At 39.9% G+C, this 122,133-nt stretch overlaps 12 protein-coding genes, 3 long non-coding RNA genes, 1 other non-coding gene and 1 pseudogene across 27 annotated transcripts; 8 read left to right on the forward strand and 9 right to left on the reverse strand.

Moving 5' to 3' along the window:
- Positions 1-15,376: 15,376 nt before the first annotated feature.
- On the reverse strand, positions 15,377-17,491 carry LOC133731945 (uncharacterized). The gene is made up of 2 exons (XM_062159394.1): positions 17,344-17,491; positions 15,377-17,076 (listed from the first exon to the last, which is right to left on the reverse strand). Exon 2 carries the CDS (start codon positions 17,073-17,075, stop codon positions 16,218-16,220), a length of 858 nt encoding a protein of 285 aa, XP_062015378.1. The 5' UTR covers position 17,076; positions 17,344-17,491; the 3' UTR covers positions 15,377-16,217.
- Positions 17,492-19,928: 2,437 nt separating this feature from the next.
- On the reverse strand, positions 19,929-20,861 carry LOC133734745 (B3 domain-containing transcription factor ABI3-like). The gene has a single exon (XM_062162364.1). It carries the CDS (start codon positions 20,859-20,861, stop codon positions 19,929-19,931), a length of 933 nt encoding a protein of 310 aa, XP_062018348.1.
- Positions 20,862-21,790: 929 nt separating this feature from the next.
- Positions 21,791-23,684, reverse strand: LOC133731999 (probable polyamine transporter At3g13620). The gene has a single exon (XM_062159456.1). It carries the CDS (start codon positions 23,382-23,384, stop codon positions 21,972-21,974), a length of 1,413 nt encoding a protein of 470 aa, XP_062015440.1. The 5' UTR covers positions 23,385-23,684; the 3' UTR covers positions 21,791-21,971.
- Positions 23,685-26,383: 2,699 nt separating this feature from the next.
- TRNAG-UCC (transfer RNA glycine (anticodon UCC)) lies at positions 26,384-26,455 on the reverse strand. Its single transcript has one exon. It is a non-coding gene; the product is annotated as a tRNA-Gly (tRNA).
- Positions 26,456-26,503: 48 nt separating this feature from the next.
- LOC133731976 (uncharacterized) lies at positions 26,504-28,883 on the forward strand. The gene is made up of 3 exons (XM_062159427.1): positions 26,504-26,760; positions 27,402-27,764; positions 27,963-28,883. The coding sequence occupies exons 1-3, from the start codon at positions 26,532-26,534 to the stop codon at positions 28,667-28,669; spliced, it is 1,299 nt and encodes a 432-aa protein (XP_062015411.1). The 5' UTR covers positions 26,504-26,531; the 3' UTR covers positions 28,670-28,883.
- Positions 28,884-30,087: 1,204 nt separating this feature from the next.
- On the forward strand, positions 30,088-32,574 carry LOC133732805 (phytoene synthase 2, chloroplastic-like). Its single transcript, XM_062160390.1, has 6 exons — positions 30,088-30,805; positions 30,993-31,043; positions 31,267-31,439; positions 31,549-31,784; positions 31,871-32,063; positions 32,233-32,574. Exons 1-6 carry the CDS (start codon positions 30,475-30,477, stop codon positions 32,395-32,397), a joined length of 1,149 nt encoding a protein of 382 aa, XP_062016374.1. The 5' UTR covers positions 30,088-30,474; the 3' UTR covers positions 32,398-32,574.
- An 813-nt stretch (positions 32,575-33,387) lies between these two features.
- LOC133731838 (serine/threonine-protein phosphatase PP2A catalytic subunit) lies at positions 33,388-38,359 on the reverse strand. The gene is made up of 11 exons (XM_062159263.1): positions 38,066-38,359; positions 37,094-37,150; positions 36,739-36,822; positions 36,379-36,450; positions 35,884-35,955; positions 35,693-35,733; positions 35,158-35,224; positions 34,519-34,710; positions 34,302-34,391; positions 34,106-34,213; positions 33,388-33,894 (listed from the first exon to the last, which is right to left on the reverse strand). Exons 1-11 carry the CDS (start codon positions 38,150-38,152, stop codon positions 33,829-33,831), a joined length of 936 nt encoding a protein of 311 aa, XP_062015247.1. The 5' UTR covers positions 38,153-38,359; the 3' UTR covers positions 33,388-33,828.
- Positions 38,360-43,890: 5,531 nt separating this feature from the next.
- Positions 43,891-49,662, forward strand: LOC133730102 (DEAD-box ATP-dependent RNA helicase 37-like). The gene is made up of 7 exons (XM_062157773.1): positions 43,891-44,043; positions 44,418-45,318; positions 45,402-45,485; positions 46,677-46,919; positions 47,321-47,488; positions 47,600-47,713; positions 48,468-49,662. The coding sequence occupies exons 2-7, from the start codon at positions 44,557-44,559 to the stop codon at positions 48,975-48,977; spliced, it is 1,881 nt and encodes a 626-aa protein (XP_062013757.1). The 5' UTR covers positions 43,891-44,043; positions 44,418-44,556; the 3' UTR covers positions 48,978-49,662.
- Positions 49,663-51,900: 2,238 nt separating this feature from the next.
- On the forward strand, positions 51,901-55,809 carry LOC133733375 (F-box/kelch-repeat protein At1g55270). Its single transcript, XM_062161017.1, has 2 exons — positions 51,901-52,320; positions 54,202-55,809. The coding sequence occupies exons 1-2, from the start codon at positions 52,267-52,269 to the stop codon at positions 55,450-55,452; spliced, it is 1,305 nt and encodes a 434-aa protein (XP_062017001.1). The 5' UTR covers positions 51,901-52,266; the 3' UTR covers positions 55,453-55,809.
- Positions 55,810-55,954: 145 nt separating this feature from the next.
- LOC133733383 (uncharacterized) lies at positions 55,955-115,498 on the reverse strand. The gene is made up of 2 exons (XR_009857670.1): positions 115,290-115,498; positions 55,955-56,348 (listed from the first exon to the last, which is right to left on the reverse strand). It is a non-coding gene; the product is annotated as an uncharacterized LOC133733383 (long non-coding RNA).
- Positions 57,715-60,557, forward strand: LOC133728132 (receptor-like protein 2). The gene has a single exon (XM_062155543.1). It carries the CDS (start codon positions 57,955-57,957, stop codon positions 60,220-60,222), a length of 2,268 nt encoding a protein of 755 aa, XP_062011527.1. The 5' UTR covers positions 57,715-57,954; the 3' UTR covers positions 60,223-60,557.
- On the forward strand, positions 70,617-73,247 carry LOC133733329 (receptor-like protein 2). Its single transcript, XM_062160972.1, has one exon. The coding sequence runs from the start codon at positions 70,667-70,669 to the stop codon at positions 72,911-72,913; it is 2,247 nt and encodes a 748-aa protein (XP_062016956.1). The 5' UTR covers positions 70,617-70,666; the 3' UTR covers positions 72,914-73,247.
- Positions 76,381-79,940, reverse strand: LOC133731933 (uncharacterized). Of its 10 annotated transcripts, none has more exons than XR_009856862.1 (8): positions 79,711-79,940; positions 79,335-79,393; positions 78,989-79,110; positions 78,837-78,900; positions 78,610-78,763; positions 77,561-77,821; positions 76,710-77,251; positions 76,381-76,569 (listed from the first exon to the last, which is right to left on the reverse strand). It is a non-coding gene; the product is annotated as an uncharacterized LOC133731933 (long non-coding RNA). The 10 variants fall into 10 exon arrangements; XR_009856860.1 differs by having other exon boundaries at positions 79,335-79,390; positions 79,711-79,939; XR_009856861.1 differs by lacking the exon at positions 79,711-79,940 and adding an exon at positions 79,514-79,703 and having other exon boundaries at positions 79,335-79,390.
- LOC133731485 (receptor-like protein 2) lies at positions 80,296-84,464 on the forward strand (annotated as a pseudogene).
- LOC133732901 (uncharacterized) lies at positions 85,916-87,286 on the reverse strand. Its single transcript, XR_009857379.1, has 2 exons — positions 86,950-87,286; positions 85,916-86,326 (listed from the first exon to the last, which is right to left on the reverse strand). It is a non-coding gene; the product is annotated as an uncharacterized LOC133732901 (long non-coding RNA).
- Positions 87,556-90,026, forward strand: LOC133731486 (receptor-like protein 2). The gene has a single exon (XM_062158848.1). The coding sequence runs from the start codon at positions 87,575-87,577 to the stop codon at positions 89,810-89,812; it is 2,238 nt and encodes a 745-aa protein (XP_062014832.1). The 5' UTR covers positions 87,556-87,574; the 3' UTR covers positions 89,813-90,026.
- Positions 89,850-95,611, reverse strand: LOC133731487 (2-alkenal reductase (NADP(+)-dependent)-like). 3 transcript variants are annotated; one of them, XR_009856685.1, is made up of 6 exons: positions 95,217-95,611; positions 94,888-95,018; positions 92,633-92,726; positions 91,864-92,030; positions 91,275-91,443; positions 89,850-90,147 (listed from the first exon to the last, which is right to left on the reverse strand). XR_009856685.1 is itself a non-coding variant. In XM_062158849.1 (5 exons), the coding sequence occupies exons 2-5, from the start codon at positions 94,972-94,974 to the stop codon at positions 91,372-91,374; spliced, it is 420 nt and encodes a 139-aa protein (XP_062014833.1). In that variant the 5' UTR covers positions 94,975-95,018; positions 95,217-95,610; the 3' UTR covers positions 89,850-91,371. The 3 variants fall into 3 exon arrangements, 1 of the variants encoding a protein (XP_062014833.1); XR_009856684.1 differs by having other exon boundaries at positions 90,784-91,443; positions 95,217-95,610; XM_062158849.1 differs by having other exon boundaries at positions 89,850-91,443; positions 95,217-95,610.
- Positions 115,499-122,133: the final 6,635 nt, after the last annotated feature.

Raw genomic sequence — 122,133 nt, forward strand, 5'->3', positions numbered from 1 at the left:
TTTGATTTATTGATTGGTTTTCCATCATGACTTTCGGATATGAATTTGTTATGCTCGGATTTGAATTTATGATTTATGTTGATTTTTTGACGAATTATTTTCCGATGTGATTTCCGGAATTGCATATTATATTTTCATTCGCTGATTTTGAGTTTTCTGAAAGGTGTTCGAAAATGGGATTTTCGAGGGAATTATACTCATCTATTATTTCTCGCTTATTTGTTGTTGGTTTTGAGAAGATACTTTTGGCGTGTGGGACACGTCGATGATATATTTGGTTTACTGTGAGAATTTGGGGAAGCTTTATGGATTTACTGGTTTGCGAATATTTTTCTTATGCCATACTTTGGATTATTATTTGTCATGCTAGCATTGAGTCCGCCTTTGTGGCGACGTGATGAGATTACGGAAGCCCGTCTGCCTTTGTGGCGCTGGTTACTGCCTTTGTGATAGTAATACTGAAGCCCAATATCCTAATCGCCACACATAGTGGCGTAAGGGTATATACGAGAGTATGGGAGTACTTTAGCCTGGGAGGCTCACTCGTATGGCTATCATCTTTCCCTACTTATTATATTATTTTTGACTAGCGGGGCTAGTCCGATTTCCCTTAACCAGCGAGGCTGACTTGTCTTTACGAGGTTCTCGATTTTAAAGATAAATGTTTTACCATTGTTGCATGCATCGAGTTTTTAAAGGAATAAATGTGGGAAAATATAAAGTTCATTTTCTTTACAATTACTTATTTTTGTCCACTCACACTAACGTTTTTTTTTATGTGCTTCCCCTAGGCCTTTCGGTTTCAAATACCCAGTTCGCAGTGTAGTTGTTCGGTTTTAGGAGTTGAGGCTTAGCACCACCGCTGTCATCTATCCTTCGTAGGTTACTTGCTAACCTACTTTGTATATCGTTGTTGTTGTGGCTTTAGATTGCTCTGATAACCATGAGACTTTTGTATTAATATTGTAAGCTTTGACTTGTTTGTAACTTGAGATACTTGGATAATTTTGATACTCTAAATTGTGGAGTTGTTCGAATTTGGAAGCAGGGTGGCTCCAAGAGTTGTTGGAGGGTTGTTTAGAAGTGTGAATGTGTTTCTACAGGTTTTGGGTAGTCCATTTTAGGGGCGACACTGCCGAATTTTCGATAGAGTTATTCTTAAGGTGAGTCCTACAGGGCCACCTCGGATTCATGGTGAAATTTGGAGCAGGTCTTGTTAGTGACATAGAATAAAGCAGTAGTAATGTTAGGTGTCACGTTCAGTGCCTCATAAGCCATGTTGCATCAGAGTGAAAATGCAGATATATATATAGATGTTCTAATGATATTAAACCGTTGCAACATGGTTCAAGTTATAAATAATGAGAACAGCTTCATGTCATCAATGATTACACTATAAAACGGACAAGCGGTCTAGGCCAATTGCAGCATCGATCTAATGCAATTATTAAATCAACAATTTAGTTTAAGCTTATGTTTTGATGTGTGACAAACAAGTGAAGGAATCTATACCAGATAAAGTTACGTGAGAGATACACCACTGAGTTTTCAATTGCAATCAATTCAATAAAAATCTCACTAAAACTATAACAAATATATAACGTATAATCTGACCTGTACCAGATCAAGGACTAGCCTTTTCAATTACAAACTATGACAATCTACAATATGAAAAGAATCGGACTTCCAATCTGACATGTGGTTGAAGCTTAGATTGATTCATTGTTGCACAAAGAACTCGAACAAAGAGAAAAAAAAAAAAAATTGAGAATGGAACAGGTCAAAGTTACCTGAGAGCGGGTGGAATTCGGTAGAAAGCGCCAGGGGTACTTAGGGTAAGTTGACATCTTTTTTTTTTTGTCCTTTTTCTCAAAAATAAAAAAATAAAAAGGAGTCCCTTTGAATATTGGGAAAGGGGTTGTTATTGTTGTAGAGAAACTGAATTTGAGAGGAATTTGCTGTGTCATCTCATTGATAATAGGGGCCTCTTTATATAGAGGATTACAATGCATAGAATCTCAATCATACAAGGAAATGAATTCTACATTGATTAGGATTCTAGATCCTTCTAATTAAATCCTATTACCACTAGGTCAAGTAACCTAGAGTTTGGGCTAAACACAAATTAGGTTTTCCTTCAACACTCCCCCTTGTGTTGCCCAAACGTGGTGCTTCTCTCGTTGCCTCGTTAAAAACCTTGCCGAGTAACAAAAACCCAGTGGGACAAAAATAACCTCGGTCGAAGGGGAAAAAGAGCACAACACACCCTTCACGTTTCGAGGTGAACATGTAGACATCTCCCCCTGATGTCTGCGCCTCCCCCTGATGACTACGATCATGGGAGTTCAGATAATTTACGCAAGCCAATTCTTGCCACATGTTTCTCGAACGTGGATATGGGCAATGACTTAGTAAACAAGTCTGCCTTACTGTCCTCAGATCGAACCTAGTTCACTTTGATCTCGAGGAGTGTCTGTTGTTGCTGATTATGCTTGGTGTTGTCGCTTTTGATGTAGCCTTGCCTCATTTGTTCAAAACAAGTAGCATTATCCTAAATGCTCGTAGGCTCATCTGTGGTAGACTTCAAACCACAATTGTTCGAACATGTGTAATCTGCATTGTTCGAAGATATAGCGACTAGGGTCTATTATGTAGACCTCCAAGATGTCACGGTCTTTTCCCATGGTGAACACTTAACCGGATTGGGAATGACCATTGTGTGGGTTAGACAGATACCCAACATCAGCAAAACCTTCCAAAACAATAACTTCGTTTTGGGATGGGGAGAGGGGACGCAGGCCAGTGTTGGCGGCGTTCCTGGTGTGTGATGGGTCCGAATCCATCATCTCTCTGTAGGGATAGAACAAGCTCATATCAATCGTACATCTCAAGTACTGAAAGATATCTTTTACACCAATCCAATGGCGTCGCGTTGGCGCAGAGCTATATCTAGCTAACAAGTTCATGGTAAATGAGATGTCCGGTCTTGTGCATTGAGATAAGTACAATAATGCGCCTATTGTACTAAGTAAGGCACTTTTGCCTCTAGCACATCTTCGTCATCATCCTTTCGACGAAGAGGATCCTTTTCAGAATCAAGACTACGGACGATCATGGGGGTGCTTGAAGGCTTGACCTTGTCAAAATACCTAAGCATCTATTGACACGATGCTCAAGTTCCAAACCGAGACATAATCGTGTTCTCCCAAAATCCTTCATCTCAAACTTGGATTTCAAGTGTTCAGCGGTTTCCCTTAACTCTTTAAGGGCTTCTAATGAAGATCATGTCCAACATGAACCGCGATAGAATCTGAAACTTGTCATATAAACGCGTGGGCATATCCCTTCCCAATCAAGTAGTCATTTTAGTGAGCGTTTCAACCTCTTTGTAAACGCGCTCCGTGGTCTAGAGCCACTTGACTTGGGTAAATGAAGTTCACCATGAACCTTCATGTATATTCCGTATCTAGATCCCTATAGAGATACGTAGTGACCACATTTGTAAGCTGCATGTTCAGTTATTCGGAAACTACCAAACTGACAGGGTAGTGGAGTGCAATGACATCCATTACGAGAGAATATGTCTCATCGTAGTTGATTCCAGGGCGTTTTGTGAGAAGCCTTGCTCCATAAGGCGAGATTATCATCTCTTTTTCTCACTACGCTTTCTAACGAAGACCCATTAGTCAATAGGTTTTATGTTAGGAGGTGTTGGCATCACTAGCTCAGAAAACCTTCCTCTTCGTTAGAGAATCCATCTCAACCTGGATCGCATCTTTCCATTTAGGCCAAATCTCTCTACGTTGGCATTCATTCATCAACAGAGCGTGGTTCGATATCATCGGACTCAACAAACTCATGCGCAACGAAATGCGTGACTACATCATCAATTATGATGGAGTTTTTATCCCACGTCTCATGTACACTAGTGTAATTTTCATAGAGCTCTATATTCTCAGGAATAGGGTTCTAACGTTGAGGCGTCCCCCAACGATAACCATAACTCGGAAGATTCTCATGAGACGGATTTTGAGTGTCGATGATCAAAGGATTGGAATGTGCCAAAGTATCCTTCGAACTCACGGGCCTCCCACGCATCCTAGCTGGGGCCATGGCCTATAACGCCAGAGTATCACTCTCTTTGGCATTGGCGCCATGCCTACCTCTGTGTAGGGTGGCGCTACGTCCTCTCGTAGGGACTTCCATCCTTGCGGGCATGTTTGCAGCATATTTGTGTGATCTCGTCACTTTAGTAGGGATCGAGATGAGACATAGTGGGGACAGGCCACGACAATTCCTGTCGTTCCTGCTGAACATCTGTGTTCTTATCTCCCCCTAACGACGGGAAGACTGTCTCATCAAAGTGACATCCGCAAATCTAGCGGTAAGGAGATCGCCATGCAAGGGCATTAAGTGGCGGACGATTGTTGGAGTCTCAAATCCAACGGAGTTGCCCATTCGTCTGTAAGGACCCATTATAGAGCGTTGTGGCGGCGCAATTGGCACATAAATGGCACACTCAAATATGCGTAAGTACGATATTTGTACCCAGTCACTAGCTGTAACGCAGAGGTAGATTGAGTGGCAGTGGGTCGTAGACGAATTAGCATAGCTGCATGCGATATTGCATCACCCCAAGCGGATATAAGGAGGTTGGTGCGCATTACTAATGTCCGGACTACCATCGTAGTCGTTTCCGCGAGACCATTTGGGTGTGCTCATGGGAATATGATGTCCAACATCAGTCCCAAATGCAATAACTATCGAAAGTCTTCGATGTAAACTCACTAGCATAGTCAAATCCAATTGACTGAATAGGATGATTCGGGGAGTGAGCCCGTTGTCATATGATGTGTGCTAGGAGTCTTTCATAAGCAGCATTACAAGTGGACAATGGCACAACACGTGACTAGCGTGTTTGCCTATCAACCAACATCATGAGATATTTAAACGTCCGCAAGTTAGTGGAATCAGTCCACAGAATCCCTACGGATTCTATGTAAGAACATAATGAGTATTTTCATATCCTTTGCATAGGACGGTCTCAGTCTTAATTTTCCTAAGGAAGTGGCTTTGTAAAATGAGCGAGAGGCCTTAGAAGCAACCAAGGAGAGTTTTGGTTGGGCCTGAGCGTTTGAAACGCATATTGAAGCAAAGTTTGTGACTACATCATCCATCATGGTGTCATGACCATGGGAAGTGGCATCCATGGCGTTATAACCATGGGGATTGACATCCATGGCGTCATGGCCATGGGTAGCGCCAAATATGGCGTTGTCACAAGGGACTTGGGCGGCCGTATGGCGCTCCAAGACAGCTGCAGCGCCAGATGCTGCAATTGTTGTGGTCTTGCTAAGTCCAGGAATCAATTTTTGATTCTTGCTTCATTTCGCTCGAGGGTGTCCATGTGAAGTCTTTAGTAGACTGATCACCATATCATGACCAGGGTGACTTATCATGTCGAGACAAAGCCAATATGTGTCTAAATCCAAGAGATCTTCTCTCATAACTTTATTGGATTTAATAGCTCGAATAGTGACATAGAGTCCACTAGAGAGACACATAAACTTCTCTAAGATGCGCCTTCGTTCGCAATCATTAGAGGCATTGCAAAGGAACTCATTTCTGTTCTCTACATGCGTTGTCGCATGGAATCCGTTGGCTATTCATAGGTGCGAGTTGCCCTAGGAGCGTAGAGAGTTTCTGTGACATTAATCAAGGTGCCATTTGGCAAAGAGAACTTGGGCTATTCCATGTCCTTCAATTAATACTGATGGCCCAGCCATCGTAGTCACAAAGTAACATGCTCATGAATCAAAATGGAGTCATAATGAAAAGAACTCAAAATTTTATTCATAAGCCAACGGAGTACATCATTGTCTCTTAACCATTAGGAGAATCTAATCCAAATGCTTAGCTAATGCAAAACAATGGTAGTCGTCTAACTTTTTTCGGTAATTCCAACGCAAATGTGCCCAGGTGAGTAGGGAGATGTCGGTGGAGCAAAGCTCGCTTAATTACCACTTATCTCAAAACCTTCCTAGACATCACATTTACATTGAGTACGCCTACTTTGAAGAAAGACTAAACCATAGGCATCTACTAAAAAATAATATGGCAATTGCCTACATCTCTTGGAAAATAAAGACTTAAACAGAATTGGCGATCTATTGATCCCAGCCAGATTCGTAGTCTTCAACCCTTCACTCTAGATCATCTTCTTGATCTTCTTGTTCTACATAGTGAGCTTCTCTTGCTTCACAATATGTTTTGTAGGCGGTGACAGTTTCTTCACGAGCTCTACAAATGTGTGCCCAATGATCAGACACTCCACATTGAGAACATACATCTCTTTGCTCAAACTCCATTGATTGAGGCGCTTTGAAAGCGTCATTAAGATGGCTCTTAGTGTTGGTGGAGCCACCAACATGGCCAGAGGCGTTACCTCCCTCTCTCTTTCCACGTTGACCTCTTCGGTTCCGTGTTCGCCTATTTTGGCGATTACCTTCCCAAGTAGAGCGATTATATGGACCAGAAAGTCCAGAAGTATCCCTAATGTTAGGGTTTTGCTCTTGGCGCCTTCTTTTAGGGGCACGACTATAATTGGATTCCGGAATATGCTCTATTTCCACTGATCTCGAATTATAGTTCTTCACAAGGATGTTGTCATACTTTTCAGTAACATTCATAGCTCCAATGAGCTCATGAAACCTTGTGATCCGTCCTGCAGTAACATCAATTCGATAGTTCTTAGCAACCATCAATGCAGAAACGGGGAAGGTAGAGAGAGTCTTCTCAATCAACATCGCATTTGTGATCTCTTTACCACAGAATTCCATTAAGGATTTAATGCGAAGTGCTTCTGAGTTGTAGTCAAGAACTGACTTGAAATCATAGAAGCGGAGGCTATGCCATCTCACTTCTAGGTCAGGAAGCAAGGAAGGAGTCACGGACGTTGCCAAATCTTTCTTCGAGTGAGGCCCACAGCCTTCTGGGGTCTTCTTCATTCATACACTCGTACTGGAGCGAATCATCCATATGACGAGTCATTAGGATGATGGCTTTCGCCTTATTTGCCTATAAGGCTGCTCTATTTGCTTCCAAAGCTTGAGCTTGAGCTTGCTCAACAGTTAGCACGTCCTGGCTAGGCTCGAGAATCGTATCCAGGATTCCATCGGCCTTGAGATGTTGGCGGACATCACGAACCCACCTGTAATATTCAGAGCCAGTTGTTCCCAATGGAGCAAAGTCCAATTTGTTCAGGTTACTCATCCTGAAAGAGAACAAGAAATTAGGGTTAGTTTCGGAGCGTGAAAGGCTACCACGAAAATATATAAAATTTCTGAGCGTAGTCGCTTCCAAGAAATTAGGAATTTCCAAGCGTAGTCGCTTCCAAGAAAATCCGATTCCAAGAGGGGTTTTGGATTAGATCGAAACAATGATGTATGTGGTCGATCGTTTTTCTTCTCAACAAACTCTAAGTTTGGAGGACTCTACAAGCTCCAAGCTTGGAGTGAGCACGAACCCCCACAGTTCGGCTATTGGTCTCCCCTATGAAGAAGAAAGGGGGGTAGAAGAAGGGATGTTGGAAGTCCCCGAGAAAAGAAGAAGAAATTGAAAAAAAAAACTTCAAAAACGGGAACTTTTAGAAAAAAATACCTTAAAAGATGGTCGGAAAAGTACTGTAGCTGCCGGAGTTACTGTAGCTGACAGGAAAAGTTGCCGGAAGTCGGCCGGAAAAGTCGCCGGCGGTGGTTGACCGGAGGGTTGACCGGCGTTGACTGTGGTTGATCGGCCTGCTGACGTGGCACAGGTGGCTGACGTGGCTGCTGACTGGATGCCTGCGTGGCTTGCTGACGTGGCAGGTTTCTTGGCGGCTTGGCTTGGTGGCTTGGCAGCTTGGGTTGGGGCCTGCTGCACGTGGGCTCAACCTATGGGCTTGGGCCTGCAGCAGGTGGGCTGCACAGGTCCCTTTTTTTTTTTTTTTTTTTTTCCTTTCTGCCGGTTCAGGTTAGGAGGATTCCGGTGGCCGGTTCGGTGGAATTTTGGCCGGTTCTGGTGATGAAATTTCCGGTTCCGGATTTCTGGGGTGGAGACGCTGCAGGTGGTCGAGTATGGCTGTAGGAGGTGGTGAGGAAAGCTTTGAACCGGGCAGAGGGAATTTTGCTACTTCTGGTGGCCGGTTCGGTGGTTTTCCGGCCGGTTCTGGGGGTGGGGCCGCCGGTTCTGGACTCCTGGAGTTGAGATCTTCAAGGTGGGCGGCGGTGGTTTCTGGGATTTGAATGCTACGAATTTAGGATTTCAGGGTTAGGGCTCGTGCTGATAACGTGTTGTAGAGAAACTGAATTTGAGAGGAATTTGCTGTGTCATCTCATTGATAATAGGGGCCTCTTTATATAGAGGATTACAATGCATAGAATCTCAATCATACAAGGAAAGGAATTCTACATTGATTAGGATTCTAGATCCTTCTAATTAAATCCTATTACCACTAGGTCAAGTAACCTAGAGTTTGGGCTAAACACAAATTAGATTTTCCTTCAACAGTTATCTAATTCAATTCTTCTCCTCCTCCTCCTTCTTCTCCTCCTCCTCCTCCTTCGAAACCCTAAATTATTGATCACAACACCAACGCACCCAATCTGAAAATTGGGATAGCTCAGTACCTTTTGGTATCTATCGCGAAGGAAACAGTTGCTCAAATTTGTAAGTATATCTAGCTCCCACCAGACTCCAATTTATGTTTTGCTGAGAATCTCTATTTGCTTCACTGCGTTTATCAGATAATATAAGTCTATGTTAAGAGTAATCTAATATTCTGTATTAACCCCAGACTGATTGCTCTCTAGCTATCATTTCAATCGCTGTTGTTTGGTTCCAATTCTAGCCATTGATCTCTGATTTGATTTCCGTTATTAAACTCAGTTAACTTAAAACGAAACATGGTGTAGATATACACGGATATATATATATATATATATATAGGCTTTCTCAGGTAATGATATCGTTACCTAAGCTTATGTAACAGATTTCCAGTTTTTGGCAACTTTTCGATCACATACTTAACCGTTCAGTTTTTAGGTCCTAATGTATAGATCATCTCTGCAGAATTTCAGTTGATGATCGTTAAGGCATTAAAACTACAATTTACACGAACGAACTGAATCTGTCGAACCGGAACTGTTCGTGTACATTGTTGTAAATTGCAGCTTTGAATGCCTTAACAATCATCAATTTGGCTGAAATTTTACAGAGATGATTTATACATTAGGACTTAAAAATTGAACGGTTAAGATGTGAATATGTGATCGAAAAGTAGCAAAAAACTGGAAATCCGTACCTAAGCTTAGGTAAGTACGTCCTTAGCCAAGAAGGACTTTTAGGATATATAAACAGAGCAGAGGTGGCTAATACAAGATCAGTGGTTAGGGGTATCCTCCTACTGTTAAAACTCACTTAACTTTAAAACATTTACCTTTACCCCGATAACTCCTACAAGTTACTCATACTCTCCGTTTCCATTAATATCAATTGTTCAAGGCGGGCATGAGGCATTTCTATTTCTTTTCCAGCACCGCGTTACAGTGGGACCCAATTGAACCTTACGTCAAAGGAACTAATGCTCTGTTCAAATATGTGTTCTTCATGCTAACTCGGCCCTTTCGTCCTTGGATTGACCCACGCAGTGCCAACATGATTCCCATCCATTTAATGCTCTTCAAGCATTCCGCAAGCCGTCTCTCCATTCATTCTCCAATCAACCGTGATGAACCAAACCTCGTGACTGAAAGACGGTTCATGGTCCCTATCTCAGATGTCATACCTGAAAGGGCTGTGTATACGGAGATCATTGCCGGGTATCTTTCCACCATGTGTGTCCCAGGGAATCTCCACCCAAATATTATTCAAAAGATATATAACGTGATTGAAGTGGCCGACCCCGGGTTGCTTATTGATGTGACAATAAAGGACGTGACTGTTAATGTATTGGGCAAGTCGACAGTTCCTCCAACTAAATCAGTGTTTCACAAAGTGAGACCTGATAGTTTGGAATCTACTATTAGACAGGAGCCATGTGTTGCTTGTGATGAGAGCCTTGATCACTTTTATGATGCAGAAGAAGGGATTACTCGCTTGCCCTGCTTCACTGCTTGCACCTTTTTCATGAAGGTTGCCTTGTCCAGTATTTGGAGCTGATGGATGATCCAGTGTGTCCCATCTGCAGTTACCCACTTGTGGAGTTTGGTGGGCCATCAAAACCCTCGGCAGAACTGGATTGGCCTATATTGCTCATGATGGCGGCAGGCGGTATAATAACTGTTACGCTTCTTTGCAGACTATTGAAGCGGTCCTAAGAACAAAAATAAATGGACTTTTGATTAATGTTTCTCATTCCTGCAGAATTGCCTTCTTTCCTAAGGGGAAGTCTTGCCCCTTGTTTTGGACAAAAGAAATTATTATAAATATTACCGATTACAATGGTCAATCTAGCCAATGGGTTTCCACTGGTTGCCATCTTTTTTATATTTTCCTATTTAGTTGTCAGCTTGGCCGGTGATGGCATCTTAACCAAAGGGTCCTTACTTTTGCTGCCTAGAGGTACTTTCTTTATAAAGTTAATGGTATAACTCTATAATATGCAAGTGAAAACAATGATGCTCTAATGTTAATTCCTCGCCTTTTTTTTCTTCTCTAGTTTGGAGTCCTGCTTTTTCATTGTTACTTAAGATTGGTATTCCAAACTAGAGAAAAAAAATGATGCATGGACATGGAAGAAAAGCCAGACTATTTTACTCTGGATTTCAAACCAGATAGCTTTCCCTCAAAATTCTACCACTTATCAGATATGCATGTGCAAAATGTTGTTTCTTTGGATGTCTGAAGGCAAATGATGCCTGATGTACCAATGGATGGTCGTTTTTTCTATATAAGGGAATAAAGGAGGTAACAGAAAACCAGCCAACATAAATTAGTCAACATTTTCAAACTGGATCATGTGTTGGGAATGAAATACGTTAACATGCTGGTCTCTCCTCCATCAATGTACCTTCTGCATGTTTTTGTTTCTCTGGTATCACAATTAGAAGTGCCAATTACAATTCTTTATATGTTTCAAAAATAATTAAATTTCTTAGAAATGAAAGCACTTTTGTCTTTCAGTTTAGGTGGATTAGAACTTTGTCTAAATGATTTGGTGTGCAGAAAAATGCAGATAATGCTAGTGCAAGATAAATTTTCCCTCCTAAGATGCTTTGCATTAGGCTGCTTGCAAACATATGATGAGGTTGCCCTTCTGTGTCCAACTCTTCATGTCTTATGCATACCATTTTTTCATGTAATCTCACAACAAAATGGCTTGTGTTATTAGTGATTTGAAAATGCATTATAATTTATCATATCAGCCTTGCGAAGATTATTCAATTTCATTTTTACATTTCTTCTTTGTCAATTTTCATGCGACTTTATTCAAAGGAAAGCTCTTTTGAAATATTCATTTTGATTTTTGAAATTTGATCAAGCAGATCATTTAATTTCTTGTCTGTGTTCACTGTGTTGACTTTTGTTAAAAGACTTGTACCTAGTTGTTTTGTAGGTTGGGTTTATTAGTTGGGCCATTGAAGTTCACGATTTGAATTTTTGAACTTTTTTTTTCAGATTTGAGATTTTGAGCAGCTCATTTGATTTCTTGCCTGTATCGCCTATTGTTTAGGGACTTGTATATTATTTTGTAGGTTGGTTTATTAGTTGTTCCATTGTGTTTACGATTTGTTTGCTTTTAGAACCAGTAGCTGTCCTTAATAGAATATGCTTTGTTCTTGTGAGGAGGTAATGTTTAAGCTTATGTAGAGTTTTCTTGTTTAAGGACATTCTTCATTATTATTATTAATATATATAATTTTTTTTTTTTGGGATCTAGGAAGTACTTTCAGTTCCTATGCTGGAGACTCAGAAATCATTGAAGCTTTGTATGAATCTGACGGAGGAAGTTGGTAAGGTATAATCAGGTCTGAGAAACTACACGTGAATTTGTTGTACTTTAGGTCATGTGATTTGGTATTTGTTAACTGAAACATGAAGGGGTTACTTTTCTTTTGGGTGTCTTTTTGGAGTAATTTGGAACTGGGATGTGTTGAATTTTGATCCTCTGTTAATGGCTATTGTATGAATCTAGATATGACTAGATTTGATAAGGTAGTTTTTGGTTGTCTTGAAGAGCATCCCATTCCCTTCCCCCCCTCCCCCCCCCCAAAAAAAAAAAAAAAAAAAAAATATTTCTTAATGGCTTCAAATATTTCCACTTCCTAAGTAATGCTAGAATATTGTTAGAAGAATGCTTAGTAAGCCAGCAAGGATAGAGGTCTTACTGGCTGTTTTGCCAGCTGTTAAGAGGGTTAGAGAACAAGTAGTATTAGTTCTCTTCTCTGACCTGTATTAATGAAGTCGTTTTTTCTGAAAAGATAATGAAATTCTCTGTGGAAGTCTTGGAGCTTTCTTCTACAATATGTGCTTTAATTCAAGCTTTCATATTCTGATCACCGTTGTTATGATGGTATCAGAGCTCTAGAGCTGACGCTGTTCCATCATGCTTCCCCTTTGATCATCGTAGACCTCTGAATTGTGATTCGTAGTTGTGTATAGCGAGTAGTTTAGACAGTTTGTGTATTGAAGCTTGTAGATCTGGATAAGTATATCAAACAGTCACAAGCTTGAAGATTGGTTTTCATTTGGAATAATTGCTGTATTGGATTGTATAGTTTTACTTTCTTGGAAGATCTGTTCTCTGGTGTGAGTACGGAATTACGGGATTGTCAAGTGGTTCTTCATTGGAGTAATAGTTATGTTGCAGTAATAGTTGTCAAGAGATATCTACATGCTCTTGAAGATTGAACATGTATGTCTAAGAAAACAATAGAAAGAAGGATATTGTCAACTGGGTTTCAATTGAGGAGTCATTTTTGAACTGCTTTGATTTCCCTGTCTGGTTATTTCTTGAAGAAAGAAGTACTAAATTTGTTGGAAGATTACCTTCATTTCTTGAAGGACTGTCTGATATCAGCTAGTTGTTCATACCATCGAGTCTTGTATTCTTACTAAGCTACAAGTGCAGAGTTGTCAGCGGCGGTTGAAATTGTTCTTGTATGTGTAGTATTGGCTACTACTCAAGCTCAGCTGAAAGGTTTACTCAACTTGATTACTATCAAACTTGATGAAGTGGAGTTTTCAAGTTCGGTCAATGAGTCAATTCCTTTGGTAAGTGGAGTTTTCTGAGTTGGATTAGGAGTTTGGTAAGAAGTGAGTAGAGGTGGTTTGAAATTTGTTGAAGATTCAGGAATTAGTTTCAGGTTGGGACAGGATGAGGAGAGGAAAATGAGTGAGCATATTTTTCATTGAAAATAGTAGGGGTCCAAGAATGAGTTGTATGAATTCCTTCTATCTTTAGCTGTATTGAAGTTGTTTGTAATGTAAGGTTTATTATAAAAAAATCTCAGAGCTTTCAACATTTTGTGTATTTGTACATGCTTAATGCTTTGATCGTCTTATCACCATTGTTATTGATAACTCATAATTTCATACATTTTTATACCCTTAAATATCGGATTCTAGGCTTAGAACTTGTCATCTTTGAGTCATTTACTTTGTGTTTGTGTTTTGTAGGTTAAATTGGAGAAAAGAAGGATTTGGAGCTTAAAGTCAAATGCGGGATTGAAAGGATGCTTGCTATCCTAAGCGTCCAGAATTGTCTCTGCTGTGCGTCAACTTCATGGATTAAACTGTACCTTCTCAGAAGGAATTAGCAGGCGAGCCTTATACCATTGGAAAGATACGGATGTTAGCTTGCTGAGGAATTTTACGGAAGTGGATTCGCATTCTTGTGGAGGAAGTTATGATGGTTTAAGTGAACCTAGTTCGGGAAGGCAGATTCTGACGGATTTTCGGAATCTGACTTGTGAGGCCCAAGTCCGTTGTTCTTAGCACTTGAATGGAACAAGGCTGAACGTGTTTGACATATTTGGAGTAATTTCTTGCATTGACTTTAATAACCCTGCGTTGCTTTGGAGAGAAGAAATCTATTCCAAGTTGGACTAGAAGACCTAAGAAGCCCAATTCAAGTAGGAATTGGGGGAGACATACAAGGCAGAAAACCTAGCACGCCTAGAGACGCAAGACACAGCATATTCTGCAGAGAATAAGGAGAAGAGAAGCTCTCACCATCGCTGACTGATCCATTGTCTGTTTCAGGATTTCTTTGATTCTAGTCATGCTTTTCATAGTTATGGATTGCTAAACTTCTAAGCTAGGGCTGAGATGAAGCCCCTAGTATGACTATTCTATTTGTTTAGTTGATTTGTGATTGAATTTCTGATTTCTATGTTAAACTCTTAATCACCGTTTCAATAGAACTTTTATTCAAAATCTTTGCTCGGGATCAATAAGACCTAGGTTTTGTTTTTGAGTTATTTGGTTGGAGAACATGATGCTTGATCAATGAGTGGATGTTTTCTAGGGTGCCAAAAGATAATTCAATCTTGTGATTAAAGAGTTGTGAATTGAGAATACAAGTGCTTGATCATAGTCGATATTCTTGTTTGCATGATTTCCTAGTTCTTTTGTGCTTAATGGAGTTGAACATGTTTACTTGAACCTGATCATTAAGTGGAGTAAATTATAGTTTGGCTACTTGAGTTCTATACAGGATCAATAAGTTGGAATTCATAGGTTAGAAGAACTTTGGCATATGTCTGGGATCAATAAGGCTTATGTACGGAAATCTTTAGCATGAAATCTAGGGAATTCAATTGTTATCAACTAGAGAATAGGATAGGAGTATTAGGTGGTGGATTCAATGCTTTAGCATCTTCATAATCTGTTCTTAAACTCTAAAGAATCTCATTGCTCATTCTTGTCTTTAATTTCAGTTTTTCTTTCTTTAATTTTCTGTTTACAACTCAATCATCATAAAAATCAGTTTGTTTCACTTAAGTATAGCACATTTGTCATAACAAAATTGTCTCAATCAGTCCTTGAGGGAATGACCTCGTGCTTGCACCTCTATTCTACAATTGATTCGTGCACTTGCGAGTACTAAATTAAAATTGACAACAGTTATGATGATAATTTATGCTCTAATATAATTCGTATTTGAGAATCATTGCTGACAAAGATAATTCGGGTAAGGTTCATCTCCTAAATTAATGTTCAATTTTTTGAGTTTGTCTATCATTAGCAACGACTTTTTCTTCAGCAAATATCCTCCCTTGAATTCAAATTTTTTTATTGTGACAATCGTTGCCGACAACCTCTCTGTCGGCTCTGGCAACTGCAATGATATCTTAATATTGTTTTTTTTATTGACCACACAATAAGAACAATATACTCGATAAAAGATTATGCCTCTTTTAGTCTGATGTATGGGAACTGGGAGTAACTCAATTGAATGACATCAGCCTTATTGTTGCCAAAGAAACCCCCCGTGGTAGTATTTCACAAAGAATCTCTAAGACTTACATGCTACAGACCATTGCATAAATACCATAGCAAAGCACAAAAAGGCCTAGACCAATATAACAAGATTTGCATGAACAACCTTGTAATTCTACAGTCGAAACCAACATCACCGGTCCCATGCTGAATATCATTCAGGAGATGACTGTCTTGGGTTCACAGGCACAACATCAGGTCCCATACCAGATCTCTTTCAAGAAATGACCGACCTCTCATTTTCAAAGCAACATGAACTTCAGTTATCAGGCTTGAAGCACTTGACAGTGTACGTACAATCCAACTCTCCAAACCAGTTCCCCGTGCTATATATACTTGACCATAAATCTGAGAGTATCACTCACTCACTCACTCTCCCTCTCTCCATTTCAGCTGTAGAAATGTAGTGAAGATCAGGAATTCCAGACACGAACATGAATAATGGATGCATCAGAATCAAAAGTTAAAACACATGGTTTTAATAAATAAAGTACAGATGACCATATTAACCAGTTACACCTGTAGTTTCTACTATTGTATGAAAGGATAAAGAGTTGTGATAAATAATATATGACTATCTTCATCTACTTCTGTAAATTCAAATGCTGGTTTGTTTAAAAGAGAAAAGAAACAATTGAAACGCTGAAGGAAAATAATTTAACAGCCAAATACAAGGTCAATGGTAAGATATATAAACAGTAGAGGCGGCTATGCAAGATGTGCAAGCATCTTCATTCTCAAGTTCGCTTCAATAATCTGCACAGAAGCGTAGCAGTTATTATACCGCCAGCAGACATCATGAGCAGTGTAGGCCAACGCAGTAGGCCTGAGGGTTTTGATGATGAATTAGCCTCTTGCACAATAGGCATAAGAAAAGGCATAAACTGTCGACACAAGGGGCAGTCCAGACACCTCTCCAGCCAAGGGACAATGCAATCTCCATGATAAAGGTGCAAGCAGGGCAAGCGAATAATCATCTGCTCATCATTATCAATCCCTTCAAAGTGATCAAGGTCCTCCGTACAAATAGCGCAAGTTGTATGTCTATTAGCTTCCTCCAAACTATCAACTCTCACTCTCTCCAAACCCTCAATATATGATGTAATTGCATTGTTCGCTACTTGCAGAGTCAACTGCAGTATCCTCACAATAATGGGAAATCCAGGGACGGCATGATAAATTGCCCAAAATATTTCTTGAATAATAGCTTCCTGCTCATCTTCTGGGACGCGCATGCTGGAAAGATACCCGGCCACAATCTTTCTATAACCACCCAATTTCGATAATTCCTTGAAATCAGAGACGGGGACAATAAATCGTCTTTCAGTTACCCATTTTGGTTCATCAAAACTAAGGCCTCTACAAAACTCATCCCAGCGGACAGTTACTGTTTGCTGGTAGAGTTTTACTCTGATCGGAACCATGTCCACGCCGGACGGGTCAATCCAACGACGACAGCTATGAATTAGCTTGAGGAGCCTATAATGTATCGGTGCAGTTCTTGCTCTGATCCAAAGTCTCTTACCTTCTTGAGCAACCCCAGAAAATTGTACTGCATTGCAATAATATAATGGTTGCAGGGTGGACATGTCCATGCTACATTGCATAATCGAGAATGGAGAGTGTCAGTAACTTGTAGCAAAGTGTTTACCCGAGAGTTTAACAGTAGAAATCAAACACAAGCTTATTTATATGGATTAATCGGAAGAAAAGGTTAATTCTTTGAGAAGATGCTAGCATATACATATGTTCCCGCAAAGACTAATGAGGTTTATATATGACTAGCAACGCAAAATAGAAATCGATCACCGAAAGGAACAACGCAAGTAATGATTCGACGTAATTTGAGGGTGAGAGACATACTTACTTGTCCAATTGCTGTTATCTTCGTCCACAGAAGAGAGGAGATGTCGAATTTCTCTGTTGGAGTTTGGGGAAAATTTAGGGTTTCGAAGAAGGGGAAGGAGGCGAGGAGGAGGAGAAGAAGAACTGAAGAAGAAGAAGAATGGGTTTTTGCTTTTACGAATAATGTTAATATAAAAGTTTTTATTTTCCGAAAGGTCCAAATACGTTAATTTTAGGAAAATTAACCTCTCTTACCCTATTAAATTTATGGATTTTCTCATTATACGTAAAATAATGACATAATTATTAAAATACACTCTAAATTTGACAATAGTTGTCAATTTACACCTCCAACTTACAATTGCGAAAATTAATCATTTTGATAAAAACTGCCGATTTACACCCGTTCCATCTATTTATTTATTTATTTTGTACAATTTCGTCTACTTATTTACTCCTTCACTTCATAATCCTTTATTTTTTTTTTGGCAAAATTATGCTTATATTATATCATTACAATATGAAAAAATTAAGTGGAGAAATAAAAATCAACACTGCGGTTTTGAACGCAAGAGATAAGACTATCTTACCAAGCCTTTAGAATTTGAGGGCTTACCTTATGCTAAGAAGGGGAAAGCAAAGATAACCAAGCTAACTTTTTATTTCTCCACTTAATTTTTCTTATTGAAATAATATAATGCAAAAAAAAAAAAAAATCATGAAGTGAATGAGTAAATCAGTAAATGGAATTGTACAAAATAAATGGATGGAAGGGCATGATTCTCCCTCTAAAGAATTTTTTTTTTCATTTATTTTTATTATGTAAAGAAATAAATATAAAATGACCATATTACTCCTCATATTTGGATAGAAAATAATTAAATATTGAATCTGACAGAGGGGTATAAATCGGCAATTCTCACCAAATTAAGGGGGTTAATTTTCGCAATTACAAGTTGTGGTGTAAATTGATAATTACTACCAAATTTAGGGTGTATTTTGACAATTATGCCTAAAATAATTGATTTTGTATCCTAATACCTAATTAAGCTCTTTTTTTCTAAAGCAGATTTCTCTCAAGCCGCTCTAAAGAAACAAATCCTAGAACCAGTTCTTGTCCGGTGGCTCCCGCCTGTGGCAGGATACTGGCCTTGCCGCAGTGCGTGGTCCTGCCAGGTGGGGAGTTTCGTTGCTATTGCTTGGAAGGGTTATTTGGGTTTTGTTGATCGAGACTTTTGCGAGGTGGTTTTGGAAGTGCAGTTTGGTGTGATGTCCCCATGGCACAATGGGGTTTTGGGCAACGTCGGCACTCCGTCAATGGTGTAGGTCTCGTTGGTGAGTAGGTTGCAAGGATGCTGGATCTTGGTAGTGTGGGTCGAGGAGCCACAGGTCGTGGCGGCGCGGGGAGCGACGTTGTCATGGCGGCCTGGTTGGATGGAGGGGTTGTACACTCATCCTTGGCATGATGGAGATGGCGACTGGGCTTGGGCTAGGCCTTTCTGGCTGGGTTTGGGTTGGCTTTCTTTGGGCTGTTCCTTTAGGACTCCTATTTGTTTAGTTTTTTACTTTCTTACTATTTCCTATTGTTTTTAGGTACCTAGACACTCTATTGTGCAACTATGAGTTTTATCTTTGGGCTTTCTTATTTACTATGTTATTTCATAGTGGGTAGGGTTGCTTAAACAAGTAAATACGGGAACCGTCAAATAATTGGACTTAATCTATGTATCGCTATGGTACTACCACAAACTTTTTAATTTTTATCTACCTCATGTCGGTAGAGAAAGGATATGTAATGACCCTTTATGGCTTGAGTTAATGATATATCGATATGATATTTATTCAAAAAAAAAAAATAGTTTTTTGTTTTCTTTTGGGACTATTGTGCCCTCTTCCCTTTGTCACACAAAGATAAATTGGAAGAGAGAGTGAGGTCACCGGAGTGTTTCCCGAAACCTCGCTGGACTTTGCCGAAATCTTACTGAATATTGCGTTGGACTTTGCCGGAACCTTGCCTGAGCATGCACACCGTCACACGGAACATAAACGATGAATTCGGCATGAATTTCATCTACCATGAGAAAGTTCCATCAATATTCGGAGAAATCGATTTTTTTTTTTTTTTTTTCGGAGAAATCAATTTTTTTTTTTTTTAATTCCTAACAAAATTAGCAAGCCAGTCATTCTAATAAATCAAATGTACAGTTTAATTTTGATCAAATCATCAAAAGGATTCATCCACATGCAACACACAGATTCTAAAATAAGACCCTAGTAGTTATAAATTCTAGTAGTTAATACATACAAAGTAATGACAGTCGACTGAATTGAAGCTCTAGTTTGCTTTATAATGATGATTTAGTTTGTGATAGAGCATCCACATATAGACGATGAACTCGGCATGAATTTCATCTTGCATATACGAAAGAGTTCCATCAAATATTCAATGGGCAGAAATCGATTTTTTTTCTTTTTTATTCCTAACAAAATTAGCGAGGCAGTCATTCTCATAAATCAAATGTACAGTTTTCGATCAAATTCATCTATAGGAATCATTCATCCCCATGCAACATATAGAATCTAAAATAGGACCCTAGCAGTTTCTATTCTTGTTGAAGAGCAGGAGCACCCTCGTCAGCTTGGCCTGCGAGTTTCAAGAGTGAAAAGTGGAACTTGGGTTTTGGAGATGGAGTAGTATCCAAGTAAAGTCCGATCTCATCATCCTTGTTGAGATTTAACAACTTCACAAAGTCATGTGTCCACTTTCCGTTGAAAACGTAACTTCTCGACGATTTCAAGTATTTGAATATCAACTCATACTCCTTTTGCCGATCCTCGTCGAACACGGTAACTTCCAAACCCACTTCACTCTCCATCCTTCCTACCAAGTCTTCATCAAAATTAGGCAAAATATGGCTTTTGACCATATCTTTTGGCAGCAAGAGCCTGCTCAGGTGTCCGAGGTCGCTTGGCGTTAACTTCTTCTTGATGTTGAACATGGCCGGGTCACTACGGTGCACCACCGGCCTTTGATGATGATGATGATCACTAGGACCAACAGTAAGCCTAAGAATGCTTTCGTCATCATCACGTTCGGCTACTCGGTTTTCTCTTATCTCCTTCAACTGATTATCATGAACCGGCAGGGTGGTTGACACCGGAGAAACCCCCAAAGTAAGACCAAGACAGCTCTCGTTGTCATTATCTTTATTTGCCAAGGCACTTCTTTTATTCAGCTCTCTATTATTCTGGTGATCATTCAGTACTAGTTTTCGACGTTTGGGATGATTCATAGGTGCTGCTGACTCTTCCTCCACCGGTACTAGTTCTTTTCCTTTTCTCTTCTTTGTGGTGGAGGGCAGGGGCTGCCACCAAGATAGATCCAGAGTGAAAGAAGAAGCTGCAAGGCAAAGTAGTTGGTGGTGTTCCAATGGATCGGTACTACTATTACTACTACAACTAGCAATTGATGGGCAGCGGAATTCACCTCCAGTTAACTTGTCAATGAGATTGAGGGTTTTCAAGGGTTCCTCCATTATTCTAGATTAAACAGATGGAGATACTTACGGCTAGAAGGAGAGAGATATCGATGGATGGCTTTGTGAATGATGATTGGAATGAAAGTGAATGAAACTGAAGAGCAGAGCATGGCTACTTATAATTAAGAATCTTCAGCATTTCAGGTTGTGATTAGGAATAATTTTCTTTACTTTTGAACTTAGGAAAGAGCCTCTCCGTTCCCTAGTTTCAGTTGGTAAAATTGATTTTCAGTTTAGGTAAGTTCATACTCTGTTTTCCTAGTTTCAGATGGTATGTAGTTTCAAACTTTCAATTGGTAGTGTGTTTAGGTGAGTTTATTCTCTGTTTTCCTAGTTTCAGATGGTATGTAGTTTCAAACTTTCAATTGGTAGTGTGTTTAGGTGAGTTTATTCTCTGTTTTCCTAGTTTCAATTGGTAGTGTGTTTAGGTAAGTTCATTCTCTGTCTTCCTAGTTTCAGATGGTATGTAGTTTCAATTGGTAGTGTGTTTAGGTAAGTTCATTCTCTGTCTTCCTAGTTTCAGATGGTAAGTAGTTTCAATTGGAAGTGTGTAGAAGCTGTAGTTTTCAATTTTTTTACGATTTCATCTAAATTTTCAAATTGTTCCTAGGTGTTAAGCACTGACCGATAAATAGTTTTTTAAGTAGTGCATATTATTGGTATTACTAAAGAAGTGGTCTTTGATTTTAAATTAAGCAGATTTTTATATTGAACTTCACAGGGGTAATTTCCTCTGCAATTCCAGCTGGTATAGTTAGAACATCTTGTTTTGTATTTTCAAGATTTATATCTTGTTTTGTATTTTACAAGATTAATTTTGATTGTGGAAGCTGTTAGATTCAAAAATACCACATCTAGTTCTGAACTAAGTTCACTTGTATAGTGATCTATGGAACAACATTAGGAATAGTAAAATGGCCAAGGTGTAAGCAAAATAACTATTTCTTAATTACAAAGGATGAACCTATATGTAGCAACTAAGATTTAAGAGGCATAGCCAGAAATAAGGCACCTAAAACTGTTTCTTGCAGCTGTTAAATGTTATGCCAGGAGAACTATCCAACCATCCTTCTACAACTCCAACATTAACCACACAACTTCTCTTGGTCATTCTTCTTCAATATCTTCAATTTCATTAGCACTGAACTTGAACAACTTCTTTGCCTTGCAATATTTCATCAAAAAGAACCATCCAATTCCAGCCACGCTCATTATAGCACTAACCAAATACACAGTCTTGGTAGCAATAGCCATCACAAAAATCAAAAACCCAGATGGAATCAAACACATGATCACCAAACCTGGCAGCTTCATCGGAACTCGGTAAGGCCTCTTCAATGTTGGCATCTTCCTCCTCAACCAAATGAAAGACGCAAACTCCAATAACATTCCCAAACTATACAAGAAATTTGCAGATGAAATTATATCCGTAAAATTCATGTAGGAAACTCCAAGAGTGATCAGTGTGGAAATCAAAATTCCAACCCATGGGGTATCAAACCTCTTGGATCGAACCGCGAAAAACCTAGGCAAGAATCCTATGTCTGCCATACCAAGAACTTGGTAAGCACTGCTGCTTAGTTGAGCTTCAAAAAGACCAATACCAGACAACACAGCACCAACTTCAATCCAATACTTCAACCACTTGCCAGCAATGATTTCAGCAGCCTCAGCATGAAACCCGGATTCCCATTTCCTCTGATCCACATTGACCGATCCAATCACAGCGAAAAGAGGGACCAAATAAGCCATGCAAGTGAATATCACAGCCACAAAAAGAGCCTTGGGAAAAGTTTTCCGAGGCTTTTCTACTTCTCCTGCCAAAGTACTAACATTATCCCAAAAGTTCAAGTTCCAAAACAGGGTGTTGAAGAACAAGTTCCAATCTTTCTTCACACCCTTCTGCCCCAAACTCAACCACCTATGGGGTTTAATCTTCGGTATGGCGATCAAAGACATGACTATAAAAGGCGAAAGCGAAACAAGACCAAGAACCACAGCAACATATCCCACAATAGCTAAGCCAGTAAAGTTGAGAAACGAAAGAAACAGAGTTGAAACACCCACAGCAAGGTACCTAGGCCACCCTGATTCAAGAGCAGGGATTACCTTCTCCATGTAATCTATACACAGAACTGGGAATGCTGCAATATTTATGACGCCGCTGAGGAACTTCCAGGTTCCCATTAAGGATCCCCAGAAAGGCCCGAAAGCCCGGTCGGCCCAGATGACAAAGCCGCCGTTGCCGGGGAAGGTGGTGGAGAGCTCGGCGGTGATGAGAGCCTCGGGGACACTCCAGATGAAAGGGAAGATGAGGAAGCCGAGAATGGCGAGAAGGGGGCCGGCGGCTTGAACTGCAGGCTCTTCGCCATACGGGCCGCCGGCGACTTCGAAGTAGATGAGGAAAATGAGAGGGATGAGAGTGAGCTTCTTTGGGTTTGGAGTGGTGGGCGTGGTGGTTGTGGTGGTTGTGGTGGTGGTGATCGGGAGGTCTGGAAGTGGTTTTGGAGGAGATTCCATATTGGGTTTTTGGTGTTTGTGCTTGAGTCTAGAGTTTCAATTCATATGAAACTGTTTTGAGTTTGAGATTGGGTTGTGAACAAGGAGGAGGTAGAGAATTGTAAGGAGTGTGTTTGTCACAAACTAGCGGCACCCATTTGGTCACTGAAAACAGAAGCCAGATAATCTGCAGCAGATTTTTTGCGTTCAATATAAGTGATGCTAGTGTGATCGTCCAATACATGCCTAGTTTGCAGGGAGAGTCCAGTTCAAAATGAGACAGCTGCCTTTTACAGCAAGATAGTTAGCCATTTTCTATTGGGGCGGTCAAATTAAGTTTTATAATACATCCTTTTCATACTATATATGTGGGTGCAATGAGATTGCTTCAATTATGGGCGAAGCAATTTAGAAATCAAACGTAAATTATTGAAGACATGGGTAGAGTGACATATCTTTTTCAAGTGTCTCATAGCTTAAAATTAAAAGTTGTCACTAGAAAACGATTTGCAAGTGGATAGTTGAGCCAATCTATATGATTTGTTCTCTCTACTTTTCCTCCTTTAATGATTACACATGAAATGCATGATTGCAACTAAAGACCGAGCCTGACCACCCAAATTACACAGGTGTTTTTAATTTGAGTCGCGAACGATGAGTCAGTCATGCTGTAGTAGTGTATTTTTTTACTAAAGATTGATAGTATTCATTCAAAAGTTAGAATGACATTTATAATATATATTTTTTTAATAATTATTCAAGCAGTTAGGAAAAACTAGTATCATCCATGGTAACATTAAAGCTCGCTTATTCATAAGTGAGTCTATGAAATCATGACTAGTCCCTCTTACACAAAATTTAATTTAAACGAGAATCTCTTTATTGATACACTCAATTGTGGTACTCGGGATCCTCTTTAACTAAATATAACAATACTGCATAGAATATAGGCAAACAACCATAAACATTAAATAATTAATAAAGGTGATAAGGCGTCCTCCTTTAAGGCTCAAAACCACTGGATAACCCCTTTTCTCTGAGACCAAGAGGCCCAATAGTCCTAACCCTAGCTCAAGTTAAGTAAAAACCCTCAAGAAAGCCCACGCTTGAAACACAATAGCACTGGCCGACCCAAATAGTTTAACGATCGTCGTCTCCAACAGCCCATAGTGGCAGCTCCCTGCCGGATAACCTCAAGAAATCGAGGGCCCTTTCGCAAACCAATCGAACCCCACATTGATTCAATCAAGCACCGCATGCCTCACTAGCAGATCCATCGAGCACAAGGTCACACTTTTGCCTCTAAAAGAAAAGGCACCGCCGATCAGGTTGTTTTAGAAGGGACTAGAGGCTTGAACAACCCATCCAAAGGAAGGTGTTAACCCAAAATCAGATGATGAGAACGGTACCAAGGAGGATTGTCGTCTTCAATACTACCAACTTCCCAACAACCGCTAGTTACGGTTTTTACGCCATAAAGGAAAAAGATAAAGAAGAGAGTAAGTTATGTCTACTATAGTAATAAATTAATTTATACTCAGTTGTACATAACTGTTTTATTAAAATTTATCCTTCGATCTAAATCTGACGGCATTTGAATGCAATTAAGTATGCAATCAACATGTCTCTTTCTTACAGTCATCTTCTTGTTATCCAGACCTAGCGCTCTGCTAGGGTTTATCGTTGGTATTCCACCTTCGACAAATTTCTCAAGACTTCATAATCTTGATGCTCATGGCTCTTGCTAGTCTGGTGGCTACGCGTTCTTTTCTCATTGTTGCTTTTGTTTTGTTGCTTGGAGCGCCGCCTTGGTGTGGGTTCCCTGTGGTTGCGGTTTGGGGTGGTAGTTTTGATGTTTGGGTGGCAGATCTGAGGCCGAGCTCTATCGGCGTGTTTCTGGTTTGGTCTGAGTTGGATAGGAGCGACTGGGTTTTAGATCGTGGTCGTCAGACTACCGACGGAGGTGGGGATTGCACAATAACTGTGGTTAGTGGTTCGGAATAGGGGGTTATATGCACCTCCTCTGGTTTTGGTGGACCTTTCGGCGGTTCTATTTCTAATTGTGTTAGATGTGATGGATCTGTTCCTGCGCCGACGTTCTGGGATTGGTGTGAGCGTGGTGGCGGTCGTATGGCTTCGGGGTGGCTGGAGAGGAGGACTGCGCTAATCTTCTTGGGCCGAAATCCTCTGATGATAGGCGGCGGCTTAGGGGCTTGGGATTTGGATGCGGGATCGTCTTGGTCTTGTTGTAGGGGTTCATTCTCCCAGGTGGACGCCGGCGGAGGTGAGGTTGTCGTCGACGATGGATGCAACAAGTTGTCTGGAGGCGGCGATGCAAGAGTGGTTGCGGCCAGGGTTTTTCCGAATTGGGCCTCCAGCTGGGAGGTTTTGGATGCGGGCCTCTCTGTGGGCTTTAGGATTGGGTGGCTTCGGGCCCAAAAGGCCTTTAGGGCTGTCTTGTCCTCCTGCTGGGATGATCGTGGTTGGGCTTCTTGCTTTGGGATCTCTAAGGTTGGGCTTCACAGATGTGGTGGTGTATGCGGGCTGGGAGTTGACGGATTGACAAGTTGGACTATCTGGGATTCCAACTGGACTATGGGTTGCTTTTGGCTGGAATGGGGCTCTAGGGCCCATCGTAACATTTAAATTTTGTTTGGGTCGCAAAAACCAGAGCTTTAGTTGTTTCCCTTTTATGTCTGCTTCGAGGTTTCTTGGTTTTTGTTAGAATAATAGTGCGTGGATTTCCTAAAAGGTGGGTGTACTCGGGATTTTTTGGGATTTTATTCTTCTAGAATAGGGTTTCATGAGGTTCTAAGGAACGATTGCTTTCTGTCGACCCCATAGGAGTATTTCGTTTTTGTACTGTTTGCTGAATCTAATGAAAGGGCTGACCTATTTTCATCAAATGAAAATGAGAAAACAAATGAACATATATAGTAAATGAGAAAACAAATGAACATATATAGTAAATGAGAAAACAACATGAAGACAAAATTTAAACAAGTAAATGAAAAAACAAGTGCGTCTGCCGGGAGTCGAACCCGGGTCTATTGCTTGGAAGGCAATTATCCTAACCGTTGGACTACAGACGCTTCGATGTTTAATCGGCTAGCGAATTTGCATATGACAGGCCTGTTCACTCTTATATCGACTTTGATTTCCATTTTGATGATGGAGAATCTGTTACAACTCTCTTTCATTCGTTCCGTGTCTCAGCTTTTCTCCGAAACTGCAACTATGGAGTCCATTTCTTTAGGGCATGCGATCTCTGCAACACATCACACCTATCTCAGGAGTACAAGATTAAACCAGGAAAAGCCATTTCAGACAAAAAGGTTTCAACTTCACAACCCAACTGGCCGTTTTCAAATCCATTCCAAACTCTCTGATTTCCAAGGTACACCTATTCACTTGGGTTTCATTCCTTTAGAACAAAGAAAGCTTCTTTTATTTGGTTTGCTTACTTCTTTGATGTTAAATAGTTGAAAGGTTTATATATGCCATGGTCATCATTTGGCAGCTGGTATTTTGCCAAATGGTACATGTATTCAACAGGCTTGTATGTATATGTATACAGTACTATACATGCACATACGATCCCAGTTCTCCAAAAAAAAAAGGCCTATGTGACAGTGGCCTATCAGAATTCATTCAATTGGATTTGAGTTTGGTTCTTCATGTATGTGGTCATGAACTCATTGAAGAACTATCATTTTCCTTTTATATCATTTGAGTGTGTCTATATATATGTGTGGTGCAGTAAAGGTTTGATCTTTTGAGACTTGAGAGCGTAAGGTGCCAGTTGAATCTTGAAAGTTATCATTTTCTGTTAAACATGGTGTTTTGTGTGTAAACAGTACAAGTTTGATGTTTTGAGAGCCTAAGCTGCCTGTTAAATCCTTAAAGTTATTATTTTTTTTGTAAATATGGACCTATATTTTAATACATGACTGTGTATATGGCCGTTATTGTTGTAACTAATTCACCATTGTGTCTGGTTCACCGCATACATTAATAGTGAAAGATTTTGTTTTTCAGACTATTCAAAGCCTTCACGCCTATTGCAAGCCACAGAAGTGAATGTCTGCACAGATACGTCAGTGGAAAAAAGCTTCTTGTCATTAAGGGATTATGAATCTCAAGCTTTATATAAGGTCAAGCTAGGTACTAGTAATGTTTATGGTTCAGGTCTCTCCGACCTTACTGCTGGAATCCTCCTATGCGTGATAGATGAAAATGGTAACTCCATACTACAGAGGATACCCTCGAATTTGAGACCAGATGATTCTAAAGAGGTGGAGGATGAGATAATTCAGTTTCAAAGAGGTTCTGTTGATGAGTTCACCTTTAAGGGGCCTAAACTTGGAAAAGTTGAAGCTCTTTGGATCAGTCTTGAATCAGGTTAGTCCATACCAGTAGCCAAGTATAGGCCACTGAATATGCCTGCATGGTCTTTTTTTTCTCTCTAAGTTGCATATGGAGAACTTACTGATGATCTATTTAGGTTACAATGAGACTACTCTTGTGAGCTTAGAAATTTGATTTTTGCCGATGTTGACCAAATCACTAACAGTTACTTTTTAAACTCTCTAAGGTCAGGCCAATGGAGGTTAGGAAGTGTGAACTTGACTGTTATATATGGGAATCATATTTCTTTGGAGGAAACAGATGGAAAGGAACCTCAGTATATTGGTTTCGATTACAACTTCCAAGCTGAGGACATCTTGCTCGGAGAGGGAAGTGACAGCTCCATGGTGGAACTTCGACCTTGCGTTGTCACCAAGCTATCTGGGGTTGACCCCTTCACCATGTTGACTAAAAGCCTCCCTGAATCAACTCTATCCGAAAGCCGTGGGATATCAAACGAGGAAACCATGAGAGAATACGCAGATTTGAAGTTCTCTTTGCTACTTTACGATGCCATACTGGTCTTGGTTGGTACATCAGTTGCATCCTTTTCAGTTGGGGAAAATGCCGGTTCTGCATTTTTAACAGGTGGGATTGGTGGCTTCTTGTATCTTCTTCTACTGCAGAGGTCAGTTGATGGATTACCTATTCCAGAATCAATTTCCGTGGACAGCAAAAGCACCAATCAAATGTTTGGAGGAATGAAGAGGCCAATCTTTGGCCTTGCATTGGCTCTTGGTTTTGCTTTATTTACAGTGAAGTATAGCTCTAGGGATGTCCCAATGGTTTTCACAGCAAAAGAAGTCTTGGCTGGGATGGTGGGATTTCTTGCATGTAAAGTAGCTGTGGTTTTGGCAGCAATTAAGCCCATGACAATAGACCTAAAGATAAAAGACTGATGTATCATCTTTGTAATCTGCAATGGAGACGAATCAGCTGTATATATTAGGAAAGAAAGATTGCAGCAACAGTCTCATTGTTACCTACAAGTTACACCATTATCAAAGATCAGAAAACCAAAAATTTACAATGTAAAGTTGCTGGAGAGGTACACATGACTTTGTACAGTTTATGCTTTGCCATATATTAATATAAACATACATATTTAGATTATTGAGAACATCAAAAAATTTAATAATAAATAGTAATGTTTCTTGCTAAAAACAAAGTCAAACAATGTAGTGTAAGCATGATTTCCATGATAACATAAGATAATAGAGATGCACATGCATGGAGATGTGTTTCGTCAGTCAAAGATGGCGCGAGTATTATATTGTTGACATGTTAGTCTTTCAGCATACAATGGTGGCTCTGTGCATCAACTTCCTTACTTTAATTTGATCTGGATTCTGTCTATGATTCCCAGTTTCGCAGACATTTCTAGATCAACTCATGACATTTTCATGTGCTAACGCTTTGGTTATTGGACAAATTTGACTCCCAAAAAACCAGTTTAGTTTGTTGATGTTCTGGTGCGAAACGTCATTCTCTCATTATAAATATGTCATTAGTCGTCAAGTAATGGTACTTTCTCCCCGGATCCGGCTCCTCTAAAGTGAGTAAGTCATGAAGTTCGTGAATTTCATAAAATCTCTTATCTCCATTTAATCTAGTGGCTCAAACATATCCATATTAAAAAATTCCAACTATTTAAATTATTTATTTATTTATTTATTTATATATAAGTCATGCCTGTTTGATTCTCAAGAAAATAAAACTCTAGGTGTCTCAGAATATCAGATTTGATCTTGCCAATTGAAAAGTTAAAAAGGTGTTATCAATTACATCACCACAAGCACAATTGTACCACTTATCATTAATAATTGGCCAAAACAGAATGAAATTTACTACTTGGTCAATTTTGTCACTAGCAAGGTATGTTTACTATATAACGCAGCAGCCACAACCCCACCACAATCATACTCTCTTCAACTGTTGCTCTGTTCTGCATCACTATACTATATAACTTCAAAAGTGAATTAAAATATTTAGTACTTCCCAGGCCAGCTTTAGCATCCCTTTCTTACAATATGACACTAGTATAATCTGCTCACCCTTGGTTTTCACTTATGTTTTATATGCATCTTGTCCTGGAATCTTTCTTTTCTTACATAGTTAATTCCAATTGCATCCAATCTCAACTAGAGGACAAAACATCAAAATGGAACCAAGAGTTAAGGGGGGCATAATGGCTAAGAAAGATTCTAGTACCATATCACATTACAGGACAGCTTTTGTAAACAATGTTGTTATGATTCTTTCTGGTAGATAAGCTAAACACAACACCCACCCCCTTTGTAAAACACGTCATTGCCTCATACCCAACTAAGTTTATTGTATTCAAGTTCTTAGGTAACAGACTGTATAATCAATCTGCCATATTAACATTAAATTTTAATCCAATTATAGATGTAAAAATCACTTCTTAAGTGTTGGAAGAAACTGAGGTAAAAGAACTCTTGAACTTAAATCCAATATTTAGGTTGTTTCGCCCATATCTGTATTGCATTCAGCATTGTATATCCAAATCTTCGCTACAGCAAGATAATCACATGAGAGAGAGAGATAGAGAGAGAGAGAGAGAGTATTGTTCACACACACACACACACACACACACACATATATATATATATAAGAGAGTCATTTCATGTTTCTATCATATTCACGAGACCTTTAGAAAAGAAGTACTAAAGGAATTTGCCAAATGAGTTCTACATTTTCACTTGCACCAAAACCTTACATTAGAGAGAGCAATGGAAAACTCCTGCCCCCAAAATCTATGCTCACAACAATTAGAGCTGAAGTGATTACAGCTCCCAAGCAAAGAAGCACGCGGATTTTTCCTGAACTATCAATACAAGGCATTCCTGTTGCTGATTTGCATGTACAAGAAATTGTTCAAAGGCAATCCAAGACTTACAACACAGCCAATGGAGGTACTAGCCGAAAGCCACAGTTCGATCCAAGCTTTCTTGAAGAAGCGTATGAAAGGTGCAGGAACATCTGTGCAGAATATGCCAAGACATTCTATCTAGGTCCAATTTCATTCCCTTTCCTCTTTTTCCTTTTTCTTTTTTCTTTTTTCCATCAGACTTCCTAATTTCATTACTTGAATATGCATATTACATGATCTTTGCTTGCCAAACTTTTGCTTTCTTAGTTGGTCACTTTTGCTTTCTTAGAGATTCAATGATTCATGTCAGGTTGATTCTATTGATGCAGGCACTTTGCTAATGACAGAGGAGCGTCAAAAGGCAATATGGGCAATCTATGGTAAGAACTTGCCTCTGAGTTCATATAATGAGAAATGCTTTCTTGGCAAACTGTTAATCTAGATTATTGATCAGGTGGGTTCTAGTTTTAATGTGTGGTATTGACAGTTGGGCAAGAAAACATTGTCTTCAAGATTAGTTTAGTCTTGTAGCCACTAGAAGTCAATCTTTCTAAGTTCAGTTTTGGATCATTTCTGAAGTGTTCTTTTGAAAACGAAATGCAGTTTGGTGTAGAAGAACAGATGAACTGGTTGATGGCCCCAATTCTGGGCACACGAACTCTGAAGTTCTTGATAGATGGGAAGAGAGACTAGAAGACATTTTCGAAGGACGACCTTATGACATGCTTGATGCTGCATTAACTCATACTATTCTCAACTTCCCCTTAGACATGAAGGTGCTTATAATTTGCTGGCTTATTTTTAATTTCATAAAAATGATTACTTATAAAATTAGTAGTAGCCATTTTGATCTCATAAAATATCTTCTTCTTTTTTCTACTAAAGCCTTTTAGGGACATGATCGAGGGTATGCGAATGGACACAAGAAAATGCCGATATCAGAATTTTCAAGAGCTTTATCTCTACTGCTACTATGTGGCTGGAACAGTTGGCCTAATGAGTGTTCCTGTAATGGGAATTGCACCAGATTCTCCGATTTCTGCTCAAAGTACATATGATGCTGCACTCTACTTAGGTATAGGGAATCAACTCACAAACATACTTAGAGATGTCGGGGAGGAGTAAGTTTCTTGAGTATGTTCATGGTCAATTTTTAATTCCTCACATGACCTTGTTCCTGATCTTTTTCCCTGTTATTCTATTCTAGTGCTGCAAGAGGTAGAGTTTATCTTCCCCAAGACGAGCTGGCACAGTTTGGGTTATCCGACGACGATGTTTTTTCAAGAAAGGTCACTGATCAATGGAGAGAGTTCATGAAAGAACAGATTACTAGAGCGAGATTCTATTTCAACCTGGCAGAGGAGGGTGCTTCTCAACTTGAAAAGGATAGCCGTTGGCCGGTATGTAGCCTTTGATTTTCACGTCACCAAGTACATCGTTCAAAATCATTTTTCATAATCAACGCCCACTAGGCAACTAGGCATATAAAGACAAGCCCTGTAGAAGTTGGGGTTTTGTATTTGCTTCTCTGCATTTGTCATATTATCTAATAATCAGCATCTTTTGCAGGTATGGTCATCGTTGCTGATATATGGAAACATCTTGGATGCAATTGAGGAAAATGATTACGATAACTTGACAAAGAGAGCATATGTAGGCAGAGCTAAGAAACTTCTCATGTTGCCTTTGGCTTACACAAAATCCCTTAATACACCTAGTTTGATCTCTCAATAGTATCATCTCTGTATATCACTATATTGTGTATACCTCTGTATATCACTATATTGTGTATTCATTTATGATAACTTCTGTTAAATTAAGTCATTCAACCAGTGTTAAAGTTCTTTGCATGTGCTCCTGGCAAACTTAATGCCCAGATTGCAAAGCAAACATGTAATCTGAGTTAGATGAGATAATCAAATCCCCACAGAAATCATCAACAAAACCATGTAGGAAAACTCGTGGTTAAATTTCTTTGAAGGGTTAATGGCCAAAACCTGAACTTTCTCCTACTTTCCAATTGTCCATTTGCATACTAATTTACCCAACTGCGCGCACCAACTTTTACTCATCCTGCCAAGTTCCACATCTCCATCAAATTAATAAACTTGAGCCCAATTTAACCCCGAAATATCCCCACATGCCAAACTTGTGCCTCGAAGATCCTCATTCACGCTCATTCATAACAGGTGACTCGAAGATCCAATTGTGCCTCGAAGATCCTCATTCATGCTCAACTTTGATGTCAGATAGTGTGGTAGGGAGAGCAATGAAACCCCATTTGGCACAAACAGAACTGTCAATGGACCTAATTTGAAAAGAATTTACCTTAATTCGTATCTGTTTAATAACAAATAAAATACAACCTGACGCGATCAAATTATCTAGCAGATCATTAATCATATCCGAATATGCATTTGAATTATTAAAGGATTTCTAATCCTACTTCAAAAAAAAAAAAAAGGATTTCTAATCCACCAATCAGATTCCTCATATGATAAAACGCATTATCAAAATTTTTAAAAAGATGAAGCTGACTGAAACTTTTTACCAGGTTATGGTCAAGTCCTTGAACCATACAGGGCATAAGAAAATAACGGCCTACCATCTTGTCCTGGCATATCTGCTCATTTTTTAACTTTTATCTAAGGTCCAAGAATCCTCAAATCAGAAACACCGAAATAAAATTATGGTCTGCGAAGAAACAAGGGGTAAAGATCTTACTGAACTGAACTATGAAATAATCAAAATAAAATGAACCTATTGGATAACATGTAGCATTCATTCGTACCAAGGGGAAAATTATAAAAGCACCCATTATATGAAGTGAGCTCATCGTCCCTCTACAGACCCCCCAAAAAACCATCCTAATACAGAAAAAAAATAAGTAGAAAAAAAAAAGGAATGAAAAATCCGAAACAGTAGATGCCACATTGTTTGCTGGAAATGATACATATGCTGCAACAGTGTCACCACCTCTGCTGCTTCCTTTGGCTGAAACTTGAACACAACTCACGGAAGCCTCACTTACCAATCTTACATGATTTTCTCCAATCGACCACCACTATCGTGAAGTTATAGTCTTAAATTAGTAGAACCCTCAACACATAAACCTTCTAGCAGGCAGCAGCAGTAGGTAATTCAGCAACTGATTTGACAGTTCAATTATAGGAAATAATCAGGTGTTCTTCGGGTAACATCTGGCTCTCCCCTCCTTGGAGCTGGCTCAAACTGTAAAACAAGAAAACAAAGTTTCAAACTCTTTCCATAAAATTTGTGCATACAAGCAATTAATAAAACAAATGAACATGTAGGATCATTGAATAGTTTGTCACACATCACCTATACTTTTTGGCCAGTATGTGTGTGACTGTGTGTCATGGGGTGGGGTGGGGTGGGGGAAGAGAAAGGAGAGAGATTAAGAGAAAGAAGAGGGACCAACCTGAATGAATGTGTGACCTTTGCAGTCATCGACTTCTAGGATTGATGCCATATTTCCACAGCGGTAACAGTAGTTAGGTGCACTGAATATGGTGACAACTTTTTGTTCCTGCCACAAGGAAAACAAATTAGTATACAAGTCTTCCTTCCCAAATATAAACCATTTGCCAACGCAGCCAAACAAGGTCGATACTCACATGACCCCAGTTATAACCTTCCATGACCAGCTGGTGTGCTCTAGCAATCAACTTCAAGTTATTGGTATGATTGAACTGCTCAGATATGTCCTGTTAAAATAATACGAGTAAGCAGATCAAAAATTTGTTGGAACGATAAAGACCTGGCCAATTTAATTTCAACCCAATATCCCAACAAAGAAGAAAAAAAATGATATTCAATACATAAATAAAGTACCTGGCCAAAAGTATATCCAGCACCTCTGGGAGAGATACCCCAGCCACAGCGATCATCCGGGTCAGACCAAAGAAGATCACACATGGGACCTTCATGTGGAACCTCTTGAACACGGTCAAAATTACGTATGTTATCAAGGGTTTCAATTGAGGGAGAAAGTCCGCCGTGCAAGCAGAAGATTTCAGATTCAACCTTCAAAAATTAATAAGAGAAAAAATTTAGCATATGGGAAAAGAATCAAAGTGCTTCACCAGCACCTTAGGCAATCAACAATGATTTACATAGCAAATGTCACCTACGACCCAACAGAGTTGCCAAAATGATAGGTGAAACTCTAGCTGTAAAGCAATCCTACTAAGTATGATTTCAAATTTAGCATCAACAGGTATATTGCTGTCCACCTATTCTGCTAGAACAAACAAATAGAAAAACAACTTTCAACATGGCATTATAATAGTAGGGCCTGATGCAATTGAGATGGTAGCAACCTAATAGATGGTATTAGTATGCAATCAGAAATTCCAGACTTGTGCATCTTCAACCGAAACAATTACATTAACTTGAACAAACAAAACAGAGTGGCCCACTAACCTACATTAAATTTTTAAGCATCATAAATAACTGTAGAATTATACTAACCAAAGCTGTCAGCGGAAAATAGTCAAATAAATCAGTAAAGGTCTTCCAAACATTGGCATTACCATACCTGCAAATAGAAACAAAAAATGAATTATTTTTGCAGGCTTGAAAAATATGATAAAACCAATTGATGGGACAGGAAAGTGTGAGTCAATATATAATACTTAGGTGACTGGAGCAACCAAGCACCATCTCATCCGAAGACATCAACATTTATAATGAGCAACAATTACTACAATTGTGTAATGTAATGTACATCTCAAACTTGATTAATTTAATACACTCCAAGAACTGATTCTTAACAAAGTTCTAAATATTTAATTTTTTAATATTTGATGCTCAATGCCTTCATTTCTAAACAAAAGGACACATTACATATATATAATGTCTAAACGGAACCTACGCAAATGGAAAATAGAGTTCTCAGTTAAGTAACACGCCACACAAAATTGCCTATTGAAAAAACAATAAAATTCCACACAACATCATAGTTATACAAAATAATCGACAATGCAAGAGATGCTAAGAAACTCACTTCCGTAAGCACTCGTCATAAAAACCATAAACTTGAGTAATCTGCAATGGGAAATATTAAGACATTATCAACATAAACAACCTGAGATAGCAATAACACCATATAATATATGTGTGTGTGAGTGTGTGTGTGTGTGTGTGTGTGTGAGAGAGAGAGAGAGAGAGAGAGAGAGAGAGAGAGAGAGAACATACCTGACGACTTTCATGATTCCCTCTTAGGATAGTTATACGTTGAGAGTAACGAACCTTCAAGGCCACCAAAAGCTGATTTAACAGATAAAGGAGTCAGGAGCAATAATATACATTAGGAGGCAAAAAAGTAAGATGAAGCAGCCTTGAAAATGGGAAATTTCCATCATAACAACATTAAATTTCTTAAGGGCAACACAACTTAGACCAGTCTCATTATCTTCATAGCATTCCTCAATTCTAGTCTCCTCTTAGGTCAATGGGGCACCAAATAGCTGAGGCTCAACATGTATCCAACTCTCTATAGTAAAATTAAAGGTGCTTAACTAAAAATTGTAATTTAATACAGTGAAAAAACCCCCAATTGCTTTAACCAAATAACTCTTGTCCCAGATTCCAAAAAACTTTAATGTCAATGACAAGAAAAGGGGAAGCCCAAACTAATAACTGAACCTTATTGACAGATAAGGAATAAAAAATAAAAAAACTCATACTTACTGTTACGGTTTCAACGGAATAATAGCCACGATCGACATAATCTCCCATAAACAAATAATTGGTATCTGGACACTACAAGCAAAATTGCAACAAGAAAACTATTATTTTCATTAATGTGAAATACCCAACACCAAGTACAAATTAATAACAAAATCACAAGAAGATCAATCAGATACACTTTTAGAGTTGATTAAGTACACTAAAGTAAATGATTACACTAATCATCCTTAAATTAAAACACTTCTTTTACACATTCCATAAAATTACATTACAATAACATCTCTTCAAAAACAGTCCTGTAAACTCCCTCCCTTGGACCAAACATAAGTAGAACTAAATAGCTCAAATCAGAAGAAATACCTTTCCTCCAATACGGAAAAGCTCGGCAAGATCATGAAATTGTCCATGAATATCACCGCAAATAGTTACTGGGCTTTTCACAGGCTGCAATGCATGAAAACCAAAAAGATTAATTACCTATATATTAGCAAAATATATGATAACTTTAAAGCCCGAAGTGAACACCAAAACACTCAGGGAAACGGAAGAAAACCATATGCACACTTTCCGGTAGTCCATGAGTTTGTGATTTAAGCAACTTATAGCTCTAGTTAACAATATCATTGCATAAGTTTACAATATGAATGTAGATCTTGGGGAAGTTGCACATAATTATATAAAGAAAAAAAAAATTGAATTAACTAAAAAGGCTAACCTGAACGTTGCTTTCTTCCATCAATATCTCCTTAGCCTTTTCACAGAGCCCCCTTACCTATTGAGCAAACAAATATGTTGACCAAAGATTTAGATGAATGAAGGATGAAAACACATATGACTACAGAAATTACCAGGAAATTAAACAAAAGATGTAAGTAAACAAATTTAAAACTCGACAATGAGCAAGATACAAAAACAATGGTTGTCCACTAGTATCACAAACACTCAAGCAGCAACATCAAATATGAAAACTTAAAGATATACCGTCTCATTAATCTGGTATTATTATCATTAAACAACCCAACAGCTTGAGTAATGAAAATGTGTAAAAAAAAAAGATGCATTTCCTCCTATTTTGCGACACCGCTCTAGAAACTTTAAAGTTCTAGGACAGATGATTATCCAAATGAGGAATATTTCATCTTAGATCCTGAACAATTTGATTCATGCAATAAAGTCGCAATCAATGAGCCAAAACCACACTCAAAATTTGCAATCCAAGAAACCTCTTTTTACTCATAACTCGTCACAAGAATACAAGGATGTCAAGCTCCATACTTTTACCTACACATTCAAACTTTTATTTTTCTCCACAAATCCCATCTCCGAAGGAGATCTGACCCCACATTTCCCACAAAGAACACAAGAATGGTTCCATCCGATCAAGAATTTCACGCATTTCGAGAAATCCCCAACGTGAAAACAAAGCAAAACTTCCATAGATCTGATTCACAAACCTAAAATTCCAAGATATCAACAATCCCAGACCTAGATCGGTCCCCATAAATCCCTAATTGAGCTAAATTCACAGATCACACCCCAAAAAACCAAAGAAATGCACAAGAAACCTAACAAATCACAATCCGATCCATCCCATTCCCAAAAATAACCATAAAAAATTCCAGAAAAAGAAACAGAAGGCGAAGAACACAAAGAAATCAATAGAAAATGATGAACGGGGCGACGGTACCTCTTGTTCGGACAAAGGCTTGCACTGCATGAGCTGAGCAATCTGCTCGTCGAGGTTCCCAAGCGAGTTCGACGGGACCGAATCCATCGTCTTCCACCCCAAAACGACACCGTCTCGCGGATCGAGAAAACCCTAATTCTGGAGATCCAGAAAACCCTAGATTTCTGCTCTCCTCTCTTTTTTTTCTTCTTCTTTCTTTTCTTTGCGTCTTGGAAATTCTGAGAGAGAGAGAGAGAGAGAGAGAGAGAAGGGAGGAACGGTGGTGGAGAAACCGAGGCTTTTTTAGCTGTTTTGAATTTTATTTCTTTTCTTTTTTTTTCACTTTTGGGATTTTTATTTTGATTTTCGGGTTTTGGGAGTTTGAAACGATAAAATGGAAGGAGAGGGGTGGCTTTACGCGCTTTGGAGGGTTTGGAGTAATCTGTGGGCTTGGCGGGTTCTGATTGGGCGGGACGGGACACTGGGCTTCAAGAGCGCGTGAGGGACTAGGTATTATGTGCTTTCTTTTTTTTTTAATTGTGAATTTAGTCATTTAGATGAAATTTTCGACTAAATAAAAAAAAAATCCTAAAAGAAGCTGAAGGCTCCTTCTGCTCCAGCCCTATAGGGGACTTTTTTTGGAGACTGGACCCTATAGGGGACTTACGAGCACAGCCAAAGAAAAATCAAGATTTCCTAATTCAGTTTGCTGCTAGATCAATGGGACTTCAAGAAGCAAATGATGGCACCATGGTGCAGGCAGAGACTGCTGCGAATGTTGTGACAAAATAGAAAAGGGGCGTCCTCAGGGAGCAAGAAACAAGAACCTACAAGAATAAAAATTGCAAAGGAAGCAGATACCCTCTTGAGACTCACGTATCCGTCAACCACTCCTAACTCTAAGGATGTGTTTGTTTCACAGATTTTGGGCATTGGAAAAAGAATGTCATTCCTTTCTTGTGTTTGGGAGTGACAATGGAAGGGAAAATGCTTCCCAATGGAAATGAAAAAGAAGTGGAAAATGATTAATCTCTGTGTATGTAACAGTTGTATTTTAACTCAGTTGTATTAGTTGTAAGCTGTGTTTGTTTCACAGATTTTGGGCATTGGGAAAGGAATGTCATTCCTTTCTTGTGTTTGGGAGTGACAATGGAAGGGAAAATGTTTCCCAATGGAAAGGAAAAAGAGGTGGAAAATGATTAATCTCTGTGTATGTAACAATATTTTAACTCAGTTGTAAGCTATTTGAAATAAATGAGCATCAGTTGTATTAGTGAATGGTACCATTAATCTCTGTGTATGTAACATATGTATGTGCACTTCTGGCCTTTCATCTATTGAAATTTATTTTAACTCAAAAAAAATTTATCATAAGTAAAATAAGTATGGGTAGCTGTATTGAGACCTCTACATTTGTATACTTTTCTTGATTTTTGTAAATTCTTATTTTCCAATTTGTCCTTCTGAAAAGCTAAACAAACAAAAAAAGTAAACAGCAGAAAAACATGACTGGGCCACCCGTCGTCTTCCATCTTTTTTCCGTCACTTTCTTTCTCTTTCTCTATTTTCTCTATTTGTTTCTCCTATTGTAGTAGAAGTACTCCTTTAATATTGTTTACAGCTTCATTTCCTTTCAATAAAATACCAATGCATCTTAATCCTTCCAGGCTTCGACTTTTTTAGTCAATTTTTGATATGCAATCGATGATAGCATGAAGGCTCTCCTCCCACTATAAGAGTGCTTTTGAACCGTAAAACCCTGAGAGACCATGAAGGCTCTCCAAAGCTTCAAGAGAGCCCTCTTGGCTATGTTACAGGCTAAACTTTTTTCAGGAAATACTCTTCTTCAATTACTAATGGTCATCCTTCTCCTCCAAGGAGCCCTGTCATGGGTCCTCCTACTTTTCCTAGCCCAATAACAGAAGGTGTTTTTTGGGTTTTTAATAAAAGGTGGTATTTCTACTGCATACAATGCTCTAGATACTGGTTTTTACACATTTACTGATATTTTAGGAGAGCTGAAGTCAAACCTGATGGTCACCTCTCTTTGATAGTTAAGGAAATGATTACTGTTCTCGATGAGGATGTTGTAGATAGCTTGTTTGGTGGGATTTGTTTTGGTTCACTTGATCCTAACATGCTGGTAGTGTCTAGGACCAGACTACTCATTCCTAGTACCTATGTTTTGGCTCCAATGCAACTGTTACTCGTTCATCAATACAAGAATCTGCTGCAGTATTATTATACACTAGGGCCGTGTTTGTTTCGTGGGATTGGACGGGACTGGACTGGCTTATCTAGTCCAACAGACATCATCCCGTGTTTGGCAACAACTGGGACTCAATTAATGAGACTCCAGAGTCCCCAAAAACCTGCTCTCACCTTCTTCCACAGCGATGTCAAAAACCATCGGACTGTGGAAGCCAAAATCTCGCTCTTCGACTCTTCACTTCAGCTTCGTGGTTTTCTCTGCTACTGTTCGCTTGGGTCTCCTTCCATCTCTTCTGCAGGTTCAATTTTTCACTCTCCCCTCCAATCCCCTCAGTTTTCTGCCAGCCAAAACACAGAGATTCAGAGATGACGGGTACCCATTAAGCCCAAAGTGATGAGTGAAGGAGGATTTTGCAGAAATTTATTTGCCATGAATCGTTGAGTTTTGGGAGGTCTGGGAAAGACCCAATTGATATTTGGTTGTTGGCTGCAAGAATTGAAGAGTTGGAGATAGAACCAATTCAATTCCAGGTATAGGAGAGGGTTTTGCAATTTGTGTTTGATTTGCTTGCTTTTGCTTCATTTATGAGATTCAGAATTGTTCTGTGAATTGTGAGGATTGTGCATATGATTCATGGCTTGCTTCTATTGTTGAGACAGACCCAATTTTGTTGTGATTCATGGATGATTGTGCATATGATTCATTAGTTGCTTCTGTGTTCTTTCTTGCTGCTCCTTAGTCCTAGACAGTGCCAAACAAGATTCATGGCTTACTATAGCATAACCCAAGTTAAAAGAGTCCAGGACTCTTGTAGAAATTAAGGTCGGGAGTGATAGTCCGGTGAAACAAACACCCCCTAGATGTCAGTACTCTTTTGCCACTATCTCTTCTTCCTTCCGTTCATTTCAAAGACAACTCCCTTCAAATTCAAACTTTAATTCCAATATTCCAAAGTAGTTTTTATACCAATTTCATCAACCTAATTTCTGTTGATTTATTTTTTGTCACTGATAGTTATGTTCAAATAATCATTTTTATCAACATTTTTTTTTAGAATTGCAAAATCTCTTTATGTTTTTTGAATAACAAAATCTCTTTCACAAAAAACTACTATTATAAATGATGAACATGGTTTCAAACTTTAAACTAAAAACTAGAATTTGTGATTCTACAGATAACAAGCACCTAACACTCATAATTAGTTCATCCTTGACATACTTCTGTGTATTGCTTGGAGCATCATCCATGAATTTTGCCTTGCTTCTTTTCTCCCACAACATCATCTTTGGCTCGATAGTTCAAAGCCCTGTATAAGTTTGTCAAAAAATTTATGGAAACCTTTAAAAGTGATGCGGAACTTGAAAACGCCATACATACCAAATGTAAACTTGAATCTAGTATTGAAAGCTGGTTCTCGCTCCCTCAACCTAGAATGATGTTGGAGCTATAGTCCACTTGGTGGCAGTCAAAGCAGCACGGTATCCAGCCAGGTAATAGAGCCGGAAACGAGTAAAAACGCTTGAGTTTTTGGCGGTCCTCCCAACTATTTTGGCATTTTATTTAAAACCGGAGGAAGATATACGAATTATTTTTACATCCCATGAATGTAGACCTAGGGTTGCCCCAAAAATTCTCTTCTTCTCTTATTTTTCTTTTGATTCAACCATTGATGTGTAAATTTTTCAAGCATGTATTTTCTTCATCTTGCTAGCAGCATCAGCGTTCTTCTTTGCAGCATCATCATTCTTCTTTGCGGCAACATTAGTGTTCTTTGCGGCAGCATCAATGTTCTTTGTAGCAACATCGGTGTTCTTCTTTGCAGTAGCATTGGGGTGTTCTTTGCAGCAACACTAGTGTTCTTTGCAGTAGCATTCTTCTTTACAGCATCGGTGTTCTCTGCATAACAACCAATGACAACAGCTGGATCAGACCATATCCAGCTGCTTTGATTGTGCTTATTCTCCTTAGCAAGTTTCATAAACATCCCCTTCTTCTCTTCTTCATCGCATTCCTTCTCAACAATTCCAAAGTACTTGCTTTCCTTATTTTCCTTGTCAATTCTCTGATTCCTCATCCAATAATGCTTCATCCCCTGAGCAGGGGCTACTCTCTCGGTTATAATCCCCGGTGCACCAATCACCCAGCCTTCAGGTGATTCGTATCAGGATCGGCTATGCGAACGCCAACTTTCGCGTCCACAACTGAGAGAATGACCTCAACGGTCATCCCCATGACCGGCCACTAAGGCCCTCGCATCCACCGACCTAGCCCTAGCCCCCCTAGTCCCCACCGATTGACCCCTAACAACCTACCCGTGATCCCCATCATCATCGCTCTCCTCTCCCTCTCTCAATCTCACTCTATCACTTATACCATATGCTCAGTGTAGTTTTTATGTCTTTTTAACTCAATTTTGTTTAGAAAATGATTGATATGAACCATAATTCCATGATATGTAGTTATACATATTTAGGCTGTGCGTATCTCGTTCTAAGACTTGGACATACATTTTCAGTTTCTTTGAGATATAAACATGATTAAACAATAGCTTCTCTCTCTCTCTAACATTTAAACGATAGCTTCTCATTGCATCAATACCTATGGTAATTGTCTGAAAATTGGTGTTTTTAACCATAGTAGTTGTTGTACGAAGTGAACGCCCTTGAACTTTTTTCCTATTGATAATCATGTGCACAAGTTTTGAGATGATTATCTATTGTTTGAGTAAGACATAGTTTGACATACTGCGTTTTAGTTATAAATTAGTGTTAGATAGTTATAATTTGGTGTAATTAGCAAATTCATTGGTTTTTCATTGTTTATATTTATTATTTTTCTTTATGTCAATGAGTGCACATACTTTGCGATGATTATCTGGAATTTGGTTATGAGATACTGCGACATGTTGAGATATTTAAAAAAAAAAATGAAAATTCATATATCCACACATTGTATGCAACATGTTGAGATTAGTGTTATTTGACCATGATTTAGTGCAATTAGCAAACTGATCGAGTTTATGATCATCCTTTAAAATTATTTTTCTTTTACTCTCTTTCTTCTCGTCCAACAAAGTAGAGAACAACTTGACATTTGTACTAAATCACAGTGAATTAGTGTAACCCTATATTTGAAATAATCATAACCAAACAATCACGAAACTCTCAACTAATATATCAAGACCCCAAGTATTAAAATTTGCCGGTCTGATGTCTACTGCGATTATAAGTTTCTTGACTTTGGATCGACAGCAATATCGGTTCGGGGGGCAGTGCCGCCAACCTTCTCTTGTTTTCTATTCTTTAATGAAGTTTTATCTTTCAATGATCAATGCTCGATTGCTCGAATGTAATTTACGGCATAGTAACAAAGACAAAGTTACCATCCGATGATTGGGATAGGTTAAAGGTGGATAGAAAGGAAGAATATTAGGACCTCTCATTCTTAACACATTCCCACGCCAACCAGCCGCAATATATTTTCTCACACCTTTTTCTTTTCCAAGAGAATTCAAATTCAAATTTCTCTTCAACAAAAAAAAAGAAAAAGAAAAAATATTAATTTGAGAGAGAGAGAGAGAGAGAGAAGGGAACGGCGTTGGGGTATCGAGGAAGAAAGAGAGAGAAAAAAAAAAGAAAAAAAAAAAAAAGAGGAGGAAGATATTTTGGTTGCTTGTTAGGCCTTAAAGCGCTGCCTCTTGTCTCAAAAATATTAGGGTTTTCTCTTTCTCAAAGATCTTATTTTCATTCTCCGTCGCGTCCGCTTCAGGGTTTTTCCATCCGTGCAGGTCGCCTCCTCTCTCTCTCTCTCTATATCCTCTCCCTCTCTCTCTCTCTCTCTCCTACTCTGCTTGTTCATCTCTCTCTACCTGTATTGCATTAGCTTCATCGATTCCTTGGTTCTGCTTTTGTGTATATGTAGATCGGGGATTGTTCTTCTTCAATTTCTTTTGATTACGTTTGGTTTGGTGCTTTGGATTGAATTTTGTGTTGAAAGAATGCGAAAACCGAGAGAATGAGTTTTGATATTTAGGTCTATATTTTATGATTTAGGGTGCATTGCTGTTCTTGTTGGTTTGTTTGCTTTTCGTGCTTATGCCTTGTGCGGTTCTGAGCTGGTTTTGATGGTTATGCATCTGTGTTTGTTGTTTGTGTTGTTCAGGTTTATTTTCTTCGTTTGATTTGGATATTTGGATTTCGTTGGACTTGAGATTGAATTAGGTTGAATTTGGAGGTGTTTGAAGTTAAGGAGTTGGGGAGGGTGTTTTGGAGTGACAATTTTGGTTGTAGTTGTATCGACTATGCGAGCTTCATGGGCAGATTTGGCTGCAAATTCTGCAGCTGAGAATGTAGGTTCTGGGTCTTCTGCTAACAGCGCTGCCAGTGGTGCTCCCACTGCTGGTGCTCCGTCGCGGTCCACCTACGTCCCCCCGCATCTGCGTAACCGTCCGCCTTCATCGGACCCGCCTGCTCCGGCGTATAGTGCGCCTGCTGGGAATGATCGAGGTGGGTATGGTGGATCTCGTTGGGGTGGTGGCAGGAATGACAACAGTCGGTCTGGGTATGGAGGGAGTGGCGGCGGCGGCGGCGGCCGCGGTGGTGGATGGGGTGGCGGCAGAGGTGGCGGTTGGGACCGTGGGAGGGACAGGGAAGTGAATCCCTTTGAAGATGATGACGAAACAGAGCAGCCGTTTAGTGAGCAGGAGAACAGTGGCATTAACTTTGATGCTTATGAAGACATTCCTGTGGAGACAAGTGGTGACAATGTTCCACCCCCTGTGAATACATTTGCAGAGATTGACTTGGGTGACGCACTTAATAAAAATATTCAGAGGTGCAAATATGTGAAACCAACACCTGTGCAGCGGCATGCCATTCCAATCTCCCTCGGAGGTCGGGACTTGATGGCATGTGCTCAAACTGGTTCTGGCAAGACAGCTGCTTTCTGTTTCCCTATCATTAGTGGAATCATGAAGGGCCAACCTCCACAGAGACCGCCCCGTTCACATACAGCCTGCCCACTTGCTCTGATTTTATCTCCTACTAGGGAGCTTTCTTCTCAAGTAGGTTTTAGTACTTTTATCTTTCCTAACTTTTTCCAGCAGTGTGTGTTGTCGGGAGAACTGAAATCTCTTTTGTGTTTCAGATACACGAGGAAGCTAAGAAATTTTCATATCAAACTGGTGTCAGAGCTGTTGTTGCTTATGGAGGAGCGCCAATTCATCAACAGGTTTTCTTATTACTTCTGTATATTTCGGTCTCCCCCCCCCCCCCCCCCCCCCCCTTATTTGAGTCCAGTTGGCTTTTGCCTTCATGTATTGTTTTGTTATTGACATAGTGCACTAGTTTATTTATAGATAGACTTTCAAGTCACAAAGTTTACAGGTTTATCTGTGGTTTTACGTGCTTGTAATTTCAATTTTGATTATACTCTCTCTCTCTCTTTCTCTCTCGGTTTTATCTATCATGAAAAATCACCTGTACTGTGACTTAGCATGAAGGTTCTTAGCCTGCATTTTTTTTTCTCAATTGTTAAGTTGGACAACTTTTTTGAGTTTTTATATTGGTCTTTTTTCCTTCTACTTGAGAGGCACTTGGATGGTTACTGGGTGCAAGGGATATTTGAAATCTGCAATTTCTATAGAAATGTAGGTTCTCTGCTGAGAATCACTATTTCTACGTAGTTATGGTGAAAAAACACTGCTTATTTGTACTGTTAACAACTTGAGGAGGAAGTAGATAACTTTGGTTAACACATTTTGCATGTGGATAAACCTCATCGAATTAATTGACCATCTAGGTGGGTTTTTCCTGGCTCTGTTAGGACTATTATGAGCATGATTTGGTTTTAGAGTTAACAGGGAATCCTGACACTGTTATTGAATGGTTTTGTTTTGTATATGAAGGAAAAAACTGTAAATGCATTTAAGCTTGCAGACACCCCTGGTTGGAATCCCTAACCATTCCATTTTGCGCAAACTATGGATCACAAGGAGCTCTTTTTTACTTTTTCCTCCTCTTTTATGAACTTACCTTTTAAATTGAATGGGCATGTTGTTTTTCTCAGCTTATTTGAACATAACATTTGATATTTTTTTCTTTTTGTCTTCTTCCTTAGACTTGGTTTCTTAAAAAAGAATAAGCAGAACATTTGGTTTTCCTAGTCATCTCAATTAGAATTTTGCTAAATCCTGTTTCATGAATATACTGGTTTTTATTGTCTATATGTAATTAGATTTACAATGGGGTTAGAAATTTGTTACACTCCTTTTGTTTTAATTACAGTAATGGTGATTCCTTTGCATATGTGCTTGGCAGTTGACTTGTTCCTTATGATCTGGACAAAATCCATTCTTTATTATTGTGCAAGCTTGTCATTTTTGAGCTATATAGCAGATTTTGATGAAGTATTTTTGGACAGCTGCGGGAACTGGAAAGAGGTGTTGATATTCTTGTGGCAACCCCTGGAAGATTGGTGGATTTGCTGGAGAGAGCTAGAGTGTCATTGCAGAATATTAGGTATTTAGCCCTTGATGAGGCTGATCGAATGCTGGACATGGGTTTTGAACCGCAAATAAGGAAAATTGTGGAACAAATGGACATGCCTCCAGCAGGTGTGCGGCAGACTATGTTGTTCAGTGCCACTTTTCCAAAAGAAATACAGGTATTTTTCTCACCAACTTCAAATTGAAGTATGCCCTTCATACATAGCTTTGGCTATTGTTTAGGTTTTAGATTTAATAATGACTCATAAATTGTCAAATTTCTATATTGGCTCCAAATGTTAATTGCATTCTCTCACTTGCCAACAAATCTTAAAAAAAGGTAAATAAAAAAAGGACATTTAGCTCTGTTTTTATCATCGTCTACATAAAAGTTTATAGATCTGAGGATTCTTGAAAGTTGTCTTAAGTTAAGCTGGCCTGGGAATATCTCTTAAGGGATTTCCAAATGAACACATGTCATAAACGAAGAAGTTTGTCTATTCTTGCTTCTTATCTCTGTTCCAATATTCTGAAGAATCTTCAAGTGGTGTTTAATTTGATATCTGTGGTTTGCATGCAGAGACTGGCGTCTGATTTTCTTGCAAAGTACATCTTTCTGGCTGTTGGAAGGGTGGGTTCTAGTACTGATTTGATTGTCCAACGAGTGGAATTTGTTCATGAATCTGATAAAAGAAGTCACCTTATGGACCTTCTGCATGCACAAAGGGCCAATGGTACACAGGGGAAGGTATACTTAGGAAACTTAGTTTTGTTAATCTTTTTCAATGGTCCGGGTAGGATTAGGAGTTGTCATGTTAGCTGTTTTTTTCCTACTCACTTTCTTAATTTTTGTTTGTAGCAAGCTCTGACGTTAGTTTTTGTGGAGACAAAGAAGGGAGCTGATTCCCTGGAACACTGGTTGTGTATGAATGGTTTTCCTGCAACTACTATTCATGGCGACAGAACACAGCAGGTAACTTGGTTTTTCTGTCTGGTGTTCAATGATGCCAGGCTTTTTCAAGACAGCATTTTTTCTTCCAGTTTTAAGGAAGTTACATTGGTGTGGCTGGGTCATTGGTGCCATAAATGCTCACCCTAATAGTATGCTATGAGAATGTTTAAGTTAACAAACTTGGCCATTTTTTTGTTAGTAGAAAAAAAAATGGAAGTGCTCACTCAGACTTGCTGAGTTAGCTGGTTGGTCATGCATGGTAATCTAGGAAAAGTATCCCTTTTTGAAGTAGCATGTTGCCAGAACTCCTTCAAGCTAAAAGTAGGCTAGGTAAAAAACAAGTAGAGAAGAAAATAATTGTGCTTTTTTAAGGTCCTGATATCAGCACTTTCTGCTTGTATGCCATTCCTTTTATCTGGTGAGCCTTGTCACATGAATACTTAATTGGCAATTAAGGCTTTTTTCAGGACATGAGTCTAGTGTTGGTGTTGTGTTTTGTGTTGACTTTCTTGCTGTCAACTATGTACTGTGCTGTTATATAAAAGCATTTTTTCTCTTAATGTTGTTATCTTAATGGAATGATAAGGTGGTGTCGAGAGGCTAATTATGGATAGACTAGTTGTGTGTACTGTGCATTTTTATGAAATCTACGCCATGTGCACAAGGCCATGTAGTAATTAAGAAGTGCTGGAGTGTTTTTAGATGAGTGTTGTGCTGTGTTACTGTATACATCTACCTTTTGGCAATGTTTTTATTTGTTTGTACTTGTCTACAGGAAAGAGAACAAGCATTGAGGTCATTTAAGAGTGGCAATACTCCAATTTTGGTGGCTACTGATGTTGCTGCACGTGGGCTTGATATTCCTCACGTTGCACATGTTGTCAACTTTGATCTTCCAAATGACATTGATGATTATGTTCACCGCATTGGTCGTACTGGACGAGCTGGGAAATCTGGTTTGGCTACTGCCTTCTTTAATGAGAACAATTCATCACTGGCCAAGTCTCTAGCAGATTTGATGCAAGAATCAAATCAAGAAGTACCTGCTTGGTTGTCACGGTATGCAGCTCGATCCTCTTACGGTGGTGGGAGGAACCGCCGTTCTGGGGGAGGTCGGTTTGGTGGCCGTGACTTTCGAAGGGATTCCTATAGTGGTGGTGGTGGCGGCGGCGGCGGTGGTGGATATGGCGGTTCTGGTGGGTATGGTGGAGGAGGATATGGGGGTTCTGGTGGGTTTAGTGGAGGAGGAGGTTATGGTGCTGGGGTGACCAGTGCATGGGACTAACCACTTAACTCTTGAGAGCAGTTACAGTGTCTAGGTAATGATTGCAGACATTACTTCTCTACAATGTCATATTTTTGTTTTTGTAATGTCATTTCATAGTGGTTTAAACCATGGGTTCTGGTGGGTTTAGTGGAGGAGGAGGTTATGGTGCTGGGGTGACCAGTGCATGGGACTAACCACTTAACTCTTGAGAGCAGTTACAGTGTCTAGGTAATGATTGCAGACATTCCTTCTCTACAATGTCATATTTTTGTTTTTGTAATGTCATTTCATAGTGGTTTAAACCATGAATGTTTTATACTGTTAGAATACTCTGACAATGTTTTGAGGGAGGGGGACATATGTTTGGTATTGGTGCCACAGGAATAGATCTGTAATGTTGGTAGGTGTTGATTAAAAGTACTAACGGAGTAGGGATTCCTTTGGCTTCTTAGTTTTCTGTACGATTATACTCTGGCTTGTTATTTTGGATGGGTTGTAGAGTATGTAGTGAGAGAGGGAGAGGGTTTCTTTTCGGCTGCATCTTTGTTATCTCATAGGCATGTTCTTTTCAACCCAGCTTGTGGGGTTATATTGGTGAGGTTCTAGTCCTGCCATTTCCTTCCTCCTTTGTTTGAGTTATCAGTTATAGGGCTTTTGTAATATTTTGGTGGTGACTGAAAGAAATACAAAGCTCTTTTTGGAAGTGGGAATTCTACAAATTGCATGGCACATTTTGTTACTGTTTGGAGATGAAATAGGTAGAACTGCCATTGATTGTCTAGTGTGATAAAATTGTTATTTTTATGAAGACTTACCTTAATTTGTAAGGTTGAAAGGTTGAAAGGTTGAAGCATTCTTATATGGTTATGCTTCTCTTTTGAATACTAATTGTTGGTGCAAGAAACCCTAACGTGGATAGGATGCACAGATGGTTGTGTGGATGATTCTCATGTAGAGCAGGTTGTGTAATGAGTGCTTAATTTCTAAGAGAGCCAAATTCTGATCGGCACTGTGTTGGTGACGCTCAGAACTTTGTAATCTTTAATTATTTCTCTATACTCGACATTAAGGCCTTGACTTGAAAGAACCTAGAGAAATAGGAATTCATATTTTGTTGGTCGGTCTGATAGCAGAATCAAGTCTGCCTCTCTAGGTCTCACAAAGTCACACTAAAGTTTAAGAATACTCCTTGCACCCAAAAACCTGAAATGCAAAGTTTCTAGATGGAGTTGTTAGTAGAAACGAGAAGAAATGGGCAGGCCTTCAGTTGGTGGAACTAGTCAAGTAGAATGTTGACAAATTATATGCATGTACAATGGTAGTTTTCAATTGGTAGTCTCCTTTGACATGAGCATGTGTGACTCCAAAAGGGTTAGTACACATTAATCTTGGTCACATGAGAGATCCAAAATGTTGAATCTACTCCTATTCCTTATTTCTTTTACGTTGAAGACATGCTTTAGATCAAATGCAAAGAAGATTGATTATTTGCCTTTTGCTGCACACTATGATTCCACAAATTCGTTAAAAATTCGTTTACGTTTGGATGAGAAAATTATAAAATCTGTAGGAATTTATAAATGATGGAATCTATAACTCCATCAATCTAAAATTCCATTAATTGCAATTTCTATTGTTTGGTTGCATCTATTTAGGATTTGAAATGTGTAATAAATTAAGAAAAGTTTAAAACAAATAAAAAGATAAAATTAAAAAAAGTCTTATTTTAGAAATAAAAATTGAATATTGCAAAGGAATTCGTAAATGACACCTATTTTGGTGGAAATTGAAGTGAGTAATTTAAATAACGAATTCCTTCATTTTTTTCCACAGAGAAATTTAAAATTTCCAATCTGATAATGCCAAACGAGAGAATTAGTTTTAGGAATTATGAAATCCTCATTTTCAATTAAATTCCATCATGTTTTCCCTCATCCAAACACACTCTTAGGAAAATGTGTACTAATTAGATCGAAGTGAGTTTGGTATGGATCATGATATCATTTTTGTCTTGAATCTATCATCCACTATTATTCCAACTTGTTTCGTTACATTAATTCGGGGTTTTTTACCTGAATAAAAATATATGTACCCATATCTATGAATAATGACTCCCTCTTTCGAGTTTTTCCCTAGCCCCCGACGGCTCTTCTACTCATCTTCATCTTCTCTTAGTTCTCATCTTTCCTTCTCCATCTTCTCCTTCATATCCAAACCATCTTTATGGCTGCCGTCGATGATGTTAGGGGTGGCTTTTTTGGAATCAGAAACAGTCAAATAGCACCGAATCAAACTGAACCGACAAAAACTAACCGAACTAATGCTTGCGATGTGGTTTTTAGTGCTTATGATAAACCAAACTGAACTGATATAAAATAATTAGTTAACATTTATATTATGGGAGATTAATTCCAATGAAAAAATAGTTTCTATTGTAGCTTATTATAGTTAGTAACAATATACCTTAATTTCGAAATGTGCTTAATTTTCTATTGTTACTTTTAATTCCTAAATATACTACTAAATTTATTGAAACAATGAAATACAACATGAACAAGATGTCTAGGCTTCAAGCGTGAAAAGTAAAAAAAATAAAATTGCATTTTAATTCAATTTTTTTTTTTCATTATCCTATAATTACAACTGAACAAATAATTAATGGAGCAGGTGAATAAAAGATCAAGGACAAAATTTTCCTAAAGATCAAGGTGAAGCTCATTACTAACTTGGTTAGAAATTGAATTGCCACAAAATAAACCATCTCTCCAACTCGCCTTAAATCGGGATTTAATCTGAGTTGAAATTAAACTCCCATAAAAGAGTTGTGGAAAGGTGCATCTAAAAAGTGCATTAAACTAATGAAACTTTACCTGCTTTTTAATTTTTTCAGCCTATACCCACTTAGAAATTACAATACAAAATCAGAAGTTGGTGAAGCCGAACGGGTCCAGCTGTACACTCGGGTTAGAGAGAGAAAGAGAGTGTAAATAAGTCTTTTAGAGTGAGAAAGAGAGAGAGTGTGTAAGATGTGTACCCTCAAGTTTTGCTCTTGTTGTTGTTCTGGGTCTACTTTGGTACATCAAGACTCTCTCTTTCTTGCTCTTCTTTGTTTGCATTTGCAGAAGTGAAGAGGGAAACCAAACCCACAAGCCAAAGACACAAGCTTTTGTCAATTTTGGGATCGGATTCAAGGAATTGAAGTTGAAGCTTGAAGCGGGTCTCGATCTGGGTCTCCAGGATTTGCTTTCAGCTTTTTGAATTTGGGGACTCAAAGGTGCCATCTTTTCTATGAGATTGTGCTTCTCTGATGGACCCAAACGCTGTACAGTCTTCGAGGGGATACAGAGTTCAAGCTCCACTGGTTAGTCTTGTTACTGATCTCTGAGCACCCTTTTGCATTTTGGGTTTTTCTGATAGTTTTTCTTGTGTTTTCTATGAATTCATGACGTTTTGGAGATACCCAGTTGAGAATTTAGTGGAATGGTGTAAGATTTTCGAGGAATTTGGTTGATTTTGCTGTGTGTTTGATGTTTAGTGTTATGCATTGTGCTTTTGCTTTCTTGTTTGGATGAAATTTTTAGGGTACTTGGATTGTGTTTGGTTGAATGTGCGATTCTTATGGGGAAAACTTTGGGATAAGCTTATAGCTTGGGGGTTGGGAAAATGTTTAAGTTTGACTCGATTCTTTAGTAGTGTAATTCATGGGGTTATTGTGATCTCAGGATCAAATCCTAGTTTTTTAGTAGGAAAGAGAAGTTTTTGGTGAAGTAGGGACTACACTCGAGCCGTTCTTTTTTGGCTTGATTTCGTGTGCGTGTGTTGGGAATTTGAGCATATGGCATCCGTTTTAGCTGCTTTGCATCCATATTCCACATAAATTGATTTAATAAAAAGGTATATTCCTCCTAATGTGGTTGTTCTTTAAGATAAAGATCCTATATGAGGATTTTGTTTGTTTTCTCATCATAAAATTTTGTTGCTAAGCAATTAGTGTTCCTTTTACTTTGATGAAAATAGGAGGTTAGCAGGGAGGTTTGGATGGCTAGCTGCGTTTGAGTTCATTTATATTCTCGTATGCACTTTGGGTCCAATTACCGCTTTGGATATGGTTTATTCTCCAAAAATTTCAAAACCCTGAAAGTTGTTCATGAGCTTTTTATCTTGTTTTCTTTATTGTTCTCTATGCCTCATAAAAATTAGATTGAATAATTATGGGCTGCCTTAGCCCCATCAACCCTCTTTGGTGCTGTAAAAGTTGATTCAAATGCTACTGGCATCTTCTTGTATTTATAGAAGATTAGATTAAAAAATTGGCTCAAAGTCTTTGGATGAACTTGTAGAATATCATTGGTTTCACTTCCCTGTTAGGACTATCGAAATATCTCAAGTTTAAAAGTGCTGCAAAAGGCCAAATAGCTATGTTTTTTTATCATATTTGTTATCAATCTAGATGATGGAGCAAATCTTGAGGGCCGAGAGACCGGGACTGTAAAAAAAGGTTTCTGAAGCTGAGGATAGAGATTAGCACATGTAATATAAGAAGGAGTAGAACAACAATGCTGGTTATTTAAATGATCAATAGTAAAAGTAAAAGACATGTGCATTTTCAGAGCATTTGAGACTTTCGTGAGATCAAGAGAAAGTGGTTTAGGAGCCTCTTTGAGGTTTAGGAGCCTCTTTGAAGTCCATGTAGGATCACTTTCATGAAAACATTATCTGACCTAATGCAAGTTTAAGTTAGTCATATTGGGTTTCATACATTTCTGGTTTAAATGTTAATGTTCAATTCATGTCTGCATAGTCTGTATGAAGATTTAATTGTGTTGTTTATGAGGTCATCATCATTCTTGGGCTTCAGAAAGAGGTGTGTTGAATTTAACAATTCCTGGAATTTGTAAATCGTCTTAACTATCACTTTTCTTTCTAATAAATAATACATATACAAATCACATGAAATCTACTCCCCTTCTACATAGATTGTAATATGAAATCCATCATGAAGGTATCTAGAGCTTAAGAAGGTTACAATGCCTGATTAGATTTGATTTCTAGTGGTGTAAATCATGGAGTTTTAACTAAGCTTATCCATAGAACAGATCTGAATCCTTGCCAAAACTTTTCTATCGTTATTATCACATCTAAAGAGCATGTATAATGGCCATTGGTGGTTCTTGCTTACATCTATACTTATAATTTGGTAAATCTTGTTATGTCAAGCATCCTGACATGGCTAGTTTTGCAGGTTGACTCCGTATCATGTTATTGCAAAGTAGATGCAGGCTTAAAAACAGTTGCAGGGGCAAGAAAGTTTGTCCCAGGATCAAAACTTTGTATCCAGCCTGATATCAATCCAAACGCACACAGGGGAAAAAGTTCACGTAGGGAAAGGACCAGAATCCAGCCACCCCTTCTGCCTGGCCTACCTGATGATCTTGCAATTGCTTGTTTAATCAGAGTTCCTCGGGTGGAGCATAGAAAACTCCGTCTAGTTTGCAAAAGATGGTATCGCCTTCTGGCTGGCAACTTCTTTTATTCTCTTAGGAAAAGTCTTGGAATGGCAGAAGAGTGGGTTTATGTCATCAAAAGAGACCGTGATGGAAGAATCTCTTGGCATGCTTTTGATCCCACGTACCAGCTCTGGCAGCCACTTCCGCCCGTTCCTGGTGAATATTCTGCAGCACTTGGTTTTGGCTGTGCTGTCCTTAGTGGTTGCCACCTGTACTTATTTGGAGGAAAAGATCCATTGAAGGGATCTATGAGACGGGTTATTTTTTACAGTGCTCGGACAAATAAATGGCACAGGGCACCAGATATGCTTCGAAAGCGGCATTTTTTTGGTGCTTGTGTTATTAATAACTGCCTTTATGTAGCTGGTGGAGAGTGTGAAGGAATTCAAAGGACTCTCCGTTCTGCTGAAATTTATGACCCTAACAAGAACCGGTGGAGCTTTATTTCAGATATGAGCACAGCTATGGTTCCCTTTATTGGGGTTGTTCACGATGGAATGTGGTTCCTAAAAGGACTTGGATCGCACCGTGAAGTAATGAGTGAAGCCTATTCTCCTGAAGCTAACACTTGGAACCCCATTAGTGATGGGATGGTTGCTGGTTGGCGCAACCCAAGTATTTCTTTAAATGGGCAACTCTATGCTCTGGATTGCCGTGATGGGTGCAAGGTTAGGGTTTATGATAGAGTGACAGATTCATGGAACAAATTTATTGATAGCAAGCTTCATCTGGGCAGTTCTCGTGCTTTGGAGGCTGCTGCACTTGTTCCCCTCAATGGGAAGCTTTGCATTATTCGTAATAACATGAGCATCAGTTTAGTTGATGTTTCAAGTCCGGATAAACAGGTTGAAAGCAACCCTAGCCTTTGGGAGAATATTGCTGGTAAAGGCCATTTCAGAACTCTAGTCTCGAATTTATGGTCAAGCATAGCAGGCCGAACTGGTTTGAAGAGTCACATTGTACACTGTCAAGTGCTCCAAGCATGACAACTGGCATTCATGTTGCTTCTGCTGTGTGGCAATGTGGGAGGCAAGACTTGAGATGTGGAGCACTGTTATTGTATCTGTAAACCCAAGGCATTCATCTCCTGCGAGCTATCTGGTATGGGACTGGTGATGCTGGTTTCGGTAGTAGAATTACCAGGTTGTTGTTGGTCTCGGCAATAGAATTATGTGGTCATTTCTTTACATTCATGAAGAGAGAGATAGGGAGCATTCACATCTGTAAATCTTGTTATATTGGTCTAGGCCTTTTTGTCTTGTGCTATGGGGATTTATGTATTAGTGGTATGTATCTTAGAGATGCTTTGTGAATATACATGGGTGATTAGAGATCATTCAATATATACGTGTTCATCTCTGGAAATTATTAGCTTTCCAATAGCTGTAGTCTTCTATTTACTCTTGTATAAATCAGTGTTCTTGATAGACCAGCCAAAAATTGAAACGGTGAATTACTGGAAAAGTCATGTAAGATCAGGGGTTCAACTTATCAATGCATACACTTGTCTTTATTTTGCTCAAGTATGAAATATCAATGTACACCAGCAAAGAACAAATCAATCGATCTCCATTGCCCCATCTTATTGACCTTTAAGGCTATAACCCCTAAACAAAAATTTCAATATCTGAAACATTCCTAGTTATTTTGTTCATACAAGACTCAGATTTTAAACCCCACGAGCAATCATTTCCTGAAACCTTTTGAATGATTCTTCCCTTTGAATCTTTAGCTGGTTCCTGAACTTCTTGATGAAGGCATCAGCCATATCATTAATGTCGCCTTGCTCATCCGCTGCCATCATCCTTCTGCTCATTGCCTGTTTCTTTGTATTATCGATATCCTTTTCCTTCTGCACTCGTTGGCTTCCACTCGCAGCAACCTGTCGACGAGCATCCATGACAGCCGCTTTGGTAAAGATTTCTTGATGTTGGATTGAATGAGGGGTTTGGAGAGAAATGTGCCTCGAAATCCCTTTGTGTTGTCTACAACGTTCTCAATGATTTATTTATAGCACCAGTACCTCTAACTTAGAAGCATGAGTTTATTATGGGTTGAAGCAAAGGAAAGAAAGTGCAAAGAAGTTACAAAAGAGAAACAAGCTAGCTATGCTTTGTCAAATAGTGATAATCGTTTTATGCTTTCTGAGGCCAATCAAAGGCTAATTAGATTTGCTATTCTATTGCCTATTAGGTGAAAGAAATTAGCTCTTTAATTTTCAAGGCATCTCTTTGGTCATATGCCATTAACAATTGCTTTATGTTATTACGTATCAATATTTAATATATGTTGATTCTCCCTCGTGGATGAAGATGGATGATGGAGACTTTATGATTAACTAATTGGTCTAATTGTGCAAATTGGACCCTGGTCATAGTGTTAACTATTGTTAAATTGGACAGCATCGAAAAAACTATTGTTAATTAGTGCATGCTAATGTGAACGTTGGGGTTGATGATAATAGTTTTATCAGTTTCAACTTTCGACCATAGCCATTATTGACCGCAAGGTTCAACCGTCCAAAAAATGAACGAGTCTTTAACATTGATGTGTCCGAGTCCATCATTAAATATACAGTATTCAATCAACTAGATCTTAATTAGGTTCCTCATCTCATAAGCTCATATGTTTACATAATAATAGTGAATACAGAGGCTGTCAAACCACCATTGCTAGGCAACAGCATCAAATAAGCAAGGCAACTTAATTAGTCCTCAAAAGACCAGCGTCCATTTCCACGTAGCAATTAATTTAGGTTATGTCATGTGAACTGCTGGAAACATGTAAACTGTGTGGCTAACCCAATAACGAAAGTTTCTGGAACACCGCTAAGGCCTAAGGAAGTATTTCCAGTTTGCATCAAGGCATTCAATGGAGTAATTTCATTGCCTTATTAGGCCACCATATTCCATACAAATGAAAATCATTGGAGCTATCAAAACCAACATCAACTTTGTCACGGTACATATACATATCCTCATGCTGTCAATTTTACTCTATCAGAATACGGGAATTTGATCATTATCTTATTAAAAAAAGTAAGTCGTCATTTCCTCTCTAGAATCTAGGAATAAAATTTTGTGTTTTCATTGAAGTAAAAACAATAATGAGTGAGCCACGTACTAATTTTCCGGCTGCCATGAAATTTTTAACAGTATATATGCAACCATTGCAATGCCGGTCAGACTGGGTTTGGACTTGCTGGTTCTCCACTAGCTACTTGTTGTTAGTGCGTGGGGCTGATCTAGTTCTTTGGCATCATTGTGGACTTGAAAATAAGGCTTTATCTTCACTAGCTTACAACAACAAACAACAAAGGGATCACCATCGATCCATAGTCCACGCGAAGACTAGGAACCAAGGGACGAAGGTTTCACCTAGTGAAATAATTTTCTTTGGTTTTGCTTTTACTCTTGCATTACTTTGCTCCTGCTATATAAATACACAAACCTGTGAGCAATCGATCTAAATCTACCTCTAAGAAAGAAATGCTAGTTCAGCCTGCAAACCACGCAATGGTTTCATCCTTAAGCCGCTTCCTTCTCATTTTCATGTTATTGTTTACGCATAATATTCAAGCATGCATCCAAACTCAACGTATTTCTCTCTTGTCCATTGCCTTCACTCTGTCTTCTCCTTCCTTAAACTGGACTTCTAGTAGTTGTTGCTATTGGGAAGGCATTACTTGTAATCGAGATGGTTGGGTCACCCATTTGCAGTTACCCTCCAAAGGGCTCAAACTAAAAGGAGGTATTTTTCCATCATTATCACTTGCAAATCTCACACATCTCACTCACTTGAATCTCTCACACAACTCCCTTTCTGGTTCTCTAGACCAAACTGAATTCTTCTTGTCCTTGAATTATCTCGAAATCCTAGATTTGAGCTATAACCTTCTCTTTGGAGTGTTACCATCTTCTCTACCATCCAGTCATATTCGGATGGTGGATTTTTCCAGCAATCGCTTACATGGTGCCATTCCATCTTCGTTTTTCCAACAAGCTTGGAATTTGACTAGTTTCAATGTCAGTAACAACACCTTTTCAGGTCCTATCCCATCCTCTATTTGTCATCCTTCTTCTTCCTCGTTACGACACCTTGATTTTTCCTTCAATAATTTCAATGGTAGTATATCTTCTGGACTGGGGAAGTGTTCCGAACTGCAGGTCTTCCGTGCTGGTTACAATTACCTGTCAGGATCACTTCCAGAAGATATCTTTAATTCTACCACACTTGAAGAGATTTCACTACCTCTAAATTCATTGTATGGAGCAGTGAGTGATAGAATTTCCAACCTCACCAACCTTACCACTCTTGACCTCTCCTATAACCAATTGAGTGGTGATATCCCTCTCCATCTTGGGAAGCTCTCCAAGTTGAAACACATAATCCTTGATTTCAACTATCTGGAAGGTTCATTTCCCCTATCTCTGACGAATTGCACAAACCTCGTTGAACTACGTATGGGAGCCAACAACTTGGGAGGTGATATCTCCATGCTCAATTTTTCAAAATTTAGCCAACTTAATAAACTCGACTTGCGGAAAAATAACTTCTTTGGTATCTTGCCAAGAAGCCTCTACTCGTGCAAGTTTTTGAAAGCAATTCGAGTGAACTATAATAATCTAGAGGTTCAAATACAGTCTGATATTGTTTCATTGAAATCCCTGTCCTTCCTCTCACTCGGAGGGAACAAACGTTTGACTAATGTCAAAGAGGCATTGAAGATACTGATGGGATGCAAACGCCTTGTAGTCCTATCATTAGCATCTAGTTTTGTAGGCGAGGAACTTCCGGCTGATCTTGGGACGGTTGATTTTGATGGATTCCAAAATCTTCGACTTCTGGATTTGAGTTCCTGTAACCTTACTGGTCAAATCCCTTTGTGGATATCAAAACTCAAAATGCTGGAGATCTTGGACCTGAATCAGAATAGAATCACAGGCTCAATTCCAAGTTGGATGGGGAATCTTCCTAGGCTGTATACTATATCCATGGAATCCAACCTACTTTCAGGACAACTTCCAAAGCAATTCTGCAGGCTACCGATGTTGGTGTCTGAACAAGCTGCAGCTCAACTACATCGTACTGATATTGAATTGCCTATATACATACCCAGTGTTCATGCAAAACCGTTACAGTACAATTATTTATTTTACGCTCCATCAATATACCTACGTGACAATTGCCTTAGTGGGAATATACCTATTGAGATTGGCCAACTGCAGCTTCTCCAACTGCTGGATCTTAGTGCTAACAACTTCTCCGGCAACATTCCAGACCAGATATCTAACCTCAAGTACATGGAGATACTGGATCTCTCCATGAACCATTTGTCTGGAAAAATCCCATCATCATTCACAGGTCTTAATTTCTTATCAAGTTTCAATGTCTCGTACAATAATCTCCGAGGACCAATACCATCAAGCACTCAGCTCCAAAGTTTCGATGCTTCTGCATTTGAGGGGAATCTGAAACTTTGTGGTGCGCCACTTCCAAATAAGTGTCAGACAACAATGGGTGCTGATGCACCTGATATGAGCACCCAAGATGCAGAAACGAAGGAGCAACAAATTCCATGGTTTTATGTTTCTGTTGCACTTGGGTTCATTACAGGATTTTGGGGAGTCTGTGGTCCTTTAGTGCTTATGACGAAGTGGAGGTATGCATATTACCATTTCCTAGACAATGTACAAGACAGGTTCCATGTGATGATAGCAAAGCGTATGGCAAGCATGAAGAGAAGGTTTGTTTAGAAGTTAGATAGTAGTCATGGTACTCCAAAAACTCTTATTGTAATAATCATAATAAACCATTCCCACAAATTTCCATTGACAAGCATGAAATTTTCACATATATTTACTTATACTTCATACGGTGTAGATGTGCCTGTAGTTGGCAAACAGAGGAAATAACCATACATTATTTCTTTTCGTGGCAACTAACAAGAAATTCATATGCACATATTTGCTTCTGTAGGCCACTTGTGTGGAGACATCTTGAGAGCAACAAGCAAAAAATTCTTGCAACAGAGAGAAACATATGCACACCTTATCCTTCTTCAAATTCCAACTCCATTTTAGTTCTTTCTACCTGCAACACCATTAAGGAAACTACATTAGTCCACCAAAGATTAGCATAATATCGACTGGCACTTAAATAAGGTCTAGCATACAACAGACTGATAGAGTCTCCAATCGAGTAATTCATTCAAGCCTAATCAGACAAAGGAAGATGATAGGAGCCAAAAGAAAGCACTTTTAACTTTTAAATGGGAACATATTCTCCAGTGTAAATTTGGGTTAAAGAATTTTCTTCAAACAGAAAATACTAGGGTAAGAAGTTGGATGTTCATGCAAGAGCCTTCTACTCACAGAAAACAGCAACGCGATATCGAAGGTTTAGAGCTTAAGAATTGCAAATTTAGTCTTGGTTTCACTTCAAAGGCAATCATATCTACATATGAATATGTTCCCTTTAAGAATTTGCTGATTATGCATGCTGCCAAAGTTTATTAACTCAGAATTGTCTGCTCAGTGTTTATTAAAGGATCAATGACAAAATAACAATTTCAAGAACTACTGGCTTCATTTTTTTTTTTAATAAGAATATCTGCTCCACTATATCTTGCTTAAAAAGGACAATGGACGTTGCAATTTCATTCTTTACTAAATGAACCATTAATTCAGGGAAACAATGACCAACAGTACAAAGAGCATAATGACACACCAGATATGATTTCACCAATCACCTAAACTTCCTAGACAGGGCACGAGATGGGGCTGATAACTTTCTTACCTTTTGGAGGGTGAAAATGGGGCTGATAACTATCCTCCTAACCCTGAACCCACCATATGAGCATTAGCCTTAAGAATTAGATCATAGATGGGAGTGATAGTGTGATACCAAGTGAAATAGGATTCGACTATTTGCCATTGCAATACATAGGTCAAGTGCCTTTCTATGGCCTTCATAAAAAAATGTACACAGACATACATGATGCAAGTACGAAACTTGAGATTCCAGACTTTCAGAAATGCAGGGTTGGAGTAAAACACCTACAAACTTCTCACAGACATTATCTTTATCAAAGCAAGCAAGTTTTTGGTTGGAAAGGAAAATGGATAAACTTCTTTTCATCATAACCTCAGAAATATGGAAACGAAAGACATAACATAGGTTCAACAAGATGATTTAGCAAATAATTCATCAGAATTCTCCTATTAAAAATTTAAAATGACTACAAGAATCTCTTGATCCTGCATTGTTGCTCTAAATAACCCAAAAACCCAATCAAAAACATTATCTTCCTTTTCCTTTGTTTGATACTTTGATTTGGTTATCAACACAAATGGCATAAACATTTCAGACAAGTTCAATCACTCAGAAGACCAGAATTTTTCAAACTTTCAAAGTTCTTAACTAACAGAATATGGACATAATTAAAACCTAAGCTCATTCTTCATGTACAATAACAACTTTTGTACAAAAAGAAACTCACTCTTTAACTTGAAGTAGAAGTAAATGTTGGCTGTGGTTTCTTTGCTTATTTTGCCCAACTCTTCAAAGTAAAATTAGAAATCTTAGAAACACAAAATCCAGTCTTTCCCATATAATTCACACTAAAAATCCAAATTTACCTCACATTGACTCCACACTAGGTCCTCCTCGGCAAGCCTTCCTCTTACATACAGGAATATCCTCAAACTGTTTAGCAGGCAATTTCTCGGACAGAGCCCCAACGTAAAACTCAACTGAATCAGACCCTTGTTCCATATGCATCCCCGTCACGGAAACCCAAATAAACAGCTTCTTGGCTTGAATCCCCGACACATCGGAAACAGAGCCCAAACTCAGCTTCCCTTTGATGTCCTTGTTGTAGTACACCAACTGATCCAAGTGAAGATAACATGGGTTTTCGAGATGGATCTCGAAGGTTCCATCGTCGGAGAGAGTGTAGGATCTTACGTTGTCGGGTCACAGACCCCTTGGGAGGCCGTACTTGGGGAGGAGGTCATGGACGTCTGTGATTGATTGGAGCGAGGTGGATGGACGGCTGGGGTTGGGTTTGAGGTCTATGAGGGATTGAGATAATTGGGTTTCTGAGAAGAGGGATAGGAGTAGAAGGTAGAGAGAGATTTGGGTGATGAATGAGGCCATTGATGATGAGCTATAGGAGAAGAAGATAGGTGGGAATTGACTTTGGGAAGAACAGGGGAACAGAAGCGAAGTAATTTAGATGAGTAGGGAAGGGTAAAGATGGGAAGAAAATTGTTTCATTGTTGGTAGGTATTTCTTGTTGGAGGGAAATTTCCAATTGAGAGCATATATGATGTAATAAAAGAATTTTTTTTTTCAGTCAATTATATATCACTAAAATCAAATTTGGTTCTTTCTTGGTCATCCAATATCCAAATGATACGTAGAAAGAGACCTGAATAATTTGCATTGAGCCAATTTGAAAGTTTGAAGTCTAGCTAAATAAGACCCCATCCAAATTCAAATTGAATTTAAGTCTAGCTAAACCCTCGTTACTTTATTTTTAAGTGGTTGGCTACTGATCGATTTGGCTGATTTATTTGATATTTATAATTAATCAGGTTAGTTCAGATGATAAAATGAAATTAAATAAAATATCTAAAATATGTACGATCCCTTAAATAAAAAAATAAATCTCGAGTAAAAGAATGTAAAAGAGATATATTTTTGGAGTATGTCTGTCTTTTACATGTCTACAACATGTATGTATCACTTTTTGTGAGAGTCGTATTGGCATTGTCAATCTTGCTTCCACATGGTCACAAAACTTGGCTATAGATTCCATGACAAATTATGGGCCAAATATCTTCCATAAGTTGTCTATATGAAAATGATACGCATATGTCTTAATGCCGTTCAGACTGCGTTATGGACTTGCTGATCCTTCTGGGAACTTATGCATGTGGTCAGTAGAACTAGGCTGATCATGGCACAGTTCGTTCTTATAATAATTATATATTTGTTTAAGGAAAACTGAATTGGGAGAGAATTGAGTCGTACTTTCATTGATAATAGGAGCCTCTTTATATAGAGGATTACAAGCATAGAGATAGAGTTATACATGGAAACATAATCGTACATTGATTAGATATCTCCTAAGATTCTCCGAGAATATCTCTAATATAAACCATATTTCAACTAGAGCAAGTAACCTCTAATTTGGGCCAGACACATATTCTGGATTTACTTGAACACTCCCCCTTGTGTCGCCCAAACGTGGTGCTTCTCTCGTTGCCTCGCTAAAAACCTTGCCGAGTAACAAAAACCCAGTGGGAAAAAAATAACCTCGGTCGAAGGGGAAAAAGAGCACAACACACCCTTCACGTTTCGAGACCATACATGCAGACATCTCCCCTTGATGTCTGCATCTCCCCCTGATGACTACGGTCATGGGAGTTCAGATAACTTCCGCAAACGATGCTACCAACATGTTCCTCGAAAGTGGAATATAGGCAATGACTTAGTGAGCAAGTCTGCCATATTGTCCTCAGATCGAACCTAGTTCACTTTGATCTTGAGGAGAGTTTGTTGTTGCTGATTATACTTGGTGTGGTCGTTTTTGATGTAGCCTTGCTTCAAAACAAGCAGCATTATCCTATATGCTCGTAGGCTCATCTGTGGTAGACTTCAAACCACAATTGTTCGAACATGCGTAACTATGAATCCAATCCATATACATTCACGAATCATTTCGTGAAGAACAATAATCTCTGCATTGTTCGAAGATATAGCGACTAAGGTCTATTCTATAGACCTCCAAAATATCACAGTCTTTACCCATGGTGAACACTTAACCAGTTTGGGAATGACCTTTGTATGGGTCAGAGAGATACCCAATATCAGCAAAACCTTCCAAAATACATGTCGTTTTGGGATGGGGATAGAGGACGCAGGCTAGTGTTGGCGGCGTTCCTTGTGTGTGATGGGTCTGAATCCATCATCTCTCTGTTGGGATAGAACAAGCCCATATCAATTGTACATCTCAAGTACTGAAAGATATCTTTTACACCAATCCTAATGGCGTCGCGTTGGCGCAGAGCTATATCTTAGCTAACAAGCTTACTGCAAATGAGATGTCCGGTCTTGTGTATTTAGCTAAGTACAATAATGCGCCTATTGTACTAAGTAAGGCACTTCTGCCTCTAGCACATCTTCCTTATCATCCTTTCGACGAAAAGGATCATTTTCAGGATCAAGACTACGGACGATCATGGGGGTGCTTGAAGGCTTGACCTTGTCAAAATGCCTAAGCATCTATCGACACGATGCTCAAGTTCCAAACCGAGACATAATCGTGTTCTCCCAAAATCCTTCATCTCAAACTCGGATTTCAAATGTTCAGCGGTTTCCCTTAACTCTTTAAAGGCTTCCAATGAAGATCATGTCCAACATGAATCGCGATAGAATCCGAAACTTGTTATAGAAACGCGTGGGCATATCCCTTCCCAATCAAGTAGTCACTTTAGTGAGCGTTTCAATCTTATTGTAAACGCGCTCCGTGGTCTAGAGCCACTTGACTTGGGTAGATGAAGTTCACAATGAACCTTCATGTATATTCCGTATCTAGATCCCCATATAGATACGTAGTGACCACATTTGTAAGCTGCATGTTCAGTTATTCAGAAACTACCAAACTGACAAGGTAGTGGAGTGCAATGACATCCATTACGAGAGAATATGTCTCATCGTAGTCGATTCCAGGGCGTTTTGTGAGAAGCCTTGCGCCATAAGGCGAGATTGCCATATCTTTTTCTCATCACGCTTTCTAACGAAGACCCATTAGTCAATAGGTTTTACGTTAGGAGGTGTTGGAATCACTGGCTCAAAAACCTTCCTCTTCGTTAGAGAATCCAACTTAATCTGGATCGCATCTTTCCATTTAGGCCAAATCTCTCTACGTTGGCATTCATTCATCAACGAAGCGTTGTTCGATATCATCTGACTCAACAAACTCATGCGCAACGAAATGCGCAACTACATCATCAATTATGATGGAGTTTCTATCCCACGTCTCATGTACACTAGTGTAAGTTTCATAGAGCTCTATATTCTCAGGAATAGGTTCTGAAGTTGAGGCGTCCCCCAATGATAACCATAACCCGGAAGATACTCATGAGACGGATTTTGAGTGTCGATGATCAAAGGATTGGAATGTGCCAAAGTATCATTCGAACTCACGGGCCTCCCACGCATCCTAGCTGGGGCCATGGCCTATAACGCCAGAGTGTCACTCTCTTTGGCATTGGCGCCATGCCTACCTCCGTGTAAGGTGGCGTTACGTCCTCTCGTAGAGACGTCCTTCCTTGCAGGCATGTTTGCAGCATATTTGTGTGATCTCGTCACTTTAGTAGGGATCAGGATGAGACATAGTGGGGACAGACCACGACAATTCCTGTCGTTCCTGCTGAACATCTGTGTTCTTATCTCCCCCTAACGATGGGAAGACTGTCTCATCAAAGTGACATCCGCAAATCTAGCGGTAAGGAGATCACCTAGCAAGGGCATGAAGTGGCGGACGATTGTTGGAGTCTCAAATCCAACTGAGTTGCCCATTCGTCTGTAAGGACCCATTATAGAGCGCTGTGGCGGCGCAATTAGCACATAAAGGCACACTCAAATATGCGTAAGTACGATACTTGTACCTAGTCATTAGCTGTAACGCAGAGGTAGGTTGAGTGGCGGTGGGTCGTAGACGAATTAGCATAGCTGCATGTGATATTGCATCACCCCAAGCGGATATAAGGAAATTAGTGCGCATTACCAATGTCCAGACTACCATCGTAGTCGTTTCCGCGAGACCAATTGGGTGTGTTTATGAGAATATAATGTCCAACATTAGTCCCAATGCAATAACCATCGAAAGTCTTCGATGTAAACTCTCTAGCATTGTTAAGTCCAATTGACGGAAGATGATGATCCGAGGAGTGAGCCCGTTGTCATATGATATGTGTTAGAAGTGTAGCATAAGCAGCATTTACAGATGGGCAATGACACAACACATGACCAGCGTGTTTGCGTATCAACCAATATCATGAGATATTTAAATGTCCACAAGTTGGTTGAATCAGTCCATAGAATCCCCATGGATTCTATGTAAGAACATAATGAGTATTTTCATATCCTTTGCATAGGACCGTCTCAGTCCTAATTTCCCTAAGGAACGGGCTTTGTAAAACGAGCGAGAGGTTTTCCTTTGCATAGGACCATCTCAGTCCTAATTAGTCCTAATTTCCCTATGGAACGGGCTTTGTAAAACGAGCGAGAGGTTTTAGAAGCAACCAATGAGAATTTTGGTTGGGCCTGAGCGTCTGAAATGCTATTTGAAGCAAGTTGGTGATTGCAGCATCACCTAGGGCGCCATCACCATGATGGACGCCATCCATGGCGTCATGGATAGGGACTGCGCTAGCCCCAGGCTGGTGGTGGATGGAGGCGGTGCCCTAGGCAGCTGCGTCGGTCACACTTAGTCCAGAAATCAACTTTTGATTCATGCTTCATTTCGCTTGAAAGAAATGATGTCCATGTGAAGTCTTTAGTAGACGGATCATCATATCATGACTAGGATGATCTATCCTGTCGGGACAAAGCCAATATGTGTCTAAATTCAAGAGATCTTCTCTCATAACTTTATTGGATTTTATAGCTCGATGGTGACATAGAGTCCACTAGAGAGACACATAAACTTCTCTAAGATGCACCTTTATTCGCAATCATTAGAGGTATTGCAAAGAAACTCATTTCCGTTCTCTACATGCATTTTCGCATGGAATCCGTTGGCTATTCATAGGTGCGATTGGCTCTAGAAGCGTAGAGAGTTTCTGTGATAGTAATTAAGGTGCCATTTGGCAAGTGGAACTTGGACTATTCCATGTCCTTGAATTAATACTGATGGCCCAGCCATCGTAGTCACAAAAGTCATATGCTCAGAATCAAAATGGAGTCATAAAGAACTCGAAATTTTATTCATAAGCCAACAGAGTTACATCATTGTCTCTTTGACCAAAGAAAATCTAATCCAAAATGCTAGCTAATGCAAAACAATGGTAGTCATCTAACTTCTTTCGATAATTCCAAAATAAATGTGACCAGATGAGTAGAGAGATGTTGGTGGAGCAAGGCTCGCCTAAGTACCACTAATCTCAGAACCTTCCTAGACATCACACTTACTTTGGGTGAGCCTACTTTGAAGAAAGACTTAAACCATTGGCAGTTACTACAAAGTATATGGCAATTGCCTATTATATCTCTTGGAAAAATAAAGACTTAAACAGAATTGGCGATCTATTGATCCCAGCCAGATTTGTAGTCTTCAACCCTTCACTCTAGATCATCTTCTTGATCTTCTTGTTCCATATAGTGAGCTTCTCTTGCTTCACAATATGCTTTGTAGGCGGTGATGATTTCTTCACGAGCTCTACAAATGTGTGCCCAATAATCAGACACTCCACATCGAGAACATACATCTCTTTGCTCAAACTCCATTGATTGAGGCGCTTTGAAAGCGTCATTTAGATGGCTCTTAGTGTTGGTGGCTCCACCAACATGGCCAGAGGCATTGCCTCCCTATCTCTTTCCACGTTGACCTCTTCGGTTCCGTGTTTGCCTATATTGGCGGTTACATTCCCAAGTAGAGCGATTATATGGACTAGAACGTCCAGAAGTATCCCTAAGGTTAGGGTTTCGCTCTTGGCGCCTTCTCCTAGGGGCGCGACTATAATTGGATTCCGGAATATGCTCTATTTCCACGGATCTCGAATTATAGTTCTTCACAAGGATGTTGTCATGCTTTTCAGCGACATTCATAGCTCCAATGAGCTCATGAAACCTTGTGATCCGTCCTGCAGTAACATCGATTCGATAGTTCTTAGCAACCATCAATGCAGAGACAGGGAAGGTAGAGAGAGTCTTCTCAATCAACATTGCATTTGTGATCTCTTTACCACAGAATTTCATTAAGGATTTAATGTGAAGTGCTTCCGAGTTGTAGTCATGAACTGACTTGAAATCACAGAAGCGGAGGCTATGTCATCTCACTTCTAGGTCAGGAAGCAGAGAGTCACGGACGTTGCCAAATCTATCTTCGAGTGAGACCCACAGCCTTCTGGGGTCTTCTTAATTCATACACTCGTATTGGAGCGAATCATCCATATGACGAGTCATTAGGATGGTAGCTTTCGCCTTATTTACCTCTAAGGCTGCTCTATTTGCTTCCAAAGCTTGAGCTTGCTGACCAGTTAACACGTCCTGGCTAGGCTCGAGAATCGTATCTAGGATTCCATCGGCCTTGAGATGCTGGCGGACATCACGAATCCACCTGTGATATTCAGAGCCAGTTGTTCCCAATGGAGCAAAGTCCAATTTGTTCAGGTTTCTTATCCTGAAAGAGAACAAGAAATTAGGGTTAGTTTCGGAGCGAAAAAAAAAGGCTACCACGAAAACAAATAAAATTTCCGAGCGTAGTCGCTTCCAAGAAATTAGGAATTTCCGAGCGTAGTCACTTCCAAGAAATTAGATTCCAAGAGGGGTTGGATTAGATCAAAAAAATGATGTAAGTGGTCGATCATAAATTCTCTACAAACTCTAAGTTTGGAGATCTCAACAAGCTCCAAGCTTGGAGTGAGCACGAACCCCCATAGTTCGGCTTAAATAGGTCTCCCCTATGATGAAGAAAGGGGGGTAGAAGGAGGGAGTTTGCAAGTCCCCGAAAAAGAAGAGAAATTAAATGTAAAAACTCTAAAAAACGGGAACTTTTAGAAAAAAGACATAGAAATAGGTCGCAGGAAAAGTTGGCCGGAAAAAGTTACCGGAAAACTGCAGGAAAGTTGTCGGCGGTGGTTGACCGGCGTTGACAGCTGACCGGGTTGACTGTTGACCGGCGTTGACGTGGCACTGGTGCTGACGTGTCAGGATGATGTGGCTGTGTTGCTGACGTGGGAGATGACGTGGCGGTCTTGCTGACGTGGCAGCGGCTGTGGGTCAGTGGGTCGAGTTGACTTTGGTCTTCTGGGCCGAGGGCTACACTTCAACATCTGGGTCGAGGTCTGCTTCTCTTTTTCTGGGCCGGGTCCAGTTCTTCTGGGCTTAGGGCTTCTTCTTCTTCTTTCTTCTTTTTCCTTCTGGTCTTTCTGATGGCAAGTGGGTTGTGGGGCCCTCTCTTTTCTTTTCCTTCTTCTTCTTCTGCTGGGCACCGTGCCTTCCTTTCTTTTCTTCTTTCTCTTTCTTCTTTTTCTTCTTTTTCTTCTTCTGGGGCCCGCACCACCCTTTCTTTTCTCCTCATCTTTTCTCTTTCTTTTCTTCTGGCCAAGCACGTGGCTGGCTCTCCCACTTTTTTCTTCAGCCTTTGACTAGGACCTTCTTCTTCCTCTGACGGCATTGACCGAGACGTCCTTCTTCCAGTTCCTTGATCCTGGAGTCAAGGTGCCAATGATGACAAAATTTGACTCTAAAAAAGGCTGTCTGGAAGGTGGCAAACCGGGCAGGAATATTTAGGGTTTGGCTATTAGGTTTTTGGGTTAGGGCTTCGTGCTGATAACGTGTTTAAGGAAAACTGAATTGGGAGAGAATTGAGTCGTACTTTCATTGATAATAGGGGCCTCTTTATATAGAGGATTACAAGCATAGAGATAGAGTTGTACATGGAAACATAATCGTACATTGATTGGATATCTCCTAAGATTCTCCGAGAATATCTCTAATATAAACCCTATTTCAACTAGAGCAAGTAACCTCTAGTTTGGGCCAGACACATATTCTGGATTTATTTGAACAACATTTTATTTATTTATTTTTTTTTTCCAATTTTAAGGCTATGTACTCTATAAGTTAACAGTGACCAGTAGACAGTTATATGAGCAAACGAAGACAAGCTGCCATATGAAATTAAAACAAAATCAGAAAAAGAAAGGTCTCTGTCACAATAATTAGATATAGACTCCATGACAAAATATCTTCAATAATTTGTCTAGCTATATGAAAATGATACTTATCTTTCTTGGTGCCGGTCAGACTGGGTTATTGACTTACTATTTTTCTAGTAACTTAAGTGATCATCAACTAATTTGGCAATGCAGATCAACCTCATTTTAGTTCAATATAAATACAAACGTGAGTGAAATCTGATCTAAACAACGAACAGACTTGCTAGTGCAGCTTTATGACCAAATGGCTAATTCATTCCTCTTCTTCGTACTCTTGATATTCTCTTCCAATATCATATTTGAAAACATTTATGCTTGCAACCAAACTGAACGTAACTCTCTACTGTTCTTAGCTCTCACTCTGTCTTCTCCTCAGTTGAATTGGACTTCCGCTGATTGTTGCAATTGGGAAGGCATTACTTGTAATCGAGATGGTTGGGTCACCCATTTGCAGTTACCCTCCAAAGGGCTCAAACTAAAAGGAGGTATTTTCCCCTCATCATCACTTGCAAATCTCACACATCTCACTCACTTGAATCTCTCCCACAATTCACTCTCTGGTTCTCTAGATCAAACTGAATTCTTCTTGTCCTTGAATGATCTCGAAATCCTAGATTTGAGCTATAACCTTCTTTTTGGAGTGTTACCATCTTCTCTACCATCCAGTCATATTCGGATGGTGGATCTTTCCAGCAATCGTTTACATGGTGCAGTTTCATCTTCTTTTTTCCAACAAGCTTGGAATTTGACTAGTTTCAATGTCAGTAACAACACCATTTCAGGTCCTATCCCATCCTCTATTTGTCGTCCTTGTTCTTCCTCATTACGACACCTTGATTTTTCCTTCAATAATTTCAATGGTAGTATATCTTCTGGATGGGGGAAGTGTTCCAAACTGCAGGTCTTCCGTGCTGGTCACAATTCCCTGTCAGGATCGCTTCCAGAAGACATGTTTAATTCTTCCACTCTTGAAGAGATTTCACTACCTCTGAATTCATTGAATGGAGCAATAAGTGACGGAATTGCCAACCTCACCAACCTCACAACCCTTGACCTCTCCAATAATCAATTGAGTGGTGTGCTCCCACTCCATCTTGGGAAGCTCTCCAAGTTGAAATACATACTCCTTGATTTCAACTATCTGGAAGGTTCATTGCCCCTATCTCTAATGAATTGCACAAACCTCGTTGAACTACGTATGGGAAGCAACAACTTGGGAGGTGATATCTCCCTGCTCAATTTTTCCAAACTTAGCAAACTTAGTAAACTTGGCTTGCGGAAAAATAACTTCTCTGGTATCTTGCCGAGAAGCATCTACTCGTGCAAGTTCTTGAAAGCAATTCAAGTGAATTACAATAATCTAGAGGTTCAAATACAGCCTGAAATTCTTTCATTGAAATCCCTGTCCTTCCTCGCACTTGGTTGGAACAAAGGTTTGACCAATGTGACAGGGGCAATGAAGATACTGATGGGTTGCAAACGTCTCGTATTCCTTTCCTTGGCATCTAGTTTTTTAGGTGAGGAAATGCCGAATGGTGTTGAAATGGCGGATTTTAATGGATTTCAAAATCTTCGACATTTAGATTTGAGTTCATGTAACCTTAGTGGTATAATTCCCTCATGGCTTTCGAAGCTGAAAATGTTACAGGTCTTGGATCTGAGTGGCAACAGAATCACAGGCTCAATTCCAAGTTGGCTGGGGACTCTTCCAAGGCTGCAAACTTTAATACTGGACTTCAACCAACTTTCTGGAGAATTTCCAAAGGAATTGTGCACACTACCTATGTTAGTATCTGGACAAGCTGCAGCTCAAGTAGGTCGTTTTTATCTTGAACTGCCTGTCTACTTCCAACCTAGTGCTGATGCAGTCACAAAACAGTACAATTATTTATTTTTTGTCCCAGTTATATACCTAAGTCACAATTGCCTTAGTGGGAATATACCTATTGAGATTGGCCAATTGCAGCTTCTCCAAGAGCTTGATCTTAGTGCTAACAACTTCTCCGGCAACATTCCAGACCAGATATCTAACCTAAAGTACATGGAGAGACTGGATCTCTCCATGAACCATTTGTCTGGAAAGATCCCGGCATCACTCACAGGTCTTAATTTCTTATCAAGTTTCAATGTCTCGTACAATAATCTTGGAGGACCAATACCATCAAGCACTCAACTCCAAAGTTTCAATGCTTCTGCATTTGAGGGGAATCAACTTTGTGGTGCCCCACTTCCAAATAAGTGTCAGACAACAGAGGGTGCTGATGCACCTGATATGAGCACCCAAGATGCAGACACCGAGGAGCATCAAATTCCATGGTTTTATGTTTCTGTTGCACTTGGGTTCATTACAGGATTTTGGGGAGTCTGTGGAACCTTAGTGCTCATGAGAAAGTGGAGGTATGCATATTACCATTTCCTAGACAATGTACAAGACAGATTCCATGTGATGATAGCAAAGTGTATGGCAAGCATGAGGAGAACGTTTGTTTAGAAGTTATATAGTAGACATAGTACTCTACTACTCTTATTGTAATAATCATAATAAAAAACTTCCCACAAATTTTCATTGACAAGCGTGAAATTTTCACATATATTACTTATAATTCATACGGTGTAGATCAGTGCCTGTAGTTGGCACACAGAGGAAATAATATTGTTATTTCTTTTTGTGGCAACAAGAAATTCATATGCACATATATTTGCTTCTGTAGGCCACTTGTGTGGAGAGAACTTGAGAGCAACAAGCATAAAATTCTTGCAACAGATAGAAACATATGCACACTTTATTCTTCTTCCAATGCCAACTCCATTTTAGTTATTTCTACCTGCAACACCATTAAGGAAACTACATTAGTCCACCAAAGATTAGCATAATTCATTCAAGCCTAATCACACAAAGGAAGATGATAGGAGCCAAAAAAAAAAAAACAAAGCACTATTAACTTTTAAATGGGAACACATTCTCCGGTGTAAATTAGGGTTAAAGAATTTTCTTCAAACAGAAAACACTCGGCTAAGAAGCTCGGTGTTCATGCAAGAGCCTTCTACTCACAGCAAATAACAACACGATATAGAAGGTTTAGAGCTTAAAAATTGCAAATTTGGTCTTGGTTTCAGTTCAAAGGCATTCCTATCTACATATGAATATGAACCCTTGAAGAATTTGCTGATTATGCATGCTGCCAAAGTTTATTAACTCAGAATTGTCTGCTCAGTGTTTATTAAAGGATCAATGACAAAAATAATAATTTCAAAATACTATTGGCTTCATTTTTTTTAATAAGAATATCTGCTCCACTATATCTTGCTTAAAAAGGACAAAGGACGTTGCAATTTCATTCTTTACTAAATGAACATTAATTCAAGGAAACAATGACCAACAGTACAAAGAGCATAATGACACACCAGATTCGATTTCACTAATCACCTAAACTTCCTAAACAGGGCACGAGATGGGGCCGATAACTTTCTAACCTTTTGGAGGGTAAAAATGGGGCTGATAAGTGATAACTATCCTCCTAACCCTGAACCCACCATATGAGCATTGGCCTTAAGAATTCGATCATAGATGGGAGAGATAGTGTGACACCAAGTGAAATAGGATTCGACTATTTGAGCAACCATTGCAATACATAGGTCAAGTGCCTTTCTATGGCCTTCATAAAAAATTGCACACAGACATACATGATGCAAGTACGAAACTTGAGATTCCAAACCTTCAGAAATGCAGGGTTGGAGTAAAACACTACAAACTTCTCACAAAGACAATGTCTATCAAAGCAAGCAAGTTTTTGATTGGAAAGGAAAATGGAAAAACTTCTTTTCATCATAACCTCAGAAATATGGAAAGGAAAGACATAATATAGGTTCAACAAGATGATTTTAGCAAATAATTCATCAGAATTCTGCTGCTAAAAATTTAAAATGACTACAAGAATCTCTTGGTCCTGCAATTGTTGCTCTAAATAACCTAAAAAAAAATTCAAAAACATTATCTTCCTTTTCCTTTGTTTGATACTTTGATTTGGTTATCAACACAAATGGCATAAACATTTCCCACATTCAAGTTCAATCACTGAGAAAACCAGAATTTTTCAAACTTTCAAAGTTCTTAACTAACAGAAAAACGCAAGCTCATTCTTAATGTACAAATAACAAATTTTCTACAAAAAGAAACTCAGTCTTTAACTCGAAGGAGAAGTAAATGTTGGCTGTGGTTTCTTTGCTTATTTTGCCCAACTCTTCAAAGTAAAATTAGAAATCTCAGAAACACAAAATCCAGTCTTTCCCATATAATTCACACTAAAACAGCAGAGGCATTATTTTTCTTTCGAAGTAAAAAATCCAAATTTACCTCACATTGACTCAACACTAGCTCCTCCTCGGCAAGCCTTGCTCTTACATACAGGAATATCCTCGAACTGTTTAGCAGGCAATTTCTCTGACAGAGCCCCAACGTAAAACTCAACTGAATCAGACCCTTGTTCCATATGCATCCCCGTCACGGAAACCCAAATAAATAGCTTCTTGGCTTGAATCCCCGACACATCGGAAACAGAGCCGAAACTCAGCTTCCCTCAAATGTTCTTGTCGTAGTACACCAACTGATCAAAGTGAACATAACATGGGTTTTCGAGATGGATCTCGAAGGTTCCATCGTCAGAGAGAGTGTAGGATCTTACGTTGTCGGGTAACAGACCCCTTGGGAGGCCGTACTTGGGGAGGAGGTCATGGACGTCTGTGATTGATTGGAGCGAGGTGGATGGACGGTTGGGGTTGGGTTTGAGGTCTCTGAGGGATTGAGATAATTGGGTTTCTGAGAAGAGGGTTAGGAGTAGAAGGAAGAGAGAGATTTGGGTTATGGATGAGGCCATTGATGATGAGCTATAGGGAATTGACTTTGGGAAGCACAGGGGAACAGAAGCGAAGTAATTTAGATGAGTAGGGAAGGGTAAAGATGGGAAGAAAATTGTTTCATTGTTGGTAGGTACTTCTTGTAGGAGGGAAATTTCCAATAGAGAGCATATATGTTGTAATAAAAGATTCTTTTTTTTTTCAGTCAATTATATTTCACTGAAATCAAAATTTGGTTCTTTCTTGGTCATCCATTATCCAAATGATACATAGAAAGAGATCTGAATAATTTGCATTGAGCCAATTTGAAAGTTTGAAGTCTAGCTAAATAAGACCCCATCCAAATTCAAATTGAATTTAAGTCTAGTTAAACCCTTGTCACTTTATTTTTATTTTTAAGTGGTTGGCTACCGATTTAGCTGATTTCTTTGATATTATAATTTATCAGGTTAGTTCAGGTATTAAATAAAATATCTCAAATATGTACAATCCCTTAAATAAAAAAATAAATCTCGAGTAAAAAAATGTAAAAGAGATATATTTTTAGAGTATGGCTGTCTTTTACTGTTTTACATGTCTACAATATGTACGTATCACTTTTTGTGAGAGTCACATTGACATTGTCGATCTTGCTTCCACATGGTCACAAAACTTGGCTATAGATTCCATGACAAAATATGGGCCAAATATCTTCCATAATTTGTCTATATGAAAATGATACCGGTATGTCTTAATGCCGTTTGGACTGGGTTATGGACTTGCTGATCCTTCTGGGAACTTATGCATGTGGTCAGTAGAACTAGGCTGATCATGGCACAGTTTTTTTATTTATTTTTATCATGGCACAGTTCGTTCTTATAATAATTATACCTTTTATTTATTTTTTATTTTTCAATTTTAAGGCTATGCACTCTGACCAGTAGATAGTTATATGAGCAAAGGAAGACAAGCTGCCATATGAAATTAAAACAAAATCAGAAAAAGAAAGGTCTCTGTCACAGTACTTGGATATATATTCCACTAGATATACGCCCTGCGTGATGCTGCAGGTTTGCACTTTTTCTTTTCTTCCTCAATTTCTTGTATGTATAACAATCAGAACCATAAACTAAGAAACGTTTATTGGTGAATGTCATAACTTTACATATTACAAAAGCTGGTATTTAAGTAGATTTGTATATTTACATATTGCAAAAATGGAATTTTGGGATAGAAGCTTTGCCATCAACAGTTACGTGTGTATAAATGCTGCAGAAGAATCTCCCATGACTACAGTATTTCCTCATCAACATTCTGAACACAGTTGTGATCAATACACCAATCAAAAGCCATCCCACACGTTTTATTAACAGAATCAAAACAGAAAGTATAATATCAGAATCCTCCCCTGCTTCTGCATTATAAACTGCAAGTTTCATGAGAATGTGTCTCACCTAAATCATCACGTCTCCTGCCGTTCAAGGTTCACTACATAATCTTTGATTAAGATTTTCACAGCTCAATTTTGCTTCCGGCTATGCTTCAGGTAGGTGTCTCTTTTCAATACCAATGAGCATATAAGCCAGGTCAACTCCTAGAATTAAAAAACAGCTTAATTGCTGAAGTTGTAACAAAGAATTTGAACAGCAGGTCAACACATCATTACGTCAATGCCTACATTGTAACAAAAAAAATTTCAGCCACCAAGACCAGAGACCAACTCCATAAGTCATAACTGATAAGAAAAGAAGAATACTCCTTTTGAAAAGTCCACAGCAGGATCAAAGATTGAGCCAATAATAAGTGGGTATTGTTTATCTTGTACGTCATCCCTAATTTTCATGTTATTCATCTCACTGGGCAACCGTATTTCCACTGCCGTCTCCTAATCCAGATGAAGGAGCCACACCTACAGAGGCCATGAGCACTATCAGGAACTGAGATAATTGTCTTCTAGATTCCCTCTCACCTCAATCAAAATAAATCAATAGCATCCCTACAGAAAACATATAAACATATTAGCATTAATGTTAAACGATACAAATTATGTTAAACCATTGATTACAGTGAACTCTTTAGATGCTTCACATTTCACAATTCAAATGTATGATCAAATTTATTGAATTTAGGTTTGGGATTGAAAAACCCTGGAGCAATTCCAGCGTTCCAGGGTTCTCTGAGTACGTCCTAGAAAACACACAAATAATATCGCACATAATTTCAATCTAATGAGCAAGGAACCATTACATCTGTACAAATTCTATCTCTAAGCATTTTCGATGAGCTGTGGTATAGTCTGGCTTACTTGGACATCCATCTCTGGAAAAGCTTATTTCTTTGATTATTCACTGATGTCCACATGTCGTCGTCCTGCTTATTCTCAGCTTCCTCGATTAAAATCCTCCGCTGCATTCTTTTCTGCCATCTTAATTAAGCAGAGGTCTTATATATTACAAGTTCAGCAGTAGGAAAAAAGCCAAATGTTATTTTCACAGCTAGGTTAAACCCAATAAATAAAGATTTAATGTTACATTAAAAGATAAACAGACTTCATGTTAACCCCAATCTGTGGAAAAAAAAAAGAAAAAAAAAAAGATGTCAATAAGACCACTGTGCAACACAGCAATATTGAAGCACATTAGAGAAGAATCGATCACATTTGACATTGTGAGTATTTTGAGAAATGAAAGAAGAACGCATCACATTTGACACTGTATTTCGGCTTAATGCAACACAGCAATATTGTATAGATCCTCATCAACTTAAATTTTTTGAGTTTAGATAAGTTGCTGACTAAAATCAATATTGTTTAAGCTTGCTGGTATTTTGATATTGCCGTGAATTTGGTAAGGACAATGGGTTCTATTTGTCAGATCCCATCTGCAGGAGCAAAATAAGTTGCTGACTAAATATTGTTTCAGCTTGCTGGTTTGTGCTGGTTTTGGGTGAAATATAAACATTAAAATCAAAGAAATAAGCACATTAGAGAAGATTTCATATAATGCAACACATCAATATTGAAACACATTATATTGAAGCACATTAGTGAAGAATCCATCACATTTGACATTGTGAGTATCTCGGTTAGTTAGTTTACAGAATGGTCAAGATTGTGACAAATGAAAGAATGGTCCATTTCGAGAAAGAGAACAATACTTGGTTTGCAGGAAGACAATTAAACTTAATAAACAGGATCTTAATCCTAACAAAAATGATCAAATAACAGACAATTGAGATAACCATATCATTTTTTTTTTGTCAGACAAATCATTTAATTGTGGGTGCTTTCATAATGAGCATGCCTATCATCAAAGATGTAAACTTTAGTGTGCAGATATGAGAGAGGAAGCATACTTGAATATGGTGTCAATGTGGGTCATCATTGTTCCCTCATCCTTCAGAAAAAGTTTAGCTCCGTATATCCATGTGAATATGGCTGAAGCTCCTCTACTTCAATCATACTTGTGCTTCCATTTTCGGTCTATTGGCCCCTCTCCCATAGTTGGTGCTACATTGTTCAGATTTCAACTCATTAGATTGAGATTTCTAAGTAACAAAATAAGAGAACAAATCAAAGTTACCAATAGAAAGCGGAGTTCCCCGTAAATTTTTCATGTCGTCGGCAGCTGAATTTCCATTTTCATCCTACAGTTTGATCAGAATGGAATCAAAAGTTCCACAATTTTAGGTTTATTGAAGAAATTCGATGATGTTATAAAGAAAAAGAAAATACCTGATCTTTGAGCTTCCTGTACTCCATTTTCACACTCACTTATCTTTTTCTCGTAAAATCTTGGGTCTTTCCAGATCTTGCCTTAAATTAAGATATTATTGTATAGGAAGTAAACCCAGAAACTGGGAAGACGAAGAACATTCGAGGAAAGTGAGATTAGATTCCAGAATAATAGATCAACCAAAAAATTCATCAAATTTCATAGATATAAAAGATTTCAGCTGAAAAAGAGGAGCATAGTTTATGCCAAATGCAGAAATTGAAGAAGCAGGAAGTGAATTACTTTACTGATAGAGAACGCAAACAATACTTCAAAAGTGTGCAGAGCAAGAATTCGAAGGATTACCTTTCTTGGTAAGCAGTGTCTCCAAATTGAGGTTTGGTTACCAATGTAGCCAAGTCCTACTTCAGTTAAATGAAATGGTTATCATCTGCACTATTTTGCAATTCTTTTTTTCTGAACCAATTTTGTTTTATTTAAACTACAGATTGACAGTAGCTACTACTTATATGTTGTTCACATACAAATACACCAGCCTAACAGCAGTTTTAGATAGCAACACAACACTGTCAAAGACATAAATCTAATGGGTTGGAGTGGGGGTGAATTATACAATTAATCCATATCGTGAATCGAACTTTCCCACATGTATAAAACTATCAAAATTATAACCATAAATCTAATGTTATATACAATGGTAGCAAGTCAAAGACGTACTCACCTTAATAGATTGAACAGCCCGAACATAATCTTTCGGGGGTTGACATCGATGGCTGGAGAAAGATTTGAGAGGTTTTGCTGTTGAATGATGCGGGAGAAACTCAAACGAAGAGAAGAGGAAGCGGTGGGTTCCAAGTCTTGGTGCAAACTAACCCTCGATTGTTTCTTCGCTCTCAGAGTTGCTGTGTCTATCTCGATCACCGTCTCTCTCTCTCTATCACTGTCTCTCGAAGCCTCCAGCGTCTTATCGTAAAACAATGGCAAAATCGTAGTTGAGGCAAGTAGTAAGGGCAAAACCGTCGCTCCATTTTCTGGCCAAGATGAACAGTGATGTACTATTCATGAACAGTATACAGTGCCGACCCAGCTTTATATATTGTATAATAATGACAAAATAGCTTCTTAGATAGATTCCATGACAAAATATATTCAATAATTTGTCTAGCTATATCAAAATGATACTTAGCTTTCTTAGTGCCGGTCAGACTGGGTTACTATTTTTCTAGTAACTTAGGTGATCATTAATTAATTTGGCAATGCTGATTGACCTCATTTTAGTTCAATATAAATACAAATGTGAGTGAAATCTGATCTAAACAACGAACAAACTTGCTAGTTCAGCTTTATCACCAAATGGCTAATGCATTCCTTTTCTTCTTACTCTTGATATTCTCTTCCAATATCACATTTGAAAACATTCATGCTTGCAACCAAAGCGAACGCAGCTCTCTGCTGTCCTTCTCTCTCACTTTGTCTTCTCCTCAGTTGAATTGGACTTCCGCTGATTGTTGCAATTGGGAGGGCATCACATGTAATCAGGGTGCTTGGATCACCCATTTGCAGTTACCTTCCAAAGGACTTAAACTCAAAGAAGGTACTTTTCTATCATCATCACTCGGAAATCTCACACATCTCACCCACTTGAATCTCTCCCACAATTCACTTTATGGTTCTCTAGATCAAACTGAATTCTTCTTGTCCATGAATGATCTCGAAATCCTAGATTTGAGCTATAACCTTCTCTTTGGAGTGTTACCATCTTCTCTACCATCCAGTCATATTCGGATGGTGGATCTTTCCAGCAATAGGTTACATGGTGTAGTTTCATCTTCTTTTTTCCAACAAGCTTGGAATTTGACTAGTTTCAATGTCAGTAACAACACCTTTTCCGGTCCTATCCCATCCTCCATTTGTCATCCTTCTTCTTCCTCGTTACGACACCTTGATTTTTCCTTCAATAAGTTCAATGGTAGTATATCTTCTGGATTGGGGAAGTGTTCCAAACTGCAGGTCTTCCGTGCTGGTTACAATTACCTGTCAGGATCACTTCCAGAAGATATCTTTAATTCTACCACACTTGAAGAGATTTCACTACTTCGGAATTCATTGTATGGAGCAGTGAGTGATAGAATTTCCAACCTCACCAACCTTACAACCCTTGACCTCTCCTATAACCAATTGAGTGGTGTGCTCCCTCTCCATCTTGGGAAGCTCTCCAAGTTGAAACACATTCTCCTTGATTTCAACCATCTGGAAGGTTCATTCCCCCTATCTCTGATGAATTGCACAAACCTTGTTGAACTACGTATGGGAGCCAACAACTTGGGAGGTGATATCTCCATGCTCAATTTTTCCAAACTTAACCAACTTAGTAAACTCGACTTGCGACAAAATAACTTCTTTGGTATCTTGCCGAGAAGCCTCTACTCGTGCAAGTTCTTGAAAGCAATTCGAGTGGCCTACAATAATCTAGAGGTTCAAATAGAGCCTGAAATTCTTTCATTGAAATCCCTGTCCTTCCTCTCACTTGGTATGAACAAACGCTTGACAAATATCAAAGAGGCAATGAGGATACTGATGGGTTGCAAACGCCTTGCAGTCCTATCATTACAATCCAGTTTTTTAGGTGAGGAAATGCCAAACAGTGTTGAAATGGCGGATTTTAATGGATTTCAAAATCTTCTACTTTTGGATTTGAATTCATGTAACCTTAGTGGTATAATTCCTTCATGGCTATCGAAGCTGAAAAAGTTACTGATCTTGGATCTGAATAACAACAGAATCACTGGCTCAATTCCAAGTTGGCTGGGGACTCTTCCAAGGCTGCAAACTTTAATGATGGAATTCAACCAACTTTCTGGAGAATTTCCAAAGGAATTGTGCACACTACCTATGTTAGTATCTGGACAAACTGCAGCTCAAGTAGGTCGTATTTATCTTGAACTGCCTATTTACTACAGTCCTAGTGCTCATGCAAAACTTTTACAGTACAATTATTTATTTTATATCCCATTTATACACCTAGGTCACAATTGCCTTAGTGGGAATATACCTATAGAGATTGGCCAAATGCAGCTTCTCCACCAACTAGATCTTAGTGCTAACAACTTCTCCGGCAACATTCCAGACCAGATTTCTAACCTGAAGTATATTGAGGTACTGGATCTCTCCATGAACAATTTGTCTGGAAAAATCCCGGCGTCATTCACAGGTCTTAATTTCTTATCAACATTCAATGTCTCGTACAATAATCTTGGAGGACCAATACCATCAAGCACTCAACTCCAAAGTTTCAATGCTTCTGCATTTGAGGGGAATCAACTTTGTGGTGCCCCACTTCCAAATAAGTGTCAGACAACAGAGGGTGCTGATGCACCTGATATGATATGAGCACCCAAGATGCAGACATCGAGGAGCATCAAATTCCATGGTTTTATGTTTCTTTTGCACTTGGGTTCATTATAGGATTTTGGGGAGTCTGTGGTCCCTTGGTGCTTATGAGAAAGTGGAGGTATGCATATTACCATTTCCTAGACAATGTAGAAGACAGGGTCCATGTGATGATAGCAAAGTGTATGGCAAGGATGAGGAGAAAGTTTGTTTAGATGTTAGATGGTAGACACAGTACTCTACTACTCTTATTGTAATAATCATAATAAAACATTCCCACAAATTTTCATTGACAAGCGTGAAATTTTCACATATATTTACATAGAATTCATACAGTGTAGATCAGTGCCTGTAGTTGGCACACAGAGGAAATAACAATACATTATTTCTTTTTGTGGCAACTAACAAGAAATTCATATGCACATACATTTGCTTCTGTAGGCCACCTGTGTGGAGAGAACTTGAGAGCAACAAGCATAAAATTCTTGCAACAGATAGAAACACATGCACACTTTATTCTTCTTCCAATGCCAACTCCATTTAGTTCTTTCTACCTGCAACACCATTAAGGAAACTACATTAGTCCACCAAAGATTAGCATAATTCATTCAAGCCTAATCACACAAAGGAAGATGATAGGAGCCAAAAAAAAAAAAAGCACTTTTAACTTTTAAATGGGAACATATTCTCCAGTGTAAATTTGGGTTAAATAATTTTCTTCAAACAGAAAACACTCGGCTAAGAAGCTGGGTGTTCATGCAAGAGCCTTCTACTCACAGCAAATAGCAACACGATATAGAAGGTTTAGAGCTGAAAAATTGCAAATTTGGTATTGGTTTCACTTCAAAGGCATTCCTATCTACATATGAATATGAACCCTTGAAGAATTTGCTGATTATGCATGCTGCCAAAGTTTATTAACTCAGAATTGTCTGCTCAGTGTTTATTAAAGGATCAATGACAAAAATAATAATTTCAAAAAAGTATTGGCTTCATTTTTTTTTTTTTTAATAAGAATATCTGCTCCACTATATCTTGCTTAAAAAGGACAAAGGACGTTGCAATTTCATTCTTTACTAAATGAACATTAATTCAGGGAAACAATGACCAATAGTAACCAAGAGCATAATGACACACCAGATATGATTTCACTAATCACCTAAACTTCCTAGACAGGGCACGAGATGGAGCCGATAACTTTCTTACCTTTTGGAGGGTAAAAATGGGGCTGATAACTATCCTCCTAACCCTGAACCCACCATATGAGCATTGGCCTTAAGATTTAGATCATAGATGGGAGTGATAGTGTGATACCAAGTGAAATAGGATGTGACTATTTGAGCAACCATTGCAATACATAGGTCAAGTGCCTTTCTATGGCCTTCATAAAAAATTGCACACAGACATACATGATGCAATTACGAAACTTGAGATTCCAAACCTTCAGAAATGCAGGATTGGAGCAACACACCTTTAAACTTCTCACAGACATTGTCTTTATAAAAGCAAGCAAGTTTTTGATTGGAAAGGAAAATGGAAAAACTTCTTTTCATCATAACCTCAGAAATATGGAAAGGAAAGACATAACATAGGTTCAACAAGATGATTTTAGCAAATAATTCATCAGAATTCTCCTATTAAAAATTTAAAATGACTACAAGAATCTCTTGGTCCTGCAATTGTTGCTCTAAATAACCTAAAAAAAAATTCGAAAACATTATCTTCCTTTTCCTTTGTTTGATACTTTGATTTGGTTATCAACACAAATGGCATAAACATTTTCCACATTCAAGTTCAATCACTCAGAAACCAGAATTTTTCAAACTTTCAAAGTTCTTGACTAACAGAATATGGACATAATTAAAATCCAAGCTCATTCTTAATGTACAAATAACAAATTTTCTACAAAAAGAAACTCAGTCTTTAACTTGAAGGAGAAGTAAATGTTGCCTGTGATTTCTTTGCTTATTTTGCCCAACTCTTCAAAGTAAATTAGAAATCTCAGAAACACAAAATCCAGTCTTTCCCATATAATTCACACTAAAACAGCAAAGTCATTATTTTTCTTTCGAAGTAAAAATCCAAATTTACCTCACATTGACTCAACACTAGCTCCTCCTCGGCAAGCCTTGCTCTTACATACAGGAATATCCTCGAACTGTTTAGCAGGCAATTTCTCGGACAGAGCCCCAACGTAAAACTCAACTGAATCAGACCCTTGTTCCATATGCATCCCCGTCACGGAAACCCAAATAAATAGCTTCTTGGCTTGAATCCCCGACACATCGGAAACAGAGCCGAAACTCAGCTTCCCTTTGATGTTCTTGCTGTAGTACACCAACTGATCAAAGTGAACATAACACGGGTTTTCGAGATAGATCTCGAAGGTTCCATCGTCGGAGAGAGTGTAGGATCTTACGTTGTCGGGTAACAGACCCCTTGGGAGGCCGTACTTGGGGAGGAGGTCATGGACGTCTGTGATTGATTGGAGCGAGGTGGATGGACGGTTGGGGTTGGGTTTGAGGTCTCTGAGGGATTGAGATAATTGGGTTTCTGAGAAGAGGGTTAGGAGTAGAAGGAAGAGAGAGATTTGGGTGATGGATGAGGCCATTGATGATGAGCTATAGGAGTAGGTGGGAATTGACTTTGGGGAAGAACAGGGGAACAGAAGCGAAGTAATTTAGATGAGTAGGGAAGGGTAAAGATGGGAAGAAAATTGTTTCATTGTTGGTGGGAAGTTCTTGTTTGGGGGGAAATTTCCAATAGAGAGCATATATGATGTAATAAAAGATTTTTTTTTTCAGTCAATTATATTTCACTAAAATCAAAATTTGGTTCTTTCTTGATCATCCAATATCCAAATGATATATAGAAAGAGACTTTGAAAGTTTGAAGTCTAGCTAAATAAGACCCCATCCAAATTCAAATTGAATTTAAGTCTAGCTAAACTCTCGTTACTTTATTTTTATTTTTAAGTGGTTTGCTACCGATTTAGCTGATTTCTTTGATATTTATAATTTATTAGATTAGTTCAGATAATAAGATGATATTAAATAAAATATCTCAAATATGTACAATCCCTTAAATAAAAAAATAAATCTCAAGTAAAAGAATGCAAAAGAAATATATTCTTAGAGTATGGCTGTCTTTTACATGTTTACAATATGTACATATCATTTTTTGTGAGGGTCACATTGACATTGTCGATCTTGCTTCCACATGGTCACAAAACTTGGCTATAGATTCCTTGACAAAATATGGGCCAAATATCTTCCATAATTCGTCTATATGAAAATGAAACCGGTATGTCTTAAAGCCGTTTGGACTGGGTTATGGACTTGCTGATCCTTCTGGGAACTTATGCATGTGGTCAGTAGAACTAGGCTGATCAAGGCACAGTTCGTTCTTATAATAATTATACCTTCTTCTTCTTTTTTCAATTTTAAGGCTATGTACTCTGACCAGTATATCTATATGAGCAAAGGAAGAAAAGCTGCCATATGAAATTAAAACAAAATCAGAAAAAGAAAGGTCTCTGTCACAATACTTAGATATAGATTCCACTGGATATACGCCCTGCGCGATTGCAATTTTTTTTTCTTCCTCAATTTCTTGTATGTATAACAATCAGAACCATAATCTAAGAAACGGTTATTGGTGAACGTCAGAACTTTACATATTACAAAAGCTGGTATTTAAGTAGATTTGTATATTTACATATTGCAAAAATGGAATTTTGGGATAGAAGCTTCGCCATCAACAGTTACGTGTGTATTTCCTCATCAACATTCTGAACACAGTTGTGATCAATACACCAATCAAAAGCCATCCCACACGTTTTATTAACAGAATCAAAACAGAAAGTATAATATCAGAATCCTCCCCTGCTTCTGCATTATAAACTGCAAGTTTCATGAGAATTTGTCTTACCTAAATCATCACGTCTCCTGTGCAACACAGCAATATTGAAGCACATTAGAGAAGAATCGATCACATTTGACATTGTGAGTATTTTGAGAAATGAAAGAAGAACACATCACATTTGACACTGTATTTTGGCTTAATGCAACGCAGCAATATTGTATAGATCCTCGTCAACTTAAATTTTTTGAGTTTAGATAAGTTGCTGACTAAGATCAATATTGTTTTTGCTGGTATTTTGATATTGCCGTGAATTTGGTAAGGACAATGGGTTCCATTTGTCAGATCCCATCTGCAGGAGCAAAATAAGTTGCTGACTAAATATTGGTTAAGCTTGCTGGTTTGTGCTGGCTTTGGGTGAAATATAAACATTAAAATCTTGGGTCTTTTCAGATCTTGCTTTAAATTAAGATATTATTGTATAGGAAGTAAACCCAGAAACTGGGAAGACGAAGAACATTCGAGGAAAGTGAGATTAGATTCCAGAATAATAGATCAACCAAAATATTTATCAAATTTCATAAATAAAAAAGATTTCAGCTAAAAACGAGGAGCATAGTTTATGCCAAATGCAGAAATTGAAGAAGCAGGAAGTGAATTACTTTATTGATACTTCAAAAGTGTGCAGAGCAAGAATTCGAAGGATTACCTTTCTTGGTAAGCAGTGTCTCCAAATTGAGGTTTGGTTACCAATGTAGCCAAGTCCTCTTCTCTTCTCAAACTAAGAGAAGAGGAAGCGGTGGGTTCCAAGTCTTGGTGCAACGGAACATCTTCCAAAACAAACCCAACCCTCGATTGTTTCTATCTCGATCACCGTCTCTCTCTCTCTCTCTCTCTCTCTCTCTCTATCACTGTCTCTCGAAGCCTCCAGCGTCTTATCGTAAAACAATGGCAAAATCGTAGTTGAGGCAAGTAGTGAGGGCAAAACCGTCGCTCCATTTCTGACCAAGATGAGCAGTGACATACTATTTATTCATAAACAATATACCGTGCCAACCCAGCTATAATATATTGTATAATAATAATTGACAAAGTATCTTCTTAGAGATAGATTCCATAACAAAATATATTCAATAATTTGTCTAGCTATATCAAAATGATACTTATCTTTCTTAGTGCCGGTCAGACTGGGTTACTATTTTTCTAGTAACTGAAGTGATCATCAATTAATTTGGCAATGCTGATCGACCTCATTTTAGTTCAATATAATTACAAACGTGAGTGAAATCTGATCTAAACAACAAACAAACTTGCTAGTGCAGATTTATCACCAAATGGCAAATGTAATCCTTTTCTTCTTACTCTTGATATTCTCTTCCAATATCATATTTGAAAACATTCATGCTTGCAACCAAAGCGAACGCAACTCTCTGCTGTTCTTAGCTCTCACTTTGTCTTCTCCTCAGTTGAATTGGACTTCCGCTGATTGTTGCAATTGGGAAGGCATTACTTGTAATCGAGATGGTTGGGTCACCCATTTGCAGTTACCCTCCAAAGGGCTCAAACTAAAAGGAGGTATTTTCCCCTCATCATCACTTGCAAATCTCACACATCTCACTCACTTGAATCTCTCCCACAATTCACTCTCTGGTTCTCTAGATCAAACTGAATTCTTCTTGTCCTTGAATGATCTCGAAATCCTAGATTTGAGCTATAACCTTCTTTTTGGAGTGCTACCATCTTCTCTACCATCCAGTCATATTCAGATGGTGGATCTTTCCAGCAATCGTTTACATGGTGCGGTTTCATCTTCTTTTTTCCAACAAGCTTGGAATTTGACTAGTTTCAATGTCAGTAACAACACCTTTTCAGGTCCTATCCCATCCTCTATTTGTCGTCCTTCTTCCTCCTCGTTACGACACCTTGATTTTTCCTTCAATAATTTCAATGGTAGTATATCTTCTGGACTAGGGAAGTGTTCCAAACTGCAGGTCTTCCGTGCTGGTAACAATTACCTGTCAGGATCGCTTCCAGAAGATATGTTTAATTCTACCACACTTGAAGAGATTTCACTACCTCAAAATTCATTGTATGGAGTAGTAAGTGATAAAATTTCCAACCTCACCAACCTTACAAACCTTGACCTCTCCTATAACCAATTGAGTGGTGTGCTCCCTCTCCATCTTGGGAAGCTCTCCAAGTTGAAATATATACTCCTTGATTTCAACTATCTGGAAGGTTCATTGCCCCTATCTCTGATGAATTGCACAAACCTCGTTGAACTACGTATGGGAAGCAACAACTTGGGAGGTGATATCTCCATGCTTAATTTTTCCAAACTTAGCCAACTTAGTAAACTTGGCTTGCGGAAAAATAACTTCTCTGGTATCTTGCTGAGAAGCATCTACTCGTGCAAGTTCTTGAAAGCAATTCAAGTGAATCACAATAATCTAGAGGTTCAAATACAGCCTGAAATTCTTTCATTGAAATCCCTGTCCTTCCTCGCACTTGGTTCGAACAAAGGTTTGACCAATGTGACAGAGGCAATGAACATACTGATGGGTTGCAAACGTCTCGTATTCCTTTCCTTGGGATCTAGTTTTTTAGGTGAGGAAATGCCGAACGGTGTTGAAATGGTGGATTTTAATGGATTTCAAAATCTTCGACATTTAGATTTGAGTTTATGTAATCTTAGTGGTATAATTCCCTCATGGCTATCGAAGCTGAAAATGTTACAGGTCTTGGATCTGAGTGGCAACAGAATCACAGGCTCAATTCCAAGTTGGCTGGGGACTCTTCCAAGGCTGCAAACTCTACTACTGGGCTTCAACCAACTTTCTGGAGAATTTCCAAAGGAATTGTGCACACTACCTATGTTAGTATCTGGACAAGCTGCAGCTCAAGTAGGTCGTTTTTATCTTGAACTGCCTGTCTACTACCAACCTAGTGCTGATGCACCAACTTATATATTTTTTGACCCAGTTATATACCTTAGTCACAATTGCCTTAGTGGGAATATACCTATTGAGATTGGCCAATTGCAGCTTCTCCAAGCGCTGGATCTTAGTGCTAACAACTTCTCCGGCAACATTCCAGACCAGATATCTAACCTAAAGTATATGGAGAGACTGGATCTCTCCATGAACCATTTGTCTGGAGAAATCCCGGCATCATTCACAGGTCTTAATTTCTTATCAAGTTTCAATGTCTCGTACAATAATCTCGGAGGACCAATACCATCAAGCACTCAACTCCAGAGTTTCAATGCTTCTGCATTTGAGGGGAATCCGAAACTTTGTGGTGCCTCACTTCCAAATAAGTGTCAGACAACAAAGGGTGTTGATGCACCTGATATGAGCACCCAAGATGCAGACACCAAGGAGCATCAAATTCCATGGTTTTATGTTTCTGTTGCACTTGGGTTCATTACAGGATTTTGGGGTGTCTGTGGTCCCTTGGTGCTTATGAGAAAGTGGAGGTACGCATATTACCATTTTGTAGACAATGTACAAGATAGGTTCCATGTGATGATAGCAAAGTGTATGGCAAGCATGAAGAGAAAGTTTGTTTAGAAGTTAGATAGTAGTATCTCTACTACTCTTATTGTAATAATCATAATAAAACATTCCCACAAATTTTTATTGACAAGCATGAAATTCTCACATATATTTACTTATAATTCATTCGGTGTAGATCAGTGCCTGTAGTTGGCACACACAGGAAATAACAATACATTATTTCTTTTTGTGGCAACTAACAAGAAATTCATATGCACATGTATTTGCTTCTATAGGCCACTTGTGTGGAGAGAACTTGAGAGCAACAAGCATAAAATTTTTGCAACAGATAGAAACATATGAACACTTTATTCTTCTTCCAATGCCAACTCCATTTTAGTTATTTCTACCTGCAACACCATTAAGGAAACTACATTAGTCCACCAAAGATTAGCATAAACAAAGGAAGATGATAGGAGCCAAAAAAAAAAAAGCACTTTTAACTTTTAAATGGGAACACATTCTCCTGTGTAAATTAGGGTTAAAGAATTTTCTTCAAACAGAAAACACTCGGCTAAGAAGCTGGGTGTTCATGCAAGAGCCTTCTACTCATAGCAAATAGCAACACGATATAGAAGGTTTAGAACTTAAAAATTGCGAATTTGGTCTTGGTTTCACTGCAAAGGCATTCCTATCTACATATGAATATGAACCCTTGAAGAATTTGCTGATTATCCATGCTGCGAAAGTTTATTAACTCAGAATTGTCTGCTCAGTGTTTATTAAAGGATCAATGACAAAAATAACAACTTCAAAATACTATTGGCTTCATTTTTTTTTTAATAAGAATATCTGCTCCACTATATATTTCTTGCTTAAAAAGGACAAAGGACGTTGCAATTTCATTCTTTACTAAATGAACAATTAATTCAGGGAAACAGTGACCAACAGTACAAAGAGCATAATGACACACCAGATATGATTTCACGTACTAATCACGTAAACTTCCTAGACAAGGCACGAGATGGGGCTGATAACTTTCTTACCTTTTGGAGGGTAAAAATGGGGCTGATGACTATCCTCCTAACCCTGAACCCACCATATGAGCATTGGCCTTAAGAATTAGATCATAGATGGGAGTGATAGGTGATACCAAGTGAAATAGGATTCGACTATTTGAGCAACCATTGCAATACATAGGTCAAGTGCCTTTCTATAGCCTTCATAAAAAATTGCACACAGACATACATGATGCAAGTACCAAACTTGAGATTCCAAACCTTCAGAAATGCAGGGTTGGAGTAAAACACTACAAACTTCTCACAGACATTGTCTTTATCCAAAGCAAGCAAGTTTTTGATTGGAAAGGAAAATGGAAAAACTTATTTTCATCATAACCTCAGAAATATGGAAAGGAAAGACACAACAGAGGTTCAACAAGATGATTTTAGCAAATAATTCATCAGAATTTTCCTAGGCATTTCTTAAGTAGAAAATGCAATTATAAGAAAAGAAGAGTGCAATTGGAGAGGACTACAAGTTGTCGTCTGCATCCGCTATTCGATTACTCTGTTGTGAAAGTATTGAAGAGTGGAACCTTCACTTATTTCCCATAAACCAAACTTGTGCATGCTTTAGTCCACCTCTTTTGTGATCCATTTACGGACTTTCTGGTCAAAGCCAAACTTGTTCTTCAGCAAATCAACCTTAACACGCAAAATGACATATTATATTAAAAAGGCAACAGGAAACAAAACAAGTCAATTCAAATAGTACAATCCCCATAATGAATTGATCAATGTCACTGGATGCAGTTTTATGTGAATTAAACAGAGTGTGCATGCTAAAATTCCAAATGGCATGAGAATTCTGCAGCATAACCGCAGGAACTACTTCAGTCAGTGCAGCATGTTAATAAAACAAAACACACCTTCAAAAAACAAGTCAATATACTTTATCATGAGGATAATGTATACTGGTGATGACTAATATTTTTGCTTGAGCACAACTAATTCAGAACTTAGCAAATGGTAACACATATTTTCTAATAATCATACATATGAGTAGCATCCCCAGAATTCTGACCAAGACAATAATGATATTGATCACTAAGTAGTAATTGCTACCTTGTCTTTGCTTCCAGCACTTCCAACAACATAGCACCTGGCTAACTTGGCAAATTGGCCAACTAGCTGACCTACCGCTCCTGATGCCGCTGAAACGAAGACCGTCTCTCCTTTCTTAGGAGAGAAGATCTCATAAAAACCAGCATATGCAGTCATACCAGGCATACCTACATTAAGCAAACACATGTCATGAGCCCTGAGCGCATTAAGCAGGAGTGTTGTAGGACATACATTGTGCATTACAGGACTGAAAATGAAAGATCAAAAGTGGTTGAATTAATTACGATGGATTACTCCAACTCATTTAAGTAGAGAACAATGCTAAAAGGCAGTTAAGTTACTGCATTACCAGTGTCATCGAGATTATTTGATGCTGAATAAATTTCTTACTGCAAGACCACACTACTAAATTTGAAAAGCAATTGGAGTTTGGAACATCAGTTTTGGAAAGAATGTGACAATTAACAAACGCCGCAATCATAGAAATCAAAATGTAAAATATCTTTGTTCAAACAAATAAGGGTTTGACACTAATCTCACCATTCAGCATAAATAAGAAGAAGCCAATACAATCAGTGACATAAAAAGATAATGCAAACTTTTTGTTTCAAGCAGAGGCAATTTTGCAGAAGAAGAATTAAAAAGTGGTAGTAGCAGCAATAGCAACTGAAATAATAGGGGCAGCAGGGAGAGGGGAGGGCATATCGGTGCCACCAAGTCGGTGGTGGGAATCTAAAACAAATACTGAATGGAAGTGATGAGACTATACTCTTCCCAGCCAGTCTTTCCCCAAACCAAGTCGCCTTGCTTAACTTTGCATCCCCAGATTCCAAAACTTTAGCCACGCCGAAACCGCTGATAGGCTGCACATATATAATACTATATGAAAAATGATTTCAAATACATTGTAAACAATATCGTAATTGATCTAAATCTCATAACAAAGCAAGGTTCTTTTTACTCATTTCATACACACAATAGGTGCTCAAATCATATATATAATAGTAGCAACAATTGCGAAGATATTTGTGAAGATACTAATTATGATATCTAATTACCAACATATTTATGAAAATACTAATTATAATATCTAAAGTAACTTCTATATGTGGATGACTTGTGAAACTCTTGTTAAAACATAATTTACTAGATACAGCAAATCCGCATATCTGCCATCTGCACTCAAACCTGAAGAGCGCATGCACATACAAGCAGAAGATTGACAGTTGAAAATGAAAATTTTACTATGGCCCATCAAAATTCTTTTAATGCAAGCTGCGTCAAACATGACAATATACTCCATAACCCAAAAGCAATTTAAACAAATGATGTAAACCCTTTTCATTACAAAGTATTACACCATATAGTTGTCCGCCATCTTTTAAGGCAAATAATAATGTTCAATGTTTACTACAATAGTGTAAAGAGAAGAAAACAATATTCATCAGATGAAATTTCAGATCATATAGCATTGAAAACTACAGTACAAAGGAACTTATTTATGGAAAGTTAAATGTAAAAAGGCAAATAGTAGAAGATAAGCTGATCATACAAAAAAAAGTTACTATTAACCATAAGTGAAACAAGCAAAACAGAATGCATTCAAATGCCAATCTTTTGACTTTCCAAGAAGACCTACTTGATGCATTAGATAATTGGGTACTAATGATGTCAAAGGACACTACCACATGGATGATCACATGTTTATTAGTTTTGGACTCTCAGGATGTACCTGTACAAAATATAGGCCAGAGTGCCAAATCTAGAAGGTCTAGAGGCTTGACCAATCAGTCATTCAATTAGGAATCAAAGATTGATGTTCAGATAACCAAGAAACCATTGAAGCTAATACTATAGTTCTGTCTTTTCGTAATATACGAGGGTAGGTGATGGCCTTCGTTCTAGGAACGGGACTCCAAAATTCTAGGCTTCTGAGTGATTCACATGTCTAAGTTGTGAAGTGTTTTTCATAGATGGGATTGGTTCCTAGTCTGTCATCTCAAAATTCTTTATTATCTGATATTTCTAGCATCCCTGACTATTAGCGCAAGACATATATAAAGACTTCCCTTATCTAATAGTTAATCAGTGATAGGCATTGCTTATTTATAAAGCCTTTCCCCAATCAATATTTTATTAGGAAGGCAATGCATGTTAGGTTAATAATCAAACTAAGAGTTTTGGCTACTGCCTACTGCAATGAATCAAAGCTCATGCAATTGCAGCTTAAGTTTCCCTCAAAATAAAAAGGAGTTGCCTCCCAAAAGTAACCAAACACAGAAAGATGTAAAATGAATTTTTTTGATTCAAAACTCTATCTGTTTACTGAAACAGTAAAGCCTTTTAAGAAATGAGTACGTGCAAAATTAATAGGATGAAATTTTGGGTTTGCTTCTTAAATTATTAGGCCTTTAAATTGCCCCATATGTGTGTTTCACTTTTCTCCTATCACTGGTGTAGTTGTGCACAGAAACACCATAAAAGTCCAACATCAGAAGCTTCAAATGATAGAAGTTGAGGTAACTATTGGAGAAAGGAGCAAGGGAAATGAAGTAGCAACGCTAATTTGAACAATATGGGATTAGGGGGAGTAAGAAAAGCCAAACCAAATGTGTTTGATGAAATACAGAAGTGCATTGCAGGAAGCAATGGAAAGAGTTAAGAACTCACAACTTGATTTCCAGTACAACATAATATGACATCAAAACCAGAGTTAAAAAGTATTTAGCTAAAAGACAAGTTGACCTTAACCCCTATATAACATGCATGCCGTCTGAACAAATGAGTTTCTAATTTGCATTTGAACATTATTTCCTATGAGGTCAATGAAATTATTTGATAAGAAGGGCATTTAACACAATAGCTTAACATTCTCTCTACATATATAATTCAGATTGGAGCAAGCTTAGAATTTGAGAAATTTGCATATATGCTAGCACAGCAGCGCAACAATTCCAATTACAAGAATAAAAAATATTTCTCAGATTAAATGAATCCCAGTAAAAAAAAACGAAGGCCACTGACCTCAAGAACACACGCCGAGAGGTGTAATTGTAAAGTGGGTGAGGTGCATGTGGATCCCGCTGCTTTGAGCTCCCAACAAGGCAGCATAAGGTTTGATCTCTCAGTCCTTGCTTCTCCATTCTTTTTATGACCTGATCTCAGAATCAGTTGCTGAGGTCAATGGCTTCCCAAGGATAAGATATTGAAATTTGTTAACGTACGTACTCTAGATATCTGCTATTTGCAATCAAAATACTTGATGCAATTCAATTTTCGATGGAATCAGAAAAATTGATACAAGAAATAGCGGAGACATTGACTCAACAATTGTAGGTTAAAGAGAAGGGAACCTCGTGAGGGTGAGAATGAGGAATTAAGTGGTCTTGTAAACGTGAACCCAAGCGCCCTCTGCCGCTGGTCAACTGCGGGTTGGAGCTCTGTTCTTTTTTTTTTTTTTTTGGTAAGCAAGGGGTCAAAAAGACCCAGAAAAACGAAACAGACTAAAGAAACAAGCTATCTTGGCCTATTATCAGGCCTAACAGAGATTCGTCGTTGCCAAGTAACTCCATCAAGATCATCAAGATAAGCAAGTGAGGCATGGATAGGAGGGCTATCAAACTCGATTATCCCATAAGCATGATTGATGCTCTGCTTAGCAAGGCAGCAACCATGTTACATTCTCTGTAAATATGCCTTATGGAGAAGCATTGAAAATTTCTGATCAGATTTTTGCAGCAGCAAATAAGAGAGCCCATGGGGTGAAGAGTAACATCAGTCTCAGAGATTAACTTTACCAGAATTGCAGAATCAGTTTCAACTTCAATATGCGTAGTGTGGCATTTAAGAGCTTGTTGAAGACCATAATAAAGACTCCAAGGTTCAGCATCTAGGACATCGCCTATGCCCAAGTTAATCTGAAAACCCTTAATCCATAAACCATTAGAACATCTAAGAACCCCTCCTGCACCAATTTTTCCAGAAAGCCCATTTCTACTACCATTAATATTTAGCTTGTAGATTCCATGAGGAGGTTTCATCCAATTCAGAAGGTTAAGACAATAAGATTTGTTCAAGTCAGTTTGCAATTGAGCAGTATTCCATTAAGAGATAGCAGCAATTATGATCGTACCAAGATAATTGGGTTTTTGAAAGTGAGCCGCAAATATATGCTTGTTCCTCCATTTCCATATGAACCAGCATATGAAAACAAAGGTAGAGCACCACAGATTCCCAGCATTACATTTGGATTTGCAAAGAAGATTAGCCTGCAACCAACCTTCCTAACTCATGGAAAAAGTAAATCTAACCGACTGAGGGAAAGTGAAAGAATTCCACACATTAACAGCAGCAGGGCAATCTTTAAACAGATGAGAAAGGGACTCACTATTGCTGCGGCATATAGGACAAATATCATCATGGGTGAGATTCCTTTTAACTCTGTGAGCATTGGTGAGAAGTTTACCATGACAGAGAACCCATAGAAATGTCTTGAGTTTTGGGGGAATTTGCATTTTCCAAATAAATTTCCAAGGAGAGTTAGGCCCAGTTTGGGATTGATTTTGGGGTGCTTTTGAACCTGCTTATGCTTTTGGGCTAATGCTATGGTGTTTGGTAAAGTGTGTAGAAGCGGCTTTTGGTCCGAATTGATTCTCCTCAAAGCTGAAATTGAGAAGCAGCCTACTACCAGCTTTGGAAAACTGCTTCATGGAAACACGGAGTGAACATGATTCATTTAATGAAATTTTACTCTTTTTTCCAATTATGTCCTCATCTTTTAACCTTGACCCAGATAGGGTTTTATTATTCTCAGCTTCTCTCTTCCAGTCTTCCCAGCCTCCTTTATCGTCAAAACTCAAGACACCTTCTTCCTATCGATCGATCTCTCCTGTGTCTTCAAAACCCGATTCCGTCGCTCCTCCGCCACACGCCCCAAACCCAAAGCATTCCCGGTCCTTCTTCAACCTCCTTTCGTACTTGGTAAGCTCCTCATCAGAACCACTCTCCACATCTTCCTTCTTTTTCCTCCTCCGAGCATATATTATCCCATTCGTGGACGTGATATTTGTGGATTGAGATTTTCCGTTTTATGGTTGTCTAGGTATCTTATCTTGACGTGATGGAATGAATAATCGATCATTCGATCATAATCTAGTGTCAATCTGAAGCAGTAGATCATGCTGTCCCAAAAGTGAAGCAAAAACGAAGCCTTTGATTTGTGAAAGACGACTCATCTTCTGCAACTCCTCCTCAGTGAAGGACTAGTCGAAGATATCAAGGTTCTGCCCACTCAAGTGGGTTTACCCAAGTTGGTGTATGGTCAAGTATAGCAGGCCGAACTGGTTTGAAGAGTCACATTGTACACTGTCAAGTGCTCCAAGCATGACTGTTTGAGCCCAAAAGTAATTTTGGCAAGATCTTTTAGTGGATTTAGCACAGCGGGCCGATACCTGCGGCTCAAAAATAAGCTTACTTGGGTTTGGGATACAGCTTCGCCCATTCAGCGATCCATAAGGAGAACGAAACCTTATTGGAGTCGAGTAGCAGAGATTGAATAGGAAACTTCAATCAATAATCCTTCTGTAGCAAGGAACAGTCGAAACCCTAGATATAAATACCAGGTATAAAGGACAAAAGAAGACCTCTCTCTAAAATCAATCAATCCCAGCGATTACAAAGCCTCTCCGGAGCAAACCTTCAACTTCGTTGAAACCAGGTGACCGCGCACCAGTTCTAGTCTCTTCAAGAGCCGATTGTCAGCATCACCAGATCAACCCGGCGACCGTACTTCCAGTCCTAGTCTCTCCAAGAGCCGACTGTCAGTACCACTGCCACCGAGACTCTCTCAACCAGCGAAGCAAGGGTAATGCCCTCGCAACCCAGTGAAGCTAAAGTCACGCTTTAGCAAAACCCGTGCTTTCTCCAAACTTCCCAGTGATTGCTCTGCTCAGCCTACAACGTTGAGTATCGATTCGGTGATGCGAAGAGATCACATCCAAAGTCTTTATCCATAAGGCAAGAAGTCCTTTCTCAGAAGGCTAGAGAAGAACCTTGTGGCGAGGTTGGTGCTCTCCTCGTCCACAACGCTCGAAGAAGAAGTCAGGTCAAGGGACTCCCCCGACGACTACACCCCACGGTGCTGGCACGCCCGCGCACACGCTCAAAAGAGACAATTTGCACGCCAACTGGTTTTGGAGCCAAACATTTTGGCACGCCTGGTGGGACGTCAATAGTGTCTCTTCATGAATGTAGCCATTGGGAAGTCAAGCGAAAACCCTTACCAAAAGGTTTACGCTAACTGCTCAAAGCATAAGACCTCTAGTTACAGACCGCATTCTCGCGCGGACTGTCGTGGTCTTTCTGAAGAACAAGTGACTCAAAGATTTTCTCGCCATTCCCAATCACCCGACATGTCAACTGAACGGGAAGAGAATCACTCGATCACTACTGAGGGTCAGAGTGTCACTACTAATCAGGCCAGTGAGCCTGTTATCATTACCGCTGTCTCCAATACAGTGGGAAGTGGAGAAAGAGAGGCTTTCGTTGCGAAGCCTATTCCAGAGGGAGCGACCTCCGAGGTAAGGTTCGCGATCATCGTGGAGAATATTGAAAATCATCGCAAGAAGATAGCCACCGATTTTGAAAGGGAAACTGCAAAAACAGACTAGCTCATACGCGAACTAGACCAGCGCATTACCTGAGATGCAGAGGATACTAAGCAACAAATCGCACAATTAGAGAATGCAGTAAGGGCTCATGCCACGAGTATCGCTAGTGAGCAGAATTAGTGCCAGAAAGAGATCATGGAGGCTATCACTAACCAAACTAAGCAGACTGCATCAGATATGGCAGATCTTCGCAAGGATGGCGCTAACCTAGCAACCGAGGTGGCCATGTAGAGAGACGAATTGAACCAGGCAAGAGAAGTGTTGAACAAAGCTTTAGGTGATCCTAACGCTATACTTGGCTCCCTTGGCCAGCCGTCTGGTTCGGGTAAGTACATGCCGTCGAATCAGCGAGAGAAGGTTAGCAGCAATACAGCTACTCCTTCCGTAACCGTTGCTGCTACACCACTGAAAAATAAAGAGCAAGCTCTGGTTATCGGTGGCAGCAAAGAGAATGCCACCTCGTAATGCGGACAGACCACCAGACGGAAGCATCAGGCATCAAAAGTTGGTGGAGCTTCATCCGATTCTGCTACATTAGTTCAATACGACAGCGATGGGGCAGAAAATATATATCATGAGCTGCCAGGAAGCTATTATGGGATTGACCAGACTGGTAACCCGATCAAGATAACAGCCTTGGCAAAAGAGACGCCTATACCAGCAGTGACTCTTCAGAAACTAGCTACAACCCGCATTCTACATGTAGGAGAGGGGACAGTGACTGCAAACCAAGCGATACCCTTGTAGGCCGCTCGCCATACTATGGCGACACCCCCTCCTCCTTCTCCGGGCCTGGAATATGTAAGACGTGAAGAGGTAGAGAAGATGATCAGGCTGGCTAATCCTAGGGCCCAAATGGATGGGGTCTATGGGGGACCTTTCCTGCCGCATATAATGCTCGCGCCCTTTCCCAGGGGTTATACAAATATCATATTTTCTACCTTTTTAGGGGAAGACACCGAGGATGTGGCAACCCATTTGGCCAGGTTTAGGGTGCAATGCGGCCAGTACCAGAATGATGATATCCTCAAATGCAGGATCTATGACACTTCTCTTTCGGGAGCTGCCTTTAGATATTTTTCCAAGCTTCGACCAGGAACAGTGGCGGATTGGCCCGCAATGGAAATACTTTTCTGAGAAACCTTCGGAGCCATTGAGCCTGAGGTTGACTTGGCTTCTCTCACTCAAATGGCCCAGCAGCCTATAGAGTTCGTTGTGGCCTATCTTCAGCTCTTCCAAATTCAGAAAGCCAAGCTGAACGTCATCCTGCCTGAGAAAGAGTTAGTCAAGCTGGCGGTCAAGGGTTTGGAACCTCGTCAGCAAAAGAAGCAACATGGCAGCATGATCCAGTCAATGGGAGAACTCATCACAGAGGTGGGAGTTTTGAACATCTCCTCAGAGAAATAGACGCAAGGAAGAATGCGTCCAAAGGGACATATGTACCAGGAAAACATCGCACCGTAGCGGCCCTGAGCTACCAGCCAGCTACTTATGACCCTTACTACCATCATCACAGTGAAAAAGTGGTTCAGGATGACGATGAGGAAGAGGAGAATGATATCGCTGCTTATGAACTAACCGGGAGGAAGGATCCAGCCCTGAAGCAACTGAAAATTTCCAAGGAACCTGTCAACTGAATTCGCGACATATACATATGATGCCAATAAGGCACATGAGATTCTGGATGAGATGATCGCCGCGAAGATGGTGAAGACCTATTTTAGACCTTTTCCTCGACCAGCCAGCTGAAAGGGAAGAAGTACTGCAAATTCCACAACTTATGGAATCACAACACCGCGGACTGTGTGAAGCTCAAAGACCAGATTCAGGTATGGCTTAATAATGGCAGTTTGCAGAATTTAAGCTCCAGTAACGGCGGCAACGCTTGTAGACCGGAACCCTTTTCCTGACACTGGGATCAATATGGTCGATGTGAACTGGGCCAAGCAGAAGCAGAGGAAACTGTTTCTGGTGGGGTTCTCTGGGTACCTCACACAGAATGCTATACCGTCTGGGGCACCGATCGGCACCTAAATCCTGTATCAAGAACACAACGTTAGAGGAATAAACCGTACCGGACGGTTTATACCTCTCCGATGCCTGAGTGAGAAACTAATAGCTGTGTAGAATAAATCGTGGATCAAGGAGTTCTTACCTGTCAAAGGTGGTTGTGCTATAATCTTTATATTCAAGCGTGGGAAGGGAGTCTCCCCTATCCTCGATGTGGGACACAGGTTCTTCTGATGCCATATCAGCCTTGTATTTGTAAAGATAGATGGGCTGTGCTAGCCTTGCCCCGGGCCCTGGGTGCCCGGGGTGGCATCTTATGTGAAGCCCGCCATGGTGGGGTGTGAACCAGGCCCATGGCGTAGTACCTGGGAGTACCGATGGGGCTCAGGAGCTAGTGCTAAACCTAGTTGAGACTCCCTAGTATGTACAGAAACCAACCTTGGATTTGAGTACAAAGGGGCGAGGAGGAAAGTCGGCCTAGGATGAGATCCCTGCACAGAAGAAAGCTAAACCAGTTAGTCAAGCTTCACCAGTGGTCTTATGCTCGCGATGCAAAGAAGAGTGTGTCATCCAAGTGTCGCATGAAGAGGTCGAGCAGACATTTCGGTTTGGCTCTTTCCTGCCCATCAAGTGGGCCTCGCCATCGCGAAACTATCAGCCTTCTAGCCCAAGAGGAAAAGAGGAAATGGAGTCACCACCATCCCCAAAGGACTCCAATTTGTTCAAGAAGCTGAGAGCGGCTGCGGTTGATCAGAAACAAAAGGAGAAGGCTACTAACAAGCACGAAGACATTCTGACCAAGCCCTACATCCCGCCTGCGCCAGTCGCCACTATCAAGGAAGGAAAATGGTACACCAGGGAAAAGGGGAAGGTAGTGGAAATAAGCACTTCCAGGAAGAGGAAACTACAGCGCAGGTTTGGGGAAGCCAAGCGCGCGCTAGAGGCTCTGGACCAGGGCATGATCAAGCCTTCACAATTGGTCAAATCACCAGAGCAGTATCAGAAGGAGATGGAGGCACTAGCTGCCAAGCCATTAATGGCTCCCCGCAGCCTTCAAAAACAAGCGAGCTCAGCAACAGGGGCATCTAAGCCCAGTGTTTTTTGCAGGATCACTGAAGAGAGAACACCTCCGCTAGCTCGAAAGGAGAGTTCGCCGACTCGGCAACCACATGTCAGGGGCAGGTTGTTTCGCGAAGAACCAGAAGCTAAATCCTCGATTTTTTAGAGACTGGGGGGCAAGGACAAGACTACCGATACTTTACAGTGGAGACCAAAAAAGGTCCAGAGTGTAGTAGTCGCTCCCCTAGAGGTAAGCATGGCAAGGGAACCGAAACCAGACTCCCCTAAGCAGGCTCCCGTGATGCAGGAACACAAGCAGTGTGAGGTAAAAGGCCTTACAGAAGAGTTGTTGGTGGACCGTTTGGCTAAGCAATTCAATGCTGACACCCTTGTCAATGAACCCAAGGTTAACCTGGAGGATGACATGGAGGAGACAGATATGACTGACACATCTTGCAGCATGGTTTACGTGCTGCCCGCGAGGTATGCACTACCGGTCGCAGCTCAGGACTACGTAGAAGCTGAGGAAATTAGTGCACAGCCCTTGCAGATCACATTGGCAGTCACGACACCTGTGGAAGAGGCTGTCTTTCTTGAAACGGAGGATGCTCACAGTAAAGAATTCTTCATGAGCTTCACCAGGCCAACACCTGCTATGGTCCAACATATGAGACCTCTATATATCACAACAGAAGTTGGCGGCACCAAAGTTAGCAAGATCATGGTTGATACCAGAGCTGCCGTTAATGTCATCACTACAAGGACCATGCACTTGCTCGAAATCAAGAAAGAGAAAATCCAGTCTACGTCCCTCACGCTCAAGAACTTCGCGGGGACTGTAACAAAGACCCTGGGATTACTTTTCTTACGCATCAATGTTGGCCCCGCATAGGGAGTTTATGTTTTCTTTGTGACAAATTGTTATGCGGCCTACAGTGCTATTCTGGGCAGATACTGGATCCACCGGAGTTACTGTGTTCCGTCAACTCTCCATCAGGAACTAATTATGTGGAACAGGGAGACAGATAAAGCTGAGGTGATCAAAGCGGATCCTCGTCCATTCCCAGTTTCCGCGAATTATGTAGATGTCAGGTACTATTAGGAGCCTATCACTCCATTGCAGGTCCGTGGCATCGATGACAAAGGCCGCCTCACAGGGGTGACGGCCTCTGAATTGGCACAGTGGGGGCTTACGCTCACAAAAGAAGGTTTGGAAAGGCCTGGCCACGCTGTGCCAAACCCTTAAACAATTAATGGATTACGACCTCCCAGAGGAAGGGATAGAGACCTTCTACTCGCTGTACGAAAGACTATCATCGTACTTGGTGGAAAAAGAGGCCTATGATCGAGTCGCGACCTTAGAGCCCGTCAATGAAGAACTCTCTGATTAGGAACAAGAAGACGAGGTAGATATCCAGCTTGCTCTGGCAGCGCTGGACGATACACCTTCTAAGGTCAGAGACCCTACCGAGAAGGTCAATCTTGGAACAGCAGAAGAGCCTATGGAAGTGGCTATCAGCGCTTACTTAGAGCCTAGTGAGAAACAGAGGCTTATTGACTTATTACTAGAGTTCAAAGACTGTTTCGCAGAGAAGTATGAAGACATGCCCGGCTTGTCACCGGACTTGGTTTGCCATCAACTGCCAACACTCCCTGACAAGAGGCCTGTGAAACAAGAGCCACTAAGAATGAATTCAGAAACCCAAGTCCTTGTCAAGGTGGAAGTCGAAAAAATGCATAAATCAGGCATTATCAAGGTAGCCAAATACAATCAGTGGCTATCTAATATAGTGCATGTTCGCAAGAAGAATGGCAAGATGAGGGTCTGCGTAGACTACAGAGACCTTAATATCACCACACACCTAAAGATGTCTACCCCATGCAGGTCGCGGATATGTTAGTAAACACCGTAGCAGGACATGAATTGTTGTCCTTCATGGATGGCACCGCAGGATATCACCAGATTCCGGTCGCAGAAGAAGACAGACATAAAACAACGTTCTATTGTCCTGGGTTTGCGGGCATTTTTGAATATGTGGTTATGCCTTTTGGACTGAAGAATGCTGGAGCAACGTATCAGAGAGCCATGAACCTGATCTTCCATGACATCCTGGAGAAGATTTTAGAGGTTTACATCGATGACGTAGTTGTGAAGTCTCAAAAGAGAGGACACCATGTCATAGATCTCAGAAAGGTATTCGAGCGCATGCGGCAACACAAGCTCAGAATGAATCCCGCTAAATGAGTTTTTGGAGTTCAAGCAGGAGATTTTCTAGGATTCATTGTCCATCAGAGAGGGATTGAGGTCCCTGAAGACAAGGCAAGCGCAGTCATCAATGCATCCCCTCCGTGAACGAAAAAGGAATTGCAGCGCTTGTTGGGTAAGATCAACTTTCTGAGACGTTTCATCTCCAACTCTGCAGGTAAAATCCAGCATTTCTCTCCATTGTTGAAGCTGCAGGATCAAAATGAGTTTGTATTGGAGCCTAAACATCAAGAGGCTTTCGACAGAATCAAGGCCTACCTTGCGAGCCCGCCAGTGCTTGTTCCCCCGAGAGCTGGATTTCCATTGAAGTTATATATTTCAGCAACTGAGACTTCCATTGGCAACCTACTCGCCCAGGATGATGAAGAAGGCGTCGAGCAAGCCATTTTCTACCACAGTAGGACACTTACAGATTGCAAAACAAGGTATACTCCTATGGAAAAGCTGTGTCTTACATTGTACTTCTCAACATGCAAGTTGCGACACTACATGTTATCCTTTACTACTTGCATCATCGCTCAAATCGACTTGGTCAAGTACATGTTGTCGTGACCTATTCTGAGAGGTCGCATTGGCAAGTGGGTACTAGCCCTGTCCGAATTCTCGCTACAATACGTTCCCCAGAAAGCAGTAAAGGGACAGGCCATCGCAGACTTTCTGGCACATCACCCTATGTTGGATATCTTCACAGCACTCCATATTATGCTCAGTCTAACGGTCAAGTGGAGGCCAGTAACAAGATTATTATTACCCTTCTAAAGAAGATGCTGGTTGAAAACCCTCGCCAGTGGCACGACACGTTGTATGAGACACTATGGGCTTATCGCACCTCCAAGAGGAATCCCATTGCTACAACACCCTATGCATTGATGTTTGGCCATGATACAGTTTTACCCTTGGAACTCAACGTTCAATCCTTACGCGTACAAGGGCAACATCACTTGATCGGTGAAGATTATGTCCAGGCGATGTGGCAAGAACACGAAGATCTGAGTGAGCAGCACTTAGCGGCTTTGGATAATTTAGTGATGGAAAAATAGCGTATCGCCCGCGCCTATGATAAGAGGACGCGTGGCCGTAGTTACAAAGAGGGGGACCTTGTTTGGAAAGCTGTTTTGCCCTTTAGCGAGAAATTGACCGGTCGTGGTAAATGGACTCCACGATGGGAAGGACCCTTTGTTGTTCACAGTATTATGGAGCGCGGGGCTTTTCACCTCAAAGACTTGGATGGCGTCATCCATCGCAACCCCATCAACGGGAGGTTCCTGAAGAAATATTACCCTAGTGTTTGGGAGTTCGAGGATCCACCAGATCAACCTTCTTCCCAGACAGGGGGGCAACCATAGTCTTCATCGGCTCGCATCATCTATCTATATTCAGGCCTTTTTCTGTGGCCTTAGTCTCATGTATTTGCTTCACCTACGAACACTGGGGGGGGGGGGGGGGGCAACATTCTATACATCTAGGCCTTAGTTGAGGCCTTATTTTTATAACAATTTTTTATTTCAACTTTTATTTTCATTCTTCCTTGACAGTGTGTGTTAAGAATATACATGATGGCCTATACATGAAGCCTTATTTGATAACAATTTTTCGCAATGTTCTCGAAGAAACATTCATTCATAAAGTGGCTTTGCGGCCAAAAGCAGTACAAATCGAAACGGTTACATTCGCAATTATAAGGCCAAAAGTGGCTTAAAAAATCATAAGGATGGCAGATCTTCTAAGAGTTTCTGGATCTTGTGGTGACAAGGGGGCTGTGCTATGATTACTCACGCTCTTCCTCTCTTCACCCACATCCCTTCTCTGATTTGAGGCGCAGCTGCTATCATTTGTACCGGAGGAAGAGGGAAGGAAATAATCCATCGCAACCCTTCCAGTCGGTTATCCTCCGGGATGGAGATGGTCTTCAGAGAGAGCGCGACTCATAGCCACATCTACCTCCAGGGGAAAAATGGAAGCCTGATAATCAGACCCCGGAGGTAGGCAGCGGAAGAAGAACGATAGGCCTCAAGTGGCCTTCCACCTTTCTCCCTCCTGCTCCACGAGGGAAATCTGAGGAGAGGGATCCCTCAGAATCTGGTTCCGCCGCGTTAGGAGCGCCGCGTGTTCTTCAGTCTAACTGAAACCGATGAATCCCATCCGGAGTTCCAGAGACCAAAGACATGCGACTGGACCTGAGATTAGGCCATAAGACCTACCCAGGTTTTGAGATTAAGCCATAAGGCTTAGAAATTCGAGGCTAAGGGTGAGATCATGAGGAGAAGATTTCAGAAACTGAAGGAAGAGAAGTAAGGCTTGCGAAACTATCTCTGGGAAAGCCATATTTGCTTGTGTCTATCACTTCTCCAAAGTACAGGTATTTATAGGGCCAATCTCAATAGCCTCAACCCTGGGATGGGCAGTTGAAGTATGGTCAGTGCCATCAATAAGAGTATCAATGGAATTGAATGCTAGGATCTCGGAAATAAAGGTAATTGAAGACGGGTGGGAAGCGGGGCAGTCTTCAAAGAGGAAACCGCTCCATTTAGAGATTATCTTTTCAAACAGTTTCAATAGCAATAAAGGAAAATTAAACACTGAACTGCTTGAAAATTTGAGCATATATTTGGGCCAAGCAAAGTGGGCTAAATATTTAAAGGATTAAATACTTGTTACTCCTCAAACTTTTGCCTGAAAAACAGTTTAGTCTCTCGCCTTTCAAATTAACTGGATAGTCCTTATTCTCTCTAATTCTCATATAACAAGTCCAAAATGATCCAAAATGACTATTATGCCCCTCATTTTCTATTTTTATTATTATTTTAATTTTTTCTCTATTTTTTTAAATTTTCCTCCCCTTTTTTTATACTCTCTCTCCCTCTCTCCCTCTCTCCTGGCCGCACGGTCTCTCTCTCTCCCTCGACCTCTCTTCTTCTTCTCTTCCTCTGCCATCACCAGAGACCACCACTTCCGGCCACCATCTCACCAAAAAGGGAGACCAAGTCCCATTTGGCAGACAAAGACCGAGGAATTCCAATTCGTATGCTGTGATGCGAGAAGAATTCCATCCTGAACACAAATTCAAAGCTGGAAAAGTATGAGCTAGCAAAAACCACCAAAAGCACTATTTCTTAATAGTGGATCATCAAATAAACCATTCACTTGATAAACTAACACGGCAAAGATACAATACAGTTTTCTTTCCCCATCTCCAAATGCCTTCAAATGAATATTCACAGATTGACAACCAATGTTTCAATGTTCAACTTAACGTAGATGGAATCATAGCCTCCGCAGTCGTAAGCGACGAATTGGGCTTTTTGGGCTGCGGCTCCTTCTCCTTCTTTTCAACCGTCTTCCTCCTCCTGGGCCTCATATCGCCGTTCGATTCATCCGACGACGTCGGAAGCCCAAGGTGGGTCCAGTCCTCTTCCTCGCCATCGTCGCGGTACCCTAGGTTGTCGTCGTCCTTGATGAAGTCCCTGAACTCCTCGCGCCTCTTGGCGATGATGGCGTCGTACTCGTCCTCATCAACCGTGTCATAGATCGGCTTCTCCATCTTGATCTGGAACCGGTCGTCGGCGTTTTCAGAGAGGTGGCCGCCTTGCTGGAGAGCTCGGAGGCGCTCCAGGGCGCTGGACCGTGCCTACGCCTCTGCACCTCCTGGTCACAATCGGTTGCTTGTCGCTTTGTTTCTCTCTCTCGAGGTTTTCAGAGGCTTTCGTTTTGATAAAAATGGTCTGGATTCGACTGGTGATGGTGGCGCTGTGAGTGGTGGTCTCCAGTGATGGCAGAGGAAGAGAAGAAGAAGAAGAGAGGTCGAGGGAGAGAGAGAGACCGTGTGGCCAGGAGAGAGAGAGAGAGTATAAAAAAAAGGTAGAAAAATTAAAAAAAATAGAAAATGAGGGGCATAATAGTCATTTCGGATCATTTTGGACTTGTTATATGAGAATTAGAGAGAATAAGGACTATTCAGTTTAATTTAAAAGGCGAGGGACCAAACTGTTTTTCATGGAAAAGTATGAGGAGTAACAAGTATTTAATCCATATTTAAATAATAATATTTTTCATACGAAATGGGCCTAACACTAGAGGCCTAAAGTTTTCAGCCCGCATGAGTTAAACGAAGTAAATGTTCGTCCAAGCGAAAACTAGCATCGGCAGCGGCTTGCTCCGCTTGTTGGGGCCGCCTCACGAGCTTGAGCCAGGTTCTGAGATAGTATTTCAGAGGCCGCTAGGGGTTGCTCTAGCAAGGGCTCCTCATGCTCAAGCCGGGCCGTCACAGCAGTCAATTGGGCCTGAAGATCTTGGATTTGGGACCGGAGATGATTCTGCGTGATCCGCAAGTCTCTAACGAGGGTAACCCTATCTCCTAGGAAGTCATGAGAGGAGTCCATTTGTTGAGCGAGGCCCTGATAGTGGACTTGGGCTTGTCTGGCTTGCGCAGTCACGACCGCTCTTTCATTAAGCCACTGGGGGAGATTTTGTAACAGTTCGTCTATCTCAATGAACTCGTTCTCAGTGATGGCTTGCTCACGACGAAGAACCCTCAGATACTCCAGAGCTCTGACGAATGTGCTAGGCAACAGGATATCGGGACTCAAAAGACTGCGAAGTCCGTCCCTGGCTTCATCTATAACTCCGGGAGGAGTCACCTCAAGTACACGAGCTAGCCTTTCTAGTCTGGAAGGAGGCACAGGCAGTGGATTTGGGGCTGCAGCAGCAGGAGCTTCAAGAGGCTCCACGACAGGAACCGCTCCCCTTATCCTGCTTTAGGAGCATGGGGGGCAGGCTCTTGGTTAGCTACATCTTCACCAGCTGGGTCAGCGGGATTGGTGCCAAGTACTTCCACAGCTACAGCTACTTCCTTGACAGGACCAAGATTTTGGTTTTAAGGAGGAATCATTAGAATGCCCAAAGAATAAGACAAGAATCAGGACATCATGCTTGTTAAAGAGAAACGTACCTCTGCAGCCGAAGGCTCGCGAAGGGTTGCTATCAGCACGGGTTCTTAAACCGCCTTGACAGGAATTGGGTCAGGCGCTATCTTTGCCAGGACAGGTGTGGCGTTTGGTTCCTCACGAGGTGCATCTGAAAAAGGCATTCTCTCTTCCACTTCAGGCGAGCTATCATCTATGACGTATACTGGGATCGGGGCCAATGGCATATTGTTTGCAACGCTTGCAGAAGGTGGAGGATTATTGGAAACAGTGGGCGCTTGGCCTTGTGAAGCAGATGTGCCTTCACCGGCAGCTGAGGGGCCTTCCCCAGTTTGTCTTGAGGACCTATGACGAACCTGCAAGCGAGAATTGTTATATGGTCGCACAGAATGAAAAGAAGATTCCAAAATGCACGTTTAGTCTCTTACCAGTCGATCATCGATTGGTTCATCTTCCGCCCACGGATTAGTTCGAGGATCAGAATGACTGCGCTTACGGGCCAAGATAAAGGCGATTTGCCGGGGTCAAAGGATTAGACTTGACTTGGAAAGAAAGCATTGTTTTTTTTTTACAAGAAAGTGCTTACCGTTTGCGGGTTATCATCGTCGGAAGAGGAATCTTCAACTTCAGGCTTTGTTATGACTGTTTTTTACTTCCTGGACTGGCCAGTGGCTGGGGAAACATTAACTGAGCGACTGCCAGAAGTTGGTACATTTCCCTGGTGCAGTAAAGGCTGAGTTAAAAAGGAAGAGTGGAAGAAGGAATAAAATATAAACCAAGATACTTACTTCTTGAGGGGGCTTGCGAATTACGATACCAGCCTAGGCCTGGCGCGGGGCTCGCGCCTGTTGCGGGGCCGGTTCAGGAGGAGGCGGAGATTGTACAGCGTCTTCAGGAAAGCGAGCAAGTAGCTCAATGTCAGCAGCATAGGGATATCTCAGTTCCCCAAAGATGGTCGCGAAGAGTTCGTCATACCGTTGTCTCCAGCAATTGACAGAAACTTCTGCCCACCATTCCTCATATCCTTCTTCAGTTCCATCCACGGCATCGATGTCCTTAGCCCAATCAGGAAGATCAACTAGTGCAAGCATGCTTTGTACTGTCGAAGGCCCAGAAGGAGGCCCAAATCTACGCCAAGAGGTGTTGTAGTTCCAGGCATCATACAGTGGAAATGGCACTAATTGGACGAGGCTGAATTGGTGAGCGAAATGGTTAGGAGAATAGAGCTCATAACTGAGTTCTTCAGCAGCAATCTTAATGTCTGAATAGGAGATCGCGCGGCGAAAAGCCAAGCGCGCGCGATCGCTGTAGCGAGGAGCGCCAGGAGGAATCCGTTTTCAAGCGGAGCTGGGAATCTTCTACCCAGTACTAAGTCACAGTAAGGCATCTCATGCAGAAGGTACAGGTATGTGCAGCACTCGAAGTAAGGAGGAGATAAGTACCTTTCATCGCGGCTGAGCCATTGACCCAAGAGTTGGTCAGCCGGTGGAAGCAGCGGGATGTCATCGCGACGAAAATATGGAAAATAAGTTTGAATCCAGAAGTCAAGGATCCAAAAAGGGCTAGAGATGCTAGTCTCGAAAGGATGCATAGTGGCCTGGTACAGAGTGCGATAGAGGGCGCCCAACACAGGTTGCCTGAGCCCGACACGGCGGCCGTTGTAGAGGGTCGTTGCCAGAAGAGTCCAAGCACCAGTGGGCTTACAGGAGGAAGTACAGAAGATGAACTTATAAAGCCAGTACCCTAGGAAAGCAATTCCGCCAGTCGCATTGTGCTCCCGGCGGTAATAAGATAGCCACTGTGGATAGGAGCCGTTGTGAGCGCTGCGACTGTTTTGGGACATGGTTGAAGTGAAAGTGACAGAGTCAAATTGGTCATGCAGATAAGGCTCGCCATCAATGGGAAAGCCAGTGATGGTGAGAATATTCAGTAAAGTGATACTCATTTGGCCAAATCGAAAATCAAAGGTGTTTGTGGCAGTGTTCCAAAAACAGAGAAAGGCAGCGAGCGGTGAACGATTGCCACCGCTCGGAAGACGAAAACAGAGATCGATAGTGTGAGTGATACCTGCCGCATTCCAGTGAGCCAGATCTCGTGTTCGTGCGTCGTGATACCAGGAAAGCTCCGCCGCGCTGATAGAGGATGGCCAGTGCCCTATTTTTGCTCGATGATTCTGGGCACCCCAACTGTTGAAATCCCCAGGAGTCCTCTGGAGGACTGGAATGGGTCGACGAACTGGCAGGCCATAGAATGAGATGGTGTCGGCCGGAATAGAGTCTCGCTGCGCTGGGCCCAGTCTGACATAATGGTTTGAGAACTGGACATGATGGTTTGGGAAGTGGAGAAGTAGGGGTCTATGGATGGTGGTGTGGAGACGAATGCGGGCACCGATGTTGGTTCCCCAGGAGTGGGCAACCTGTTCATTCAGTTTGTTTTCTTGATCGATGACTATCTTCTTTGGGGGAGCCATTTCTGGGTTCCTGCGAGGAAGATGTTGGCAGTAAAAGGGTTTCTAGGTTTAGGAGACTAAAAGAGTTTCTGATGTGACAGGTCTGAAGTGACTGCGGGTTTAAATAAGAAATTTTGTGAGGGAAACGATACGACAGAAAGGCGTTTTCGCAAGCGAAAGGACGCAACCCTCATTAATGATATCGTTTCAAGCAATCGGTGTGTCGTTTTTAGTCCCCTTCAATCAGTTACATCTTCGCGGGCCTGATTTCGGGGCCTGTTTGAGCCCAAAAGTAATTTTGGCAAGATCCTTTAGTGGATTTAGCACAGCGGGCCGATACATGCGGCCCAAAAATAAGCCTACTTGGGTTTGAGTTACAGCTTCGCCCATTCCGCGATCCATAAGGAGAACGAAACCTTATTGGAGTCGAGTAGCAGAGATTGAATAGGAAACTTCAATCAATAATCCTTCTGTAGCAAGGAACAGTCGAAACCCTAGATATAAATACCAGGTTTAAAGGACAAAAGAAGACCTCTCTCTAAAACCAATCAATCCCAGTGATTACAAAGCCTCCCCGGAGCAAACCTTCAACTTCGTTGAAACCAGGTGACCATGCGACAGTCCTAGTCTCTCCAAGAGCCGATTGTCAGCATCACCAGATCAACCCGGCGACCGTACTTCCAGTCCTAGTCTCTCCAAGAGCCGACTGTCAGTACCACTGCCACCGAGACTCTTTCAACTAGCGAAGCAAGGGTAACGCCCTCGCAACCCAGCGAAGCTAAAGTCACGCTTTAGCAAAACCCGTGCTTTTTCCAAACTTCCTAGTGATTGCTCTGCTCAGCCTACAACGTTGATAGCGGTTCGGTGACGCGAAGAGATCACATCCAAAGTCCTTATCTGTAAGTCAATAAGTCCTTTCTCGGAAGGCTAGAGAAGAACCTTGTGGCGAGGTTGGTGCTCAAGGGACTCCCCCGACGACTGCACGCCACGGTGCTGGCACGCCCGCGCACATGCTCAAAAGAGACAGTTTACACGCCAACTGGTTTTGGAACCAAACAATGACAACTGGTATTGATGTTGCTTCTGCGTGTGGGAATGTGGGAGGCAAGACTTGAGATGTGGAGCACTGTTGTTGTATCTGTAAACCCAAGGCAGTCATCTCGTGCGTGCTATCTGGTATGGGACTGGTGATGTTGGTTTTGGTACGTAGTAGAATTTCGAGGTTGTTGTTGGTCTCGGCAATAGAATTATGTGGTCATTTCTTTACTTTAATGAAGAGAGAGATAGGGAGCATTCACCTGTAAATCTTGTTATATTGGTCTAGGCCTTTTTGTCTTGTGCTATGGGGATTTTTATATTAGTAGTATGTATCTTGAATATCTAATCAGTGTTCTTGACCAGCCAAAAATTGAAACGGTGATTTACTATTAAAAAGTCATGTAAATGGGGTTCAACTTATCAATGCATTATAGTCGTCTTTATTTTGCTCAAGTATGAAGTATCAATGTGCACCAGCAAAGAATTGAGTACACCAGCAAAGAACAAATCAATCGATCTCCATTGCCCCATCTTATTGTTATAGCCTTAAACAAAAAATATTTCAATAAACAAAAAAATTCAATATCTGAACATCCCTAGTTATTTTGTTCGTACAAGACTCAGATTTTAAACCCCACGAGCAATCATTTCCTGAAACCTTTTGAATGATTCTTCCCTTTGAATCTTTAGCTGGTTCCTGAACTTCTTGATGAAGGCATCAGCCATGTCATTAATGTCGCCTTGCTCATCCGCTGCCATCATCCTTCTGCTCATTGCCTGTTTCTTTGTAGGATTAAATACTGTTTACTCCCTATACTTATAGGGTTTCATCGTTTCAGTCCCTGACCTTCAAATTTCATCTAAAAAGTCCCTGAATTCTCAATTTTCTCCCAATTGGTCCCTGCCGTCAAAATTTTCTGTTAAATTTGTCAAAAATGTCTATTATGCCCTCACTTTTATTTATTTTTTTTTAAATTTATTTTTGGGAAAATGCTCATTTACCCAATTTTAGCTTAAAATTTGCCCACTTGCTCCACTAACTGTTTTTTAACCCCGTTTACCCAAAACACTCTAAGGGATTATTTCCCCTTTACCCAATTAATTCTTTTTTTCTTCTTTTTATTTATTTTTGGGACTTTTTTGCCCTCTCCCCCCTCACCGATTTCTCTCTCCTCCCCCCTCACCGATTTCTCTCTCTCTCTCTCTCTCTCTCTCTCTCTCTCTCTCTCTCTCTCTCTCTCTCTCTCTCTCTCTCTCTCTCTCTCTCTCTCTCTCTCTCTCTCTCCAGACGACGTCGGATTTCTCTCTCCCTCCCTCCATCCCTCCAGCAGGTCGCCCACGACGCCTGCTTTCACCATCGCCGCGCCGAAACTCGTCGTCGTGCTCTCCGCTGCCAGGCTCGACGGTCCTCGTCGCTTTGAAGCTCGGCGAGGCCGGGTTTGACCTTCTGAAGCAATCGACGACGGACTGAAAACTGCTATCTGAGACTGAAAACTGCTATCTGCTATTGTGCAGTCATAACCATAAAAGTTGTAACATTAGTGCCCCCCAGTAGACTTTGTATTGGGGGTCAATGATGACTGCTTTATTTATTGACGGACTGAAAACTGCTATTCCAAAGTAAATGTAGTGTTAAATTGCAGTAGTCGATAAATGAAAAAAATTGTGTGGTTTGTGTCAGTCTAGTGGGGGGCAGTAGACAGAATATTGACCATCATAATGTGTGTTTTTAGACATTACCTGTTGTTTTGAGTGTGAATAACTTCTATAATCTGTGAAACATAGGAAGCGGTGTAATGTTTGATGGTCTATTGGGGGGCAGTAGACACATTAGTGCCACCCAATAATGTCTTTCTTAGGAGACAGTAACCATCTCTTGTTGATTATAAAATGATCATTTTGATTTTGTTTGTGATAAAGTGCAATACACTGTGAATCCTTGAAACTGGTGCAAGTTTTAATGGTTTAGTGGGGGGCAGTAGACACATTACTGCCCCCAAATAATGTCTTCATACGAAGTCAGAACCCTTCACTTAACTATCATTGACAAATTATTGTACTTTAATAAACTCAAAACAACATAAGACTTATCAAAACTCTAATTTCAATGATTAATTAACCACAGTTAAGAAATTAGTGGGGGGCAATAATCTGTCTATTACCCCCCAATAGACCACAGTTTTGACGTCGTCCGAGACCTGCAAGCGAAGCCCAGACTCGATTCTGGCGTGGAGCTTCGGAGCTTCCCGGACATCTGACGAACAAAACCGGCGAAGCCCAGAGGGGTTGGGATCGTGGAGTTAGATGGCGTCATCCTCTGGTGGTCCGACGGTGGGACAGAGCGGCGGCGGTGGAGGCCGACATCGACGGTGGAGTGGTGGGCGTGGTGGCTCAGAGAGAGAGAGAGAGAGAGAGAGAGAAAGAGAGCCTGAGACGAGGTTAGAGAAAGAGAGAGAGAGAAATCGATGAGGGGGAGGAGAGAGAGATATGAGTGTAATTTGTTAATTAAAATGAGGGCAATACTGTCAAACACTGTTAGATTGGGTAAATGGGGTTAAAAAACTCTTGGTGGAGTAAGTGGGCAATTTTTGGCCAAAAATTGGGTAAGTGGTCACGGCCCCTTTATTTTTCTCTCTCTTTTATTTCTTGTTTTCATTTCACCTCTTGAAGGTGTGTGGATTGGAACCATCTTGATGAAGAGATGAACAAAAGGTTGCGAGGAAGTCGGAAGAAGAAGAGGTAAAAAGAAAAAAAAAAATACAAAAATAGAGGAAGAGAAATTTTTTTTTGGAAGTAATTGAGGATATAATAGACTTTTTTAGAGGAAGATAATGGAGTTTTTGACGGCAGAGACTAATTAGGAAGAAATTGGGAGTTCAAGGACTTTTTAGGTGAAATTCAAAGGTCAGGGACTGAAATGATGAAACCCTATAAGTATAGGGAGTAAGCAGTATTTAACCCTTCTTTGTATTATCCTTTTCCTTCTGCACTCGTTGGCTTCCACTCGCAGCAACCTCTCGACGAGCATCCATGACAGCCGCTTTGGTAAGATAGCTCAAAGATTTCTTGATGTTGGATTGAATGAGGGGGTTGGAGAGAAATGTGCCTCGAAATCCCTTTGTGTTGTCTACAACGTTCTCAATGATTTATTTATAGCACCAGTACCTCTAACTTAGAAGCATGAGTTTATTATGGGTTGAAGCAAAGGAAAGAAAGTGCAAAGAAGTTACAAAAGAGAAACAAGCTATGCTTTGTCAAATAGTGAAGAGCGTTTTATGCTTTCTGAGGCCAATCAAGGCTAATTAGATTAATTTGCTATTCTATTGCCTACTGGGTGAAAGAAATTAGCTCTTTAATTTTCAAGGCATCTCTTTGGTCAAATGCCATTAACAATTGCTTTATGTTATTATGTATCAATATTTAATATATGTTGATTCTCCCTCGTGGATGAAGATGGATGATGGAGACTTTATGATTAACTAATTGGTCTAATTGTGCAAATCGGACCCTTTTTTTTTTTTTTTTTTTTTTGACAAGAAATCGGACCCTGGTCTTAGTGTTAACTATTGTTAAATTGGACAGCATCGAAAAAACTGTTGTTAATTAGTGCATGCTAATGTGAACTTTCGGGTTGATGATGATAGTTTTATCAGTTTCAACTTTCGACCATAGCCATTATTAATTGACCGCAAGGTTCAACCGTCCAAAAAATGAACGAGTCTTTTAGAGCATTGATGTGTCCAAGTCCATCATTAAATATATAGTATTCAATCAACTAGATCTTAATTAGGTTCCTCATCATCTCATATGTTTACATAATAATAGTGAATACAGAGGCTGTCAAACCACCATTGCTAGGCAACAGCATCAAATAAGCTAGGCAACTTAATTAGTCCTCAAAAGACCAGCGTCCATTTCCACGTAGCAATTAATTGAGGTTATGTCATGTGAACTGCTGGAGACATGTAAACTGTATGGCTAACCGAATAACGAAAGTTTCTGGAACTCCGCTAAGGCCTAAGGAAGCATTTACAGTATGCGTTAAGCTAGGCATTCAATGGAGTAATTTCATTGCCTTATTAGGCCACCATATTCCATAGAAATGAAAATCACTGGAGCCATCAAAACCAACTTCTTGTTGAAGATGGTTTGAGTTATATGGCTATAACTTTTGTTTCTGGAAATTTTTCGGATGGGTACTTCGGAATCGCCTTCGAAGCCCTCAATGATCTCTCGATCCGGTTGGATGTTGCTTCTGGTGGCTCTGTTCTCCATGAAGGTGGCGCTGCTGGTTCTTCCTCGTTGACGGCAACTGTGTTGGCTTACCAAGAACGTGGGCTTGCCTGGTTTAGGCCCACTATGTTTGTTTCTTTCTTGTTTCGTTTGGGCCTTTTGGGCCTATGTTGTCTACTTATGTTTCTATCTGGAAGACCTAGTTGTCTTTCTTGTGTAATAGGTTCTCTTCTTTAATATATCAGTTCTTGTTGTTTGCCAAAAAAAAAAAAAAAAAACCAACTTCAACTTTGACACGGTACATATACATATCCCCATGCTGTCAATTGTACTCTTATCAGAATACGAGATTTTGACCATTATCTTACTAAAAAAAATAGAGCTTGTTACTAACAACTACAAAATGACAATATTATTTATAGAAAATTACTCATAAGTGTCATTTTGAAACTTTAATTAACCATAAGGCCACCTTATTTTTCTTATACATATAAAGCCACTTGCATCTTCAAAATAATTTGTTCTCAGACGATTTTGCCATTCTACCTAAGAAAATCAAATCGCTGATCTCAGTTTACTCATTTTCTCCGTCCTCTCTCTCTATCTCTCTCTCTCTCTGCGACTCTCCCAGGGAAACGCTCTTTCTTCCTCTTCGTCCTTTGACAACCATTTGTCGCTTTTGTTTCTCTAGCTTCCGGCAACGGCAATCAAGACGCCTACGACCTTCATCAACCCTACCTATGACCTAAACGGCGAGAGATCTCGGCGTTCCAAGCACGACGGCCACTTGTCTAATTGAAGCATCTCGAGGTCCCTCTCACGTCACCGGCGATCGATTCTCCAATCAATTGCATCCACCTCCATCGGGAACGCGTTACACGATCCGCCGAAGCCATCACCGCAATGTTTTCATCTTCAAGTCCTCGACCTTGACTGCTTCGTCTTTGATGTGTTTTTCTTTTTTGATTTTGTTTGAAATTAATTTTGTTTCAATTCAAAACCTGAGCTTTGGAAACTAATATAGAATATAGATTGATTCATTTCGTTGAAAGTACAATTCGCTGTGTTGTAAAGTGGATATGTATCATCATAAAGCCAATTGATTATGTTTGAATTGCGACTCATTCCCGTGTTTGGTTTGTGATTTTCATTTTGGTTCTGTTGCTTTGGTCATAGAGTTATTTTGTGATTTTCGTTTTGATATCCTGTAGAAAAAGATACTGATCCTCTATAAAAATGTTACTGGAATAGTTTTGATAAGCTACTATTGCTATAAGATGAACTTATTATGCATTATTTGTTGGTTTATCTGTTTTCTTTTTTTGGATAATTGATATACTGCAAAATAGCTACTGTTGCAGTTTTGAAATGCTGCTGTCATGCTTTCCACAAGCTACTATCATTAGCAAACTAACCTACTGTGCATTACTTATCAGTTTCACTGTGTTTTCATTCATATCAAAACTAAAAGCTATCTGATTGATAGAGATAGGTGCTGCTGTCTTCATTCCTGATTATAATACTAATCTTTGTCATATCTTTGTTCTTCCACTATTTCTTCGTTGTTGAATGCACTTAGTAGCTTTGTATAACTATCATAGTGACTTTATTCTATTCTGCTAGTATTTTTTCAATATGATTCCATTAGCTTTTGTTTATTCTCTGAAGCTTCTGTTGTGAAGTCTCCATTGATTAGAAGTCTATTTGCCCGGTCAAAATCTGTTTGGATGAAGTCTATTGCAGAAGGTGGCAAGACAAGGCCTATCAAGGGTGGTAGATGTGGTGAGTAGGGGCTCCACAACAAGGCAACATGTATGGTGCAAATCTGAAAGCTGACACTAGTACATGAACAGATGCATAGCTTTCTAAAACATTGAGAGTGGCTTTTGACAATATTGGGAGTATTTTTCTTTACAGCAATGGGAGTAGTTTTTGCTTCAGTAATAGCTTTTACTATTTTCGAATTTTTTTACAATGGGAACAGCTTCTGCAATAACTTTCAAGATTGATGTTGAACTTTGGTGTTTAACTTTGTCCTAATTCCAACAGTTTCAATTTGTTGAGAATCTTATTGGATGTCTAAGCTTTTAAGTTCATTACATTTTTACAATTTTTGCTTTACCTATTTTTATTATGTTTTTAAGTTACACAATGGTTATGTAAGATTGGAGTTGCCTTTTGCCCTTTTCATTAGTCTGATTCATGGAAATATCAGACATAAATGTGCCAAACTGCCCATAGCAAGAATAGTTACAAAATGAAGTTGGAAAAGGACATTCATGTTAAAGATGAAAATTAATGCTGAAAATATCAAAATAGACATCATTTTCCATCAAATATCAAAGCTGAGAATTAAACACAAAGCTACTGTCAACACTTCATCAAGCCACTGTCAATACTTCAAAATACTATTGTCACCAGTAAATTTTTCATCAGATATCAAAGTTGGAAATAAAACAATCAATCAATCATAAAGCTATGATCAACACATGAAAATGCTACTTTCATAGACTAAAAAATCTACTGTCACCACTACATGAAGCTACTGGTCGAATTATCATCTAATGCCTCTTGCCGCTCCTTCTTCTTTTACTGGCATAAATGAACTCCTTATCTTTAGTAGGCTTGCTTTTTTATGCTTGATTCGAAATTCAACCTTCTAGCTTGCTTCCTCCCTTTCGTCTTCTCTTTAACCAGTTCCTCTTCAAGGTATTCTTCTTCAAGGAATTGGATAACTACAGCCAGTTAATATAAAAGCTACTATTAGTGAGCACAAAAGCTACTGACATATTCAACATTAATTAGGAATGCTGCTCCTATGAAACACAAAAGCTACTCCCATATATTAAGAACGCTACTCTCAAAGGCTCGGAAAAGTACCACCAAACTAATCATATCAACTATTAGAAAAGCATAACAACAATTAAATGTGATGCAACTAAAGTACTAAGAAGTATGAATGCTGCAAGAATAACATTTATGTACTCATCATAAGCATTTGTATCCAACAATATCTTCCCAAGCATTTGTGCTACAGTAATAGCAAACAATGAAAAGCATGAGGACCGAAGCTTTGCTGCAACCAAGGAACACAAGCTACTCCCTGGGACTAACAAAGCTATTCCAACGATTGAGAAAGCTGCTACTAAGAAACAGAAGTTGAAAGCTACTCCTAGAGACTGACAAAGCTAGTACCAAACAACATGAAAGCTACTCCCAAACTGAGACTGCTACTCTATATGAGTAAGGAAGCTGCTATCCAGCAGCACAAAAGCTACTCTTAGAGACATGGAAGGCTACTACAAAAGAATCAAAAAGATACTAAGAACAAGCATGAAAGCTACTGCCGATATGAAAGTGAAAAACCTGAAAGCTCTACCAAACATCAAAGTGGCTACCAAACAGAAAGATATTGTAGATGAAGCATAAATCTATTGTTAGAGAACACGAAAGGTACTAATACAAAACTATAAAGCTCTTGCTAAACACAAAATCTGGTAATCGTTTTAGAAGGTCTAAAAGCTACTGTACACATATGAAAGCTATTACCAAGCAATCTTAAAGCTACTACAAAGCATGAATGAAAAGCTATTACCAAAATCAACTGCCGCATATGTAAATGCTACTGCAATACTATTTAGAGCTTTCTTAGACAAATATATAGTAATAGAATTGTAGATTTCAGTGTCAAGGACGCTTACGAAGCCGAATTAATAGAAGAGAGGCGTTGATTCAAAAATGCTCAACTGATTCTTCGACTAATTTCTTTGATTCTTTATTCCTGCTTCTTCGCTGCTAAAACACGGGTGGACCGTCGACGAGTCTTCGGAATCGTCGTCGAAGACTCGCAGCTTCTGCGAGGCTCAGTAGCGACTCGATTGTTAGCAATGCTCGGGTCCAATCAAATTTCCATTCTAGCGAGAGAGAGAGAGAGTGAGAGAGAGAGAGAGAGAGAGAGAGAGAGAGAGAGAGAGAGAGAGAGAGAGAGAGAGAGAGAGAGAGAGAGAGAGAGAGAGGCTGTTTCTCATTCAAAATGACCTAGAACGTGAAATTGGGTTTGTTTGGAGATCAGTGGCATAGCTGTAATTTCTTTTATTTTTAATGTTTAAAATTTAACCATATTCTGTAACTGGTGGCCTTATGAAGGAAAAAAATATTTGGTGGCTCTTAGACTAAAATAACTCCTCAAAATGTACTTATATGTAATTAACTCTATTATTTACCAATAGCAGACTCCAAAATTAATGGCCCGTGCGGCCAACGCCTGTTAGCCCATAGTAACGAAAAACACTCCAAGATTAATAAAATTACGAAACATGTCACCCAGACTCTAACAAACCATTTCTCCCAAAATCAATCAGATCCAAAATCGAAACCGTCCCAAAATCAAAATCTTCTGGCGAATCCAGGAGGCGAAGCAGGTGGCGAAGCCAGGCAGCGAAGCTAGCTGCGAAGAGGAACTACTGAGGGTCAGTAGTATACTGACCACCAAAACGAAACCCGAGGTCTCTTCCGACGAGGCCCTATCCAATTCTGAGGAGGAGGAGCCGATCGAAGACGAAGAGGACGAGGAAGAGCTCAAGGCCGTCGCTTGCTCCGCCGACTCCGAGGACAAGACTATTGGGGGCCAGAACGAATCAAATGTATTTTTTCGTCTTAACATAATCAGAGCACCGCAGCCTTCTTCTCCATCTCTCTCTTCCACACATGGACACCTCCCACCTCTACATCTCCTCCTCCTGAATCAATTGGATGAGTTCTAGGTTTTTACCGACGATTATTCCTTTTTTGATGCATGCTGTTCTTTTGTGCAGGAATAGATGAGGCGAAGAAGACCTTTGCTTCAATTTTAAGGCTTGGTGAGTATTTAAAGTGATTTTGTGGTTGAATTAGTTGAATGTGTTTCGAATGCGATTGTTTAGCCTAGAATGTGCCCATTGAGTTTGTTGTTTTCGATAGAATTGTTTTGGTGTTAGTTGATATCTGTGGAATATATGATTCAATTTATGCTTAGCTTTGGTTTATGCAATTAGATAGCAATGCATGTAATTGGATTTCCCCTTTTAATCTGCAATGACATCAGTTATTCATTTTCTTTCTTTTTTTTTCCGTTTAGTTCACAAGCCTGCTGGGGGTCAGGATCTACTGAGGGTCAGTATACTACTAGGGGTCAGAATGCTACTGAGGGTCAAACCTCCACTAGAATCAGAGCTCCGATGTGCTCTGGTTGCTTCAATGACACAGAGGTTGAACCAGTTTTGAAAATCACGATAGCATTGTGGTATGAAGCGTTCTATCTATTTAAAAGTCAGTTGAGGTTACTTTGGTAATTTTCTCATTAACAGAACAATTCAAAAAATGGTAGGAAAATGGCTGCATGGGCTTGGACCTTGCCCAAGGTTCAGCTACAGTATTGCAAGGGAATTGGCAAAAAAACAATCCTGCTATTAGTAATAAATGGGCTGAGATTGTAACTATTGGTAATTTGCTTAAAAAGAGCAAGTAGGTCGTCATTTTCTCTCTAGAATCTAGGAGTAAAATTTTGTATTTTCATTGAAGTAAAAACAAAAATGAGTGAGCCACGTACTAATTTTCCGGGTGCCAGGAAATTTTTAACAGTATATA

Source organism: Rosa rugosa, chromosome 2, assembly GCF_958449725.1.
Source record: "Rosa rugosa chromosome 2, drRosRugo1.1, whole genome shotgun sequence".
NCBI classification, from domain to species: Eukaryota; Viridiplantae; Streptophyta; class Magnoliopsida; order Rosales; family Rosaceae; genus Rosa; species Rosa rugosa.

Excerpts from the sequence above, each read along its gene's own strand:
- LOC133731945 (XM_062159394.1), bottom strand. The coding sequence starts at position 17,075 with ATGGACATGTCCACCCTGCAACCATTATATTATTGCAATGCAGTACAA.
- LOC133734745 (XM_062162364.1), bottom strand. The coding sequence starts at position 20,861 with ATGGAGGAACCCTTGAAAACCCTCAATCTCATTGACAAGTTAACTGGA.
- LOC133731999 (XM_062159456.1), bottom strand. The coding sequence starts at position 23,384 with ATGGAATCTCCTCCAAAACCACTTCCAGACCTCCCGATCACCACCACC.
- LOC133731976 (XM_062159427.1), top strand. The coding sequence starts at position 26,532 with ATGATGGAGAATCTGTTACAACTCTCTTTCATTCGTTCCGTGTCTCAG. Across the intron at positions 26,761-27,401 it reads CAAACTCTCTGATTTCCAAG|ACTATTCAAAGCCTTCACGC; the intron begins GTACACCTATTC and ends TTTGTTTTTCAG. Across the intron at positions 27,765-27,962 it reads TTGGATCAGTCTTGAATCAG|GCCAATGGAGGTTAGGAAGT; the intron begins GTTAGTCCATAC and ends CTCTAAGGTCAG.
- LOC133732805 (XM_062160390.1), top strand. The coding sequence starts at position 30,475 with ATGAGTTCTACATTTTCACTTGCACCAAAACCTTACATTAGAGAGAGC. Across the intron at positions 31,044-31,266 it reads GGCAATATGGGCAATCTATG|TTTGGTGTAGAAGAACAGAT; the intron begins GTAAGAACTTGC and ends AACGAAATGCAG. Across the intron at positions 31,785-31,870 it reads CTTAGAGATGTCGGGGAGGA|TGCTGCAAGAGGTAGAGTTT; the intron begins GTAAGTTTCTTG and ends ATTCTATTCTAG.
- LOC133731838 (XM_062159263.1), bottom strand. The coding sequence starts at position 38,152 with ATGGATTCGGTCCCGTCGAACTCGCTTGGGAACCTCGACGAGCAGATT. Across the intron at positions 35,956-36,378 it reads ATTCCGTTGAAACCGTAACA|CTTTTGGTGGCCTTGAAGGT; the intron begins GTAAGTATGAGT and ends CTGTTAAATCAG. Across the intron at positions 34,214-34,301 it reads AAGGTTATAACTGGGGTCAT|GAACAAAAAGTTGTCACCAT; the intron begins GTGAGTATCGAC and ends TCCTTGTGGCAG.
- LOC133730102 (XM_062157773.1), top strand. The coding sequence starts at position 44,557 with ATGCGAGCTTCATGGGCAGATTTGGCTGCAAATTCTGCAGCTGAGAAT. Across the intron at positions 45,319-45,401 it reads CTAGGGAGCTTTCTTCTCAA|ATACACGAGGAAGCTAAGAA; the intron begins GTAGGTTTTAGT and ends TTTGTGTTTCAG. Across the intron at positions 47,714-48,467 it reads ATGGCGACAGAACACAGCAG|GAAAGAGAACAAGCATTGAG; the intron begins GTAACTTGGTTT and ends ACTTGTCTACAG.
- LOC133733375 (XM_062161017.1), top strand. The coding sequence starts at position 52,267 with ATGGACCCAAACGCTGTACAGTCTTCGAGGGGATACAGAGTTCAAGCT. Across the intron at positions 52,321-54,201 it reads ACAGAGTTCAAGCTCCACTG|GTTGACTCCGTATCATGTTA; the intron begins GTTAGTCTTGTT and ends CTAGTTTTGCAG.
- LOC133728132 (XM_062155543.1), top strand. The coding sequence starts at position 57,955 with ATGCTAGTTCAGCCTGCAAACCACGCAATGGTTTCATCCTTAAGCCGC.
- LOC133733329 (XM_062160972.1), top strand. The coding sequence starts at position 70,667 with ATGGCTAATTCATTCCTCTTCTTCGTACTCTTGATATTCTCTTCCAAT.
- LOC133731486 (XM_062158848.1), top strand. The coding sequence starts at position 87,575 with ATGGCAAATGTAATCCTTTTCTTCTTACTCTTGATATTCTCTTCCAAT.
- LOC133731487 (XM_062158849.1), bottom strand. The coding sequence starts at position 94,974 with ATGCTGCCTTGTTGGGAGCTCAAAGCAGCGGGATCCACATGCACCTCA. Across the intron at positions 92,727-94,887 it reads TCTCGGCGTGTGTTCTTGAG|CCTATCAGCGGTTTCGGCGT; the intron begins GTCAGTGGCCTT and ends ATATATGTGCAG. Across the intron at positions 91,444-91,863 it reads GTGCTGGAAGCAAAGACAAG|GTTGATTTGCTGAAGAACAA; the intron begins GTAGCAATTACT and ends TTGCGTGTTAAG.